This window comes from Acinonyx jubatus, chromosome B2 (genome assembly GCF_027475565.1).
Source record: "Acinonyx jubatus isolate Ajub_Pintada_27869175 chromosome B2, VMU_Ajub_asm_v1.0, whole genome shotgun sequence".
NCBI classification, from domain to species: domain Eukaryota; kingdom Metazoa; phylum Chordata; class Mammalia; order Carnivora; family Felidae; genus Acinonyx; species Acinonyx jubatus.
The window spans coordinates 140454709-140598887 of record NC_069385.1 but is presented as its reverse complement, the minus strand read 5'-3'; the positions used below and the strand labels follow the sequence as shown (position 1 = coordinate 140598887).

Below are 144179 nucleotides of genomic sequence, written 5' to 3'. Positions count from 1 at the left end.
CACAATCTGAAGCAGGCTCCAGGCTCCAAGCTGTCAGCACAGAGCCTGACATGGAGCTGGAACCCACAAACCACGAGATCATGACCTGAGCCGAAGTCGGACGCTTAACCGACTGAGCCACCCAGGCTCCCCTCTTTTCTATTTTAAATCATTTGTCTTCATTCCTCAGTAACTATATGCTACTATAAACAAGTTATTCTTGTCATTGATAAAAATATATTCCCTTCCCAGTGATAGGATTTATTTAATTAATTAATCTAATTACTCAACACACATGTGTTGAGTCTACCATGTACCAGGCACTGAGGAAACAGAAGTATACAAGGAGGATATGTTCTCTGTCCTCTTTGGCGTCTATAGTACAATGGGCAGCTTAATCCAATCTGCGATCCTCTAAACTGAGCTTAATCTACTTGTCCTTCATGGTCCAGTTTCAGACATGTCCTTAGTCCCACCTTCCACCATCCCCCAACCTTCCCATTTCTCTAGCCGTATTTGCAGTTCTGAAGACATATCCAAGCTTCTGTACCTCCGTGCCTTTGCATGTACAGGGGCCTCTCCCCAGAATGCCCTTGCTCTCTCCTTCCTCCCTCACTTTCTCCATATCATACTTGGCCTTCAAGATTCAGTTTAAGCATAAATCTTGGAAGTATTCCCTTTTTTAATATTGTTTTAATGTTTATTCATTTTCGAGAGAGAGAGAGAGCGAGAGAGAGACTGAGCGAGCACGAATAGGGGAGGGGCAGAGAGAGAGAGAGGGAGACACAGAATCCGAAGCAAGCTCCAGGCTCTGAGGCGTCAGCACAGAGCCTGACGTGGGGCTTGAACCCACGGACCGCGAGATCATGACCCGAGCCGAAGTCGGACGCTCAACCGACTGAGCCACCCAGGTGCCCCCCCTTTAAAAAAAATTGTTTTTTATGTTGGAAGTATTTTCTGACACCACCTCCCCATCTGATTGGATGTCTTTTTTTGTGCTGCGACTATTCCTCTCTACCCAAATGTAGCTCTGTCAGAACATTTGCCAGATAAACTTGCTGTACTTGCTGGCTTCCTTGAGCCTTTTCCCCACATTAAACTATTAGCCACTGGAGACCAGGGTGCATGTCTTCTTACGATCTGTGTGATTATATATTCTTACCACCTAGCATCAGGCCAGCCATATACTCTGGAAGTATTGGTTGAACTACAACCTGAGGGTCCCCGTCTTTCCATCTATCTCAGTAGAATCTCATCCATTTTCTCTGGCTTCATCACAATGCTGAATTATACCGAAATGAATTGTCAGTGAGGAAATATCATTAGTTTCCTTCTTGTGAACTGTAGTACATCAAGTTGAATCGCAAAAGAAAAACTTGAAGTACCCTCTTACGAAATCTTTTAAATGGTGCAACTTGTTGGTTTCTAAGCCCCGTAGGCAAGGCTGAGCGTGAGGTTGTTAGGAGGGGGCAGCCTGACCCACAGAAGCTCTTTGTCAAAGAGGCTAATTTATAAACAGTCATGATGATTTGGCCAATGGCAGTTGTGGCCCCAAACAAGGACCTGTCTATATCTCCTTAGGGTGGCGGGATGGCTGGGCTTGCCTTGGTGGGTAGAGTCGTATCTTATGCCCAGATAAGAATTTTTCTGAGTAGTATTACCTATTAACACCAAATGTCAGAAGGAAAGTTAGAATTATCCTCTGTTAGAGGATAATAAAGTTATAGCATAGTTAATTATGTCTTCATTGGAATAAGGGTTAAGAACGAGCGTGGAAGCATACTTCTCCTGTGTCTTGTTCTTCTATACCATTTCTGTAGTAACCCTGTCTCTCCTGGTTCTGTTTTTACCGGCCAACCAAATCAGGTGAGTAGATGCAGTGGGGCCGTAGTTTAAAGGCTGAAACCCTTACAATGGGAAGGCTGGCTTCCCCAGCAGGGAGGGTGTGCCGTGTCCCTTGGGAATCCAAACAGAACATGCTTTCCTTTCCTCTCCTAGTCACACCCTGAGAGTAGCTGTTTTAAAATCTCAGGCACGAAGAGTAAAATACAGCCCAGCCTCCCAGAACAAGCTGCATATGCCCTGGCAGGCTGAGCCTGAAGACCTGGGTGATAAGAGGTTTTCTTTGATCATAACTTGGGGCGGTTGGGCTGGGAAGATGGCGGAAGCCTGGGGAAGACGGTCAGTAGGCAGACACCGTAGTGTTGAAAGGTACCTGCACAGTTTTTGCTTTAAGCCTTTCAGGTTCAGTTTGGTTTAAGGAACATTTAAAGGGTATTTATGATGTGGCAGGAACAGGTGCTAGAAACATAATAGTTGGCAAGAGAGAGATGATCCCCACCCTTATGGGTGGGCAAGTCCCTTGCCCTTGTGGACAAGAAATAAGGAGATACAGACAAGTCTCATGGTAAGGGACTTGAAGATGCTAAAAAAAAATACCAACCCATCCTGAAGGAGAGGATAATATGTAGCTTCCCGATCAGGGAAAGTGAATGGAAGCATCCAGCCCATCTGTGTAGAAGGATAGATAGATAGCTGCCTTGACTCCTTCTGCTCCAGAGAAAGAGTCATGTCAAAGATCTGCACTGGGCAACAGGGAGTCTAGAGCCCAGATATTCCTGCTTTTCCCAGCTTCTCCACATAACTAATATGGTGAGAGAACAAACAGAGGCAGTGGTGGTGGAATCAGTGATGGCCGGCAGGGTCAGGGTGAGAAATGTCATTGTCAGGGGAGCGTCTATTGTGCCAGCTGTGACAGTGGTGACTGTGTTCCATCAGTCAGGAAGTAAGCGCCAGCTCACCATGACACTGGTGAGGCAAGGCAACTAGCAGCCAAGGGAGGCTGCAGAGAGAATAAAAGCAACGTGGCACCTGAGGTCAAGGAAGAACAGCCTGAATGGAACGATTTACCGAGGGTACATGCACTCCTCTGGAAGGGGACAAGCGAGCGGGGATCTGTCCCCTCCGTCCGAAGACTTTGGATTGGGCTGTGGATGTTTGTTACTGGAAAGGAATTGTCCTTAAAGCGTCTCCTCTGGATAGTGAGTGAACTTGTGTTCTTTTTAGGATGTTCTTTTACCATCATACTTGGTATGATCAAACCAATAAGACGATGGAATTTAATATTTGTTTCAAATCATTAATGGAATGCACAAAGCCCAAATAATATGATGATGCAGCTAAGAAAAGTCAAATATATTCTACCCCCTTTTTACAAAGACTTTTGAAACATCTGTATTCATGGTTGCTGGTGTTTGACAAGGATGCCTTTGCCCAAGATTGCTGTTGGGACGGGAGCACAGGCAGGATCCTGTGATAACAAGGTTTCCTGGCAACTAAGCACCTTAAACAGTGTTAGAAACAGACCATAAACCAGAATTCTGTACTGTGTCAGGATGCATTTGACAAGAGTTCAGCGTCTATTTGGTATTTTTATGATTCTCAAGGCAGCAAGGCAAGTGAGCCTGACAGCCCAACATAGATCTACTAAACATTTTGTTTTTAATTAAAGATGTTTAAATATTTTGATAGGGCTCTCTCTAAAATAAATCAAAATACAGAAAATTAATTAATTTGCTAAACACTCAGATTTCATGAGTTCCTTTTATAAAGACTCTTAGGAAAAAAAATGTTTAGAGATTTAAATAAAATGAGCAGCCATCACTGGAGTAACTTCTTGAAACCATAATCCAACCTGACACCTTAATTTTCCTTTGCACTAAAAACTATAGCCCCAAATTCTGGTTGTCAAGATTTATTACTCTAGGATATTACTCTAAAAATTACTCTAGGATATAGAACACAGCAATCTCTTTGACAGACTGAAAAATTGATATGTATCAAAAAAAAAAAAAACACACACAAAAAAACCAACCCTCCACTAGTGACCAAAGTCATACTGCTCTTGTTATCATAAAAGCAATAAGTAATCTACCTTGGATTGAAATACATGTTGTACTCACCCCACTTCCAACATTTGCAGTGCCCAGAAAAGAATACAAATAGACGCCCACATGCCATAGGGCTGGAAGTGATAAGCCAGGCTAACAACTTGCTAAACAAAGTATGTTCTATCCTATATCGACAAGTGTACTTTCATGATCAGAAGGCAAGGTCAAATGTAGAATTCTTGGACCACTTAGTATTGTATGCCCACAACTCCCGGGCCAGGCCCTCTCCCGGGCCAGGCCCTCTCCCGGGCCACCCCTCTTCTCTTCCCACCACCAGCTCCATCCTGGACGGCAGGGCTTTGTGGAACATGGCACATGTGGACACCCTCGCCTTGCACTTACAAGCTCTATCCGCCCTCCGCCACCTCCCCAGTAGCTGGCCATGGCCACCTGCAGGGCTAGGAGTGGGGTTTCCACCTTTGGGCCAGACCCAGAGAAGAGGCCAGTACAGGCCCTGGAAGAGGGCTCAGGGTCCTAAGGGAATTCCAGGATCTTGGGTACCTGGAGTGTTATCTAGATGAGAGGTCACGGGTGCCCGTTTGGTATATCCCTTTGGCCGTGAAGGGAGGGCATGTCTAGAGAAGAGCAAGAGTGGACGCTCTAAAGTATGGGATCCAGGATAGGAGCCTGTCTGGCCCACATCATAGGGTGAGTACTGGGCTACTTCTTTGCACTTGACGAAGGCTGAGACCACCCCACTCCTATTTGACAGTGTTCTCTCCCAGAGTGTCTTGTCTACCTCCCTAGAATAATTGTATTTATAGGCTTCTGGACAAACAGGGGCTATGCCATCATCCACAGGAAAATAGCCAAAGTGGCTGCCAGATGTTACTGGAAGTTTGGGCTGCAGAGAGGATATTGGAAGCAGGGAACTGAAACCATCCTCTTACCTTTCAGGATATTTCTTCAACTTGGCAAACTTTCAGCAACAAGCAAACCCATCGACTCCTTATGTCAGGCCTCCCTCCTCAATGTCGCCCATACATTGTGCTCCTCCTTGTGAAGGATGCCAGCAGGCCTGCTCGCCCCGTATCACCTTGACCTTCATCCAATGGTTCTCTTAGCTGTTGCCCTTGGTATCACCCTGTCTGACATCAGTGTTTCTTCGTGGGTCAAGACGTGGTCTGGATCTCCCCGAATCCTGGTATGTGCCTTTTTGCCCACAGAATGTCAACTCATCCCCCTGGGCTTATCTCCTGTTGAATGACTCATCTGAGGGTGGAGTGGGGAGGCCAGCCATGCCTAAAAAAATGTGCCCCGTGGATCCTGGGGATTTAGTCACTCTGGACTTCGCATCCGATTTTACTGTTTCCACCAATGTAATCGGAGAGATGAGAATAAAGCTACTTGTTGGCATTTTCTCATTTCATCTTGGGAACTAGCAAGTGATAAGAAGAACTATCTTCTTTTTTTTTCTGGAGGGGGACATCTCCCTTCCATTTGTACTGTGCTCCTTACTTAGATCATTTCCTGCTGGGGCAATTTCAGGTTCAACCTGTTTTTTCAAGGTATGAATCATGTAAGTGACTCAAATCCAATTTGGGGAGAAAAAAAAAGGCTAAGCTGGCTGTCTATAGAGCATCAAACCTAGTAGTGAATATGTATTATTATTCATGGAACTTTTGGCAAACACCCACTAAGGCATTACTCATCCATTCATTTTGAAGCAAAAATATGCTTAATGGATGGTGGTGTCTTATATAAAGACAATTAAGTACTGTTTTCTGAATGCGTAAGTTTGTTTTTGTTAAGTCAGATCCTTATTTTTCTCATGGGGAAACAAAACTTAGAAGTTGTAGTTACTATAAACTTGTCAACGATGCTGCTATTTTTCTTAAAAAGGGGAATTATGGAGTTCCTTAAACTCAGATATAGCATGATAATGAGTTCATATGTCAAATATGTATTTTCTAAGTCTCAGAGCTGGGAGAGACCTCACAGATTATACATACAACTTTTCGATTTGACTAATGAGAAAAGGGAATCTCAGAGAGGGTGAATGATGTACTCAGCCTGTGGAGGAATCAGACCTGGAGTCTCAGTCTTCCGTCTTTCCACGGGCAAGCGCCCTCCCCAGGAACAATCATGGTGGTTGTTACTGATTGATTACGAGAGCAAGGCACTTTCTCTTATGCTATGCCACTTGATACTCACACATCTTTGTGAGGTAGGTATTGTTATCTTTAGAGAAAGAGAGAACAAGGCTAAGAGAAAATGCCACTTAGCCAATGATTTACTGACTAGGGTTTGGAAAAGCCAGACTCTGATCCCGAAGGTCACATTTGTCCCATACTCCCGCCATACTTTCCACCACCTTTCTGTACCCCATGCTGCCAGGGAGCATTTTCTTACCGTTGCTGTCTTTGCTTGTATAACCAAAACCCGAGGGGGATGAATGACAATCTGGCCCCAAGTTGATATGTTTGCCTCTGTGGTCATTTGTGTCTTCATTCATTCTTCTCTGTGTAAAAACACGGAGTGAGTGCTATGAAAGATAAATGGGTGACAATCAGACCTGCCCCGTAAGATAGCCAGAGCCTAAAAGGGGGTATAGGACTTGCTCACTAGTAACTGTAGTAGAAGATAGAATGTAATAAGAAATGACCAGGAGTACAAAGTGTTACAGGCATTCCTGTATTGGAAGAAAATAAGAGAATTTAGTACAGTTTAAGAGTTCTGGGGAGAAAAAATACCTTGCAAAGATTATGAGTTGTTTCACTTTTTGGCCTGTAGGTGGGGGAAAAGAGCACATGCTCCTGGAGGTTTTCTTCTTTGAGAACTGGGGTAGCGCTTTATCAAAGACTAATTTGAATTAATGAGCAGGAAAGATGAGGAAAATTGGATTTTCCAAATGGGCCCTTGGAAAATAACAAAAAAACTTTTGAATTTCTGGTCCAGGCTTCTCACCTGTAAAAATTTTTGTAAGCTAACTAAAATGTAATTAATAACTAAAAATATATAGTTATTATATTTGCTGAGCTTGCACCCTGAGTTATGTAAATCTGAATGAATTGGTACATAAGTAAACATTCAAATTTTTATGGAAATGAATAAAAAGTTAGTTGAATAGGAAGACATTCAATTGAGCAAGGGCCACCCTGTTTTTTTAAAAAAAATTTTAATGTTTATTTATTTTTGAGAGAGGGAGAGTGCGAGCAGGGGAGGGGCAGAGTGAGAGAGGGAGACACAAAATCCGAAGCAGGGTCTAGGCTCTGAGGTGTCAGCACAGAGCCCGATGCAGGGCTCGAACTCACCAACCATGAGATTGTGACCTGAGCCGAAGTCGCACGCTCAACTAACTGACTGAGCCACCCAGGTGCCCCAGGGCCACACTGTTTTTGCCAGGATATTTACAGCTCTAAATGGCTGTCCTCTGGGAACATAAAATATAGAATCAAATATCTGGTGAAATTATACAAGATCTTCATGACGTCTTTGCGCGTTTGAAACGTAAATTACTTAGGCTGAAGGCAGGTCAGAATTTCAAAGCAATTTTAGATGTTTTTGTTGTTGTTGTTCACAACCTAATACCCTGGAGAATTCTAATTCTGGTTTTGAGTTTCTTGGAACAATGAAAAAGAAATGCACTACGAATGAGAAGGGAAATAGGCTCTAAGACCAACTAGGTTAAAGCTGGTAGCAACATGAGAAGAAAATTGTTACTTTTGAAGGCCTTCTTCAGATGTATTATCACTGTGCTCACAGCCTAGTGTCTAAGTTAAGAGAATAATCATAATAACCACAACTTCAAGAAAAGGCATACAGAGGACTTCAACTGCATATGCGATATTATATTGCTTCCGAAACATCCGAAGTAAACGTGGGGGAGATGAGAACAATGAGGATCGTGGTGACTAAGAGCCCGGTATTTTGCTCTCCCTCTTTCATTGTCTGTTGGGAACGTCTCAGGATAAAACCCCTGCCCACGGGCTTTAGGAAGACGTGATCATTTTTATAAGTCATCAGATCGTTCCGCACACCCACTCTGATAGGGGCGTTTTGATTCACCGCTGGGGATACCACAGCACAGAAGTGACACTGGAGAGTGACTAGAACTTCCCACCACTTAGTGGAGGTAGGGAAAGCGGCCAGTGGGAGTGGAAAATTTGGAGAGGCAGGAAGGCCTCTGCTGCTGGTGGCAGTGCTGTGGGCAGGCACGTGGTGGGGGCGGGGCAGAGAAAGATGGGGGTCCTCCCCTGCCCTCATAGTGGGTTTCCTCACTGCTGGGAGTTGCTGGGCCCCTTCTGAGGGAACCAAAGAATGCCTTTCCAAGGGTTTCGGAAAGGTGTCCCACCCGCCAGACCTCTCAATTACTGTGTGAAATTTCACGTGGAGTTTAGATTTTTCAGAGATACAGGGAAGGAAGCCCTGTAGGATCCTAAACTAGGATCCCTGACCCTCTTTCGCTTATAACTGTCTTCTTCTGTCTCATAGTGTGGTTTAGGTGAGGGCAGGAGACTGAGCTGAAGATGGCCTTACCTAAAAACATGGTGGTCGAGGGAAAGCACTTCAGAAAGTGTCCAAATCTTCCAGGATGTTCTCAGCCCAACACTAGTATTCTGTGAGTTGATTCTGCTGAATACGATTTATTGTGGGCCAGGCTTGGGTGACCTCATAGCTGTCAGGTATAGTTTCAGCGAAATTTGTAATCTAGGTGAGGAGTGTTCTTGATATCCGAACACTGGGTGCTTCTAATGAGATAGTTGCTATGCTAAGCGTTTCCTTCCTTGTGTGCATTATTTTATTTAACTCACACCTTTCTTTAAGATACAGAGTTTCTTCCGTGTTTTGATTATGAGGAAATAGGCTAAGAAGTTCAAGTAACCTGACAACAGTCACTTGGTCCACAGTAGAGACAGGATTTGAACCCCGATCTGTCTGCTGTCACAGGTTATGATCTCTTAAAATAGCCCAGACTGCCTCCCCTTTTTTCATGCTCATCCTTGGAGACTTTAATCTTACTTTATGTACTTTCTTAAAATTTTTTTTAATGTTTATTTATTTTTGAGAGAGAGAGAGAGAGAGAGAGAATAGAGTACAAGCAGGGGAGGGACAGGGAGAGAGGGAGACACAAAATCCGAAGCAGGCTCTAGGCTCTGAGCTGTCAGCACAGAGCCTGACGTGGGGCTCGAACTCATGAACTATGAGCCGAAGTCGGACGCTTAACCGACTGAGCCACCCAGGTGCCCTAAGGACTTTCTTTAGAGATGGGGGTGGGGTATATGGAAACGTAGCAGAAGACCATAGTGGCAGCTTTAGGGCTGGAGTAAGATGTCCCTCCTCTTCTCCAAGTTGGTCCCTCTGGATCCTATGTCCTCATATCTCCTTGGGGACATTTGGGGACACTGTGCATCATTGTGTGGAACCCACTCTCCATCTACATCAGTGTACAAGCGTCGCCTCAGGTGTGCAGGTCTCCCTTATCATTCGAGAAGCCCCCCTTTACCTGCCACCCGATATGGCATCTACTAGCTGGTGTGTACTTGGCATAAGGTCAGTGTAATGGAGGAAGTGTATTTGTCATCCTTTTTTTTTGGAGTTTTATTTATTTAAGTAATCTCTACACCCAATGTACAGGCTCAAACTCATGACCCTGAGATCAAGAATCTCATGTTCTTCTGACTGAGCCAGCCAGAATGAATTTTTTTAAATTTTTAAATCTTATTTATTTTTGAGAGAGACAGAGAGAGAGAGAGAGAGAAGCAGGCTCCAGGCTCTGAGCTGTCAGCACGAAGCCCAATGTGGGACTCAAACCCACAAACGGTGAGATCATGACCTGAGCCAAAGTCGGATGCTTAACTGACTAAGCCACTCAGGCGACCTAAGCCAGAATGAATTTTAATTAAGTTTCATTTTAACGTAAAAAACTGAAGCAGTATAAACTATTTTCCTATTAAATGCAAGCCTACCATTTTTGGCAGATCTACATTTCACTTTAAACATTGCATTACGTAGGTTACCGTTGTGTTGTTGTGCATGCATTGTGTGAGTATGTATCATCTAATGTTAACATAAGTACATCACCTATCTAATTGGTCAGTGGATGGAGTCAAGTTGAATTCCTTTTTACCTGTACAGTGTAACACTGCAATGTGTTTATTTGAATATTTTATGCAGAAAGCCCAAGTTACAGTGATGCTTAAGTGAATCATAATTGGTCAGTACCTTCAAATATTATTAGTTTAATTACAATATCTTTAAATCATTTTTTCTCGCAGTCAATGTTATAGTTACTTGTGTATAAATCTTACACCCTCTATTAAACATTGAGAATCTTAAGAAGCAGATCTTTAAGTATGGAAAACTTTTAAGTGTAAAATGAAGGCATTGGGGCACCTGGGTGGCTCAGTCAGTTAAGCGTCTGACTCTGATTTTTGGCTCAGGTCATGATCTTAGGGTTGTGGGATCGAACCTGGCGTGGGGCTCCATGTCGCTAGAGAAGAGAATCTGCTTAAGATTCTCTCCCTCTCCCCCTCCCCCTCCCCCCCAAGAAATGAATAAACTTAAAAGAATAAAATGAAATAAAATGAAGATATACTACTGATGCAAAATGGAGTAGAGCCATAGAAGCTAGTATTAAAACTGGAACAGGGCTGAAAAGCATATTGGAAAGAGGTAGATCACCAATTTCACAGCGAATGGTCATTGCAGTTTGCGGAGGCAGAGAAAAATGAAAAAGTGGTTACGTGAAACAAAATGCACGTGTGTTGTCTCCATCGTACGACTATTGAGAAGTACTTCCGAAAATGAGTTCCAGAGAATATGAATCAGGTGTTTGTAAAAGAAAAAAAAAAAGCGTTTGTGGTCCAATAAGTTTTGGAGGTGATGAGTATTTTATTTCTTTATTGGAGATTCACAATGTAACTTAGCATATTGAAAGCATTGCAGGGGTACCCAGGTGGCTCAGTTGGTTAAGCATCTGATTCTTGATTTCTGCCCGGGTCATCATCTCACGGTCCATGAGTTCGAGCCCCATGTCAGGCTCTGTGCTGACAGCGTGGAGCCTGCTTGGGGTTCTCTCTCTCTCCCTCTCTCTCTCTGCCCCTCCCCTGCTTGCATGCGCTCACTCCCTCTCTCAAAATAAATAAACTTAAAAAAATTAAAAAAAATGAAAGCATTGCAATACGTGGTAAGAAAAAAAATTTTTTTTTAATTTTTATTTATTTTGAGAGAGAGAGACAGAGTGCAAGTTGGGAAGGGGCAGAGAGAGAGGGAGTCACAGAATCCAAAGCAGGCTCCAGGCTCTGAGCCATCAGCACAGGGCCTGATGCAGGGCTTGAACCCACGAGCTATGAGATCATGACCTCAGCCAAATTCAGAGGTCTAACTGACTGAGCCATCCAGGCTCCCTGAAAAAAAATTTTTTTTAAACTTGATTTAACCCAGTGTATCCTGAACCTACATTACCATTTAAAATTATGTTCTATTTTGTTTTATCTATTCAGATCACCTGCTGAAGAACGATACTGTTATTGCAGCCAAGTTTGGTGACTCTTATTCTCATGCAGTAAAGCTCTGGGCCAGGGGTTCTTGGCTGGTGCACTGGCAGAAACTGGGCTTGCCCCCTTCTAAATAATGCAGGCAGATTGTCTGGCCTTTGATGTGATGTGAACCGAAGAATGAATACAATTCAAACTAAACAAATAAGGCTCCAGGAAGTTGAGACTATGTGGATTGCTTTTGGCTGAGTCACTTGGAGGTGACAGTGATTCTGGAGGATAACCAACAATTTAAAAACTGATGCTGTAAGCCTGGGGATTTTCTTTTTGAGGTGTGCAAACTCCTTCTGGAATCATCTTCCTGGTTTGGGTGGTGCTTGGTATGAAACAATGGAATTTCTATGTTCAGCTCTGATAAGGAGAGAGGTGCCAGCATGCATTAGGGCTGGAAAGTTACCTTCTTAAATTGAAGAAGTGCTTAGATACAGTTTAAGAGCTGTAGAATGATCTGGAACGTTTTACACAGAACGTCAATAAAGGTAACTGCAAAATGTGCACATCACGTGTTTTTAAAGACACGTCTCTGCTGCTCACATTCCCTTACATGTTATTCCCAGGCGTGTTCGGCCCAGACCCCAGCTGGGATCTCTGAGGAGGGCGGCACAGACAATTTGGGACCAGAGGCAGAGGAGAAGAAAGCAGCCTTCCAGGTAAAGGTCAGCCCTCGCTTGAAAGAGCAGTTTTGGACGTGTAGGCTCAGGGGAAGTCTGCAGAGGGCAGCTGAGTGCTGGAAGGAGGTCGGGTTAAGTCTGGCCCGCCATTCTGCATTTAGACACGACTCTGTGGTGCATTTCAGCTCGGCTTCTGAATCAGTCATCTTTTCCAGCGTGACTGTCAGCCTCTCGGTGAGCTCAGCCCTAGTCTCTGCCAATTTGGATGTAATCTATCTTGTCCTCGTGTTTGCCTTCTCCTGAGAGGGCTGTTTTCTAGCATGCGTGGACACCTCAGGCTGTGGTCCATTCGTCTGACCTGCTTGTCCGTCTCTCAGTGAGGGCACTTGGTCACCCCAAGCCACCACCATACAAATCCCCTCCCCTGCTTCTGAATGCCTCTCTGATGGGCTTCGTGTCTGTGGTTAGATCTCTCAGAGGTCTGTTTCCTTCTCTTTATCCTCAATCCCCAGTTTGTAATAACCTTCAGACCTCCCTGTCTCCTCCAAAGCTTTCTGAGCCTCATCCGGTTTTTGCAAGGCGGTGGCTGGGCACTTGTGAGCTTTCAAGATAGGGTTTTCAGACTACGCGTGCGCGGTGTGTAATAATAAATGCATCCCTATTTTAATTTTGTGACACTTTACCTTGAGGGTCTACACCGATATTCCAGGGATGCTTCCCCTTGTTCAAACTGTTTGGGATTCTCCTTTTGAGTCTCCGGCATATTCTTTGGAAATCTTTCCATGGTAAAAGACCACTGTTTGTGGGCAGGCGTAATTTTTAGAGTAAAAATTACTTTGAGCCCAGAACGGTAACTAAGGTTGGTAATCATATGGGTCACACGCACAATTGAGATAAAAACAATAAAGTGAGATTTATATTATGCGATGGGTGCCATATTGCCCTTAGTCCCTGGTAAGGGAGTGTCCGATATTGGCCCATGACTCAGAGGGCCCTGCATAGATGACACACGCATTAAAAAAGAAAAGAGCAGGTGGACCGTCGATCACTCGGGGTCTAGAGCAAGCACAGTGCAGTACAACTCACATCCTTAAAGCATCTGCCCTCACGAGTTATTCTGTTCTGGCCCCAGGGAAGTACTTCTGGACAATTTCTGTGCAATACCCTTGATGTCTTTGAAACCAAAGGCAAACGCCAATGCTGTGGGTTTATGCTGCTGCCTGCACTGCTCTGGAGACAGCGGGTTTGGAGCAGGGGATGTGCTCAATACAAGAAAACAGAGATCAATAAGCGAGTCCAATGCGTTGTCTTGGAGAGCTGAATGCAATGGTTTCTTACTCCAGGAAGTATCATCTCCCAGTTAGCATCTGTCTATTTCACCCATGTCTTCATGTTACTACTTGTGATCGAGGAGGCAGTTCATGGTGCCTGAGAATGATTTTGCAATATTACGTATTAAGCAATTCATGTTACTTTTATTTTTTTTAATTTTTCTTTCTTTGTTTTTATAGAGAGAGCACATGCACACAAGCAGGGCAGGGGTAGAGGGAGAGAGAGAATCTTAAGCAGGCTCCACACCCGGTGCAGAGCCCAGTGTGGGGCTTGATCCCGCAACCTTGAGATTATGACCTGAGCCGAAATCGAGAGTCGGATGCTTGACCGACTATGCCACCCAGGTGCCCCGTGTTACTTTTAAATGTATGTGTAGGTCTCGATGTAATGTGTGTGAAGTATGATTCTAATGTTTTATAGTAGCTACAAATGGACATTGAAGACTAACACTGTGAGTAGCTTTATTTTTAGAAATATTTAATAACGTTTAATGAAAATCTCAAAAAAAATTGCAACTTCAAATATTTGCTTTAAATTTTAGTATTCACTAATTATAATTTGTAATCTGCCGTTTATATCAAAAGATGATTTTAAAAGTTTGGGGAAAAAATGACTTCTTTGGAAAGTATATATATAAATAACTTTAGTTTTTAAATTTGTTACTTTACATTTTTATGAAAATGGATTTAAATTACATATACCTCGATTACAAATTCACTTCGTTTTTTAATCTTTTAAGTTGTTACCATCAATACAACACGAATGATGTGCAAATCTTGATTAGTACAACATAACCAGTGATTTTTACTGATAGGAAGACAAAGAAATGTTCTGAAATAATTTATAAATTATATGTTTTAATGTTTTTACCCATCCAAGTTTGCCAACCCATCAGCAAAATATCCAAGCTTATGAAATAATAATTAAACTCAGTTGCCTTTGATATTTTGCTGACTTCCAGCCATACAAACTCCAAAACTTTCACATAGTGTTTCCCTCCCCCCCCCCCCGCCTTTTATTATGAAGGTATATTTGTCAAGTGAGAAGGATGGGACATTCTTTATTCAACCGTAAGTTTGATTTATAAGTTTTAATTGTTTAGCCATACGATATGTGCATCTCAACTTAAACTCTTGCCCCAGGCTCTGCAAATGGTAGGCATGGTCTGGGGCTTTAGAGCAAACGGATTCTAATCCTGTTTGGAGTACTGCCATCATAATGGTGATGCTTCCAAAGATGACCACTAAGGACAACACTCACTTGCAGAGACATATCTATTTAAAACTACTCATTTGTCTTTATGGCAGTATTTCCTTATCGCTGGTCACATGTTCAGCATGAACAATAGATAGATGTGTTCCTAAAAGGTAATGTGCAAATTGGACTTCCTGAGTGATTTACAGGACTCACGGTTGGTCAATTTTGTTTTTTACTTTATTTGTATCTTTTATTTTTTTAATTGATTAAAAAATTTTTATTTTAGAGAGAGAGATGGGAGAGAGAGAGCATGAGAAAGGGAGGGTCATAAGGAGAAGGAGAGGGAGAGGGAGTCTTAAGCAGGCTCCACACTCAGCACAGAGCTGAGACATGGGGCTCGATCCCATGACCTGAGCTGAAATCAAGAGTTGGACGCTCAACCGACTGAGCCACCCAGGTGTCCCCAGTTTTGTATTTTAGAGCAAATATTCTTTATAAAGCAAGTTATCACCTTCTAATTTACATATTTTTTGAAATCTGTGCTTGCTTTAAGTGATGGTTCAGCCCTGAACACCCATTAGAATCATCTGGAGTGGGTTTAAAAATTTTGATGTACTGTCCCACCCCAGGAGATTTTTTATCTAATTGGTCTGGGACAGGGCCCAGCCATCAGTATTTTATTAGTGTGCTTTTATGTATTTTTTGCTTCCAAGCTTCACTTTGAAATAATTATAAAGTCACAAGAAACTGCACAAAAAATAAAAGAAAAAAGTACAGGGAAGCCCCAGGTGCCCTTCACCTGGTGTCCCCCAGTGATTATCTTGCATCACCGTAGAACAATATCAATTCCGAGAAAATGTCACTCTGCAGAGTATATTCAGATTTCAGGTTTACACACGCTCGTGTGTGTGTGTGTGTGTGTGTGTGTGTGTGTGTGTGTGTATTTATGCAGTTTTACCACAGGTGTAGATTCATGTGACCACCGCCACAATCAACATACAGAACTGTGCCGATCCTACAAGCCTCACTCCCCGCCCCCCCCCCAACATCTGGCAACCACTGATCTGTTCTCTATTCCTATAATTTGGTATTTCAAGAATGTTATGTAAATGGGATCATACAGTACATAACATCTTGAGATTAGCATAACTCCCTTGAGAATCATATAAACTGTTGCACGTATCAACACTTGTTCCCTAGCGGTCCATGGAATGGATGTACCCCGGTTTATTTAACCGCTCACCCATGGAGGGTGTATTTGGGTAGTTTCCAGTTTGGGCCTGTTACGAATAAAGCGGCCGTAAACATTCATGTAACAGGTTTTTGTGTGGAGCTTGATTTTCATTTCTCTGGCACAAATGACCAAATGTGGCATTGCTGGGTCATTTGACAAGTGTGTGTTTAGTTTTATAAGAAGCTGCCAACGCTTTTCCAGAGTGGCTGTACATTTCCACCAGCAATGTATGACTAATCCAGATTCTCCCCATCCTTGCCAGCATTTGGTGGTGTCGCTATTTTTTTTTTTTTAGCCATTCTGATAAGTGTGTAATCACTAATGATACTGAACATCCTTTCATGTGCTTATTCACTACCTTTATACCTTCTTGGGTGAAATGTCCCTTCATGGCTTTTGCCCACTTTTTAATGTGGATTGTTAAATTCAAATTTAAATTTTATCATGAATTTTTGAGAGTTCTTTGTACCTTCTAGAAACAACTCCTTTGTCAGATCTATGGTTTGCAAATATTTTCTCTCACTCTGTAGCTTGTCTTTTTATTCTCCCATGTGTGTCTTTCACAGAGTAAAAGTTTTAGATTTCGATGAGACCCAATTTTTCAATTTTTCCTTTATGGATCATGCTTTTGGCATCAACTCTAAGAATTCTTCACTGAGACCTAGGTCCTAAAGAGATTCTGGTTTTGTTTTTTTGTTTTTTTTTTTTTGCTAAAAGTTTTATAGTTTTGTATTTTATATTTACATCTGTGATGGATCTCGAGTTAGTTTGTGTATTAGGTATGAGATGTAGCCTGAGATTTGTTTTCTGCCTATGCACGTCCAGCTGCTACAACACCGTTTCTTGAAAAGGCTGTCCTTTCTCAACTGAGTGGTTCTAACATCTTGGTCAAAAACCAGTTGGGCATATTTATGTGGGCCTATTTTCTAGGTTTTCTTTTCTGTTCCCCATCCCTGCATCAGCACCACACTGATCGATTACTGTAGCTATGGAAGCGTTAATATCAGGTAGAGTGAGTCCTACCATTTTATTCTTATTTTCCAAAATTGTCTTATTCTAGGGCCTTTGCCTTTCCCGTGTAAATTTTATTTTTAAGGTTCATTTTTATTTATTTTTTGAGCGAGAGATAGAGAGTGAGCAGGGGAGGTACAGAGAGAGAGAGAGGGAGACAGAGTCCCAAGCAGGCTCCGCACTGTCAGGGCAGAGCCGGATGTGGAGCTCCAACTCACAAACCAACCATGAGCTGACATCACGAGTTGGATGATAAAGCTGCTGAGCCACCCAGGCACCCCTCCATATAAATTTTAGAATAAGCTTGTTTATGTCTTCCTAGAGATCACCTCAGGAAATTTTGATTCACTTCGTCTTTAATAGAGCCCTGGCCTCAGTCATTTATAAAAGCAACACCCACACCAACCCCCCCCCCCCCGCCTCCCCGGCCAGGTGATTCTGATGCATAGCCAAGGTTGTGAACTTTGGTTTAAAGCTAGACACATCTAAACAAAAATTATTCTTGGACAGTGTGTAACTCAAGCAAGCATTGGCTTAAAAGTTTAAAGAATAGGTGGGATCTTCGAAGGAAATGGATCATGAAATGAAATGTACAGCAGTGAAATGAGAAATAGGAATCACTTAGTGGCCTGGTACAATAGTCTCTATTAAATGCCCATCCTTGGGGCGCCTGGGTGGCTCAGTCGGTTAAGCATCTGACTCTGATTTTGGCTCAGGTCATGATCTCGTGGTCATGGGATGGAGCCCCGTGTCAGACTAGCGTCAGCCTCTGCCTTGAACGTGGCGCCTGCTCAAGATTCTCTCTCTCTCTCTCTCTCTCTCTCTCTCTCTCTCTCTCCCCCTCTCTCCCTCTGCCCCTCCCCCACTCAGGCTCTCTTTCTCTTTCTCCGTCTCAAAATAAATAAATAAATTATATGAATAAACGCTCATCCAAGGAGGTGGAAGCCTCGGTTTGAAAAAGTATCTCAACTAATCTTGATGAAGCTCCAAAGAATGGAAAGAATTGCTCTCTGGCCACAGCATTCTCACTTGGTTTCAACACACACACACACACACACACACACACACACACAAGACTTAAGTGCTGCTGTGGCTATACCTGCTTGAGGCAAATACTCTAGACAGGCGTGGTGCAGTGTAAGAATGTGAAAGTATTCCCTCCATGCGGGTGGTGATGAGAAGACGTGTTGAAGGTTTAAAGGATTTTATTTATTTATTTTAACATTTATTCAGTTTTTGAGAGACAGAGCATGAGTGGAGGAGGGGCAGAGAGAGGTAGACAGAGAATCTGAGCAGGCTTCAGGCTCTGAGCTGTCAGCACAGAGCCTGATGTGGGGCCTGAACCCACAAACCGTGAGATCATGACCTGAGCCAAAGTTGGCCACTTAACCAACTGAGCCACCCAGGCGCCCTGGAAATTTAAAGGATCTTAAAAGGTGGGTCAACTCAATGAGACCGTGTGAATCCTGAGCTGCATTCAGAAGCTTATCTGGAATAAAATCAATAATGGCAGATGTGGTAAAAGATTTGTTGTTGTTTTCTTTATTTTTTTTTTAAGTTTTACTTATTTTGAGAGAGAGAGAGAGAGAGAGCGCAGGGGAGGGGCAGAGGGAGAGAGAGAGAAGGAGAGAGAAAATCCCAAGCAGGCTCTGTGCTGTCAGCATAGAGCCTGACGTGGGGCTCAAACTCACGAACCGTGAGATCATGACCTGAGCTGAAATCAAGAGTGGGACGCTTAACCGACTGAGCCACCATGTTTTTGTTATTTTAACCGAAAAACGTTTTAGCTGTGTCCAGTGAGCATCACCGTTATTACATTTCTTACAATCTCCCTATAATTTAGAGCAGCCACCGGTGCCTAGTGAATATATGCTTGAGGGGATATCTGCTCCCTTTAAAGGTTCTAGCCACCCCTACAATGAATACGTATTCGTACCGATAGAAATGACAGAAATATTAAAGTAATACCATTTCAGAGCACATTACAGTCCTTTGTCTACCTCCAACAGCTTACCGTGTAGCTGGCACCACCAGAGTTTGGGTCTGAAAACAGTTGGGGAAAGTTGATGTTTGTGACAACACATCCATTTCTCAAGGCTGCTTTCTGCAGTGGCCCCAGGAGGGGAAACAGAAGTCTTTTTCTTCACGGTTCCTTCCTCTTGCCCCAGTTCATTACCTTCCCCTGCTGGTGAATCTCTCTCACGGCGAAGGAAGCGAGGCCACCTGCCAGCACAGCCCTCACTTTCACGCCCGCAGAGAACCTTGTTCAAGACCAAGATGCCTGGTCCCCAATTCCAGCCTTTCTGACACAAAGACCTCAAGTCCGCATTGTTGTTCTTTTTTTTTTTTTTTTTTTAAAGAAACGTAATTATTTATGAGGTAGCTGGTAGTGTAGGCCCAAATGTTTACCTGGAAAACAAAACTTCCTTGAAGTTTTATTTAAAAGTGCTTCTCTGCAGTTTATATCATCTTAAAGTCACAACATATTCGTATTGGTTCAGTTCACAGCGCCTTTCTCCCGAATCTTCCATTGAAGTAGCCCCGGTCTGATAATGTGTCCTGCATGTCCTGTGGCTTTGAGGACCTCTACCATATGTCACCGCATGTTCTCCTTTACGGAAGACAGTGGTGAGAGTCTCTCCTGGCTGCCCATTCTCTCTCCAGCTGCTTGTCCTATGGAAACTTCTCTGTTCTCTCAGCTGCCCTAACAATCCTCCTTTCTCACTTCTCCCGACTTCACTGAGAGCGTGACGGACCGCTTCGGTGCCCATGGATGTCCCCCCTCTTCTGGACTTGCCACCCTCACAACGAATGAGACGGAAGCCGGCTTCTCGTCTGAAATGTCACGAGAGGGGCTCCAGGTTCTGGCCGGCCCAGGAGGCGTCCCCACTAAGAGATGGTTCTTCCCCCGACACATGTGTTGTTCTGCCTTTTCTGCTCCTCCTCTTCTGCCACCCCCTCCACCTGCCTCTGTGGCTCCCCCCTGCCACTTCCTCAGCAGTGATGGGACATCCCTTTCTCTGTGCTGCCCAGCCCCAGAATCCGTTCCATGCCCTCGCCATTTACCTTCGAGACGTTTAGAGAGTTGTTTTTACGAGCACAGCCGTGACAGGACTAAACAGCAGCACAGGGACTTCCACGGCCAGAGATTTGGGAAACTGAGTTACAGCTGTGGGCTTTGTCACTCACAGGCCCAAACTGGCTGTTGCACTTTATGCAAGTTGGTCTTGTCCCAACTTCACCGGAAGCTCCTGAAGAGCAGGGACCGCGTCTTCTATTTTTTTTTTTCACCCTATTTTCCATAAGCTTCGTTGAGATTTGAGAAGGATGGGGGCACCTGGCTGGCTGAGTCGGTGGAGCACGCGACTCTTGATCTCAGGATGGTGAGTTTGAGCCCCACGTTGGGGGTAGAGTTTATTTAAAAAAGAGAATGGAGAAGGATGTTACAGATACAGAAAGAAGAGGTATAATGTAAAGAAAAGAGCAGGGGCTTGGGAGTCTGTACAGATAGAATAATGGCCTCCCCAAAGAGGTGCACATCCTAACTCCCAGAACCTGTGAATTAAGATTGCAGCTGGAATTAAGGTTATTAGTCAGGTGTGCTGAAAAGTATTAGTCGGGTGGGCTTGATATACTCACAAGGATCCCTCGACATACAGAGGCAAAAGCGTCAGTGTCAGAGTGACCAGATGTCAAAAAGACCTGACCGGCCATTGCTTACTTTGAAGACAGAGGGGACCCACGGATCATGGCCAATGTGAGAAGCTTCTAGAAGATGGAAAAGGCAAGCAGGTAGATGTTCTAGGGTCTCCAGAAAGGAGGGCCGCCCTGCTGACATTCTCATTTTAGCTGGGTGAAACTCATTTTGGACTTCTGAACTCCAGAATTGTAAGATAAAAATATCTGTTGCTCAAAGCCACAAAGCTTAGGGTAATTTGTTACAGCCGCGATAGAAAACTAATAGAATCTGACAGTTTCTTTATCGCCACTTAGGAGTTTTATATGAATTTTGGCAAGCTACATGACCTCCTCATCTTCAAAACAGGCATAATGACACAAACTTTGAAGGACTCTCATCAGGATTTAGCGAGACAACAGTATGTGTACTTGGGGCACAGTACCCACACATAGCTGATGCTTAGTGAACTGATGCTGAACATAGCTGATGCTTTGGTAGCACTAGGCACTTCGTTGCCACGGTTCACAAAATTGTTCACCATGTCTGAAGGATCCGGGATGTCTCCCAAGTGAAGGGCGCCCCCTTCAATGCAGCCCTAGGTGGAGTTCACCACTTGCACATCTAATCATGGCGCCCTTGAGTGACCACTGGTTTAAACGATGCTTTACAAGTGGGGAAACAGATTCAAATGTTTAACAAATGCCAAAGATCACATAGCAAGGTAGTGAGAAACCTTTCTGGCCTCCGACTTTCATCCAGTTCCTATTCTTTTCATTTCATGTCCTTTGTGATATCAAGTGAATGTCTCCATGAATTCAGACAAGCGATTGGTAACAATGTTCTTAAGGTCAGGCCTGTTGGACAAAGAAGGGAAACCTACTGAGGGATTCTTGGTGCCAGCAGCTTTATTTGATACAATCCCATTCTCTTGAGAAAAAGATCATTATATCCATTTTACAGATAAGGAAATAGATAGGTCAGCAAGTTGCTCAAATGCCTGAAACTAGCAAATAGTAAGTACAAAGCTGGTCTTTGCCTCCAGTTCTGTCTGAATCCAAGGGCCCATGTTTTCCTTCTCCGCCCCACGCCATGTCTCACAGGGCAGGCCTCAAATGATTCTGGATTTTGGACTTCCTGTTACCTCTTATAGGTCAATGTCAGATTTTGTTTGTGCTTGGTTGCTTCCTTCATTCACCTTTCCTGAATATCGTTTACAAAATTCGAGTTAAATAGAGCCTGCAATTGAAACCATTTCTTTAGACCACCCCCCCCCACCACTGCACCCACCACCTCCCATCTCTACCTCTTTTGGCAATCATTTGCAATTATGAAATCAGAATTCCTCTCTTGAACGTATCCCAAGAGCCTTTTTGCATTCAGAGGAGTACTTGCTGATTAATTGATAGTAGACAGTTGATGAAGATTTTTGGAATTTAATTTAGGGATTCCTAGGGAGCCAGCATATTTGACAAACCGTATAGCCACAGGAATTTTAATTTTATCGTTGCTTTCATTTGACAATGTATTTTATTTATTAAAAAAATTTTTTTAATGTTTATTTACTTTGGGGGGGGGAGGAGCAGAGAGAGAGGGAGACACAGAATCCAAAGCAGGCTCCAGGCTCTGAGCTGTCAGCACAGAGCCCGACGCGGGGCTCGAACCCACGGACCGCGAGATCATGACCTGGGCTGATGCTGGACACTTAATCCACTGAGCCACCCAGACACCCTGACAGTACATTTTATTTTATTTATTTATTTTTTAAAATTTCTTTAATGTTTATTTATTTTTGAGAGAGAGTGAGACAGAGACAGAGAGAGACAGAGCACGAGCGGGGAGGGGTAGAGAGAGAGGGAGCCCCAGAATCCGAAGCAGGCTCTAGGCTCTGAGCTGTCAGCACAGAGCCCGATGTGGGGCTCGAACTCATGAACTGCAAGATCATGACCCGAGTCAAAGTTGGACGCTCAACCGGCTGAGTCACCCAGGTGCCCCCTCTCCCCACAATACATTTTAAAGTGTTGTCTTCCTCCAGTCACTTAACATAGGTCTAAGGAAATGAGGGAATTAGCTTCAGTGATTTTTGTCACCTCCTCCTCTCCCTCATTTTACAATTAACAAATTAACTCAAAGGGGTTGAGTAATTAAACCAAACCTGGGCAGCTAGTTGGTGAAGAGACATGAATTTGAGAATGAAAAAAATGAGTTCAACTTAACAGGGATAAATACATCTGAAATTTAGAGCTAAAGTGGGCATTTGTTTTTATTAAGAGTCTGATATCCATTGTCCCTTCTTTTGGTAAGAGAACCCTAATTTTTTTTCTCGGAAAATTACTCTTCCCACTTTTTTTTTCTCCACCCGCCCCACCCCCTAACCTCCACTTTCAGTCTGTGTTGAGTGGAGTGAATGCAGCCTCAACGCCACGGATGTGCACGTGGTACAGGCCTGGCCAATCAGAGTGGTGCATTCCTTGCTGGGTGCAGGGGAGACCAAGTGACTCTTCCGGAGCCGGTGAGACTCAGTCCTGGGATTACTGTTAGGACAGAATCACTGGGGTTACCGAGAGGGTGTCCATCTTGCCATCTTAAGGGAACTTTGCCCAAGAATTGGAGCCGTCCTAGAGAAAAGCAAAGCTTAGACAATGCAGAAGACCAGTCCTGAAAACACGGAGACCCTAGATCTAGATGTGTCTGCCGGGCGACTACTGTTAGATTTTTCTCAGTTATCTGACTAATTAGTTATGTGAGACAATAAATCTCTGACCTGTTTTTTTTTGTGTGTGTGTTTTCGTTGAGAAAGGATACTTGAAATGAGATTTCTGGCCCTTGCAACTAAAAGAAACAAATGAAAATATGATTTAAAAAAGCCAGTTGATCGGTATAGGATTGGGGCACAGGGCCTACGGCTATTTGCATGGAAAAGGATCTTAGTGGACATTCTTACTCATATTTAGTTGAGATCTGGTTTCCTGAAATACATAATATTAAGTCTTAGTTCTATACTGAGGAACCAAATGAAATCATGTAAATTTACTTCTATACGGCAGGGATATTATTAACCCCTAGAAAAAGCTGATGATAGGTCCCATCTACACTGAACTGGCCATGTCTCACTTGGAAGATTATTTTCGGTTTTGCGAAATGGGTTTTAAATAACACAGGGACAAAGAACACGGTCTCAGGAGGAAGGGGGCTAGGATAGGTTGAAATCTTAAAATCACAACATTATTGAAGGAATGGAAGTTTAGCCAAGAAAGTAAAGGCTTAGAGGAGAAGGGGAGGGGGCAGAGGGGAACTTTACACAGACCTTAACTGAGGTCAGTTGGAAGAAAATCTATTTTATCATTTTCTTTCCTTTGGCAGAACTAGGAATAGTGGTTAAGAGTTTCAGAAAGGCAGGTTTTAACTCAACATGAGCAACATTTTTAGACAATGTGTTTTTTCCACTTTGTCTGTTGTGGGCTACATGTGAACCCCATATGTTGGTTATTTTCTTAGAAGAATCAGTTGACACAGTGGTTTTGCTGGTTTTTTCTTTTCTCTTAAGTTCATTTATTTTGAGAGAGAGAGCACGTGCACATGTGAGTGGGGGTGGGGCAGAGAGAGAGAGAGGGAGAAAGAGAAGCCCAAGCAGGTTCCTTGCTGTCAGCTCAGAGCCCAACACAGGGCTTGATCCTTAGAACCTTGAGATCATGACCTGAGCAGAAACCAAGAATCGGATGCTCAACCGACTGAGCCACCCAGGCATGCCCCATGTTTTCACTGTTTAAGCACAGTTCCTCTCCCTCCTCCAGTTGATGACTGAGAGTAGACTGTGTTGATCTGTGCTTCATTATATCTGCATGATCTGAGACAGTGTTGGGTAAGAGTGTTATGATATACATTGAATAAATGTATGAGTAAAATGGTTGTTGGTTTTTTAAAGCTCTCACATCAAAAACAATGTTCTACCTGCCTTAAGACTTTGTGAATTTATATAATTGACTTAAGTCAGCAGAATATAATTTACACTTTTCTGCTGCAATGGTATGCGCTTAGCAGGACCTAGACTCTGTCTACTAAGGAGGAATTAAATGTGGCCTCGTGTAGTTTCCATATACTTTATACGAACTATCCCATCATATGTCATATGTCCTGTCCTACTGTGTCATCTTGATGTGTTAACTACCCCCCAAAGGCACTTCATGGAGGACTTTGTCTTATCAAACTCCATATGCAGGTACCGGGATGTTCTAGCCTGCTCAACAGGATAATAAAAAATAGAAATAGCACAGTAAGAAAGGAGGAAAACACTGTAACTTTTTTAGGAAGATGATGTGATTATCTATATAGAAAACTCAAAAGAATCTTCATACAAATAAATCAAATTAATAATAAAAATTTAAAAGGTTGCCATTTGTCAGATGATGAATCAATTCCAAGAGTAAATTGCAGCAAACAGGGCAGGTAATGTAAAAAAGGGCTTGCACTTGGGTGGCTCAGTGGGTTAAGCATCCGACTCTTGATCTCAGCTCAAGTCTTGATCTCAGGGTCGTGAGTGCAAGCCCTGCATTGGGCTCTGTGCTGAGTGAGGAGTCTACTTAAAAGAGAGAAGGAAAGAAGGAAGGAAGGAAGAAAGATTTACAAGTGCAGCAGAAAACATACAGAGTTGTGGAATCACCTGTTTTACCCCTGGAACTAAGTGTGTGTCAACTATACTCAAATTAAAAAATAATAATCATAAATAAAGCTATAGGGGCGCCTGGATGGCTCAGTCGGTTGATTGTCCAACTTCTGCTCAGGTCATGATCTCGCAGTCTGTGAGTTCAGGCCGTGCATCAGGCTCTGGGCTGACAGCTCAGAGCCTGGAACCTGCTTCGGATTCTGTGTCCCCCTCTCTCTCTGCCCCTTCCCCGCTTGTGCTCTGTCTCTCTCTCTCTCAAAAATAAACTTAAAAAAAATTTTTTTTAAAAAGATAAAGCTATAAAACTAAAACAAATAAAATTCAAATAATTGTTACCTTTGTGATGCACTGACAAGGGGGCACACGGGGCTTCTTAAGGCATTGGCTTTCAAATATTTTGTTCACTTTTTTCCGAAAAGAATTTTGAAAAACCATGCATTTACTCCTACATTTTAAAGTGAACATCAAAAGTTTTCCATTATAAGTTGAGACAGTTGCAAAGAGCATGTGGTAAACATTGACATTTTAAAATAAAACTGCTATATCTTGCTTTTAAAAGTACTCAGTGGAATATAAAATGGTAATAATTTGATATTGTCACCAACCAACGGTTTCAAACACACATGAACAAGCTCTTAACATTAAAAAAAGGTGTAAATCTTCCCTTTTGTCTCTTTGAATCCTATTTCTCCTCTATTTCTTTCACAAACCTTTGTCCTGATACATTTGTATGCTTGAAAGTCCTCTACTGATTACCTTTCAGATTTTCCCAAACAAAACGCATATAAAGGTAATTCTTGACATCCATCTAATTTCCTGACATAAGGCTCTAAGATAAAAAATTCTTCTAGATGGAGTTATGTTTTACAATTATTACTATACACTTGATCAAGCTCAAGTGTGTTATAAATATTGATAATCATTTAATATAAAAAGCGAAATTTCCTAGAAATACATCTGTTTATAAGAATCATGATCTTATTTCTATGCTTTTAGTGAAGACAAGGGTTTATACTGGTAAGAGCTGGTAGGACTACCAGTTCATTTATTTAAAAATTTTTATTAATTGGGGCGCCTGGGTGGCTCAGTCGGTTGAGCGTCTGACTTCAGCTCAGGTCATGATCTCACGGTTCGTGAGTTCGAATCCCGTGTCAGGCTCTGTGCTGACAGCTCAGAGCCTGGAGCCTGCTTCGGATTCTGGGTCTCCCTCTCTCTCTGCTCCTCCCCTGCTCACACTCTGTCTCTCTCTCAAAAATAAATAAATATTTAAAAAAATTAAAAAAATTTTTATGAATAGAAGATAGAGGAACACCTGCCAGGCTCAGTCGGTGGATTATGTGACCCTTGATCTCAGGGTGGTGAGTTTGAGCCCTATGTTGGCTGTAAAGGTTGCTACAAAAAAAACAGGAGATAAAAAATTATAGGCATTTTATGGGATGAAATAAGATGAGAAAATTCATAATATAATCATTAAAATAGATTTTAATTACTACATTCAGTACCACATACCAAAATGGAACAAAATTATATAAAAGTTTTATCTTTGGATCTTTCCCAGAGTTATCCTGAAAATTTTGGCAGTCCTAGAAAACATTCCAGTTACGTTGAAAAGAATCAGAATCATTCTACTTCTTCAGCTGATCCACATGTTTTTATTTCCAACAAATGACACAGCCTAGGAGAGAATATTGAGAATAGCTGAAAATAAATGCTTATTTTTTAAATATGAAAAAAAAAAAGCCCAAGTTTTTAGTGTTGAATGTTGCTCGTCCACGTTCTCTTCGTTTTGGCCTCCTAGGACCTTTCCCCATTCTTTGAAAATGGGTCAGGGAAGAAAGAGGTAAAAATCACCATTGCTTCTTCCCCTTCCTTATTACCGTCATAGATCTGGTTTCAGCACATCTCCACAGGAGCTAAAATACTCATTTCTAAAATGTATGCTTTACTCTTAACAGAAATACGTACAAAATGGGAAACAACACAAGCTCTGTGGGTTTACAGTACCTTGCTTAATCCTTCAGGAGACCTGGCTATCTGGAATGAGAGGGTTCACACCCCTGGACGGTGGTCCACTGTGAGATTTGCCACAGGTGCTCTGGTCACGTGGAAGGATTATTGTGAACTCAAGAGTTCTCAGGCAAATTGGCTTTAGGAAGAGTATATATGGGATTTGGGTATCGAGAAATAGACTTCCTGAAACTGGTAGGTGCTTAAGTACCCCCAGAAACTCCTTATGTACCTGAGTGGGGGTGGAGGGGTAAGGCGAAGGGGGGGGGGTTGCGTCTCCATTTGAAGAGCAGTGTTGATGGTATTCCTGATGTTCTATTTCTTAAAATGGGTTGAGGGAACGTGCATACCTGCTTTACTTGACTATTTTTATTTAAATTGTATATATATATATATATAATTACATTTGTACATTTGATATATCTTTCTATAAATGTAGTTTTGGAAATCTACCATGTTTTCAGGCAGTTTTATTTCCCTCCTTCCCCCCTCCCCCCGCCCCCCCCCTCCCCCAAACACAGGGAAACTGCAGCCCAGGAAGATTGGGTTCATAGTGACACAAGGAAGCTGAAGGACTCCGTAAAAATCTGCTTTTGGCTCCTTTTTCTGCTTCCATTTTTGCTAGGACCTGCACCCCTACCCCACTTTAAATATGCCTCATAATGCAAATAGTGTATGTCCTCCTTATAAGGGGCAAGGAGTTAATGATTTCTTTAAAACAGATGACATCTAAAGAAGGATCAGGTGAGAATGACTGGATGAAGTCATCATATGCATATTCTAGACCACTGACACTGGACATCTTCACTCCGAGGTACCCTGGCTCCAAGGACAAAGGCCCCCTGGGCCTCTGGTTCCTGGATGCCTGAGGTGATACACCAGATCACTGTCCTCAGGAAAAACACCCAGACCCCAAACAAAGATGAGACTGCCTTCTTTCCTTTATGAGTCTCCCACTCTGTTTGTACCTGTATTCTCTCTATTCCTTCAACAAACTCTTTTGCCTCCTTCTGGCTCGTGCTTGATTTCCATCCTATGCGAAGCCAAGGACCCTCTTGGTTGGTCCTATGGGACCCCCCCCCCCCCGGGTCCTCAGACCTGGCCTGCCTGCCATCAATAGGCGTGTGTTCCCTGAAAGGGAGATATATGCAACATGACCTCCAAAGGAGCTGGAAGACTGAAGGACAAAGTCATTAAGTCCAGCTTTGTGAGAAATGGTTTTTTAAGGGGACTTATGGACTTATGGGCTGTGCAACAGGAGTAGATCTTCGCAAGACCAGCCCCTGCTCGACCTACTTTTATAGCCCTCGAGGCTGGAAATACATGCGGGGAGCATCCAGGAGGAGAATGTTTGAGAACAGGTGCATGTCATAGTGTATCTCTGAGGTGGATGAAGGACATTTTGCCCCTAGGGAGCGCTTAAGGATGTGGTTAAACAAAAGGAAAGAATGTGGGGTGAGGGGGGCTGCGCTCAAGAAGTTTTCAGGTCACAGAAAGGCCATCATGGTAGATTTGTCCAAGATGATGGTAGTCTGGTTCACACAGTGTGACAGTGGGAAAGAACATAAAATTTTCATAGCTGGCAGGAGAATTCATCTCAGAGAGAGAACTATCTTTATGTAGGAAAATAATTAAGCCCCTTTATGGTCTAGATTTTAAAGAACTTGGTAAGCAAAGAGAAAATTCAGTATTTTACATTCAAAATAAAGGGATTTGGATGCACCCTTGCATATATGATCAAATGATCTTCCACATGGGTGTCAAGACCACTCAGTGGGGAAATGGCAGTCTCTTCAACAAATGGTGTTGGGAAAACTAGATAGTCACGTGCAAAAGTATGAAACTGGACCCTTATCTGACACCATAACCAAAAATTAATTCAAAATGAATTACAGACTGAAACATAAAACTGAAAAACTCCTAGAAGGAGACATAAGGTAAAAACTTAATGACATTGAACTTGGCAATGATTTCTTGGATTAACATCCAAAGCACATGCAACAAAGTAAAAAGAGATGAGTGGAACCACATCAAGCTTAAACACTTATGTGCATCAAAGGACACAATCGACAGAGTGAAAAAGCAACCTATGGAATGGGAGAAAATAACTGCAAATCATATATCTGAAAAGGAAGGGGTTAATATCCAGAGTAGATAAAGAACACCTATAATTCAACAATGAGAAAAGCAAATAACCTGACTTAAAAATGGGCAAAGGACTTGAACAGCCATTTCTGTAAAGATGATACACAGATGGCCAACAACCACATGAAAAGATGCTCAACATCACTCATCATCAGAGAAATGCAAATCAAGGCCACAACGAGCTATCATCTTATACCCATTAGGATGACTACTATTAAAAAAAAAACAACTACAGGGGCGCCTGGGTGGCTCAGTCGGTTGGGCGGCCAACCTCGGCTCAGGTCATGATCTCGAATCCATGGGTTCGGGCCCCGCGTCGGGCTCTGTGCTGACAGCTCAGAGCCTGGAGCCTGTTTCGGATTCTGTGTCTCCCTCTCTCTGGCCCTCCCCCGTTCATGCTCTGTCTCTCTCTGTCTCAAAAATAAATAAACGTTAAAAAAAAAAAAACAAACAACTACTGGGGCACCTGGGTGGCTCAGTCGGTTAAGCATCTGACTTTGGCCTTAGGTTATGATCTCGTGGTTCATGAATTCAAGCCCCACATCAGGCTCACCGTTGTTGGCACAGAGCCTGGTTCAGATCCTCTGTCCGCCCCCCACCCCGTGCCCCTCCCGAACTTGCATTCTCTCAAAACTAAATAAAAACATTAAAAAAAAAGCCCTACAGAAAGTAACAAGTGTTGGCGAGGACGTGCAGAAAGTGGAAGCCTTGTGCATTGTTGGTGGGAATGTAAGGTGGCCCAACTACTATGGAATACAGTATGATGGTTCCTCAAAAAATTAAGCATAGAATTATTACATGATCCAGCAACTCTACTTCTGGGTATATACACTAAAGAATTGAAAGTAGGATCTCAAAGAGTATTTGCATGCCCACTTCCACAGCAGCGCTATTCACGATAGCAAAGGAAACAGGTGTCCACTTATGGATGAAAAGAAAAATGTGGTCTTTACATACAATAGAATATTGTTCAGCCTTAAGAAGGAAGGAAATCTTGTCACATGCTATTACATGCATGAATATTGAGGACATTATGCCATGTGAAATAAGCCAGTAACCAAAAGACAAACATGGTGTGATTGCACTCGTATGAGATACCTAAAGCAGTCAAATTCACAGAAATAGAAAGTAGAATGGTGATTACCAAGGGCTAGAGGGAAGGGGAAAAGGGAATGGTTATTTAATTTTTTTTTTTTAAATGAGTAGGGTTCATTTAGGGTTCATTTAGACAGAGAGCGAACCGGGGAGCAACAGAGAGAGAGAGAGGGAGGGAGACACAGAATCCAAAACAGGCTCCAGGCTCTGAGCTGTCAGCACAGGGCCCGACGCGGGGCTCCAACTCACGAATCGTGAGATCATGACCTGAGACAAAGTTGGATGCTCAATTGACTGAGCCACCCAGGCACCCCAGGAATGGTTATTTAAAGAGTATAGACACTCCTCTGCTCAAATCCCTGCAATGGCTCCCCATTGCAACAAAGAAACAGCAGAAGTTGTGATAATGGCCTCCAAGGTCCCCATAGCCTGTTCCCCACACTGTGCTGGCCCATCTCCTTTCTCTCTCTCCTTTCACTCACTCTGCTCCAGAGTTCCTGGCCAGCCTGATGTTTCTCCACCCTGCAAGGCCTATTCATATCTTAGTGTCTTTGCTCTAGACAGTTCCTCTTTCTGGAATGTTCTGTGCCCAGAAATCCTTAGATTCCTTCAAATCTTTGTTCAAATGTGACTTTCTCAACGTGGCCTACCTTGACCACCCCATTAAATACGTCAATGTGTAGACTCTGTTTACCCTGCTGTACTCTTATTCTATGTACTCATCATCTTCTGGCATATTCATATTATTTTTTAAATATTTTTTATGTCTTCCCCTGCTAGAATGTAAGCTCTATTGGGGGGAGTGATTTTTGTCTGTGTGTAGTTGATGTGTATTCCAGGCACCTAGAATAGTGCTTTATAAATAATGGCTCCTTAATAAATAGTTGCTGAATGTTGAATCAGTCTTCACAAGAGAAAGCACTGTTTCCCACGTGAATCTGGGGAGTGCTAATATGGAAGGTTGCATCTTGTACACAAAAGATATCCTGTGGTCAACTAAGCTCGGTGTCCCTTTCTTGGAGACTGACAATTGACTTGATGGCCTACTAGTATATTTTTGCGAAAATCTAAGCTTGTTTTACAGGCTATTCTGTGAGAAGTGACCAGTAATGAAGGGAAAATGTTTAGAAATAAATTCAAGTTGCAGAAATGGCACATTAGGAGTACAGGAATAGAACTAGGGGGACAGGGGCAAATACCTACTTCGGTTCTATAAATAACAAACTTCACTGTACTGTCAGCATTTAGGGCTGGCCAGCCTAATGTGCTGACCGAAGGCTTCAGAGGCTCCAAACAACAAGCTGGGTCATGAGGACTTCAACTGGAAGAAAAGAGATAGTCATGAGTCCCGCTGGCTTCACTGACTGCCAGGGAACCATCTATCCACTCATTCCAAAATATGGTTACGCTTGGCACTATCATTGGGCCAGGCACAGAACAGAAAGGGGAAGAGGAAGGTGAAAAATTCAAGAGTTGAGGGAGATTCCAAATGGTCTCCAAGATGAACAGAAGGACTGGGTTAATGCTGTGGAGTTCGCTGAGGCCTGAGATGACAGTAGCCTTAGCAGCGACACCCACAGTGAGGCTGAGGTGGGGGATGGAGAGAGTGGGAGCCAAGCATCTCAGCACACCCAAGGGCTCCAGCCATTGGGCTAGGTCCTACCTGGCATTTATTTATTTATTCATTCATTCATTCATTTATGTATTTATGTATGTATGTATTTATTTATTTATTACTGCCGCCAACCAGAGAATCCTGACAGCATTACCATAATCAGATAGCCTCAAGTATTGTCTTCAATCACACTTTATTATTCTTAGAACACTTCTTTGGCAGGAGTATTTGGAACATAGCCAAAGAAGCAGGAAATAAGGGGGGGGGGGAAGACTTTGAATATCCAAGATAGACAGTATGGGTTTGCTTAAAATTGAAATACTTCACTTCTTCAAGAACACCTTTGGCACTCAGCCAAAGCCTCGTGAAGGCAATCTATGGAGTTCACAAGATCACAGGAGAACCAAAATGGCAGGTTGAGGCAGCGACAACCAGAATATGAGAGCAGAAGAGAAGACTGAAAAACTAGAAAGTAGACACAATAGTTGAGAAAGTTTACTTCTTTGGGTATAATGTAGGGCAAGGACAAACCCTTGATGGCGTCAGTGGACTCAGAGACATTGCTGCATTTTGGAATGGGTTCTTATTCACCGTAATGCCCGACTCACCAATAAAAATTCAGTTGTGATCACTAAGTCCATTTAAGTATGCAGGGATGCATTTGGGGAAGCTCTCATTCCCAAAAGACTAAAGTTAAAAATAAAATGTCAGCTCGTAAAAGGGAAGCTTCAGCTAAGAAGAGTTAATTAGTTTGTTAATTAATCTGTGCCTCCTCTAGGTTTTAGGCTCCAGTCCTGACATTTAGAAGTTGTACAAAATCATGTTTATAAATATCGTTCTGAGTATTTTTAGCTGATGGAGTTTTGTCAGCAGGCTTTATTTCTGCATTCGGTTATCAGTGACTAATTTCTTTTTTTTTAAGTTTTATTTATTTAGTTTGAGGGAGAGAGAGAGAGAGAGCAGGGGGAGGGGCAGAGAGAGAGAGGGAGAGAGAGAATCCCAAGCAGGCTCTGTGCTGTCAGTGCAGAGCCTGATGTGGAGCTTGAACTCATGAACCATGAGATCATGACCCTAGCTGAAATCAAGAGTGGGTGCTTAACCGACTGAGCCACCCAGGTGCCCCATGAGGACTGTCTGAATTCAGTTTTGTTGTTTGAGAAGCATTGGTTGGTTCTGGCCACTCATGTGACTGGTCTTGAGTTTCTATCAGTCCATAGTATCATGCTGCCTTCCTGAAACATGCCAGAAAGATTTCCAGGTCTTTTTGTCTGGCCTTCACAATTTGAGCATGGCTCTGTATGGGAGATTAAACAAGTGATCTCGACATCGAGACTCATTCTTCTGCAGACAGAACACAGGCAAGGCTGACGGCCTGTAGCACCACCCCTGCCATCTCATTTTTGAACAGTAAACGTAATTTCTGTCCACAGGAATGACAGGCCCGTGTCACGTGTGTGGGCGGGCCTCTTGATAGAGAAATGCTTTGTTTTAGAGAAGGCAATGTGGATAATGACTGAAAGCCCAGGTTCTGGATCAGATAGACTTTCTTTTTTTTTTTTGGTTTAACCTCCCTTAACACAACTATGATGCTTAACTTTTTCTAAACTCCAGTTTTCTCGGGGCACCTGGGTGGCTCTGTCAGTTAAGCATCTGACGCTGACTCAGGTCATGATCTCACAGCCCATGAATTCAAGCCCCACATTGGGCTCTGTGCTGACAGCTCGGAGCCTGGAGCCTGCTTAGGATTCTGGGTCTCCCTCTCTCTCTGCCCCTCCCCTGCTCACACACAGTCTCTCTCTCTCTCTCCCAAAAAATAAATATTAAAGAAAAATAAACTCCAGTTTTCTCCTCTGTAAAATATTGATTATAGTAACTGCCACATGGGCTATTGTCACTGATAAATGAAACAACTTTTGTAAAGTTGTAGCTAATATATCAAATAATGATTACAAATCTACAGTTGACAGAGGATGTGAACAGAGATAAATGGGAAGGAAAGGGGAGTGACGTGTCTATGGTGAATCTCTTCATACGTCTTAGAATTATAGTCCATTCTTTAGTAGCCTGTTTGATTAATCAATCATGGAGCTATTCCATTCTCTTGATATTGCACCTGATCGTTCTTTTAGCATTAATTGTACTACAATATCACTAGAATAGAACTGTTAAGATTTAAGTCCTGGGACATTTTGTTTTCAAGATCTGAGCATAGTTACTGCATTTTTAAGGGAAAATTTTAGACTAGATTATAACCTGTGTTTTGCTGAGCAGAAGAAAATCTGTAGATGGCTACTCTTGTCATTTTATTTTAATTTTTTATTAAAATTTTTAAACTTTATTTATTTTTGAGAGAGACAGAGTGTGAGTGGGGGAGGGGCAGAGAGAGGGAGACACAGAATCCGAAGCAGGCTCCAGGCTCTGAGCAAGCAGGCTCCAGGCTCTGAGCTGTCGGCACAGAGCCCAACATGGGGCTCGAACTCACGGACTGTGAGATCATGACCTGAGCCAAAGTCGGCCACTTAACCGACTGAGCCACCCCGGCGCCCCTACTCTTTTCTTTTTAAATCTATGCCAATGCAAAGACCCATTTTCTGAACTTGAGGAGCATGGATTTGTTTGTAGAAGATTATGAGTGGTCTGAGTATTCGCTTCATAAATACCACCCAAACTGGCCTCCTCTTCCTTCCTGGGAGTTCACATCTAAGTATTGATTTTATTGATTTTACTTTTATTTTTTAAACAGGCTTCCACGCCCCTTCTGCCCTCAACCACCTCCCTTAGGCTGTCATCCTGCTCAGGGTAAGAGGAACACAGCTTCAGTTCTGGTCAGTTTCCAGAATCTTGTGATATCTGTTGAACCTGTCTAGCCTAGTGCCTCTGTGAGTGTGAATGTGGGTGTGGTGTGAATAAAGCAGAGATTGTCATCTGCTGTTAGTGACCTCCTATAACATCTCCGTGGGGCAGGGGAGTGGAGGTAGAGACTTTTTTTTTTTTCCACCCCTGGATGGGGGATCATAGGTTGAGAAACTCTGGCCTGGCATTACAAAGTTTGGGGCGGCTCTTTGGTGATTAAACCCCTGGAGAACGCAAGCGTGAGGGCTGAGCTGGGGAGAAGTTGTTACCAGTGTCTGTCAGGCAGGCCTGCGGGTGAATTTGAAGATGGAGGCCACATTGACAACAATATTACGTCTGCCTGAACGTCCCTGCCCCCCCCCCCCCCCCCCCGTTTGGATTCTCCTTGGCTCAGTAACAACTCCCAGGTAAACTGCTGATGCAAAAGTTTGGGCGTGGTTTCCCCGTGTATCCTGGGGGTCCGCATCAGCTCCCTTTTCCCTGGATTTATTATGCCCATCAGCTCAGAGCGCTGCTTTCCTGTAAAGCTTGCTTCATCAGCTGGCATACAGCAGTTCAAGGCTTTCCGGACTCTCCAAACCGATTAATCAACTGAAACCATTCTCTGAGTGCCGGTGATACGTTTGGCTCCCTCTGGGGACAGAGACGAAGTGTCTCCCTTTTGAGAACACGTGCGTGAAAACGTGTATCAGAATGCACTAACGTAACAGAAGCACCGCTTCTTACAGAGGTAAAAGAATTCCCAAGCCAAAGGGATGGGGGGAAAGGATCCCTCCATTTGCTGATGTGACACGGCTCGGGGTCTCGCGCAGAGGAACGCGAAGAGAGGGAGCCTGGGTTCCGGGGCGCTGGTTTGCAGCCCGGTGGGGGGGGGGGCGGGGGGTGGTGTCTCCTTGGGCCTCCAGCCCCTAGCAGATTAACCCTTTGCAGCAAGGACTGCGAGCGAGAAGGCTCCAAAGGAAAGCGCAGGAAATGTTAGCCCGCGCGCACTGGGAGGGGGGCGGGGAGGAAGCCGAGACTGCAGCGAGACCAAAACAGGGTGGGGCGCGGGGCGCTCCCCGGGGAGAGGCGCCCGCCCGGGTGGCCGGGATGGAGATCTCTGCGGGGCGCGGGGAGGCAGGCCGGCGAGCTCGGGAGAAGGAAGCGGACGGGCGCCTCCCGCCCCCGGGGCTGCCCGCCAGCGGCCGCAGGGCAGGGCGGCGGCGCCCGCCGGCGTCGCTCTCCCCCGCCCGGGTCGGCCCGGGCTCTGGCCCGGTGGGCGGGCCGGGAGGCGCTCGGGGCCGCGCTCCGCTTCCCCACTTTCCCTCCGTCCCTCCCTCCTCCCGGGGCCGTCCCGGGCGGCCGGGCCAATGAGCGCCGAGAGGAGGGCAGCGGGAAGCGGAGCGCGCCCGGCGCGGCCCTCCCACCGCGCCTCGGGGCCGCCGCGCCAACGCCGAGGTTGCGCTCCGGGAGTTCGCGCGGCCCCCGGCCTGGTGGCTCGGTCCCCGCGGGCGAGGCGGCCGTGCGCGCGCGCGCGCCTGGGGCAGCGGCCCGCGAGCGCTCGGGCTGCGGGACGGGGAGCGGGGTGGCGCGGGCTGGGGCCGGGGCAGCAGCCTCCCGAAGATGCAGGATGGCAGCGGAGCCGCCGTCCAGCCTCTCGTACCGCACCACGGGCTCCACCTGCCTGCACCCGCTCAGCGAGCTCCTGGGCATCCCGCTGGACCAGGTAACGGGCGGCCGGGGCGTGGGCGCAGCGAGGGACCCTCCTCCCGGGCCACCGCGGGGGGTGCGGGCTGCGGGCACGCGTTAGCCACCGACGGTCCTCCCCCCCACCCCCCAGCCCCTATAGCAGATTTCACAGCCACAGACTCGACAGGTGGACTTTTTTACTGACAACGTTTTTGTCCTCGAAGTGGGAAAAAAATCGGTATACCCTGAAAGACGGGTTCAAATGCTACATATATTTTTTTCTTTTTGAGGTTTTGGGTTCCCTCGTTTCCTGTCACGAAGTTCTAAGGTATTCTGATAAATGAATCAGGTGTTTGTTTGTTTGTTTGTTTTTTCCATCCGTGTAGTCGAGGCTTGATTATTTTTAATTTAGATTTCTGTCCTTAAAAGATAAGCCGGATTGGTCTGTTTTTGCAGCCTGTTGCTTGAACAGACACCTGGGTTTTAGACTTGGGTGGTGAGACTTGCCTGATCAGAGGGACAGTTATTTTGTGCCAGGTGTGATGTCCATCGGAAAGGGAGGAGTTACACAAGATTGCCATGGTTTCCCAAGGGGCTCCAGTTTATCCAATGGGTTCATTCTTGAGGTTCTAGGCTCCCGAGTGAGTTAGGATAGTGGGAGAAGAGAGGCTCAGAGAAGTTACTTGGACTGTCCAGGAACTGTCTGCTACCGTTAAAACTGAAAATGGCAATAAAGAACAATGTAATTCCTGGTAGGAAATCTGCCCGAGGGTTGAGGCTGCCTTACTCATTTTCTTGTGTCTGCAGGTGCTGCAGGCTAGATCTGCCGTGTCTTTCGTGGAGAGTCAGTAAATATATGTTGATTTAAGTGGAATGAAGTGTGTTGGGGGACCACTCATTCACCTCCGTTTAGTTTCATACCGAGGTTTGCCCCAGGTTTCTTCCTCTGCTTTTCACTACTGATCTTTTTTTTTTTTTTCCTTTCTTCTTCTTTTTTTTTTTCTTCTTCAAACGGGAGTATACCTGCTGCCCTCTCCACTCACATTCCTTCTGCAATGAGGAAGTGAGACCTGGACATTTGCCTTACTCACATACTGTTTACTGAGCCACCCTTCTACCTGGCTGCCTCCAAAGATCTGATTCAGAGCTCCACCTCCTGTGGCCATTTGCCTTCTCATCAGTTGCAAAATCCAGAAAGTTAACAAATCGGGGGCGGTATTAGATGCTAACTTGTGCTTTTGTAAATCAGTCTTCGATTTGTAATGAAGATGGGAGAGTCCCAGGGACTTAGGCAAAGGCAGAGATACTAACAGATTCTTTTGCCCTGAAACTGCTATATAACTCATAGCTGACTTTCCTTAAGTGGAATGTGTTTTGTACTTACCCTTCGGCCCCAGCCCCAACCCCCATCAGAATTTATTTTAGTTGCATTTTCTGTTTTAAGTTATTTGGCATTGCTAGAGAGAGGAATCTGGGGAGCATTTTCGTATGGAAAGGGATAGTCAAGGAACCCTGACAAGTTACGACTGAGAGGTGCTGGTACGATATTATCAGGTGCTTTTTAACTCATCTACCCCCATCCCCAGTCTCCTGGGTTTGTCAGAGGAACCCTGTTTTTAATTTATAAACAAGAATAAAAGAGGCTTAAGGATGTTTAAGGCTGGGAGAAGGGGATTTCTGGGATAAACTGAAAAAGAAAAGTGGGCCATGGGCAAGGAAGGACCCCTCCCCTCCCTCCCCCCCACCCCACTGCCCCATGATGTCTTTGATCTTTGGATGGCCCCGCCACCTTCCAGCAGGGTCACATCTGAGTGATTCTTGCTGGAAGAAGTACATATAGGGCAATGCCCCAGCTCACTTATTTAAGGCCTGATGAAAATCGCAAACCATAAATAATGTGGTTTGAGGCTAAGTTGTGGCTTGAGAATTTGGAAGCTTGGTGTGTTTTTCTCCCTCACACTTTCTAATGTTTATTTTTTATTTATTTTTAAGAGAGAGCGCACGAGAGAGAGGGAATGGGGGAGGGGCAGAGAGTGAGACACACACACACAACCCGAAGCAGGCTCCAGGCCCTGAGCTGTCAGCACTGAGCCCGACGCGGGGCTCGAACTCACGGACTGTGAGATCATGACCTGAGCTGAAGTCCGGGCCTTAACCGACTGAGCCACCCGGGCACCCCTCTCCCTCACCCTTTCAGGGGTTTTTTAAGGTCTTAGATGTCAGACTTGACCTACTCTGCCAGCAGACTTCTTTTGTGAGTGCTTCTGTGACCGCTGGCTGGCATTCAGCCTCCTAGAGCTCCAAATGCCCCCATGGGTAAAAGGGGAAATGGCAATATGTTCTGCATTCTGGGGGCACCCGGGGGGCTCAGTCAGTTGACTGTGTGACTCTTGAGATCAGCTCAGGTCATGATGTCAGGCCCGTGGGATTGAGCCCCACGTGTTGGGCTCTCTGCTGAGAATGGAGCCTGTTTAGGATTCTCTTTCTTTCTCTCTCTGCCCTTCTCTCCTGCTTGTGCTCTCTCTCTCTCTTAAAAAAAAAAAAATCTGCATTTTAGAGTGGAGAAAGTTTACACAGATATAAAATGCTCTACATCAGGAAGGTCCTTCATTCACACAGGGTCCTGGCAGGAAACTCAACTCAGTGGGTTGCAGTGGAGACACTTTAATGAACTACATGGAGGGATGTGGGCAGCATTAAGGGACCCACCGGACAAGGTTCAGGTACTAAGACCTGGATGCAGAAGGGGAAGGGGAAGGGGAAGGGGGAGGATGTGTTGTTACTGTTGCTCAGTGAGAGCTGTATCCACCCCCGCAGGCGGAAGCAGAGAGAGAGAGAGCCTCAGCCTTCCTTCCCTCCACCCACAGTCCTTCCGTCTCTTGCCCATCTCCGCAGTGGTCAGATCACATCTAAGGGTGACGGCCTGGGGTGCCTGGGTGATGCGGTCTGCAGGGGCTCCACTCTGGGCACAGAACTTGGAAGAGAAAGGTAGAGCCAGAGGTGGAGGACAATCCAGGAATAAGAGAATAGTCCTCAATAAATGTTTGCTTCTGTCCCACCGAAGAGTGGCTTTTTATTGGCCTGCAATATGCTAGAGGTGACAAAACATGTCCCTTGTGTTACTTAAATAGTTCCTTATAGGCCACCTGAAGACGTTGACTCTTCCCCCCTCCCCATGTTAGCATTTCATAGCATTTCACGCTTGTATTTGTAATTTCTGCATTGAACGTACATCTGAGAATGTCTTTGGCTTCTGGGTGTCCCTGTGTAAAGTATTTTATTACTTGCAGAAAACCTAAAATATCTGTTGAGCATTCTACTGTGTGAGTGAAGAACTCATTTTTCATTTGATTCTTTCATTTATCTGTTCTGTTAACTCCCCAGGGAAGCTTGCGGGCGATCGATGGTGAGGAAACGTCTATTATTTTAATTTCCAGGGACTTTACTAGTCTGACATCTTCCTAGAGATGTTAAATGTAAAATCATCTTACTTAATTAGAAACAAGTAGAGTACAGAAGAACTCAGATGCAGAGGATAGGAAATGGATGATGATGTAGGACCCTCCACAGGTGTGTCACAGGTGAGTGTGTGAAAATTGGATTTCTAAAACAGTGGGTCGCTGTGTATAGCAAGTATGGAGCGCCGACAACTAGTAGGATTATTTAGATATAAAGCTTCACTTGCCCGGGATAAATTAGGTAAGAACTTTTCTTTCTCATTTAGAGTGAATCAGGGAACAAAGGATGAGTATTTGTCTTATTTTTTAAGTCATCTGCTCGTTTCCTTTTCACTTGGTTTTGGTTGTGGAATGTGACCTGATCTGCCTTTAAACTAAGGGTGGCTTTCCTTCCTTCCTTCCTTCCTTCCTTCCTTCCTTCCTTCCTTCCTTCCTTCCTTCCTTCCTTTCCTTTCTTTCCTTTTCTTTTCTTTTCTTTTTAAATTTTTAATGTTTATTTATTTTTGAGAGACAGAGAGAGAGAGACAGAATGTAAGCAGGGGAGCGGCAGAGAGAGTGGGAGACAAAGAATCCGAAGCAGGTTCCAAGCTGTGAGCTGTCAGCACAGAGCCCGATGCGGGGCTCGAACTCACGAACGGTGAGATCATGACTTGAGCCAAAGTCGGACACTTAACCAACTGAACCCTTCAGACACCCCTCTTTCTTTCTTTCTTTCTTTCTTTCTTTCTTTCTTTCTTTCTTTCTTTCTTTCTTTCTTTCTTTTTTTCTTTTTAAATGCTTATTTATTTATTTTTGAGAGAGAGAAAGAGAGAGAGAGAGAGAGAAAATTCCAAGCAGACTCAATGCTGTCACCTCCCCCCTCCCCCTGATGTGGGGCTTGAACTCAAGAACCAGAGATCATGACCTGAGCCAAAGTCAAGAGTCGGATGCTTAACCAACTGAGACACCCAGGTGCCCCTAAACTAAACATAACTGTCACAGTTTGTAAGACTGATTTAACCACCATGATAGATGGATATCAATGTTAATTGCGTGATGCATTGGATATCAATGTTGTTAATTGTTAAAACGCCTGTTTTGAAAGGAGTTTTGAAAGCTGAGCAAGAAATGGTTTCCTGACTATAAGGAATTTCCATTCTGGTGGTGGGGAGCTCTGGGGGCCAAGGCTGTTTTTATCGATTGTCCTACCAGACTTTGTATACTTTTGCATAAAGTAGCAATTCTTTGTTGAATTAGAAGTCCTTGCCTGGGTTTCATTCCCCTCCCAAACCCCAACCTAATCAGAAAAAGGGTCAAGGGAAAAATAGACCAGGACATAAGAATCCAGGAAATGATTTTGAGATTAAAGCAGCAAAGGTTTAGGACAATTAACATAAGCTTGTGTTATAGTTTAAAAGGCTGGGTGAATGAAGACCAGCTCTAAAGACCTGGCATTCTTGATGAATGGTGATTCCAGTAGTGAGTTTCGATTATTCCACCGGGGCCTCTGACCGCGAGGTTTCTTTACTTGCCTGGAGCTTTTAGTCACCGGTTGTTTCCCTTGTCCAATCTTAGAAAGCCCAACCTGCAAGTCTCTTCTTATCTAGATCTTGCCCTTGGTTAAAAGCTCAGCTCACATTCCATAGTCAGTATTAAACCAATTAAATATTTATTTAATGCTGTTAGTGCCTGGTACCTGGCCAGGTGGTACAAATACAAGGCTAAAAAACATCAAGGCCCCTGTCCTGGAAGGGCTTGAACACCAGTAGAGGAGACAAAGGACCCATGTAAGTATACAAGTACTGTGTACTCACTGACTTGTGCAGGTGCTGCCAGAAGTTTGTAGATGGTGCCCTGGTGGAACAGAGAAGGCAAAGCCATAGGAGATGTTGGATTCCTGTAGAAGTTACTGTTTACCTTTAACATGGTTTACAACCAAGTGGACAGCAGATCAGCCTTTGTTGGGAGAAGGGTCCTTTGCTTGGCCCACCCCCTCCATACCCCCCACTGATGCCACCTCCAGGCTGTACCCTTGGGTTTCTGACCTGAACAATCTGCTCTTCACCTTGGGACTTTCCAGTTCATCCCAGCTCAGGATGGGTGTGGGCATATGGCAGGCCAGAGAACATCAGCCCTGCAGAGTGCTACTTTAGTTTTCTTTTTTGGCCTCAGTAGTTCCTGCAAAGTCAGGTCTGCACTCCCCTTGATACCCCCTTCTTCTGGTGTTGAAAATGATTGGCAAACAGGAGGAAAATAATTTGGTTAGACTGCAGACAACAAGTATTGAGTTTCTCCCGTGTTCCCCAAGAATTCCTTGGGGTTTGTTGGGCTGTGATGATTCAAACAGCAATAAAATAGGGCCCATCCTCAAAAATCTTGTTGGGTGAGGCAGGGACACATACATCAACCGGTGTTGCTCATGTGCAGTGACCTGAACCAACGGTATCAGCCTGGAAACTGGTGAGAAATGTACATTCTCAGGAGCGCCTGGGTGGCTCAGTCCATTGAGCGTCTGACTTTGGCTCGGGTCGTGATCTCACGGTTCGTGAGTTGGAGCCCCAGGCTTGCTGCTGTCAGTGCAGAGCCTGCTTCGGATCCTCTGTCCGCCTCTCTCTCTCTCTGCCCTTCCCCCACTCATGCTGTCTCTGTCTCAAAAATAAACGAGAAAATAAAAAGTAATGTCCATTCTCTGCCTAGTGTCCCCATCTGCTGCTCGGGGGACAGGCACAGCCCTGGGTGGTTTAAAGAGCTCCCTGGGGCGCTGAGGCACCCCGAAGTCTGAGAACCACTGCTCTGCACGGCACATTGGCATCGCAATTAACCAAGCAGAGTGGAGGGAAAGATCTATTCTTTGCGAGGGGACAAGGCGTGGTTGTCAGCCTCTGGCAAGTGGGAGTAGCACGTGTTCGGTCTTGCAGGATGAGGAGGAGTTTAGCAGGCAAAGTGGGTAGAAAGAACACACGCATAGGTGTGGACGAGTGAAACCGCTCAGTTCTGGGAGCTGAGAAGCCGCTGAAGTGGGTTGTGGGCTGCAGCGAGTGGACCGCGGGGTCCAGGCTGGGGGAAGAGAGCAGGGGTCACGTCACGAGGCAGCCGATGGGCTCTGGCATGTCTGTACCTCATCCTACAGACTGGAGCTCTGCGGACGTTTTCTATAAAGGGCCACACGGTCAGTATCTTCGGCCTCAGGCCCTGCAGCCCATCACATCTACTCAGCTCTGCCATTGCATGAAAAGTAGAATAAATAACATAATACATAGTGAATCCATAATTGGGTGTGGCTGCATTCTCAGGAAACTTCACTTACGGATACTTGTAAACTGGAGTTTCGAGGGCACCTGGGTGGCTCAGTCAGTTAAGTGTCCAACTTCGGCTCAGGTCACGATGTCATAGCTCATGAGCCTGAGCCCCATGTCGGGCTCCGTGCTGACAAGTCAGAGCCTGGAGCCTGCTTCGGATTCATTCTCTCTCTCGCTGTCTCTCTCTCTCCCCCCTGCTCTGTCCCCATCTCTCAAAAATTAATAAACGTTTAAAAAAAGTTTTAAATTGGAGTTTTGTATAATTTTTCATGTGTCAGGAAGTTTTCTTCTTTTGATTATTTTCAATCCTTAAAAAAGAGAAAAAACTTTTTTTAGCCGGCAGGCCACACAGAAAATGGGCAGTGGGCTGGGATTGGCCGAGGATTGGATTTTGTAGACCCTTGCTAGAGACGAGTTTTCCATAAAATTTGATGCCTGGACATTCTTCAGAATCTACTGACATGTGTGTTTCAGGAATCTGGCCCCAACTGGTGAATCAAATGTTGAGGTGGAGGGGCTCCCCAGGTGATTCTCCGGCCAGCTGAAGCTGGGCACCAGTGCTACCATCAAAGGGAAGACAGTGATGGACATAAGGTGTGGGAAGATTTTAATTTTGTGGAGCAGGGCAGGAGTCATACGGCCGCAGGTTGCAGGGACGGAGGAGGGCGGGCCTTTGAGGATGGGAGAAGGCGTAACGTTGTCTTTCTGGGATGTGAAGAAGGGGGTGTGCGCGGTCCATTTAACGGGCTGCTGAGTGTAATCGACGGGCTGAAAACCACAAATTTTGAGAGGCAGGAGTTTGTGCCAATATGCGATTTTTCTCTTTGAGCAGCTCCTTCTAGGAGCAGAAGTAAAACCGTTGGGCGTTTGCAGAGAGGGTTGCTAGGCAGTTAAGAAGAAGGGGTGTTGAAAGATGCTGACAAGTACTTGGAAGTGATGGGAGAGGGAGGGGACACATCCAGAGTTTTGGAGGGACTGAGGAGTAGGTGCAGAGGAAAGAAGGCGGGTGGGGGCTGGCCTAGTGAGTGGAAGATTCCTAGTGAAGCTGTTCAGGGCGGTGATGACAGTCCGGGTGTGGTTGTATGGTAGGGGTGACAGTTGGGTTTAGCAGCCATCCCCGTGGACTGGGGGGGATCTGGCAGACTTCCTCCCAAAGTTTGAAGCAGGTGGACTTGGGACGTGAGCCGGAGGCGGAGGAAAAGGCTGGGCAGTAACTGAGCTCTCTAGGCTGGTAGATTCCGAGAGCATATGGCTAGACCGGAGAGGGTAGACCCACCCTCCTGTCAGGCACTCAGTCAGCTGCTCTGTGTGCATGATCTCACTTCATTTTTTTGTTTATTTTGAGAGAGAGATGTGCGAGCAGGGGAGGGGCAGACAGAGGAGAGAGAATCCCAAGCAGGCTCTGTGCTGCCAGTGCAGAGCCTGACATGGGGCTCAATCCCACCAACGTGAGATCATGACCTGAGTCGAAATCAGGAGTCAGACACTTAACCGACTGAGCCTCCCTCCCCCCCCACCCCGCCCGTCCCTGCACCATCTCACTTCATAAAAGGAGGAGTTTGGGCTGAGTCTGGAGGGAGCACAGCTTTTCTAGAAGGATGGTGGAAGAGAAGTGGGCTGAGGCAGCAAAGGGGAGGGGAGTTTGGAAAAGCAGTGACGCTCCTGTCTCTGCTCACCCGTTGGCACATAGTTCTCCACCAAGGCTGGGAGGGAAGGGAGAGAGCTGGGAAGGCAGTGCGGGGTTTGGGGTAGAGCAGAGGGAGGGCTTTGAGGAGGTCGGCAGAGGGAAGGAGGTCTGCATGGGACGATGAGTCACGGAGGAGGAGGAAGTCCGAGCGGCACGTGGCTGCAAGTTGACAAAGGGGAGCTTGGTGGCTGGGCATGGGAATCATAATGAATGGCAGGGTTCTGGGCAGTGGGCGTGGGCCCCTGGGGTCCCGGAGTCCTGATAAGCCTGTGGCCAGTGACCGACCTTGAACATGGAGTGCAGTGTTTCCTGGGGCTGCACAGAAACGTGGTGGAAAGTTCCTTTGTGGTTCCGAAGAGATTGCTCAACTTGCAGAAACAGTGTGCGAATACCAAGCGATAAGATGTGTTGAGGGCAAGGCTGTGAATTCCATAGAGTCGAGAGGGCAGGGCTGGTGGAGTTGGGGACTGCCCCATGGCGTGGCCCTGTGGGAGCCTGTGCACACAGAGCAGGAGAATGAGCCGTCTCCATCTGGGGGGACTCTGGGTGAGTCCAGGAGGTAGGCTGGCCCGTCTGGAAAATGCTGACTGGTGTCGCAATCTGGTGGCTTAACTTGACAATAATTGAAGAGAGGACAGAGAATGTGCAGGCGTGACCACATACTTCCTGCCATTTTAAGCAGAGGCCCAGTGGGTTCTGGAGCTTTAACCTTTCTGTCATGGAACAAGAGTGGATTCTTCCCAGCTTGGCCTCGGTTTACCTTTCTGGCTTAAAGACACCGGCGGCTCTCTATGTTGAATGCATGTGCTCTCAGGCCTTCAGTCAGCTGCTCTGCGTACATTATCTCATTTAACGGGTGTGACAGCATTGAAATTTATGCCTCAAATTTCAATGTAAGCAGTGGGCCTACGGGGCTTTAGTGCCTTGCCGGCAGCCCAGAGGCTGGAAACGGGCTGAGGCAGGACTTGAGCCCAGGACTGTCTGATTGTTGTGCTTCCAGGAAGTATGGCAGCCACCACTTGCTCTCCTGTGCACCGTGCTGTCATCCCAGGGGACTATTTCCTGTGCCTCAAATGCCGTGTGCCTTTCACACCTGCCAGCTTCCGCCTACACTCTTCCTTCTCTCTCTGAACCTCGTCCTCTTCCCAGTTCTCATTTCCTGTTTCATCTCCGCCTGCTCTCTGTAACCTTGGCCTTGCTGTCTCCCTCCGCTCCAGGGGCAAACAGGTCCCTTCGTTTTTTCTGTTTCTCCCCAGGACTTTGCATACCATATTGTGGGGCTTACCTTACGTCTTAGATATTAATTGGTCTTTCTGCCCTGCCTGACTCTGGGAGGCCAGATAACTGGGTTGGAATGGGGCTATGGAGATTGGTTAGGGTGTACCTTAATCAAGTGACAAACCCATACGTGCTTGTTCAACCACTGTATTGCATGTGAACCCTTGTAATACAACGTGTTGCATGCTTCAGGGAGTCCCTGCACGTGCCACTACCCGGGGGCCACCAGGCCTCTGCAGCAGCCCTGCGAGCTGCCGCCTTAGGACGAGAAGGGGAATGTGCTGGGCTGGGGCCAGATGGGCCCTGCAGAATCTTCCAGGAAGAGGAAGCTGTTTGAGCAAAGTTACTGAGACTCGATTGGAGAAAAGACCAGCATTCTTCGTGGGCAGTGACTGAGGGTGAACCTTCGTCATCTCGGTGTGCTGAGTACAATGCAGGAACTTCATAAATGTTTGTTGAACAGGAATTTTATTTACGTTCTTGCATCGGAACGAATGAGTAAATTCAGTGGGACTTGGGAGCCAGCTCTTTTTACCAACTGGTTGGGTCTGTTTGTTATTTGGAACCTGCATTTCAGATTCGTAGGCCTGATATCTGATTGGAAAGTTAATGAAGGGCCCTGTTGCTGATAGTTTGAAATTAGCCTTGGCTTGTTTAAATTCTCCATTCCCAGTTGTATTATGTGGGGTTGAGGTATGCATTCCTTGGGATTATTAATATCAGTTTTGGGCCTGTTTTCTCAGATTTGTGTGGGCAAAATGTGGAAGTTTCCCGCAGCAGCCTACAATCAGGTGTCGTGTGTAAAAGATGCCCTATACCCAAGTGTTTTGCAGCATGGCCTCCGAATTACATTTATAAAGAAAGGTTTCTGAAAAAGATTCTAAGGAGAGACAATCTGGAATTATGTTTTGTAGTAGCAACTTGTAAAAGGAATTCAGTATGTGTAATTTAATAACAGAACTTGGTTGTGCGCCTTCCAGAAGCTTTCTATTTTAAGTAAGTCAACCCTTTCAGTAAACAAGATAAAGGAGAAACTTGCTGTGGTCGTATTAATGGCTATTTCTAGCAATTTCGCCAAGGATCAGTGTAATACTCGGTGGGAAAAGTTAACTTCAGGTAGTTTGTACAGCTGAAAAATGTGCTTTATGAAAAGACCTCTGTCCCTTTGGGCTTAAGAAATGTGACCATCTCCCCCACGATGAACTCTGACCTCTTTGTAATGTGCTTTCTGGTTCTCCCGAAGACGTGCCCTTGGTAAATCAGATATCCAGTTCCTTGTAACAGTGGGGCTGTGATTACAACTTCCTCAAGTTGTCAGCGGTTCATCTTTTATGCGTTAGTAATCAATCGGACTCCAAATTGGTTTTCCAAGCCCATAACAGCATGAAAGCGGTTTTAAGTGTTGAATTCAGATTTCTGGGCTGATAGTGCTGGGGGTTTCCCAACCATCTTATTATTACAAAGAGTCCATTCCCAGGCTTGTTTACCAAACACCAGCACAGAACTCAGGTCTAACGTGAGAAAGATCGAGGGAGGGGTAACCTTTGAACAGTTTTTGTCCCCCTGGTTCTAAATTCTGAGGTCAAACAAGTAATTAAAATCACAAAGACTGTAGTTCACCTCCTCCCAGCCCCTGATTTGTTGCATTCATCATTCTGTAGCTCTAATTCGTCAGCAAAGGTAGACAACAGGAGGTTGCTAAGGCCTAGAGGAACTAGGTCTAGAGGAACTTTGGCTAAATTCAAAAGTCCTTCTGTGAAATTTCATGAAGTGGTTTCATTATGAATGTCATAGAGTTAAAACTTCTTTGTTTTTTTTTTTTTTTTGTGGCGTTATGTTTTACCCTGTCTTTGTTTTTATTTAATTTTATTTATTTGTTTAAATTTTAAAAGTTATTTGAAATTAATTTTGTGGCTTTTATGTTACTTCATTTTTAAATTTTTTTAAATGTTGATTTTTAGAGACAGAGAGAGACAGAGCATGAGTGAGGGAGGGGCAGAGGGAGACCCAGAATCCCAAGCAGGCTCCAGGCTCTGAGCTGTCAGCACAGAACTCGACGCGGGGCTCGAACCCACGAACTGTGAGATCATGACCTGAGCCGAAGTCGGACGCTTAACCAGTTGAGCCACCTAGGCGCCCCTGTGGTTTTTATATTGTAAAAGTACAGTAAAAAAAATTAGTTTCCTGCCTAGGTAGCTTATATGCTTAGTATCAAAAGCGCAAGGCAGAAAAGAGGATATAATGAAGGGTCCCTTCCCATACTCCCCCTGCCCCTTACTTTGCAGCTGCCCAGATCGCCTCCCCACTGGCAGCCAGTGACGTCCTTTCAGAGATGGGCTGTGCACACGTGTGTACAGAATCTCTTTGTCTGTTTTTCTGAGAGTAGACAGTTCTTCCACTCCTTGCCTTTTTTTTTTTTTAACTTAGTGTCTCCTAGGAGTGATTCGTATCTGTATATACAGAGCTCCTGTGACATTTGACTTGCTTTCTGCCTTTTCTGAGAGTTCTGTTTCTGTTTCCAGGAACTGCCTTGCCCCTTAGCAAGAGCATGGAGTACCAGTCATGGTGGGAGAGGAGGTCGGGGACGGGGCTTCCCACGCTGGCGCCCCCTCCTATGTTCTCATTCCCGAGGACTGTGGTATTAAACAGCACACATTCAACTGGGTAAACTTAAAGATCAAATTGGCTTTATGCAGCCTTTCATGAGTTGGGCAGCACCCCATTTAGCAATTGGAAGGAGCTCCGGCAAGCCGTAGAAAAGGAAAAAATTTTTAAGTGTTTACGTATTTATTTTGAGAGAGAGGAGAGAGAGAGGGAGGGAGAGAAAGAATCCCAAGCAGGCTGTGCACCTGCTTGGGATTGACAGGGGGCTTGACACCGTGAACTGTGAGATTATGACCTGAGCTGATATCAAGAGTCACGCAACTGGCTACCCAGGGGAAGACTTTTAAATGCAAAAAGGGTGCGGAAAAAGGAAATTATTAGCAAAGAATGCATTGTTCCAGGCAAGGTCCCGTTCCTAAGGGGACTTGAACAGTCTCTCTGGTGGGATTATTGCATTGGTGCTGACCAGGTAATTCTGAGCTGATTAGTTAAAGCTTATATTCCTGGGGGCGGGGGGCGCTTGGGTGGCTCCGTCGGCTAAGTACCTGACTGAATTTCAGCTCAGGTCATGATCTCATGGTTCATGAGTTCAAGCCCCATGAGTTCGAGCCTCGCGTTGGGGTCTGTGCTGATAGTGCAGAACCTGCTTGGGATTCTCAGTCTCCCTCTCTCTGCTCCTCCCCTGCTTGCTGTCTTTCTCTCTTTCTTGAAATAAATAAATAAACTTAAAAAATTTTTTTACATTCCTGGGTAATCAAAACTACAGCTAGGCTAGGTAGTAAGTCTTTGCCGATTGGGGCTTAGCATAAGTGACTCCCAATTTGGGTCTGCTCTCTCCTGCTTAACAATGGGGAGCACCGAGGTCCCCTTCCGGTAGCACACATGGTGGGGAGAGAAATTGGGGTTTGTTTCCAGTTTCCCCTCACATGGAGAGAAATCCACTCTGGACTGAGGTATAAGAATATTAAAGACCCCTGCAATCCTCAAGTCCCAGGGATGAAAATGGCTCTGTCTCTAACTGGTGTCGGCTGTACCTCGTCAGAACTCTTGGTATGCCCATCTGCTGAAAACCTGTTCAGCCCTAAAATTCTGTTCTTCCAGAATCTTCAATAATAGCAAGGAAGGCTTGTTTTTTGTTTTTTAAAATTTTTTATTAAAAAAAATTTTTTTTTAATGTTTATTTATTTTTGAAAGAGAGACAGACAGAGTGCAAGTGGGGGAGGGGTAGGGAGAGAGAGCGACACGGAATCTGAAGCCGGCCCCAGGCTCTGAGCTGTCAGTACAGGGCCTGACACGGGGCTCGAACTCATGAACGGTGAGATTGTGACCTGAGCCGAAGTCAGACACTCAGCTGAGTGAGCCACCCAGGTGCCCTGTAAAGAAACACTTTTTGAAGATAAAGCCCGCAAACCAAGACTCTTTATTTTCCACTTTTTGGTGGCTGTAGGTAATAGGATTCTACATGTATATTTTACTTTTTTATTTCTGCAAATGTAATGTGTGCCTTTTGGTGAACGTTGGCTGAATTGAGTTAGCCTTTGGGGTTCTGGAATCATCTCTCTTCTTTCATCTGTTGAGGTGGAGGAAATTTTCTATGACTTTCAGAGTCCTTCTAGCTGGACTAAGAATGAAATTGACATGAGACAGATTAACGGGAGAAAATCAAATCTAATAGCATATGTATGAGGAATCCGCACAGACATGAAAATTCCGAAGACACTCAGGCCACAGAAAGCTTATTTTGTGACCTCCTGAGCTAAGGAGAGGGGTAAGGTCTGGAGATACAAAGGGGAGGATGACCATTAGCAGGAAGGTGAGGAGATGTTTAGAAAACAAAGGTTGTCCTGCTATGCAAATAAATTTCTTCAGTAAAGAGGAATCTCTGTTCATAGCTCTCTTTCTGGTACTAGCTGTCTTTTCCAATGTAAATTTACACAGTGGAGGGGGAGGGAAGGAGATTTTTCTGTATCTGCAGTTTGGATTGCTTTTAAGTCAAAATAATCTTTATGCCAAAGTGGCGCCATCTTGGGGTGGCCTGACCCTGACCACTGCACCCCTTTTTTAGTGTAAAATCAGAATTTAGGAATTGGGGTGCTTTACTCTAGAAAAAAGATCATGTAAAGCAGCGTGGCTATTTCTTGTCTACTAGGGCTTGTTGAGCTGTTTTTCTTCCCTTCTCCATTCTTCTCCAAACAATACATGTTCATTTGCCTGCAGATTATTTAACGGAAGGGGAGAAAACCAGCATTTCTATGAAATTATATTCCGAGAGTCAGTTTATGTGGAGGAAAGGACAAAATGATTTTTAATTTTTTTGTTTTTAATGTAATGGTGGAGTTTACAAAAGAGTATAGTGGTAGACTATTTCACATTTATTTTTGTAATCTCAGCCTCATTGAGCTAACGTTTACCTCAGTTTTATAGTTAGCTTTACTAAGCTGCAAAACTGAAGTTGACTTACGTGGTGTTTATCTTTCTACTGAAGCATTTAGAGCATCTTTAGACATATCTTTATCTGATTGCCAGTTCTGCTATCTTAGGTTAAAGGAAGGGTAGAATGTGGCCGTAAACTAAAAATCATTTCCTCGGGATTTAGGTTGGGGCTCAATTTCTTCATACCAACAAATGAGGAATTATGAGTATGCCCCTTTGAGAGCTGAAACCGCAGAGAGAATTTTAAGGCAGGTAGTAGGCTATGAAACTGTTTCGAAACTGACCACTTATAAGTTTGCATGAGAGCTGGAAAGCCAGATCTTGTGTACTTGGCAGCCTTGAAACTTTTATTAGACTAATGCATGTCTAGCTTTGGTCCTCTGTTGCAGTTTCCAGAAGAATGGAGAAGGTAGAAAAGAGCAACGAAAATGGTTCTAAGAACAATTGAACTTGACAGTTACGTGAAGTTTGCTACACAGAAGGAAATAACCTCAGGTGAAAAAGTGACTAAGGATAGCCAAAGCCACAGATCATGGAGAGCCATCAGTGAAGACCTTAAAATGCAGGGTAGGTGACCATAAGTGGGGTGTACCACTAACGCACCTCGTTTCCCCACAAAGGCCTTGAATGTGGTGGCCTTTGTTGTATTATTTTGTAATCAGCCCTCATAAACTCAAGTGAAAGGTACCAAGGTCTTAGCAGTATTTTAAGAAAAGACTTGCACATCTTTTAAAGATGGCCCTTTGTTTTGTAATAGATGGGTCACATTCTTTGGTAATTAAAAAAAAAAAAAACTTACTGTTTTGGAATAATTTTAGATTTAGAGAAAAGTTGTAACGACAGCACAGGGCGTGTTTATGTATGCCTCACCCAGTTTTCCCCAGCGTCAACATCGTACGTGGTACATCTGTCAAAATGACAAAAAGCCAACACGAATATATAACTATTAAATAAATTCCAGAGCTTTTGAATTTCACCAAATTTTCCATTCACGTGCTCTTTTTATTCCAGGGTCCTGTACCTTACAGTTCACTCATTTAAAGTATACGGTTCAAAATGTTTTTTAGTATCGTCACAGAGTTGTGTAACCATTGTCACAAGCTAATTTTGGAACATTTCTGTCCCCCACCCCAGAGAAAGGCCCATGTCATTAGCAGTTCCTGTTTCTTCCTAAATCCTGCCTCTCCGTGTCTGCCCCTCCCAGTCCCTGGCAACCCCTAACCTACATTCTCTCTCTACAGACTGACCTATCCTGGCTGTTTCCTGTAAGTGGAGTCATATAATATGTGTCTTTGTGATTGGCTTCTTCACTTTTCAAGGGTCTTTGGTGATTTTTGATTGGGTGCTCATGCCTCGTTGCCCTGTTGTACTTTAACTGTGGGAATGTTTTGAGACCCGGCTTTAAAGCGCAGCCCTTTTAAAAAACATTTGGGTTCCCCTTCTGCCGGGACACCTGGGAGTATTCCCAATCCAGGCTCGCTTAAATTGTACTTTCTGCTTTGGACTTTTTTTTGGGGGCCATACAGGGCATGTAAATTTAGGCCTCCAAACTCTCATTCTCAGGGGAGTCTTTGCACGTTTCGGCTCTCCACCGAGAGTCGCGCCCCTACGAACACACACCCCACTGTCTTGGCTGTGGGGAGGGCGGTTTTCCCTAGTTAGCCGTTGCCTTTCAGGACTTACGGAGCAGTCCTGACTTCAAGACGCGTCTTCACCTTTTGCCGAGTCTCCAGTTCTTCCTCCCGTCTCTCCGTTCTCAGCCTGCCTGCCTGCCTGGTCTCTGGTGCCCAAGCTCTGGACTGTCTGGAGCACATGCCAGATATCCTACACGTCTGATTTCTGCTTTCTTGCATTTCTGGCTTCTGAGGAATTTTCCCACCAGTTCAGCTGTGCATGAAAATGATCAAGCGTGGCAATGTGAGCTCATGTTTAGCTTAACAAATATAGATGGCTGCACGTAGGAGTATTTATAGATGTGTGTATATTCCAGAGTTAGTGTATACACATAGTTCCTTGCGCTTTCAGCTGAAAGGGTCTGCAGGCAGTGACACTCCGTTAGCGGTGAGGACACCTGTACCCACATGTTGGTTTCTGGTACTTTTCTCCAAAACCAGAATAAAAGCTCGTGGTGAGAATGTGTCAAATTGACATAGGAGCCCACTGAAAGAGGTCCGAATGACTAGAGGTGGAAAGATTTGAGCAACAAAGTAAAGAAGGCTTAAATTGTAGGAGTATCAAGAAGTAGAAATTATAGGTCTATCATCTGTCGATGATAAGCCAAAGTATAGAATGAGCATCAGTGAGTTCCTACTGATATAAAATAATTGAATAAGTGAATACATGGGGGAAAATAGACAAATCTCCTTGCAGAAGAATTCTTCCTTGCAGAAGAATTCCAGATGATACTGGTGCTGTAACTTTCCACTCTGCAAGTGTGGGCTGTGCGTTGTGACTTCCTTCCAAAAGGATGGTGTAGAAAGGGAAGGTGGGGCAGAGTAAATGTACAGTGCAGGATCCTAACAAACATGACCTCAGCCATGTGACAAAGGTCAGGATCCACAGTGATAATTATACTGGTAGTGTGTTCCCCTTAATACGGTGTGGGGAAAGTGACACTTTATTTCTGCGATCGTCCTTTCCAAAACCCATAACCCTCTTCTAATTATGAGAAAAACCTCAGACAAACATGAGTTGAGGGAGTTCACAAAATACCAGACTAGTACTCCTCAGAGTGTCAAGGTCATCAAAAACAAGGAAAGTTTGAAAAACTGTCATAACCAAGAGGAGCCTAAGGAGACGTGACAATGAAATGTCATGTGTTTTCCTGGATGGGATCCTGGGACAGAAAACGAGCAGTACGTAAAAACTAAAGGAATCTGAATGAAGTATGTATTTTAGTTAATACTAGTGTATCAGCATTGGTTCGTTAACTGTGGCAAATTGCCATACGATGTAAGATGTAAGGGGAAACTGCGGGGTGTGTGGGATCTCTCTGTACTGTCTTTGTAATTTTGTGTAAATCTAAAACTGTTCTAAAAAAATAAGGTCTATTTAAAAACTGATGCTTTTTTTCGGGGTGCCTGGGTAGCTCAGTCAGTCGGGCATCCAGCTTCAGCTCAGGTCACGATTTCGTGATTTGTGGGTTCAAGCCCCATGTTGGGCTCACTACTATCAGCCTTGAAGCTGTCAGCGTAGAGCCCGCTTCAGATCCTCTGTCCCCCGCTCTCTGTGCCCCTCCCCTGCTTGCTCATGCTCTCTATCAAAAATAAATAAATAAACATAAAAAAACATCAGGTTTTTTTTAAAGTTTTTATTTATTTTGAGAGTTAGGAAGAAACAGGGAGGGAGGGAGAGAGGGAGAAGGAGGGGGAGAGAGAGAGAGAGAGAGAGAGAGAGAGAGGGAGAGAGAAAGTGTGGGGGAGGGGCAGAGAGAGAAGGAGAGAGAGAATCTGCTGTCAGCACAGAGCCCTATTCGGGACTCCATCCCATGAACTGTGAGATCATGACCTGAGCTGAAGTCAAGAGTTGGGGGCTTAACCAGCTGAGCCACCCGGGTACCCCAGCTTTTCATTTTTTTTTACTTACTAATATACAGTGTTGTATTCGTTTCAGGTGTGCAGTATAGTGATTCACCAGTTCTGTACATTCTCAGTGCTCATCATAAGTGTACCCTTAATCCCCTTCACCTTTTTTACCCATCCCCCCACCCGGATGCTTTTTGTATTTAAAGTAGGATTGTTAGTTGTGCTGTCACTGTGAACGTTGAACTCCTCATATTGTCAGAAATGGAAGTTGGGACCAGTATGTTTTTAGAAAATTTCCTAGTCAGAAACATGGAAAGAAAACGTGCAGTTCTGCTGGTCCATGTTCGTGCTTTAGAATTACTTTTTACTGTAAGGTTCGATTTATGAACATCTTTGCATGTGTCTAAGTCACTTTCAGTAAAGGTGGGACGGATTTTTGGTTCATCCTGACTCCTCAGGCTCCAAATCAGGTGACTTTAGCGAATGAATAGTTGTTTCATAAGATAAATATTTCTCTTGTAACATCACACAATAGAACCACCCCAAACCAAGCTCTCCATGCACTCACCATTGCTCACTGAGATAGTTCCTCCTTGGAAATGCTATTCTGCTACTCACTTCTCCATGCAAACAGCACATATTGATGAAGCCACAAGAATCCATGCAAAAATCTTATAAGGAACGATGGAATGCTAGCTGTATAAAAGGAGACTAGAGTTTAGACACACGCTGTGCAATTGATGTTTGGGGTTCCCTCTGAGATCTGTCCTGTGAACTCACCTGGCTCTAGGGGAGTAGGAAGAAAGGTGGAATAGCAGGTGGGGGAGCTGGGTTCTAAGCTGAGAGCCAGTATTTATTAGATACGTATTGGACAAACTATTTAGACATTCTGAGCCCGATTCCTGGTTTGTAAAACAAGCCAATAATATCTACAGTGAGGGGTTGTTGTGAATATCAGGTGAGGTAGGTGATCCCCTGGGAACGGGTTTGCAGACCGGTCAGTAAACAGGTAGGTGTCATTTGCTGTCATTTCCCCATCACCAGCTCCATCACACTTCTGAATCTAATAGGGCTGCCAGTGTCACAGCACAGAACTTCAGCGAGATGGGTGTGGGTGGTGTTCGGCTAATATCCGGTGAATGGAAGAAAAGACCTGCCCTTGCAGGTGCTGGGGAGGAAGGAATTTAGGGTACTTCAAGGCAGAAAAGATGGGGCAGAAGGAGGAGTGAGTAAAGATATGGTGACGGGTGGAAGGAAAGCTTTTTTTTTTTTTTTTTTTTGACCGTGAGATCTAAGCTGATATGTGAGTAGGTTTCGTGTACCTAGGAAGTGTGAAAGAACTTCTTATCAGGTAAACATTACTTATCATCTGAAAATGCTGGGGTTGTTAGTTGGGGTGTGTTCACAGCTACCAGCATGGCTTTGCATGTGGGAATATTAAGAAAATCAGCTGTCTTCTAAAGCAGACTGTGAGACACAGTTATTTTGCTTATTTATCAGACAGCTGGGTATATAAAAGATACAAGTTCTTTCTCTTCTGATAGAAAGGAAAATGCAGCTTGATTCCCGAGGAGGTATGGGCCATAGGTATACTTACTCCACCTTATGGCATTATTTCTCCTTTCAGCTTCTGGTCGTCATGCTTATCTAGCGTTAAATAAAACTTTTTACAGTGAGTGCTTCCTATGTGCTGTGCTAAACACTCGGCACGAATGATCTCGTGTAAGCCACACCACAACCCTATGTGGTAAATAATATTTTCCCGGAAAAAAACGGAAGGGTATGTGACTTGTGTAAGATCCCATGGATTTTGACCCAGGAATTTAGGGTTCCAACCCTGGACTCTTTTCCACTCTTGTATTTTATGTCTAAGGGTATGGAGCACAGCCTCAAAGCAGGAATCATTAGGGGAATATTTGGTAAATCTGGGAATGAACTAGATAGAATACAAAGCAATTTTGCAGCTGCCCCATTTGGCTTGTGCAGTGGGGTACAGTGACCCAGAAGACATGTCTTGCTCTCCTGTGCAAGAGCAGGTGGTCACAGCAGATCACGCTGTGTGGTGTAGTCACAGCTCCCCAAGGCTGTTAGCTTTTAAGAAGGACACTGGAAAACTGAGGCATAGCTGACGGAAGGTGAGCAGGAAGCTAATTCATATGAGGATTGTTGAGGAAGAAGGGGTGTTTAAGTTAAAAGCCTTAGGAATGATAGGATAGCAGTTTTCAGATATTTGAAGAATATAGTTATTCTGCGTCCTTAGCAGAGTTAAACTCATGGGACAGAAGCTTTAGGGAGGTAGGTTTTAATTCGTCATAAAATTCCTTATTGCTGTGAGTTGCGTAGATAAAAGAATTGATGACCAGTGGAGTTCACGAGTCCCCATCCCTGGCAGGATTCAAGCAGAGGCTGTATGATGATGGTGCCTGTCTTCAGGAACTACACCCTTCCTTTCCTGACGTCCCTACACGCATGTCCTGAGTTCTGTTTCGTGTCCAGCTGCCACTCCACGTGATTCTTGTTTTAGTATTAATTGCCAAATAAGTCAGTGGTTTGAGGAGCAAAGTTTCTCAGTAGGCATTTAAAGATCATGAGAGCCCAGGATGTCTGGGGCTCAGTTGGGTGAGCATCTGAACCTTGATTTTGGCTCAAGGTCATGATCACAGGGTCGTGGGTTAGAGCTCCGTGTCAGGCTCTGTGCTGAGTGTGGAGCCTGCCCGAGACTCTCTTTCTCTCTCTCTCTTCCTTTCTCCAGCTCTTACCCTCTCTCCCACTTGTGTTCTCTCTCTTTTTAAAATAAAATTTAAAAAAAAAGATCGTAAGATCTCTAAATGTTAAGCAGTAGAGGAACAGATTAAATTATGCTATTTAATGGAACCATATACAAATATTAGAAGGAAGGCAGATTGAAAGAGATCTATCACACTGAGTAAAAGCAAGTTGCTGAACAGCATGTATATTATGATCCCATCTCCCATTTAAATTAAAAAAAAAATCAATATGCTCTTTCTTTCTCTCTCTGTCTTTAGTTCTGGAATGATAGTTACCAAAATGTAGCTAGTGGTCTCATCCCAGTGGCCTTTACCCTCACAATAATCATCCAGATTATTGGGAAGGGTGAAGGAAACTTTAAAATTTTACATCTGTGTGTGTGTGTGTGTTTTAACAGCCCTAGTATTTTGGCATTTAAAATCTATAAAAGGAAAGAGCTTCAAGACCCAAAGGGATGACGTAGTTGTGCAAGATGACGGGTGATGTGGCGGTTACTTTGTGGCTCACCCAGTTGTGAACCCAATAGGGTTGCAGAGGAAGATGTCAGAAGAGGAAGAAGACGGGGCTGTTATGCACTTGGAGTTTTGAGTATCTTGGCAAATGGGACTACTTTTGACAGGAATGAGGAAACTGGAAATAGAGGTTGACTTACAGTGTGACTTCTGCTTGGGCCAGGACTTCTGCTTGAGAGCAGGATTTCAAAATGGACATGTCCTGAAGGGAAAGCGAGCTGTGAGCCATCAGAGCTGAGAAGTTGGAGGTTTGGAGATCACTGGCATCTGGGGGCAGATGAAGCCAGAAAAGGTGTGAACTTGGGGGAGGGCAGAGGGGGTGACCTGAGACCACAGAGACCCAGTTTGCCCTGGCGAGTGATCCTGCTGAGCACCGTGCACATTGGGGAGCCAGGAAAAGGTAATTGAGCCGAGTAGCTTGGAGATGGGGGAGGGGCGGGGGAGGGTGTTACAGGGGCCCGAGGTGGGAGGAAATGGATGTCTGTGTAGACCACTCAAGAGAGAAATCTGGGGACTTTGAAGAAGAGAGACAAGAAACAATGGCGGGAAGGATCAAGGGGAGTTTGGTTTTGTTTTTTAAGACAGAAGGGAGTTGTCCTTGTTTAAAGACAGCAGTGAAGTCGAAACCTGGGGAGAAGAAGCTGACAGACGTGGTGGTGCAGAGTGGACTGAATGTCAGGAGGGATGAGGTCAAACCCCTGGTCAGCTGAGGACCCCGAGAGAAGGTCTGCTCTCCACCCAGGAGGTAGGGACGGACTTGACTCGCTTCAGCATCGAGATGGGAAGAAGGTGGGGTGCTCCTGCTGAATAGCCTTGGCTTTGGATTTTGGGTGAAAATGTGGGAACTAATTTATCGGTGTTTATTGTTCAGAAAGAGTGAAGTGGATGGGAGCTTCAAAAGGTTGGGATTGGGCTCAGTGTGTCCGAAAGGCACATCCAACGGGCCTAAGGCATCCGCGGTGGTTCAGAGTGTCCGTGGTCTGCGGCACTCATTCCTAACCAGCAGTCACCATCAGAACCATCTGGGTGGCTTTTGAAACCCAGGGATGCCTGGGTCCCACCCTTGATCTTTCGGAGTCAGAATTTCCTGAGAAGTCCTCGTCTGGGACTCTTAGGAATTTAAAGATTCCATGTACCGTTCAGGAGCTGCTGGGGATATGCTGGCTGCCTTGAGGAGGAAGCGTGACTTTCCAGAGCATAAATAGCCTTGAGTACTGTGTGAAGGCTCGTCTGAGCATTGGCTCCTTGAGGGACTTGTGAAGTTTTGCGCACTTGGGAATTTCAGTCTCCCCTGGTGATCGGGCAACTTACTATTTCTCAGGCAGAGCCAGCCTTCGTATGTGCGGGTATGCGTGTGTTTACTGTTCTTAGCCTGCCGTGTCTCCTTCCAACTCAGCTCCAAGGCGTGTCTGAATACCCCCCGAGTCCTTTTTCTCTGGGTGTTCTTCAGGTTCTCAGGGTGGCCTCTTATGCTCCATATGGTGTTCCCATTTCACTTTTAAATGTAGGAAGAAAACCAGTGTTCTGTTAAGTTTCTTCCTTTCTTGCCCTGACCAATGGAAATGATTCTGTTTCTGCTTATTGCTTTGTATGAATTAATCCAGGAGTCTTCCTCTTAGTGATGTGACTCTCTTTTCTTTCTTCTCGTCTACGTTGGAGATGGAGGTTGCTGAATCTCTTCTGGTTTTGTACGTTATTTTAAATTTGTAAAAATAGGAATCTGGAACTGTTTTCACAGGAGAAGTGAGAAGGAGAGGGGTGCTCTGCAGGACCCCTGGAGCAGAGACTCAACCTGGAGAACACTCCCCATTAAGTGTGCATGGAGGAGCCATTTGGCCGTGTGCAAAAAATATGTTACATATAATTTTGTCATGGAATTTTCAGAATTATCCTAATGATAATCATATTCCCGTCCTCATTTGGTAGACCAGAGCTAGGCTCATTGAGATTAGATCACTTGCCCAAGGACACCCAGCTAGCTAGTGGCAGAACTGGTTGTCTCATAGCAATGTCTGTGCGCTTTCCCCTGTGGCATGCTTTCTACCTTGTTCGCGTCTTCAGAATTAATAAGATGTGCCCACGATAAGAAGGCTAGGCCTTTGAATTAAATGGTTATTGCAAATGGAGTTGCTGGTGTTGAAACATTCCAGACGCCCTAGGAATCCTGTCTTATGTCCTTGGGAGGACTTTATGGTTGATATCTGAAATGAGCAAATTGTGATGGCCAGAGATGTTTCAGAGGAATAAACATAGGTTATTTTTATCCGGAAGATGTTTAAGTTTGAAGTCAATGTTTCCAAACAACTTGGTAAATAGTTTTATAACCATGTTTACACGTCGCAAGGTTTTGCTTAAAGCTGAATGGCTTCTCCTTTTCTTTCCACATTTCCAAATGTGGAACTCGTTCATTAACTAGAAATCGATCATTGGGAATAACTCTAGTCTCTGTGGTTTTCTTCTCAATTTCTGGTTAGTTTATTTATTTTCAGAAGTCAGTGACTTTTTTCTCATGTGGTTTTCTTAAGTCCCAGACCCAGTTAGAGTTTAAACCCCTTTACGATGTGCCTTTGATAGAATATTCTTGTTTGTGCTCCTTCTTCAAGGGCTGCCCCAGGGCCCTGACTCAAAGCCATGGGAGTTTAGGCTGGTGTCTGTGAGTCCTGATTCAAGCCAGTGGCCAGCCGGGGAAGAGCTTGTGCAGTAAACTTACTCCAAACATGAAGCTCTTATCTTTCCACATAGTCCCAGTACAGCCTGCCTCCCTCTCTGTCTTCCCTCCTCCTTTACTTCCCCCTCCCCTCCCCTCCCCTCCCCTCCCCTCCTTAGCCTCTCTTTCTGTTTCTCATTCCCTCACCCTGGGTTTTAGGAATGGTGACGAAAATCAGGGCACATGGGTTTTTAAGTGCTTAGGACTGGAGAGTGAGGAGAATAGGAATGGGACCAGAAGCACCACTGAAGATGGACTACCTGCTTGTGCAGCCACTATGGAGAGCAGTATGGAGGTTTCTCAGAATCCTAAAAATAGAACTACTCTGTGATCCAGCAATCCCTTTTCCAAGTATATACACAGAGGAAATCAAATCACTGTCTGGAAGAGATAACTGCACCCCCATGTTCATTGTGGCGTTATTCATAATAGCCAAGACATGGAAACAACCAAGGTGTCCATTGATGGATGAATGGATAATGATTGTATACACACACACACACACACACATATATATATATTCCACTGTAAAGATACATACAGTGGAATATTATCCCCCCAAAAGAGAAGGAAATCCTGCCATTTGTGACAATGGATGAATGTTGAGGACATTCTGCTAGGGGAGATGAGTCGGGCAAAGACGAATACTGTATGGTCTCACTTATATGCAAATCAAGAAAAGCTGATTTTGTCTTCAATCACATGGAAAAGCTTTTGACTCTTGTTCTGGGGGCAGGGAGGGGTGTGGTGAAGATAGAGTACCTGTGGGTGCTGAAGCTTCCAGCAAATTCCAGCCCTCTCACCGCCATTTCCTTCCTCCCAATCACTTATTGATGTGAAGCAGCAGGTGAAGGCAGGGAGCCAGGACTGAGCTGGGATTAACTGCCTGGGACGCCTTGGGCAGGTTACCCCTCTTTGTTGGGCACTGTCCTAGGTGCTAGGCTTACAAAGAGGAGTAAAACTTCCTCTTTGCCTGTAGAGAACTCAAACTTAGCCAGAATATGGCCCACAAACAAATAATTACAGACACGTGGGGGCTGCTTACCATCTAGCGATTGAGGCCCGGCCATCAGCCTTGGCTAAGTGACGAGGGTCCTGCTTTCCAGGGGGGCGTTGCCTTGTCTGCCTTTCTGCCAGCATGGGCTTCTAACCCTGTCTCTGTCCACTTCTTGTGGATGGCTTCACTGCAGACAGGGTCCCATCCTCCTCCTGTCCCTGCAAGATGACCGTCTGCAGGATGACCGGGGATGCTGTGATCATCAGGCCCGGCTTTTGCTGGCCAGGCTGGACTTCCTGTCAGTGCCAGCACCTGAACAGCCCCCTAGCATGCCCTCACCGGTGGCCCTCTTCCTGCACATCTTGCTGTGAGTTACTGGCTGGAGACCCCCGGCGTTCCTAAAGTACCTTTCAATTTTAGGGCAAGTAATGGCAAAGGTTTTGGAGCCGGGTGGCAAGCCTTTTGGGGAACAGCAATAACTTGGTGGAGTCACAGCTCTTCAGGGTCCTGTTCTTAACTTTGCTAGTTAGTCTAGAGTCTTGATTTTTGTTGGGGTACTTAGACTTATGGGACTCAGGGATGGACGCCAACCAAACAGAATATCTTTTTATCCATTCACTGTGGCTAATACAATTGACATGCAGGGCAGAAATCCTGATGTTGGGTCGTCATTCCATTCACATCCCATGTAGGAAACTTTTCCTACAAATTGCAAGTATAATCAGAAGTAAAGGGAGTCAGTTGGGTGGGCATCATGGTCATGGTGATCGAGCCATGTTAGTCAGATGGACCCAGTTGCATCATACTTGGTACCTGGGCCACCTAGTTATGGTACCTGTTCACTCATAGCGTATTCACGTACTCAAAATTTTTTTTCTTTTTCTTTTGTTGTTTAATAGAATCCTTGCAGACCTCCCCTTTCTGTAAACACATTATCTTTTCCGGGTAGGTCATAGTACTGTGGATTAAATTATCGTTTATTTTAGTTACATTCCAGCCTCAAGGACAGGGCTGCCTGCCAGATACCTTGAGTGAGAGAGTAACGAAGGGGAGCAGAGGACAGGGAATTCTCTTTGGCTGTAGTCATAGCCTCACCTCTCTGGAGAGGAGCGAATGATAAGGCCAGGGGGCTTTCAACGACTGAAGAGTGCTGTATGTCAACTTGTTTTGGTAAATGTCACCCCAGTCCTTTCCATTGTGTTTTCCGAGTTTTTCCTCCATCAATGATAACTTCTCCATTATGTTCCAGAGTTACAATAACGGTTGGGATGTGAGGGTTCGTTCCATTTTCACCCCTTCCTATGGGCTGTGAATCAATTGAGAAATACTCCTAGGTCTCAGGCTGCTGGATATCAGCTTTGATACTGGGAAAGCTAAACTGGAGATGTCAGTATGGCTCTGGGGCTAACGAGAAGCTCCCACAAAACTGGATTGAGCTGATCTATCCCAGTGGCAGGTTGAGCAGCTGCCTGGGGGGCTTGCCCCATGGTGGGAAGAGGAGTGGAAGACTGAGCAGCCTTCGGGAAGGCATCTCAGGAGAGAGTCCAGACTCTGAAGGCACTGCTCCCTCCCTTCTAGGAAGCAAGGGTCCCCCTAGTGTCAATCATACCCTCCCTTGGGCAGACTGAGTGAGGGGAGGAGAAAATGGAGAGGGTTTCTGCCCAGTGTTCTAGCAAGGAAAAGTCTTTGATTATGTGTGGGCCCAGGGGGAAAGGCTATTGGCCTGGAAAGGTTTGAATAACCTTTGGTTTGAGTAAATACTCAAATTCTTGTAGCAACCCTAAAAGTAGGTCAATACTACCATCTTATGACTGAGGAATTGGAGTAATTTGTTCAGGGTCACCCAGGTCTGTGGAAGAGAGCAGGGACTTAAATCCACGTCCCCCTGACTCAAAATATGGGCTATATCCTGTCACACCAACTTGTTTATGAGAAGTTGTGTGTGCTGCTATCCCTTCCTTAAATTCACTGTGGCTGTAAAATAATCTCTTAGTAATCCAAGGCACGAGATGGTAAATATATGTACCTGTGCCCTTTAATTGTGCTCTACATGCACAGTGTCCTCTTAGCATGACTGCTTCTTTAACTTCTCGTTCCCATGCAGATGTGAGCTCTCTCTGATGCTCATAAGGTTTGTGTCTCCCATGTGTGAGGATCAGCCATGCCTCTTGCTTGAGTTGTCTGTTGGCCTCGCTTCACCCCTTTCTCAAGAAGGCGGGGGCCAAGGCACTTGCCGTTTTGCTACCAATTGTAGCATGTAGCACAATGCCTGAACCCACACAAGCTCTGTGGGATTGTTTGTTCAATTGAATAAATGTCTGGATCCACTTTAGCGTGCAAGAGAGGAGGACTAGATGGAGAGAGAAGGCCAGAAAGAGAAAGTAGAATTAAGTGGGGCGGGAAGAAGGAGAGGACAGAAGGGAGGCGATAAGAAATACATTTTATTTAGTTATTTATTATTGTTTTTTTTTAGAGAGACAGAGAGAACACAAGTAGGGGAGAGGGGCGGAGAGAGGAGGGGGGGGAGAGAGAGAGAGAGAGAGAGAGAAAATCTCAAGCAGGTTCCATACTCAGCACGGAGCCAGATGTGGGGCTTGATCCCATGACCCTGGGATTATGATCTGAGCCAAAATCAAGAGTTGGATGCTCAACTGACTGAGCCACCCGGGTGCCCCAGGAAAATACATTTTAAAAAGAAGAGGAAAGGAGAGGTTGCATGGTGGGCGTTTGACATGGGCCGGGATATTATGCCTCCTCTAGCTGAGACGGTCCTCTCCCTTTTTGGAGGCTCTGACAACACTTGTCTTTGGCGGAACTTGAGGAAGGTGTCACCACAGCAGTGGCCAGGGAGGCCTCTTTTGTCGCCAGAGTGTCACTCATAATTCATCTGCAGCAGCCACCCAGGTGGGAAATGCCCTCAACAGGCAAGTACTTTGGCGGCTGACAAGTAGGCAAGAGGCAAGGTTAATAAATCCACCTGGTTTCTATTTTTAGCATGCTGTTAGCACTGCCTAAAGCTGATTGGCCCAAGGTAATCCTTTGCTACTTTATTCTCTTTTAATTATAGGTCTCATTAAACTCAGTTTTGGCTACATTAAACTTTAATTCTTAAATTTTAAGTTCCAGATATTTTATCGTTTTTGATGTACCTGTAAGCGGGATTGTTTTCGTAATTTCTCTTTCTGCTGTTTCATTATTAGCGTGTAGGAGTGTGAGAGATTTCTGTACATTGATTTCATATCTTGTGATCTTACTGAGTTCATTTATCAATTCTAATAGTTTTTTGGTGGAGTCTTTAGGGTTTTCAATATATAATAGTATGCCATTTGCAAATAGTGACCGTTTTACGTCTTCCTTACCAGTCTGGATGCCTTTTATTTCTTTCTGTTGTCTGATTGCTATGGTTAGGACTTCCAACACCATGTTGAGTAAAAGTGGTGAGAGTAGACATCCTTGCCTTGTTCCTGATGTCAGAGGAAAGGCTCAGTTTTTCACCATTGAGTATGATGTTTGCTGTGGGTTTTTCATGTATGGCTTTTATTATGTTGAGATAAGTTCTCTCTAAACCTACTTTGCTCAGGAGCTTTGTCAAATGCTGTTTCTGAATCTATTGGAGTGATTGATAAATGGCTTTTATCCCTTCTCTTATTGATGTGATGTATCACGTTGATTGTTTTTCAAATATTAAACCATCCTTGTATCCCAGGAACAAATTCCATTTGATTGTGGTATATGGTTTTTTAAAATGCATTGTTGGATTTGGTTTCCTGATATCTTATTGAGGATTTTTGTATCTATATTTATGAGAGATACTGTCCTGTAGTTCTCTTTTTTTGTGTGGCGTCTTTGTCTAGTTTTGGTATTAGGGTAATGTTGGCCTCATAAAATCAATTTGGGAGTTTTCTTTCCTCTTTTATTTTTTGGAACAACTTGAGAAGAATAAGTATTTACTCTTTAAATGTTTAGTAAAATTTACCTGTGAAGCCATTTGGTCCTGGACTTTTGTATTTTGGGAGTTTTTTTGATAACTGACTCAATTTCATTGCTGGTAATTGGTATGTTAGAATTTTCTATTCTTCCTGCTTTAGTTTTGGTAGGTTATATGTTCCTAGGAATTTATCCATTTCTTCTAAGTTGTCCAATTTGTTGGTATATAGGTTTTCATAATATTCTGTTACATTTGTTCGTATTTCTGTGGTGTTGGTTGTTATTTCTTCTCTTTCATTAGCAGTTTTGTTTATTTGGGTCCTCTGTTGTGCGCAGTCTCTCTCTCTCTCTCTCTCTCTTTTGATGAGTCTGGATAGAGATTTATCAATTTTGTTGATCTTTTCCAAGAACCATCTCCTGGTTTCATCGATCTACTCTGTTATTTTTTTAGTTTCTGTATCATTTCTTTCTGCTCTGATCCTTACTTTTTCCTTCCTTTTGCTGGGCTTGGTTTTGTTTATTCTTTTTGTAGCTCCTTTAGATGTAAGGTTGTTTGAGATTTTTCTTGCTTCTTGAGGTAGGCCTACAGTTGCTATAAACTTCCCTCTTAGAACCACGTTTGCTGCATCCCAAAGATTTTGGACTGGTGTGTTTTGATTTTCATTTGTTTCCATGTAATTTTTTTATTTCTTCTGTGATTTCTTGGTTGACCCATCCATTGTTTAGTAGCATATTATTTAACCTCCATGTATTTGTGCTGTTTCCAGAATTTTTCTTGGGGTTGATTTCTAGTTTCATAGCAATATGGTCAGAAAAGATACATAGGAATAAGCCAAAGAGGTGAAAGATGTCTACTCTGAAAACTATAAAACACTGATGTAAAAAATTCAAGATGATGCAAAGAAATGGAAAGACATTCCATGCTCATGGGTTGGAAGAACAAATATTGTTAAAATGTCTATACTACTCAAAGCAGCCTACACATTTAATGGAATCCCTATCAAAATACCAACAGCATTCTTCACAGAACTAGAACAAGCAGTCGGAAACTTTGTGTGGAATGAAAAAAGACCTTGAAAGACCTTCAAGCAATCTTGAAAAAGAAAAACACAACTGGAGGTATCACAATTCCAGATTTCAAGTTGTATTACAAAATGGTAGTAATTAAAACAGTGTGGTACTGTCATAAAAATGGACACATAAATTAATGGAATAATTAATTTATGTGCCTGGGTGGCTCAGTCAGTTGAGCATCTGACTCTTGATTTCAGCTCAGGTCATGATCCCAGGGTCGTGGGATTGTGCGTTGGGCTCCGCACTAAGTGTGTATGTAGCCTGCTTCAGATTCTCTCTCTCCCTCTGCCCTTCTCCTCTGCTTACTCTCTCTAAAAAAACAAAAAAAACCCCAAAAAACAAGTGACATATATATAATGGAATGTTACGTAGCCATAAAAAAGAATGAAATCTTGCCATTTGCAACAACATGTATGGAGCTAGAGAGTATTCTGCTCAGTGAAATAAGTCAGTCAGAGAAAGACAAATACCCTATGATTTCACTCTTAGGTAGAATTTAAGAAACAAAACAAATGAGCAAAGGAAAAAAAAAAAGAGACAAACCAAGAAACAGATTCTTAACTCTAGAGAACAAACTGATGGTTACCAGAGGGGAGGTGGGTAGGGGGATGGATGAAATAGGGGATGGGGAGTAAAGAGTACACTTATCATGATGAGAGACAACAACCACCACAACCGCAAAAAAACAAAACAAAAAAAACCAAAACAAAAAAACCCTCACTTGCAAGCCACCAGGGATTCTGGGACTTTTGAGCATTAGCTCCCCATTCTCCTGGGTGGTGCCATACCAATGAATTACCTTTCTTTACTGCAAAAAAAAAAAAAAAAAAAGTTCTAATGAAGCCTTTCTATACCTCTAATTTGAAAACCTTTTACAAGTTTACATAAGAGATGCCATTTATTAAGTAAAGTTTTCATTAAATTCACTTGTCCATGGATATACTCTATGTTTTGAAATGGAAAAAAAAAAACAACCCAAATAATTGGTATTTGTTAAATGGTAGGAGGGAGAGTGGGTGCCATATTTAAAGGCCAGAAATTCACACCATGTTTAAGACAATTCAGGGTGGAATTTTGTTGGCAGATACACCAAGTACAGACAACTCTTGAGTTTCGTTAGCAAAAAAACTAGAGGAGCCGATTCTGTGACGGTGGGAGAGTGGGGTGTACACAATCCACAGCCAGTGGTGTTCATTGGAGCAGGAAGAGGTTAGGGAGCTGCCCCTGAGGGTGTGTCTGAGAGTGTGTGCTGGGGTGTCTCAGAGAGATGATGGGAGTGAACAAAGGTGGAATATTGCAGGGCCGTGTGGGGAATGATGGACAGGTCATCTGGGGAGACCAAGGGTAGTGAGATGTGGTTGGGAGAGGACTATGGGGGAAAACTGAAGTGGGTTGGAGGACATCAGTTTACCTCGGAGGTTTGTTGAAACAGCCCAAGGAGTGTGTTTTCTGGGCAATGCAGAGGTCAACTGGGTAAGGCTCCTTTGTTCAAGGAGGACACAGTCTACTAGCAGAGATGACCTGTCCACAGATACTTTGGCCACAACACACGCCGTGGTGGGTGCAGTTGGCCAGCATGAGCCAATTGCCATGGCTGCCAGAGGGAGGGTGAGATCCTATATCTATCTATGTCTATATCTGTATCTATATCTATATATCTATAATAATTTTTTTTTTAATCCAACCCTTGGCAGGTGCCTTTTACCAACTGGACACCCAGTGTATGTTTGGTGAGCTGAACTTGGAGGAAGAGTGGCTGGTGGGATAACCTTGCACCACCCAGTACCATTTATGAATTTCCCATGCTGTCTTGTGTGGTTACCAGTGAGTTCACATGAAGTAAATCAGTTAATCATTAGCTGGCAGGTGCCAATCTGCCTGCTCTCTTTGGCTAAGTCATGTGGTCACAGCCAAGGCATTATTAATGTTTATAAGAATTTCTGAGTTAGATCCTAAAAAAAAAAAAGAATTTCTGAGTTAGGAGGGAACTCATGGATCATTGATATGACCTCCCGATGGCACCAGTTAGAAACCTTATTAGGTCCTCAGTGATGACAGGAGTTGCCTGATGTTCCACAGGTAACAGATGTTGCTGTATCCCACGTTGAACCTGTCACAGAGCTAGGCAGCGTTCAGCCCAGGGTTGGGGAATGGACAGCCTGACTCTGATGCCAGGTGCACTTGGAAGGGCCATCACATCTAAAATGACTATTAAGTTTTAAATACTTACTTCCCAGAATTCTGTGATGCTTTTCTAACTCTGGCGTGTTTTTGTGGCATTAGCTACTTGCTAAAGATTGCAGCGATGGACTCTTCATAGTAGTAGGTAGCCAGAGCAAGACCAGCTTTTTCTCTAGAGGCAGATGGTGTCATTTGCGGTGGCCTAGAAGTCGATTCATCGAATAAGCAAGTCATGACTGTGTGCACGTTATGTGCAGATTTTAGGAACTTCCCTGTTTCATTATGCGTGGGTACCCTTCAGCCTCCTCTTCCCCATAGAATTTATACCCTCGAGAACTGGTGGCAACAGGCAGTAACTTCTGCCTTGTAGTGTGGAATGGTGCAATTCACATGGGAAACAGAACAGAAAACCCACAACAGGTGAAAGGAAGTGGCATCTTGGCTTAATGGGGTTGCAAAGTGAGTAGATTTCCTTTTTAAAGTTTACACCATTGCAAAAACTAAAGTATATACTCTATAGGACTGGGAGGTTATACATAAAACCCAAAGGACATTTCCCTCCATATTGAGATAGAATCCCTTTAATGCTTAACTGTGCGCTCGCAGGACATGAGTCTCCTGAGTGGCACTCCATGCCAGCTAATCTGCCCAGCTGTCATTCCTGCCATCAGGGACTTGGAGAATCTGGTATCAGAGGGAAGGGAAGGAGGGAAGGGAGGTGGCATGGTAGAGGTGGGGGGAGGTCAGTTGCACTTGGAGGGAACAAAACAAAAATGAGAAAATAAATGTGAAGTTTTAGCGATAGCAGGCATTTTAGGGTAATTAGAAACATTTGCGAAGTTTTGTGAAAAACCATTGTGGTTCCTTTATTGTCCATATCTACATAGCGTGGTGGATTTTTTTAAATAGATGTATTTGGGAGCTTCTGGGTGGCTCAGTCTCTTAAGCATCCGACTTCAGCTCAGGTCATGGTTGGTGAGTTCAAGCCCTGCGTCTGGCTCTGTGCTGACAGCTCGGAGCCTGGAGCCTGCTTGGGATTCTGTGTCTCCCTCTCTCTCTTCCCCTCCCCCGCTCATGCTCTGTCTCTTTCTCCTCAAAATAAACAAACATTAACAAAGAAATTCAAATAGATGTATTGGTTATTAGAGTATCCCAAGGCAGGGATACTGTTTGCCACTTAAAATAATGAAGCAGGAGAAAATATTTAAGTTCCTGAAGTTCAGAGGCCAGCCGCCCTGGAGAAAGGTGACTTTTTAATTGTTGAAACACCAGCTGTTAGGGTCTTTATTAGTGTTTTCATCTGGATGGCGACTGTGGGCAGGTAATTCTTGATGGCAGGTTAGACGGTTAAAAACCGTCTTTTTTAGTGTTTCTAATATGTATGAAATAACTTGGTTAAACTGTCCAGCTCAGCCCGTCTTTAAAATTAGTAATTATGAGGCCAGGCCTCCTTATCATCTTTGAAATAGAGTAAAAGCTGATAGTAAAAGCTGTCATGTCCTTCAGGTTGTATTTTCTGTTTAAATCCTCACCTTTGAAAAAATTACCTGTTTCTAAAAAAATAAATAAAGCTATTTCTGAAGTAAAAATAATTAATAATAAGCCCTTAGTCCTTAGATAGCTTTTGTCAGAGCTATTCTAAATATTGATTTTTACATATATTAATTCATTAAAACCTCGCAATTACCCTAAGTGGTAGGGTTATGTCTATTACGTAGATGAAGACAGTAGTAAGCAGTGTGTGAGTCCAAAATTTGGATCTTGGCTGTGCTTTCTACCACAGTACTGCAGCATAGTTTTGAAAAAATTTTTTACGTAACAGCAATTTTGTAAATGTTTATTTATACTTGAGAGAGAGAGAGAGAGAGAGAGAGAGTGAGTGTGATTGGGGGAGGGTCAGAGAGAGGGAGACACAGAATCTAAAGCAGGCTCCAGGCTCCGAGCTGTCAGCACAGAGCCCGAGGCGGGGCTCGAGCCCATGAACCGTGAGATGATGACCTGAGCCGAAGGCGGATGTTGAACCGGCTGAGCCACCCAGGTGCCCCAACACTGCAGCGTATTAATCCTAAAACAAAACCAAAAACTCACATGCCCTCACAACCCAGCTCCAAAGAACTCTTTGCAGACAACCCTTACAGTGCTGTAGGGCTGCTTAAGATGTGTTGCAAGTGAATATGTGTTTTTCAGCAGGTAGTATTTTTTTCTAGACTTTTTTTGTAAAGGAAAATAAAAATTTCATGGAAGAGCCTGAACTTAAAATTCTCCACTTAAGAGGAACTAAACAGTGTCTTGTGCTAAAGGCAGTTTCTTGCCTTGGGCCTTTCTCACTATATTACTTTCATTAATTAAGGAAAAGTGTTTTGGGGCCTCTTAAAGGGGACCGGCTGTTAGGGGAGGGGATGGTGTTTTGATACTCTGTTTCCCCTGCTTGCCTATGAAAGTCTTCATTCTGTGTTTCAGAACTTAACAGACAGTGGTTTTGCTATAACTCTCGCCACTGTCTTAGTAAATAATCTATCCAGGGTGAATTAATTTGCCTCTTTTGGATATTACCACCTCTTTCCTGCCATGCACCCATCATGTCAGACAGGTAAATGGAAATTCAAGGACTTTTAATTTTTTAAAGTTTATTTATTTGGAGAGAGAGAGTACGTGCAAGCAGGGGGAGGGACAGAGAGACAGAGGGAGAGAGAGGATCCCAAGCAGGCTCTACACTGTCAGCAAGGAGCCTGACGCGGGGCTTGATCCCACCAACTGTGAGATCGTGACCTGAGCCGAGATCAAGAGTCAGATGTTTAACTGACTGAGCCACCCCGGTGCCCTTGATATTATTTTTATTCTGTGTGGGTCCTGTGAGTGGAACTGTTTGCAGGTACCCGTGATTTCTTGAAGCGACTCATGAGAAGGAGCTCTTCCTTCCTGAGCCCGATTCACCAGGCTGCCCGCAGCAGTGTAGTTGTGCTGTGCGTGGGTTCAGCCACAGCAGTGGCTGTCTGGAGTGTCTATAGATTGGTGGCCTGGGCACCGGGCGCCTGATACTTTATTTTCCCCACTTCCCCCTCTGGTGTCTTCGTTTGTCTCCACACATACCCACCAGCTTTGCACTGTATCCTGAAGGTCACCTTTTATCTGCGACAAGAGCAAGTGTAACCCCACCACCTGGAGGACGTGGTCCCCTGACATCCAGGTGTGCTGCACATACATATACGTATTCCTTGGATCACGATGAATCTGGAATGTACCGTAAGAGTTGCAGTTAGTGCCATCACAGATTTGTTTAGTTAGTGTGCTAGCATTTTTTAAAATGTATTTTTTTAACATTTATTGTTGAAAGAGAGAGAGAGACAGAGCTCAAGTGGGAGAGGGGCAGAGAGAGAGAGGGAGACACAGAATCCGAAGCGGGCTCCAGGCTCCGAGCTGTCAGCACAGAGCCCGACGCAGGGCTCGAACCCATGAACCACTAGATCATGACCTGAGCCGAAGTCAGACGCTTAACTGACTGAGCCACCCACACGCCCCAGTGTGTTATCATTTTTAAAGGTTCCTTCAAACCCTGTATTTTATGTAAAACATATAAACCTTTACAGAGAACCCAACAGTTACTATTAGTCGTGCTTTTCATCAGAGTTCATAGAAGCCCCAGTAATGGCTGGCTCAAGGTCATCGGGGTCAGCCAGGCAGCCTCTGGAGCTTGGCCCACCGGATGAGGAAGGCAGTGGCTTCACCTCTGTCTGGTCCACACTGTGTTTGCGGAGCGCTGTCCCTTGGGCATTGAGAAGAGGTGGGTGGAATGGTAAGAGCACCAGGGTAGAATTGTCTTGGCTTTTCAACTCTAGAGAAAAAAAAAAAAAAAAAAGAAATCAAAACTCTTCCAGTCAGTAAAGCCTGGACATAATTTTGCCGTTACCCAAATAGCACGTGACCTACCGTAAAGCAACAGGAACTAGCTGGGATCGTTCTTTGGAGCCCCCAGTTGTGGGTGCCACCGAGCGATGCCTGTTGCAGCTGAGCAGTCCCCCTTTCTCCCTTAGATTTATTTCAGTTTTCTTCTTTATGTATTTTTCCATTCACGTATTCTACACAGATTAAATACTTATGTGCCAGGCGCTGTACTGGGTGCCAGGATCCAAGGGGTAACAAGGCAGTAGGTTTCTGTCCACGAGACCCTCACATTCTATTGGAAGAACAATTAGAGATTTTGGTCAAGAGTCTCAATTGTGCCGTCGATTCTGATATCTCATCTGAGTTCTGTAGTGGCATCGTAAGAAGCGACTGTTACGGTATCCTTTGTGTCTTTTCCCTTCTTATTTATTTCCTTTCCCCAACATTTTTGTCTTTATCATTTCTCTGTATTTTAAACCCAGGATTTCCAAAATATTTACTGGCACTGCCTAGCTCTGTGCAGAGTACTCAGACTTCAACAGTTGTCTGATCTCTGGTCTGTCTCTTTCTAAGTCAAGCAGAGTTTTAAATCTCCCTCGTGTCCTCCTGTTTGTGAACAGCCAAATGTATTTTGACTCTATTTCAGATATTTTCCAAAATCAGCCATTAATCATTTCGGGTGACATGTTTCCATTAAGTCGTAGTATGTTGTAAAAACCTGTTTCAATCTCTGTGATTATTTTATGGAATTTTAAGATTTAAATTTTAGATGAACTTTCAGAAGTATTTTGCTTCTGTGGGAGCCGAGGTCTAGAAAATACTAGCTTTCTCTACTCAGAGACTCTAAAGTTCCAATTTTGTGTGACATGGGGAGGAACGTGTGTTTTCTTCAGAGTCCCTCTGAGGAAGCTAAACCGTGTTCATATATTTCTGCCCTTTTTGCCTGCCCCCTCCTATGTTGTTATGTATCTTTTTATGTTGAAATGTTTGTTTAATACACTACTGATGATCTGTATGCATATATCAAGGTCATAAATGCATATGTGTATTTTACACTTAGGTGTTTACAGGACTTTTTATTGTCGTTTGCCTTTGACTTTTTTTGGAACTGAAACTTAGGCGCAGAGGGCACTTGCTAACTAAGATTTAGAAAGGTGAATAAGGCTGACTTCATGTTCTGTTTGGTAGTAAGAGCAAAAGTGGAGAAGGCAAGGCCATAGACATTTCTTCAATTTTCGTGGGTAGAACAGCCATCTTTAGGAATTTCGTAGTAGTTGAGACCACAGCATATTTATTATCTTCTCTTGTTTTTCTTGTGTTAAAGAATGTAAAAGAGTTTCCTGCTGTCGGTGATGCTGCTGGGTTTGGATTAAGAGGTTTAACTGCATTGTTTCCCATTGCAGTTGGGGGTGAAGGTTAGATTCGGGAGAGACCATTGGGTGTGGATTGTATCAATCACATCTAAATCGCTGTACATGAAATAACTTCGATTATTTAAAGAAGTAACACTTGGAACTCTTGAAGGCTCCAAAACAGTCTGTTCTTGCATCTGAAAATGTCTTTCAGTAAACATTTTCTGAATGCCTAGCAGAGGTCTGAAACTATGTTCCTTATAGAATAAAGAGTAAACATAGTCTCCAGAGCCTTCTCTTACCTCTTCTCTGCCCTGCGTTTCTTTATCCACCTTTTCTTATTCTCCTGACATGCTGACCACTTAACTCCTTGCCCTTAGCATGCCATTCATTCATTCATTCATTGCACTGTAGAGAACCTAATATATAGCAGGCGCTGTGTGTACATTGATCAAAAGGATAGATGTGGCCTTCTCGAAGCTATTGGTCCAGTAATAACAGAGCACGAGGAGTGATGTGATTGCAGAAGCTGAAGGTGCCGTGGGAGCAGCAGAAGGGAAGGCTTTCTGGAGGAGGTGACCTCTAAGCTGAGATCTGAAGGACTGAGGAGGAGGGGAGGGAGAGTTGGGCAAGGTCAGAGGCAGGGAGATTAGTAAATGGCTGTTGAAGTTGTCCAGGTGAAATGAATGGTAGTCTGAATTAAGGTGGATGTGGAGAGGGGAACGAATGGATTAAAGATAGATTTATGAGGTAGAATTAATAGAGTGAGGAGATTGAGTCTATTTGGAGGGTATGTAAGAGAGAGGTGGAGTTCTCTGGTTTCTGGCCTGAACAGTTGGGTGGTTGAAGGGTCCCACCTTTAGATCGGAGACCTAGCAAGAGGAATTGATGGAGGGGGCAGGTGATGAGCTCTGTTAGGAGCTTACGGAAATTTAGGTGTTTGTGGCTTATCTAAGCGTCGATTCCAGTAGGCGTGGGGTGTCTGTCTGTGATTTCAGGGGGGCACATCTGGGCTGGAGAAAAAGATTTGGAAGTCATCAGCTGGTATTGGAGGCACAGGAATGAGAGAGGCCCCTTAGCATATAATGTGGCATGAGAAGAAAAGCTGGCCTGGGATGGCCCCCCAAAGGGCACCATTTTAGCAGGAATGGGCAACAGGGGAGCAGCTCTCAGGAAGGAGGTAAGGAGTGATCAGAAAGGTACAGACAGCCAAGAGAATGTGGTGGTAGGGAGTCAAGAAGAAAGAGCATAGAGGGGCGTGTGGGTGGCTCAGTTCAGCTCAGGTCATGACTTCAGCTCAGGTCATAATCTTGTGGTTTGTGGGTGCGAGCCCCATGTCATGCTCTGTGCTGACAGCTCAGAGCCTGGATTCTACTTCAGATTCTGTGTCTCCCTCTCTCTCTGCCCCTCCCCAGCTTGCACTCTGTCTCTCCGTCTCTCAAAAATAAATAAACATTGAAAAAATCAAAAATAAATAAAAAAAGAAGAAAGGCCATAAAGTACAAGTGCCAAATGTACTCCAGATAGACAAAGACTGGATGTGGTTCCTTGGCTTTGACAAACAAGGACATGGTGGTGACTTGGGCAAGCAGTTGTGGAGTGTTAGGGATATGGCATGGTTTATGGCATGATGGGGAGGTTACAATTGGAGGGTGATTTTAGGGATTCTTTGGAGTTTAATTTTTAAAATAAATTCCCTTTCCCCTCCTTTACTTCTATGAATGTGTAGGTGGAAGAATTAATAGGCGCCAAAGAAAAGCTTGCTGACTACTTGAAAAACATTTTTTAACCCACAGCTGGCGATTTGTTTCCTACCTTTGAAAACTGTGTATAGTTCGCTGTTGAGTAGGCTAAGGTATCGCTGTCATTTTTTAAGTGGGACGCATGGTTTTTTTGACTCTCAGTCCACATTGGAGTTTCCCTTTTGTTACAAACACATATTCCAGAGAACATGATTGCATAATAGGAGCTGAAAATAGCTTCATTCCTAGGGACCAGGCAAAATCACAGATTTTCCTCTTCTCATGGTCCCCCGTTACACAAGGGCCAGCAGCCCTTGTGGCTCCCCACTCTTGGAATTGTGATATCTGTGTTGTATCCCCTGTGGCCCCACAAGGTCTCTGTTTTGTAAAAGGCAAATGGTGATGTCTTCTATTTTCGGTGTAAACTAAATGAGAAAAATTAATTCTGTCATGCGACTTTGGAGAATTGCATAACACGCTCAGATAATTGGTCACACCCTAGGGTATTGCATAAGAAAATACATACAGTCCTGGTTCTGCATTTTCCATTGTCCCCATAGATCTCGCTCAGAGTAGCGTCTAACTAGCAAGTAGTATTATGGGTGACAGCAAAGTGTCCATGTCTATGGAGGGTATCGTCTTTAGAGTGGTAAACTTGTTACTTAAGTCTACCAGGAAAGAAGTTGTTCCAGTCAGGTTTTTGTGTGTGTGTGTGTAGGAGGCAACATAGGTTGTTGGGGAGAGAGGCAAGTTGGGAATCTGTTTCCTTCTCTCGCGTTAAATAACCTTATTTAACCTCCCCACTTTGCCCACTGGGAAAACACTGATGCTATTTGTACTTACTGCCTCCTTAGTGACGTGCAACAACCAAATGCAACATGTGCGTGTACGCGTGCATGCGTGTGGGTACAGTTACTGTTTTCTAAGAAAGGTGACACGATGGTATCCTATGATTGACTCATGCTCCATGCTGATTGGGCTTATGTCTCTTAATTCTATTTTAAATGTATGCCTAAGAATTTTAAAATAAATAATGAGATTTGAAAAAAATGTAAATTTGATTCTTTTTTTTTGAGAGAGAAAGAGAGATAGAGAGAGAGAGAGACAGAGCATGAGCAGGGGTGGGGCAGAGAGAGAGGGAGACACAGAATCCGAAGCAGGCTCCAGGCTCCGAGCTGTCAGCACAGGGCCCGATGCGGGGCTGGAACCCACGAACTGTGAGATCGTGACCTGAGCCGAAGTGGGATGTTTAACCGACTGAGCCACCCAGGCGCCCCAAAAGAATGGGCTAATTGTGTTTTTCATCTGGGAAAGGTCTTTGACTATATAGGAGCATATTATGCATTTCATAGGCCATCAGTGAGTTTTTGGGTGGGGGTGTTTCATCATTTATATGCTTTCTACTAAAGGATGTATAGAGAAATTGGTCAGCTATAATTAGTACGTTTGAGCTTTTCTCCTTGCTACTGTGTTTGGAAACAGCTTGATGGGAAAAAAAAGAGATGATTAGTACGCACTGAGCATTTCATGCTGGACAGGCATTGTGCTAAATCACTTTACGTGTATTAACTCACTTAATTGTATGAGGGTATCTGTATTATCATCCTCAGTTTTTGGAAGAATTTAAGACACAGGTTAAGTAACTTGGCTAAGGTGGTCCAGGTAGAGGTTAGAGTTAGGGTGGGATCTGTCTCCAGCAGTCTGACTTCACAGCTTGTGCTCTTTATAACTCTGTTCTGATTCTCATCACTTGATTAAATCTGTGTGCTTAATTCATCTGTATGAATTCATCTGTACTCTCCCTTTTTATAGCAAATAACTTAAAAATGTTAATCTGTTGGCCAATAAAGTCATTGGCCAAAGATCAATAATAAAAGAAAAGGTGCTCAACTAGTAGTTGGGAAAGTGTAAATTGAATTACTACGATACCAGTGTTTTACCATCTGATTGAAAAAATTAAACAGATTGACAGCATTCAGTGGTGGCTGGCAAGGGTGAGGGGTGAAGGACACATACACATATATGATGGTGGGCGTAAAACATGGCTTCAACTTTTAGAGAAAATCTCTGGTCATATTTATTAACATTTTAAGTAAATATGCCACTTGACTGAACTCCTGGGAATTTATCTTACAAACATAAAATACCCAGTACATAAAGTATATGTACAAGGACTTTTTTTTTTATGGTGCTATTTGCAGTGCCCCCCTCCCCCCACCCCCCAAAAAACCCAAAAAAAACCCCTGGAAACCACTTGGAAGTTGGAAAGTGCTTGAGGAAATTATGTCACGTACATAATATTGAAGTTTTGGAAAGCTTAAGAAGACCCTTTGCTTCCCTCCTGGATGTGGACCAACTTGGAAAGAAAACCCAGAAGACAGCCAGAGGGAGATCAAAATATTATCTTTATTAATGATAAAGCTGATTAACCACAACAGATTCCCTATCTCTTTACCCTTGACTGACTTACCCCCCCTCCCCAATCACTGGGAGCGGGGCAACCATACAAGACCCCCGGGGAAGGACAAGGCAGAGAGCATAGAGCAGGAAAGGCTCTTTCTAAATGCAGACCTGCTCCCACAGAGAGATCCCAGAAGGCCTGACTAGCCATGCTCAGTGTCTCTTCTCAAATTCAGCAGGTGGCTAAGTCATTCCTTCTTCCCAGGGGAGGAGGGACTGAGCCGGTCAGGGTGGAGACCTTCCATATTTTCCCTCTGAGGGAATGGAGTGGAAATTATCTTACTTCTGTGGAAATCATTCTGTGGAAATCATCTTATTTCTATGGAAGTCATTCTGTGGAAAATAGAAAACATTCTCACCCCAACTCATGTTATAGAATATCATGCAGCTTTGAAAAGTACATACTAGCTCAACGTGAATGGACTTGGAAACATGTCGATGGTATTTTGTGAAATGAAACATTGAGTTACAGGGTAATTTTTATGCCACGATTGTATTAAACAAAAGGAGAAACCAATGTGTATGAGTATGTTTTATAAATATAGAAAAAAGTGTTAAAAAATGGAGAATGGTGGGTGTTGTGTGTAGAAGCTTGGGGATGGGGGGACCATGAACTTTTCTCACTGTATATTTCTGTATCTTTCAGTTGTTAAAATGAGCATTTGTTAATTTTTATAGGAATATAAAATTGGATGAAAAAGAACCACCATGACTTCTTTCAGTTGACTTCATTCAGGTGTAGTTTTGCTGGATGCCTGGAAGAAGGGTCTAAAGCTCTTTTGATGTGTTTCATTGAGTCCTCACAATGGAGGATAGTAGTTTGATTCGTTTGGATGCCTTTTATTCCTTTTGTATGAACCAGTTGGTTTTCCTGTTCATTTTTAAACCTTCCGAGAAGAGTGAGGTATACAGTGCTCTGGACCTTTTGAGTAGTTCTTTTGCCAGTTAAGAAAGCTCTTCTGTGATGGGGTGGTGAGTGCCAGGAGCCAAAACATAGCCAGAGTTAGTCAGCCAGCGCATAGGTCAATGACGTATCAATGAGGATGTCATGAGTCGCACAGGGCATGAGGTTCTGAGTCCATTTATAAGGTGGAAGGAGATCTGCCTAGAGACTTAGGAACCTCCAGCCATAGTCCCCCCATTTCTTCCCCCCATGAGCCAGTTTCCTTATCCACAAAATGAGAAGCTTGCACCAGATAATTGTTAATAGCCTAAAATTTTCTTGTCTATTTTATGCCTGATTTAAAATCTTTGGTTACTCTAAAATACACTTATTTTTATTTAAAAAAACTTTTAAAAATGTTTATTTATTTTTGAGAGAGAGACAGAGTGCGAGCTAGGGAGGGGTAGAGAGAGAGAGGGAGACACAGAATCTGAAGCGGGCTTCAGGCTGCACCGAGCTGTCAGCACAGAGCCAGACGCAAGGCTCCAACTCACGAGCCGTGAGATCATGACCTGAGCTGAAGTCAGATGCTTAACGGACAGAGTCAGCCAGGTGCCCCTAAAGTACGCTTATTAAACTGCTTGTTCCCTCCCTGTGAGCAATATGATAAGTTGAAGCTGTGATTCATTCTCAGACCTGGGCGACACATTAGAATCAGCCAGGAACCTTAAAAAAACTAAAATGACTGGCCTTCCCCCACACCTGTCGCCCCAGAGTCAGAGTGGGGCCTTAGAATCAGCCCTTTTTATTTTTTGTTTTTTAAAAAATTGCTCCCTGGTTGATTCCAGTGTTTAGTGTTGAGAGTCACTGACTGAAGAGGGGTCTTGTGCGGTAGTTGAGTCGTGGGCAGCACAGCAGCAAGTGGTCTGTGTGGCAGTTCGTTAGCTGGCTGGACAGTTTGTAGCTCACCTAATACACAAGATTCTTTCACCTCTTATTTAGTGCCCGTTACACTCTTGTGAAGCAGATGTTGTTATTGTGTCAATAACCTTGTAGGTGGTGAGACTCTTAGTGGAGGTTACTTTTCACTCTGGAACCCAGTTGAGAGAAGGCAGCTGCAGACCCAGCTGGGTGGATTTGGGTCACGTGAAAAATTACACACACACACACACACACACACACACACACACGTGTACATATAAACACATTTACATAGATTATATATTGAATGTATGTTATACATGTACACCCCCCGCCCCCCATACCTGCTTCTGGTGGTGATCTCTGTCTATACCCAGGCCCTGGTCGAGATTATAAAGCCATAACCAAAATCAGTAACCAAAACCCTTCCCACAAATAAAAGTCCCGGACCAGATGGTTTCACTGGTGAATTCTACTGAACATTGAAAAGGAGAATTAATAACAGTTCTTCTTAATGTTCTTCCAAAAAAAAAAAGAAAGGAGAGAACACTTCCAAACTCATGTCATGAGGCCGGTGTTACCCTGAAACCAAAACCAGACAAGGACACCACAAGAAAAGAAAATTATAGGCCAGTATTCTTGGTGAACAGAGATGCAAACATCTTCAACAAATATTAGCAAACCCAATTCAACAATATGACAAAAATCAGACACCGTGATCATGTAAGATTCATCCCAGGGATGCAGGGACGGTTCACCATCTGCAAACCAATCAACATGTTAACAAAATGAAGGATAAAAATCATATGGTCATCTTGATAGATGCAGAAGAAGCATTTGACAAAATTCAATATCCATTTATGGTAAAATTGACAAAGTAGGTATAGAGAGAACATTCCTCAGAATAATAAAGGCTATATATAATAACACCACAGTTAATATCATATTCAATGACAAAGAGGTAAAAGCTTTTCCTCTTAAGTCAGGAGCAAAGCAAGGGGTACGCACTCTCACTACTTTTATTCAACATAGTACTGGAAGTCCTAGCTAAAGCAATTAGGCAAGAAAAAGATACAAAGGCATTTGAATTGGAAAGAACAAAGTAAAACTGTCTCTATTTGCAGATGACATGATATCATATATAGGAAACCCTAAAGACTGAACCAAAAAACTTAGAACTAGTACACAAATTCAGTAAGTTGCAAGATATGAGACCAATGTACAAAAATCTGTTATATTACTGTACACTAAAAATGAGCTAGCAGAAAGATATATTAAAATAATTCATTTATAATTCCATAATTATATAATTTACAATACTTAGGAATAAATTTAACCAAAGAAGTTAAAGACCTGTGCATTGAAAACTGTAAGACACTGATGAGAAAGACTGAAGAGGACATAAGTAAATGGAAAGATATTCTATGTTCATGGATTAGAAAAATGAATATTGTTAAAATGCCCATACTACCCAAAGCAACCTGCAAATTTAGTACAATCCCTATCAAAACGTCAATGGCATTTTCCACAGAAATTGAACAGTCTTAAAATTTGTACAGAGCGGCAACAGACCCTGAATAGTGAAAGCGATCTTGAGTAAGAAAAACAAAGCTTGAGGCATCATGCTTCCTGATTTCAAAGCATATTACAAAGCTGTAGTAATCAGAAATACTGTTGTATTGGCATAAAACAGAATAATGGGACAGACTACAGAGCCCAGAAATAAATACTTGCGTATATGGTCACTTAACGTATAACAAAGGAGTCAAAAGTATGTAATGGGTAAGGACAGTTTCTTCAATAGGTGGTGGGGGAAAACTGGACAGCCACATGCAAAAGAATGAAACTTGACCACTATCTTTCACCATACACAAAAATTAACTCAAAATGGATTAAAGACTTGACTATAAGACCTGAAACCATAGAACTCCTGGAAGAAAACATAGGCAGTTAGCTCCTAGGTCTGGCAATGATCTTTTGGATTTGAGACCCAAAGCAAAGGCAACAAAAGCAAAAATAAATAAGCAGGACTATAACAAACTAAAAAGCTGCACAACAAAATGAAAGGCAGCCTGTGGAATAGAAGATATTCACAAATCGCAAATCTCATGAGGGGTTAGTATCCCAAATATATAAAGAACACATACAGCCCAATAGCAAAAAACAGTCTGATTAAAAATTGGGCAGAGGAGCTGAAATAAACATTTTTCCAAAGAAGACCTACAGGTGGCCAACAGACACATGAAAAGGTGTTTGACATCATTGATTATCAGGGAAATGCAAATCAGAAGCACAATGAGATACTACCTCACACCTGTCATAATGGCTAGACTCAAAAGGACAAGAGATAATAAGTGTTGGCAAGGCTGTGGAGACAAGGGAACCCTTGTGCCTTACTGGTGGGAATGTAAATTGGTGCAGACACTGGGGAAAACAGGGCACCTTCCTCAAAAAATTAGCAATAGAACTAGCAATTCCACTTCTGGGTATTTATCCAAAAGAAATGAAAACTCTTAACTTGAAAAGATACGTGCCCCCCTATATTCGTTGTAGCAGCATTTTCTGTAGCCAGTACGTAGAAGGAACCTCAATGTCCACTGGTGGTTGAATAGATAAAGTGTGTGTGGGGGCGCCTGGGTGGCTCAGTTGGTTAAGCATTTGACTCTTGGTTTTGGCTCAGGTCATGATTTCATGGTTTGTGATTTCAAGCCCTGCACTGGGCTCTGTGGTGACAGTGTGGAGTCTGCTTGGGATTCTCTCTCTTCCTCTCTGTCTGCTCTCTGTGTGGAGTCTGCTTGTGCTCTCTCTTAAAAATAAATAAATAAACTAAAAAAAAATTTGTGTGTGTGTGTGTGTGTGTGTGTGCGCGCAATGGAATATTATTCAGCCATAAAAAAGGAAAATAGGGGCACCTGGGTGGCTTATTCAGTTGGGCATCTGACTTTGGTTCAGGTCACGATCTCACATTTCATGGGGTTGAGCCCCATGTTGGGATCTGTGCTGACATCGTGGAGCCTGCTTGGGATTCTTTCTCTCACTCTCTCTCCCTCACGCTTTCTCTCTCTTTCAAAATAAATCAGTAAACTTCAGAAAAAAAAGGAAACTTGCCATTTGTGACAATATGAATGGACTTTGAGGGTTTTATGCTAAATGAAATAAGATGAAGGACAAGTACCATGTGATCTCACTTATACGCGGAGTCTAAAAAAGCCCCAGAACTCATAGAAACAGAGAACAGATTGGTGGTTGCCAGAAGTGGGGGCTGGGGCTTGGGCATAATGGGTGTAGGTGTTAAAAGGTACATACTTCCAGTTATAAAATAAGTAAGTCATGGGAATGTAATACCCAGCGTGGTGACTGTAGTTAACAGTACTGTATTGTGTATTTGAAAGTTGCTAAGAGATAGATCTTAAAAGCTCTTATCGCCAAAAGTGGTGCCTGGGTGGCTCAGTCGGTTCAGTGCTCACTCTTGATTTCGGTTGGGGTCATGATCTCACAGTTCGTGAGTTCAAGCTCCACGTTAGGCTCTGTGTTGCGATGCAGTGCCTGCTTGAGATTCTCTCTCCCTCTCTCTCTGCCCCTCCCCTGCTCTCTCTTTCTCTCTCTCTCTGTCTCTCACAACAAACTTATAAAAAAGTTATCACCCAAAAAAAGTGTGTAATTATGTGTGGTGATGGGCATTAACTGGACTGACTGTAATCATTTCATAACATATACAGATGTCATTCTTTTGTACACCGGAAACTAATATGTTACATGTCAGTTATATCTTAATAAGAAGAAAACCAAAGGTGATAAAGCCGCCCCAAACCTTGCACTTCCTTGTGTGGTGGTGCTTTGTCCTGCCGTGTGTGTCCCTTCCTCCCGCTGGCCGTCTGGGACTCCTCCCTCAGACCTCACCCTGGCATGGTCCTCTCTGACCTGCATCCTGTCTTACTTCCATCCCGCATCCACGGCTGGTAAAGGATTGCAGGCAGGTGCACTGGACCAGGGTCAGGACACCTTAGTTCTCGTCCCAGCTCTGACATTCCGTGGCTGTGTGACCCAGGCCAAGTCACTGCCAATCTCTGGTCTCCACCTTTCCTTGCCTGGAGAATGAGATGTTGGAATTACAGGTGAAGATTTAGATGAATCATGCATGGTTGGCTAAGCAGATGGGCTCTGGAAGCAGGATCCGGGAGGTATGTGACGTTTGGGAAAATTTCTTAACCTCTCTGTGACTTAATTTCCTCTTTTCTAAAATGAATGCCTCGAGGAGCCTCAGAGAGTTGTGAATGTTGAAGAAGTTACTCAGAAGGACCTAGAGCAGTGCCTGTGATGTGGTACGCGTCCTGCTGTTAGTTATTATTATTGTGTTATTATTGTCACTTTCTTTTATTTTAATAAATGTTTATTTTTGAGAGAGAGAGAGAGAGAACAAGCAAGCAGGGGAAGGGCAGAGAGAGAGGGGACGCAGAGGATTTGAAGTGGGCTCTGTGCTGACAGCAGAGAGCCCAATGTGGGGCTTGAACCCGTAAACTGCAAGATCCTGACCTGAGCCAAAGTTGGACGCTTAGTGGCGAGCCACCCAGGAACCCCTTTGTTGTCGCTTTCAAGTGGCTAACGACGGAGGTGGTTTTCGTGGGGAGTTCACATCTCCAGAGGACATGGGTGGGTGTTTGTGGACAGTGTTTTCAGCACTCCTCAAATGGTCCCAGATTCTATTCAGTCTTCCCTGCCTCCTTGGCCGAGGATTAGAAGGAAATGATTTGTGGGCTGGGAGGCAAGCTGGAGGCAGATCCTTATAAAACATGTCACCCACATATTTTAAGGTTTCAGTCTGCCATGGCTAAACAGCATAAACATTTTTTTGCCCTTGTATCTTCTGGAATTCATTTCTAAAGGGTTTTCATTCTAAATCATAACTAATACATGACATGATATTTACAGCATAGGGTAGCCACAAGTCTAAACTAACCAAAATACAGGACTTTTTCCCCTGAGAATTAATAGAGGGATTATCTCACTCCAGAAGAACTGGATGACATACTCTGAACTGAGGGAAGGAAGCTTCTGATGTGAGTATACAAACTCCAGAGAAAAGGTCTGGGTGAGCCTCAGAGAACAGTTGTTGGACAGGATGTTGAGCCTGGCAGCCTGATTCAGGTCCGCCCCTACCCCCAGCCCTGCCACCCTACAAGATCGAGATCTTGAGAGACAATCGTAGGCAATGGCTGAGCATCTCTAAATATTTTTTTTAATGTTTTATTCATTTTTGAGAGAGAGAGAGAGAGTGAGAGAGAGACAGAGCGTGAACAGGGGAGGGGCAGAGAGAGAGGGAGACCCAGAATCCGAAGCAGGTTCCAGGCTCTGAGCTGTCAGCACAGAGCCTGACGCAGGGCTCGAACTCACAAGCGCGAGATCACGACCTGAGCCGAAGTCGGATGCTTAATGGACTGGGCCATGTAGGCGCCCCCGGCTGAGTGTCTCTAAACGTGGTGCTGCCCAGTGGTTGACGGCTCTGGGGCCCTTCGCCTTGTGTCTAAGGTTCCTCAGTGGGACAGTGAGGCTCTTTGAGAAGACTAAATGAGGTAATGGATGTGAAGCATGTAGAGTAACAGCCAAGGTTTTGTTGAGCTCAGTAAATATACATGCACAATACATCCCTATTGTTATTACTTAAAACTTGTATGTTATGGGGCGCCTAGGTGGCTCAGTCAGTTAAGTGTCCCACTTGGACTCAGGTCATGGTCTCTTGGTCTGTGGGTTCGAGCCCCGTGTCGGACTCTGTGCTGACAGCTCGGAGCCTGGAGCCTGCTTCCGATTCTGTGTCTCCCTCTCTCTCTGCCCCTCTCCTGCTCACGCCCTGTCTCTCTCTCTCAAAAATAAAGAAACATTAAAAAACAAGTAAGAAAAAAAAAAGCATTTCTTGTTGACATTCCAAGGAGGTTGGAACAGAAGTGTAACAAGGCTCTCTTTGAAAGCGCAAAGTAGCTGAAGAGTGTGGCACAAACACTTTTTGTTCCGTGGTGCAGAAGGGAATAGCATTTCTTGTGGTCTCCCCCAGCCACATTTATTCGCAGGAGGCAATGCAAAAGAGCACTGTTTGTGGAGGAGGGAATGGCTTGCCTTTAAATAAGGAATTGTTTAATTAGATCGGTTTTGTCTGGGAACGTATAAGGCACTGTTGCTGAGAGAAACATTCCAGGCCTGGACAGTCGCCTGCACCTCATTGCTGAGCCACTGTCATGGAGGAAATAATTTTGGACCGTTAATATTTGCTGTTTGTTAAAAATAGACTGCTTACATCTCTTCATTAGGAGGAAGGCAGTGCTTTCTCGCCCCTGGCAGAGTTCGTTTCTCGTTGCAAGAATATGAAGACCGAGGCACAGAAATCCCCAAATAAACCCCCTCTCCAGCAGCACGTTACAGCAGATAGATTGAAGACGTGCGCTTGAACATTGCAGTACGGTTTCACTGTGCTTTGGTGAAATAGGGAATCACAGCCTTGGGCATGTGTTTTATTTGCTTGTCGTGACTTTGAAATCTCGCAAGAGCCGTGGAAACCGAGCTCTTGTTAACGTGAGGTACGCCACGCTTGCGTTTTGAGAGTCTGATCAAAACCGCTGTGCTCTGCTGTTTCCTTAGGCATAGGACCCACACAATACTCTAATTGTGCACAGCATATTGTTGTGTATCACAGATGAAAGCACAGCTTTCTTTTCTGCTCGGCAGGGGGTACGCCAGCCCCAAAGTCAAGACATCCGCACGTGTTCCTTCTAAATGTGAAGGGTTTATTCAAGAGCATCATGGGACATGTTTCTATTCTCTTTGGCTGTCCACACTGTTACCCTTGACATTTTACTGCCTGTAAAACATGTTTTTCTTTAAGAGGAAACTTTTTACAGGTTAATTTTTTTTTTTATTTATGCCTAACTCCTTCCTAAAAGTCAGCTGTGGTAGGTGCTAATAAATGCAGCCTTGAGGCTAGCGTAAGTAGAATTAAATACAGATTTTTTAGAGTTTCTTAGATTGCCTTGATTGTGTGTGCTTGTGCGCATGTGTGTGTATGTGGTGTGTGTGAGAAATTCCACGTGGAATTTACAAGTATAAATTGTAAAAGAATTTTTGCAAAAAATTTGCTCAGATTCCCGTCACCCTGACAAAACCTCCGAATTCCATCTCACATGTTATGTTTGCCTTTTTCCTAATGCCACTGTTGTTGTTTTTTTTAACACAGGTGTAGGCATACATACACTTTTATTTATTTTTCATTTTATTATTATTTTTTAAATGTTTATTTCTTTTTGAGAGAGAGAGAGAGAGAGGGAGTGGATGTGCGCATGAACCGGGGAGGGGCAGAGAAAGAGGGAGACACAGAATCCGAAGCAGGCTCCAGGCTCTGAGCCATCAGTACAGGCCCTGATGTAAGTCTCAACCTCATGATCCGCGAGATCATGACTTGAGCCTAAGTGATGTGGCTTAACTGACCGAGGCACCCCTGGAATACTGTTCTGTTGCATAGGTTTACCATTAATAACTATCCTCTTGTCCTAGGATTAGGTAAATCTTATGTCATTCTGTCTTGTAAATAATGCCTTAACATTTTTTTTTTAGCATTCTGCTTTTTTGTCATCCAACGAATAGATTTCCATTTGGTTGGAAGTGTGGCTTACGGCAAATAGTACCATAGTCGTTTCAAAAAGGATTATAATTCAGGGTGCGTCCTTGAGTTGTTCATGTGTTAACCAATGTCTTTACTAATTTTGTTGAACTTTTAGGTCCCTTCTTCTTGCTTCGAGAAGTTAACACAGAGTTAAAATATTTTTTTGTGGAGATTTTTTGTGCACATCTCTAATCGTGGTGATAATGACGGGTTGAAAATTTTCAGCCAGAGATAGATGTGCAAAAACTGTAACTTTTAAGTTTGTCCCGACTAAACTTAATTTAGCTTTTGCGCTACATTGCCAGTTATAAGCGGCTTCCTTCTGTTTGGGGCTGGTTATGGTAGAAGTTTGTCTCCCTCTATGGCTGGGAATCAGGTAAGCCCTGAGGGGTCTACAGACCTCTGTGGCCTGGGTGAGGGCCTCGGGTCCCTGTGCCGTTGGGGTCTTGCTGGCTTCTGCTTGAGTGGAGCCCCTCCCTGTGGTCTTGGGCCTTAGGCTCTTGCTGCTGGTTTATCTGCTGTTCGCTGCAGCATCTTCCGTGGCTCCTGGTGGCAGGTTCACACTCAGCATTCTCCTGAATGCAACCGCAAGACCTTCTCGGGCCTACCAGTTCTCAGCTGGCCTCTCTGCTGTTCTGGAGCCTGGGAGAGGGGCCTGAGAGATGCCCTGGGCCCATGTATTTCATCACCCTCTGGGCCTTCAGGAAGCAATGCTGGCCCATCTCCCAGGGCTGCATCCTGGGAAGCCAGACAGCCAATCTCCAACAGTGATAACCTGTGTCATTCCTCCGGACTTCTCCAGGATCCCGTCAAGTTTTGAGGTCCCACCGCCTCTGCTGTCACCCCCCCCCCCCCCCACTCCCACCCCATGTCAAGTTGCTAGTCCTGCTCCGCTGAATCCCTCCTTCAACGCACTGGCCAAACTCTATCTCCTTTTTTTGGGCAGAAAAATAACCCTTTCATCATTAAGAACTTTTCTTCCCTCCACGATTGTAGTAGAAACTTCATGCTTTAAATTCTTCCATTTTGCTCTTGATCTATATAAAGACAAGTTTTTAGAATTTTAAAAAGAAAAAAAAAACCTGTCTTTTCAACATTGGTAGACTGCTTTGATTTATTCAGATTGATCTCTGCTTTTAGTTTATAAAACCCCACTTGGGAGCTGGAAAACCCAGAGATTGGCTCTTTGTCAGAAGCTGCATTGCCTCTCTCTGTGGAAGAAAGGACACATGGAAAATTCTGGCGGCTGCCTGAACGTTGGGTGGGAAAGGGAATCAGTACAAAGGCAGCAGGGAGGAGACTGGGGACGCCGGCTCTTAATAGCTCAACAGTAGTTACGGTGTATGGAGTTATTCTACCCATAATCTGCATGTTAACTTAGTAGATGTAGAATGATATTAATAGTAAGTGCTTATCAGTGCCAGGCACTGTTTCAAATAGTCTTATATATTCTTTTGTCCCAACAATCCTGTCAAATGAGCTCCTACCCCCGTCACATGAGCTAAGAGCCAAAATGCAGCAAGCTGGTGTAACTCTTCAACCAGTAAGTGGTGGATCCTGGTCGTGCAGCAGGGTATTCTGGCTCTGTGTTGACTCTTGGAACCACAAAGTCTATTCTTGGTTGTGGGATGGGATCAAATACTTCATTTGATTATTGTTATTGAAGGTAGGTCTTTTGTTCTCTTGTAATTGTAATTTGATTCTCTTCTTAACAGGGGTTCGATCATTTCCTAAAAGGCTTGATCCCCCCCCCCCCCCCCCCGCTTTAGGAAGATGCGATCCCTTTATTGTTTTAGTTTGTTTCTGTACTTATGTGTGTTACTTTATTAACTTAGTGTTTCTCCAGTTTGGATAAAGAGGCCTTCTCAGTTTCAGCTGCTTGTAGTCACCAAAGTTTAATATCTGTATGATCCCAGGCCAGTGATTTGCTTTCCAGAGTTGTATAATTTTTAAAACCGGTTTATTATGGAAAAGTTCAAACATACACACAAGTGGAGAGGTTAGTAGAATGACCTCTTTCATGTGCCCAGCACTCAGTTTTCAACTCATGGCCAATCTTGTTTCGTCTATACCATGATTTGTTCATAGCGGCTCTACCGACATTTTGGGCCGGGAAATTCGTTGTTGTGGGAGGCTGTCCTCTGCAGGCTGTCCTCTGCCTTTTAGGATATTTTGCGGTATTCCTGGCCTCTACCCAGTAGATAGCAGGAGCATTCCCCCACCACCATTTCTGGTTATAACAACCAAAAATGTCTCCCGGGAGGGGGGCAAGTCATCCCCAGTTGAGAATCACTGATTTGTACTCAGTCCACTCTACCCATCCCTTCAAGGTTATTTGGAAGCAGATCCTATACATCAAATACAATCCACTTTGGGATGCATTTCTGAAAAACAATGCCTCCAATTTTGTTGGCCCTATAGAGAGGAAAGGAGCCAAGATCTCATTCTGTTCCTGTAAGAACTGTTGTCATGACAGCCTGTCACCGTTGGCCGCAGAAGTAGCAAATGCAAAGAAATTGGTGTCATGCTTCAGCCTATACTTAAAAAACAAATTGTGATAAAATACACAAAATATGAAATTTTCCATTTTAACCATTAAAAACATTTCCTTTTATGTGTATTTATTTTTGAGAGACAGAGTGAGACAAAGTGAGAGTTGGGGAGGGGCAGAGAGAGAGGGAGACACAACCATTTTAACCATTAAGCACATAGGATAGTTCAGTGGCATTAAGAACATTCATGTTGTTGTGCAACCATGCCACCACCCATCTCCAGAACTCTTTTCATCTTGCAAAACTGAAACTCTGTATCCACTAAATAATAAGCCGGTTCCCTCTACCCCTCAGTCTCTGGAAATCACTGTCCTACTTTCAGTCTCTATGAATTTAACTACTGTATTCTAGGTACCTCATTTAAGTGGAATCATAGAATAGTTGTCCTTTTGTGACTGACTTATTCACTTAGCATAATGCCCTTGAAGTTCATCCATGTTGTAGCATGTGTCAGAATTTCCCCCATTTTAAGGCTGAATAATATTCCACTGTATTTATTTGCCACATTTTTTTTTCAATCCATTCATCTATTGGTAGACACTTGGGTTGCTTCCACCTTTTGGCTATTGTGAATAATGCTGCTACAAACGTGGGTGGAGAGATATTTCTTCAAGACCCTTTTTTCAGTTCTTTTGGGTAAATACCCAGAAGTGGGATGGCTGCATCATATGTACTTATATTTTTAATTTTTTGAACCGCCATATTGTTTTCCACAGTGGCTGTACCATCTTACATTCTTACCAGCAGCATACAAGGGTTCTGATTTCTCCTGATTCTTGCCAACACTTATTATTTTGTTTTTAAAATAGCCATCCTAATGGATGTGAAGAGGTGGCTAACTGTGGTTCAGCTTGTGCCTTTTAAGATGTACATCTGGTGGTTGAAAAGCAATCCTGCTAGGAGCCTCCTGCGAGAACTGAGCGGTGTTGCTGTGTGTGTGTGTGTGTGTGTGTGTGTGTGTGTGTGTGTGTGTGTGTGTTTCCACTTTTGCCTTGGAACAGTTTGCCAGGGAACATTCATCCAGCCATCCATGACTCACTCCCGGGAAGAGGATGGGGGTGTGGGTTGTGTCTGTGTGTAGGAGGAAGCTTTTAGTCCCAAGGGTCTTGTGTTTAGGCATTAACCACTACCAGTTAAGGGAAAGGATTTGAGTTAGATTAGAATCAGAGACCGTTACAGACTAGGTCTCCCAAAGCACATGTTTTGGAACCCCCCTCCGCCCCCCGAAAAAAGCAATTGAAACCCAGAGCACGTAAGTCTTCTTTTCCTAACTTGCTGGTAGTGACAATATCTTGCCCGCTGTACCCAGTATCTGGCATATAGCATCAGCCAGTCAATGTTTGTAGAATTAATTAATGAATTACCAAAGCTCACCCAGCTGACACCCGAGAGTCAGAGCTAGGATATTCAGTTGGTTACCCGTGAGATCATGGTGGCTGAACAAGGGCAGATTGCTTCAGTGGCCCAGCGAGTCTTTGTTTCCTCCTTATCGATCACGAGGGTGACAAGATCAGAGGTAGTTTCCCCACAGTGAGCCTTATTCTTCCTTGGAGGTGGGTTAGAAGGACCCGCCTTCCTTAAGACAAGCCAAGCTGATGAGACTCTCAGGAGGCTGAGGATTCCTGGGCTGGCTGAGTGACGACCATTGAGCTTAAATCTGTTCTGTCTCATCCCTGCTGCACGACCTTCACCAATCTCCTTCTCGTTTATTTGTGCTTTTCTTCTTTATGAGAAAGTCTAGTTCCTCCTGGGTGCCTCTGAGGGTCCCTCTTATTATACTTCTAAACCAGGTGCCTTCCATCTTGCCTGAATATCAGAACCACCTGAACGCCTTGGAAAGTCCTGATGTCGGGCCAGTTATGTCAGAATGGTTGGGGATAGGATCCAGGCAGCAGTATTTTTTTTAACGGTTTTTAATTTATTTTGAGAGAGAGAGAGAGGGAGAAGGAGAGAGAGAATCTTAAGCAGGCTCCACACTGTCAGTGCAGAGCCCACGCAGGGCTCAATCAGACTCACGAACCGCGAGACCATGACCAGAGCCGAAGTCTGACACTTAACTGAGCCACCCAGGTGCCCCAGGCAGCAGTATTTTTCATGTCTTTAACTGCTCCCGCGCCTCAGTTTTTACCTGTTTCAACAGTTTTTTTCCTAGTTGTCAGCCTGAGTCTCATCCCTCCTTAACCGTGAAACTTCTCATTATTTACTTCGGATCTAAAGGGGGTGTAATGTAAGAGAATAATAATCATGTACTAACTTTGAGCCATGTTAATGTTACTTTACAATTACTTGTGGGTTCTTGTGTTCCTTTCTCAGAGTATAAGGTCTGCTAGGCAGGCAGCGTGCCTCCTTTCTCCTGTATCCCAGGGCTTCTCAAAGTGACTGTGCACCCCCATTTCTTGGGGGGCTGTTAAAGCACAGATTGCTGGACCCACCTTGGGAAGGTCTAATTTAGCTAAGTCTCAGGTGGGGCATGAGAGTTTGCATTTCTTTTTTAAAAAATTTTTCCATTGGGGCGCCTGGGTGGCTCAGTAGGTTAAGCGGCCAACTTCGGCTCAGGTCATGATCTCACGGTCGGTGAGTTCAAGCCCCGCGTCGGGCTCTGTGCTGACAGCTCAGAGCCTGGAGCCTGTTTCAGATTCTGTGTCTCCCTCTCTCTGACCCTCCCCTGTTTTCATGCTCTGTCTCTCTCTGTCTCAAAAAAAAAAAAATTTTTTTTCCGAGATCATGACCTGAGCCTAAGTTGGATGCTTAACCGGCTGAGCCACCCAGGTGCCCCGAGAATTTGCATTTCTGATGGTTTTGCAGCTGCGGCTGCTGGTCCCGGGACTGCACGTGAGAACACGATCTACCCTTTGGATCATTCCTCCCGTGCAGGGGTGCTCAGTAATTACCGGCAAACCTCAAGGAATGGAACCAATTTCCCCTGAGCTGCTCTGCTGCCTGGGGGACCGTATTCTGCTGTGGCCGAGAGTATGAAAGAACGTGTGATTGATCACCTACAGATGATCATAACTTTGACTTTCCAGTTGCCAATTCTTTTACATTTGGACCCTCACTAAGGTGATTATTTTTCTCTCCATTGTGTGTGTGCGTGAGAGAGAGAGTTGGCGGTGGCGTGTTTAGGCTACACGAAATGATAGGACCACATCATGCAGACCAGAATCACGGTTCACCTCCTCTCTGTCTTCCAGGGTAGAAAGCCAGGGCAGGCAGTAGCGGGGATCAGTGTTTGGAAAGGTCCGCGAAGAGTGGTCTCCAAACAGAGGGGAAACTCAGCACAGTTTTCAAAAACGAAACAGAAGATTCTCTGAAAAGTCTTCCTGTGAATTACCAGGGGCCCCAAGTCATCTTGGTTTTTATCAGGAAAACAAAGTGAGCTCAGGAGGAGCTAATGTTGCTGCCTCCGCCCCCGCCGGGAGACAGCCCTAATGAATTTCACCAGCAGCTACAGTTTTTTGTCGCGTGAGAAACTGTGGAGGCTGAATTTGAGGCTCTATTCAGGTATTTATATCCTCGATCCCTTTTCCGTTAAGTGTCTTCTAGAAGCTAAGTTTTCCCTCCGAACACTCTGAAAAGTTTGAACCGCTCTTCCTGTTGTAATTAATGGTTACATCACCTGATGCATTTGGGTTTTGTGTTACATCAGCCGGTCTTTCCACGGGGTATCAGGGAGTTATTTTATATTTTCTTGTACGTACAATATTTTTGAGAGATAGATGAATGAGACTTTTCTAAGGAAATTTGTTGCCTATTTTAAATAATTGGATAGGGTGGCGTTGGAAGTGTAAGGTGGGGGTGTTTCTTTTTTGTGTGTGGCTTTTTAGTGCCACTCCTTGAACTTGAGCTGTCCTCTTGTTCATTTGGTGTTCATGTGTTTTTATTTTATTTTTTTCATTTGGTGTTAAGTTAAAATGAGAAAAATTAGAGTCAAACAGTTGATGATGACTTTGGAGAGAAGCCTTTAGTTTCTCAGGTATTTCATGAGGGATGCGTCACGGATTTGGTTCATTTGTGCCTCTTACAGAACACGTGCTTTATCTTAGGATAGCACTGGGGATGTGGTGGAAAGAGACCCAGAAAACTGACCTCACAGTCACTGAGGCCCTCTACATTGAAAAGCCCTCTGTGTTGTGGGTGAGAAAGCAAGCTTGGCTAGTCTTGAAAAATTAGACGTGAAATCTACCCCCAGAATCAAGAGCCTACTGTATACACTATATGGTAGCTAACTTGACAAATTATGTGTATATAAAAAATGAAAAAAAATTTGAGAACGAAACTCAGGTTTCTCACATCTCACATCAGATGAGGGGCCTGGTTACCCAGTCAGTCTCCTGAACCTTTTCCAAACAAACACTCTGCTGAGGAAAAAGTCCAAGTTGCAGATGCACCCAGATGTGGAGATCCGAAAAGACCGGAGAGAATTCGCACACAGGCAGAAGGATAAATAAAGGTTTTGAGTCTCTCTCTCTCTTTCCCCCAAACAGGTGAATTTTGTAGCATGTCAGCTGTTTGCCTTGTTCGCCGCTTTCTGGTTCCGCATCTACTTAAGTCCTGGTAAAACCAGTCCCGATGTCCGGCACGCATTTGCCACCGTTTTTGGCATCTATTTTGTCATCTTTTGTTTTGGCTGGTGAGTATGAGCCTCAGAAATTCTAGTATTTATCATTTGGGTGTGTTGGGGCAACATTCTTGGCATTTCCCAGGCAGGAAATGAAATATATACTCCTATTGTAAAAAATATATATATATACTCCTATTGTTTTATATATATATATATATATATATATATATATAAACACACGCATATATACACACATATATATATAAACACGCATATATATATATACACACACATATATATACACATACATATATATACACACACATACACATATACATGTGTATATATATACACACACATACACATATACATGTGTATACACACACACACACACACACACTACTATTGTATATTCTAGGAATCTCATTTATTGTAAAGAACCTAGAACCAATAAACTGACTATCCATTAGAAGTCAATTCGGTGAATTTTTTCTAGAAATTGTGCTTCCATTGATGTTACCCTGGGTCAAGCAAGTGGAATGCTATAAGGTTTCATTTTCCAGATGAGGAACCTTTCTTACCTGTTGTAGATATTGGTGTTTTTCTTGCATGACAATAATAATTGATGTTAGTCCTGTGCGTAAAGTAGAAGAAGAGTTTTAGTGCTGGTCTTAGGAAGTGTGAGTCATTGCTCAACAGCGAGAGCCTGCGGATGACTCTTTTCTCTACCAGATAAGCTGGCCAAATACCCTGGGAGTGGCACTTCTCTGGGAAAGAGTTTTAGGAACCAACATTTCTAGAAATACAACTTAAGGATTTTTGTGAATTCATTCAGGATACTATAATACTGCTGTTCTTCCTTCAGTAAAAATTTGAGAAAAGATGATGAGTATGTTGAATCAACTACCAGGTAAAAGTCTTGGTATCTGGTGAGGATCAGTTTTGGTCCTGGTGCTTTAAAATTAAAAAAAAAAAAAAAGTTCTAAAGAGAGAAAGAACTCTTCTGGACTCTCAGTTGTATGTGTGCCAAAGTGCAAACCTTCCATTTATGGATCCTGACATTACTGGCACCACAGGTGACAGACTGTGTCATGACTTCCTCCTGCTGCTTCAAGATCTAGTCTAGTACCTTAATCACACGGAGCAAAACTCTTTGATGTATTTTCTGTTGCATAAACATGACTTAACAGATCATGTGCTTTCTGGTGGGGGCATAGGCGGAGCACAGTGTGCGTGTCCAGTAGGCATGTTCATTTGGAATATACTCAACGCTCCTCCTTCTCTCTCCCTGATGTCTTAAAGGTACTCTGTGCATCTTTTTGTGCTGGTGTTAATGTGCTACGGGATCATGGTCACGGCCAGCGTATCCAGTATTCACAGGTAAGATTCTGGGAGTGAGCCGTGCAAGGTGAGGTTTTTTTTCCATGACCTGTGAAATGTGTTTCTAGGGTTAAGGGGCACTTTCCCCATGTGCCCGTCACAAGTGGCGTATCCTAAGTTCTCTGGGATATCAGAAGGAGACAGGGGGGCCCTAAGTGCTGGGAGCAGTCAGAGGAAGCTTTGTGAAAGGGTGGCAAGCCCCTTGTGTCAGAAGAGAAGCAGCTGTATGGTAGCCACAAATTGGAAACCGCCCAGATGGTCACCACAGTGGAATACTACTCAGCAGGAAAAGGGAACGAAGGATTAATAGCACATGATGATATGGATGAATCTTCAAAGTAAATGTGCTGAAGGAAGGAAGCCACACACATTTCTATTCTTGAAAATGTAGACTAATCTGAAGTGACAGAGAACAGATCAGAGGCTCCCCGGGGTGGGGCGGCACAGGGAGATGTGACAGGGATCGGAGAGGCAGGAAGACACTTGGGGGATGACGGATATGTCTGTTATCTTGAATTTGGCTGTGGCTTTCCAGGCGTGGACCCGTGTCAAAACTTTGTGTACTTCAAATATGTATACTAAAACGGTCAAAAGAGGAAGAAATATTCTTACTGTGATATTTTGATTTGAAAGCAGAGAAGTAACTTAATTCTGCCTTGAAGGCAACGTGCTTGGATAATCGATTCAGACACCTGGGTATCTGTTTAGCATTGTCTGTGTTTCCTGTGGTCTTTGTGAAACCCCAGCATTCGTTCTGTCTTTCTGTAACACTGAAACGTGAAAACACAGTCCACTGTTGTGTCCACAGAGCCTAGAACAGTATCTGTCACAAGTAAAGTCTCAATAAATATTTACGGAATGAATGAATACCTTTGAAAAGACATTTGTCCTGTTGTAAGTTCTTTTCTGCTGGCTTCCCTGAAAAAGCAGATGCCTTATTTTAGTTTCAGAAAGCTCTTTGATTTTTTTTTTTTAGAGAGAGAAAGAGAGAGAGAGAGAGAGAGAGAGAGAGTTCATGTGCAAGTGGGGGTGGGGCAGAGGGAGAGGGAGAGAGAATCTTAAACAAGTTCCATGCCCAGCATAGAGCCCAGTGTAGAGCCCAACACAGGGCTCGATCTCATGAGCCTGAGATCGTGATCTGAGCTGAAATCAAGAGTCTCTGAGCCCTAGAGGCTCAACCAAGTGAGCCACCCAGGCTCCCTGAAAACTCTGATTAATAAGACTATTAGCACAATAGTTTTCCTTCTGCAAATCATTGAAATTTCACTTTTTAATGTATAATCTGGTAAATTACTTACAATAAATTTCCTGTTTCCGAGGGAAAAAATTTTTAAGGGAAAGTATTTTTGTATGCTTTAAAATTTTATTTTCACCCAACTTAGTGTCTGGATGAGTTCTGAAAAATTGAATTGCCATCCTCTTCCTTCTGAATGCCCTCCTTGAAAGGGATCGTGTCACTCCTTCAGAAGGGAAATAGGAAATCTATATTTCTGATTTGGTAAGAATGGGCTTTGGGAATGCTCCATATTATGACAAAATGCCGTTGTTAGTGGGAGGTGAAAATGTCTGGCTTTCCCCAAACTTGAGTTTGGAAGCCATTCAACAGTTAGTAAAAATTGGGTATATCTCTGTAGCATATTTTTAACTACCTTACAAATTGTGATTTGTCAGCTCTCTCCACACTTGTGTGATCCCAATCGGTGTGGACCATTTTTCGGAGAGTCAAGAACCTGCATGCACATGCTTGTTCCGTGCGGGGCCCAGTGTCAGCCTCTGGCCAGGAATGGAACACTCCAGCCTTGGCTGAGCCGAGCAGTTTACGGACAGGCTGTGTCTGTCCCACCACAGTAATATTGTGGTAGCAGAGGCCCGGGTCATAAGACCAAAAAGGACTCCAGCACAAGCTCTTTCTTTGCCAGGACTGCGGAAGTAGGGAGTGGTTCATGGTTCCTGACGGAGGGAAATTGCTTCCTATTGATGCAGGGAAAGAACATGAGACTGGAAATCTGGCTCTCTCTGGCAGTGTGAGTTCAGAAGGGTCATGCAGCCTCTCTGTACATCAGATTTCCCACCTATAAAATGTGGCGTGTGTGATAGTTTGAACTTAAGGTTTCTTCAGGATCAGGATTTCATGATTCTTTGGGAATCGTTTTCTTCCCCTTGCCAAGCCAGTTACAAGAGTTCTGTCACATGGCTGGGGAGAGTCGGGGAAGGTCAGGCTTTGCCGCTATGGGGAGTTAACCGATTTCTAGACATACTGTTTTCTCTTTGTCTACAGATTTCTTGGGGTGCCAACTGTTTCCTTCCTAAGCCACTATGTTGGGCAGAAATCACAGGTGTTAATTGATCATATCGAGACCGACTGGAGCAGAATATAGTTTGTATCTCCTAGGATAGACCGCCTCTGTGAGAACATGATGATAAGTTGCCAATTTTGGGGTACCTGCTTTGTGCCAAGTGCTAAGCCATGCTCTTTTAAATAGATATGTTTCAGGATGTCTGGGTGGCTCAGTCGGTTGAGCGTCCGACTTCGGCTCAGGTCATGATCTCACAGTTTGTGAGTTCGAGCCCCGCGTCGGGCTCCCTGCTATCAGTGCACAGCCTGCTTCTGATCCTCTGTCCGTGCCCCCCCCCACCTTTGCCCCTCCCCTGCTCATGCTCTCGCTCTCTCTCTCTCATAAATAAGAACAAAAACATTACAAAAAATAGTTCTGTTACATTATTTTGAATCTATAAACTCTTAGTATATCATGTAATATATTTAATACTTCACGTCATTATTACAAATATATTCTCTCTAGGACAATTAATTGGGATACAGATTCCGCCCCTCCCCACAGGTTGAAGAAATGAATGCTCAGAGAGGTAAATAGGTATACACATAGGGAATTTTCATAAATGAATACATCCATGTTACCACCACCCAGGTCAGCAGGGGAATGTTACCATCACTCATGCCCCAGTCTCTGCCACATCCTTCCTTCATAAAATAGCTAGTATTTAAACTTCCCACATTAGCTTTGCCATTGCTGGGCTTTGAAGTCCTGTTGGTCTGTCTCCAGAACATGATGTGTAATCTCTCTACCACTCCTGGATTCCTTAGATTTTTCAGGTGCGTCCAGAGCATGAATGCATTGTGCTGTTGTCTCGGGACACAGTACTTGTTACAACTACTGAGCTGAAGTCCCTTTCTTTGCTGGGCTGGGGGGCAGGGGAAGGTATGGGTCTAGCTCTTGCGAAGGAGAAAGAGGAAGCAGGTATGGTTGCATTCAAGAGGGCCGTGGGAGAATTTGTCTTTTGTATCTGCCTCGTGCTTTTGCCTTGACCTTCACGAACTGGCTGGAGAGAGAACACAGAGGCTGGAGGCAGAAGGGCCTAACTAGCACCATTCTGCTTCTGCTCAGCCCTTCAGGGAGTTGTTTTCTCTCAGTCCTGCTTTGTTCACCGTCTTTCTGTTTGGGAAAGGGTTAAGGATGAACCCGAGGCAGGGAAAGTCTTATTTTGTGTCAGGACGTCTTTGTTTGCAAAGAGAACGTAAAGTTATGTAGTGCTTTAGAGTTTACAGAACTGCTTCACGCCCACTAGCTGGCTCTCCCTTGCTACCAAGTGTGTTTTTATGATTCTTACCTCACCATTCGGTCTCCATGAGTTATTTTAACATGAACTCGTGAATTTCAATATAATTTGAGAATATGCTTCATCTCTGTTTTATGACCCATGTTTCAGTGTTATACCTTCTAAATTTATGTCTGTTTCTGATGGGCTCCTGCACCATTTGAAATGTTGAATGTGCTCCTTTCAGTGCCTTTCAGCTAACCATACACGAACCCCCTCTATGGCCAAGGGTTGGGGTGCTCCAGGTCATGGTGAGTTGGCGTAACAGACACATGCATATAATTTCAGCATCATAATGATGAGGTTGGCATGGAGCACTGGAGATATACCAGGAGCAGAACAGTGAATTGTGCTGGGGGTAGGAGGGAAGGGGTGGAGCAAGCTGGTGCGGGGGGTACTGACCCGGAGCCCGGCCTTACCTGGTAATTAGACAGTTCCTAGGTAGGCTAGAGGACAGAGGAGGGAGTTGCAGGCAGAGGAAGGGGTGTGAGCAAGACATCTGGCCTGGAAATGCAAGCTGTAATTGTGGAGAGAGAGTGGCCGGTGTCGTCTGAGCATAAGTGGACGTGGGGTGTGCTCAGTGAGGAGTCCACGAGGGAAAGGTAGAGCTCCGTGCAGGAGCACATCGCCTGCTGCGTTTAGGAGTTTTGATGTGACTGGACAGTGGGAGCCATTGGAGACTTTTAAGACAAATAACATTTATTTGGTTTTTGTTCACCTAGCACCCAGGAGGCCACTCTTGTGAGTGAAACACACAAGACGTTCTTGCCTTCATGGTCTAGTAAGGGAGACAACAGTTAATTTGATGATCATGATGAAAAAGACCACAGACCCAAAATGGAGTCACGTAGGCCAACTCACCAAACTAGGGCCCAGGGCAGTTTCAAACTCCCCCAGAAATGGAAGTCTTAACCGGTCAGCCAGGAATTTTCTGGTCAGCACTAATGACCTCTAGAGTCTATCCCATGAGCCCTCTCCATCCCCCAAAGGGAACATGAGGTCATCTGCGTGAGGAGACCCTTCCTCCTAAGGGAAAGTGGCCTTGCCTGAAACAATCCCTTCTTTTCCTAGTCACTTCCCTGTGCCACCCTCCTTCCTGTAAAAACCTTCCATTTTGTGCAACTCCTCGGAGCACCCCTCTATTTGCTAAGTGGGGTGCAGCCAGGTCAACAAATCGCTTAATAAAGATAATTGGATCTTCAAAGTTTACTCAGTTGAATTTTTGTTCTTTAATGTCACATATGTGTGATTACAAATTGATGAATGTTCTGAATGATGTACGCGCGCGCGCCTGTCTGTCTTTGTGTTGCTGGTTCGTACCCCGGTGGTCATGGCAGGTGTCGGAAGGAAGCCAGGCCGTGATCTTGGTGTGTGGTAACTGAAGCCTCAGGCTTGGGCAGGGGTGTGCCCAGCAGGGCACTGGGAATGCTCACACCTAAGGAGTAAGTGGAGGAAGACAAGCTGAGCAAGAACCTTGGAAGCATTAACCAGAGAGGCGGGAAGCAATCACGGAGAGAGAAGCCAAGAGAACAAAGTATTTCAGGAAGGGAGAGTTCGGCGGCATAATGCTGGTTCGGTTTGTATTTTACAAAGATCGTTGTGTAGACACAGTGGTTTCTGAGGAGGAGAATCTGAGCGCAAGATCTTGCAGGTTCTTGCTTCGCAGCTCTGGCTGCACGATGAAATTACACCTGCTGGGTGTATCCTGTACCAGTTAAGCTAGAATAGCAGGGGTGAGGCCCAGGCATCGGCAATTTGTAAAGCCCTCTGGGATGACTCCATTGTGCTGTGTGCAGGTGAGAAAAGATGAAGGGTCCCAGGCAGTGAATGCAAAAGTGAGCGGAGGGGATCAGCTGGGTTACAGACCAAGCAGAGAGGACTTTGTGACTGACGATATGTGGGGAGGGAGGGAGAGGAAGAGGAGAAAGCCGATCGTGTTACTGCCACGCGTAATCATCCGATCTTCTCTCTTCTGCTTTCAGATACTCCTTCTTTGTAGCAATGGGATACCTTACAATATGCCACATCAGCCGGATATACATCTTCCACTATGGAATTCTCACTACAGACTTTTCTGGGTGAGTGTATTAATTTGGGGGGGAGGGCCCGACTGCAGACTTGCACTCCGTCTCTCGGGGTCTGTAAAGATCAAGGCTGCACAGGAGACTCCTTGGTGGCTGGTTCAATCGGTTGGTAAGACTGTGCTAATGAGGTTGGGGCTGAAGGTTTGATTGCTCTGCAGGACTGTTGGCCCTGCTGTGTTGTAAGGTTGGGGTGGCAGCCGATGGCCCGTGGGCCATGTCTGTCCTGCCGCTTGTTTCTGTAGAGTCCCGAAGGAACACAACTGGGCACCGGGTCATTACGTGTTGTCTCTGGCCTCTCTTGCACTACAGCGGTGGAGTTGCATAGTCATGACAAAACCATGTCGCCTGCAAAGCCTACAGTATTTACTGTCTTCCTCTTTATTTTATTATTTTATTTTTTTCAACGTTTATTTATTTTTGGGACAGAGAGAGACAGAGCATGAACGGGGGAGGGGCAGAGAGAGAGGGAGACACAGAATCGGAAACAGGCTCCAGGCTCTGAGCCATCAGCCCAGCGCCTGACGTGGGCCTCGAACTCACGGACCGCGAGATCGTGACCTGGCTGAAGTCTGACGCTTAACCGACTGCGCCACCCAGGCGCCCCTCTGTCTTCCTCTTTAAAGGAAACGTTTCCAGTCCTCTGGTACAATGCTCTTAACATGGACTTGGTGTTTATCTCCTACTAATTAATAATACAGAAATTTTTCGCTCCCAGCTGATAAATGGTTCCCGTCCTGACCCTTCCCCCAGATTCCCTAGGCTTCTAGTGACTTGAAGGTAATACCCAGCACAGCAAGGGTCTTCATGCTGGGCTGCAAAAGTTTTTTCTTGGCCTTAACCTGCTGGGCCACCCCTCTCCTGATGGTCACCTAGTGATGACTGTGGGCAGATAAGTGAAAATTCTATACTTTGTCGCTGTTTGTTTAGGAACAGCTGTTTATGAATCTTGAGGAACGGACACTGAAGCAGGGTGATTCCTCCTAACACATTGTATATTCACCATGTTCCTTCCTGGGGAATTTGGGTCTGTTCTTTGCAGCAGCGTGAGGTCAGGCAGAGCCTGGGGTCTCCCCTCCGGTTGAATTGCACTTCCTTTCATGAGTTATTGGAGGGGAGGTAGTGAAATAAAGGTGTTGCAACTCACAGCTCAGTTCTGCGAACTTTGCAAATTTTGCGACTTAACTGTCCCACCTTGAAGAGGCTCGGGAAGCCAGAAGTGTTGGTTTGGGCCACAAAGACTGGTGTCCTGAAGTTTCTGTGACTGTGGTTTGGTCTTTCATGCATTGGTTCTTCTTATCCTTGGGTTCCTGGGATTTTACGTTTCTCTCTGACTCGTCTCCTTTCTGCATTTCCCTCCCTGTATGTTGTGGAGCACGGTTGTTGTTGAGTTTTTCTGAAACAAGTTCACAACTTTTTACTTTTTAATGACACGTTAGCAACATGTGGAAAATATGGGAGCAACAAAGATAACAATACAGCCAGGAAGTTACAGCATTAAACGTAATTTTTAATTTATTTTAATGTTTATTTATTTTTGAGAGAGAGGGAGAGAGTGAGAGAGCACATGAGCGGGGAAGGGGCAGAGAGAGGGAGACACAGAAGCCGAAGCAGGCTCCAGGCTCCGAGCTGTCAGCACAGAGCCCGATGCAGGGCTCGAACCCGTGAACCGTGAGATCATGACCTGAGCCGAAGTCGGATGCTCAACTGACTGAGCCACCCAGGTGCTCCTAAAGTTCTGTCTTGAAGTTGAACCTGGTGTTTTAAAACAGCCTAACGAGATAGCTGTTCCCTTTGTAGCATGCTTCCAAACTGAAGAGCTTAACATACTTTATTACGTCTTTGTTTATTTAATTTTTTTTTTTTTTATTTTGGGAGAGAGAGAGAGAGGGAGTGTAAGTGCATGGCCATGAGTAGGAGAGGGGCAGAGAGAGAGGGAGACAGAGAATCCCAAACAGGCTCCACACTGTCAGAGCCCGACCCGGGGCTTGAACCCAGGGACTGTGAGATCATGACCTGAGCTGCCACCTTAACTGAGCCACTCAGGCACCCCTATAAACGTCTTTAGGATAAGAACACAGACAGGAATTGAGTGGGATTAGAGGAGATCAGCATTTGTGCCAAACAACATATATATGTTTTTAATTTGGGAGTAACAGCTAAACTCATACTTTAAATTATTCTGGGGCATGGCATTTTATTTGACTTTCTGAAAGTAATCAGGTTTTTGTGGGCTGGACTGTTGTTAATGGCGAGGATACCACAGACGACACGCTTTTATTAGTGGCGAATATCCTTTGTGTTTTCTCTGTGAATGTGGGCTGTTAAAAATACCGGAACATTTACTGTTCCCCTGCAGGACGCTCAACAGTTGCTGGTAATAAAGCGGGTACTTGATTCCTTTGAAGTGTGTGGAAGTGAGCTCATTCTTCTGTCTTGCTCCCAGAAGGGTACAAATTGATATTTCTGAGGGAAGCAGAAAGAAGAACCCTCATTTCCTCTTTGCAGGCTCGGCCGATTCAGGCAGCTAATTGCTCTCCCATCATGTTGGCAATTTGAGTTGCCCGTGTGTTTTTGAGAACAGTCTGTAACAAGAATGCTTATACACTGATAGTGGGAGTACAAATTGGTACCGTCCCCTTCTGGAAGGCAACTTAGCCATAAAATTTCAAGCAGGAATTTTTTTTTTTTAAGCTCATATTCTATGATAGGAGAAATTCCTAGGAATGGAATTACCTTAAGGAAATCAAATGTATTCCTAAGGGTGTTCAGCTGTTGTCAATAGTGAAAAGCTGTTAGCATCCTAAATGGTCCAAAAGAGGTGAGTGATTAAATCATGGTATTAATACGTGTCCACTGAAAATGTTGTCTTCAGAGAATGTTTAAGGACACTGGAAAATGCTTACAATACAATGGAAAATCAAACCCACAAAACTAATACATGACTTAAGACTCCCACTTTTAGGGGCGCTCAGTCCCTGACTGGGTGGCTCAGTCAGTTAAGCATCTGACTCTTGGTTTTGGCTCAGGTCATGGTCTCACAGTTCATGGGATCAAGCCCCACCTCGGGTTCTGTGCTAACAGCATGGAGCCTGCTTGGGATTCTGTCTCCCCCTCTCTGCCCCTCCCCTGCTGGTGCTCTTTCTCAAAATAAAAATAAATGTTCAAAAATAAAAGAAAAAAAAAAGATTCCCGTTTTTATGAATGTGGACATGCGTAGTAAGCCCTGGAAGGAAATAATCAAAATGCCGAGACAGTAGTTCTGTTGGGAGGTCTTTATTGGTGATTTTAATAATTGTTTTATTCTTTTATATGATTATAACGAGAAATCATAAATAATACTTAAATATATTTGCAAGTATGCATATTATGAATGCATATGCATGCATATTATGGTGAAATGGTCTAGAGGAGTAGAACAATAGCCTTTGTGTTCCTTTCACCTTGCTGGGGCATAATAGAAATATCACTTATCTGCACCCCTTGCTGCTAGAGATGATCATTTGTCTGGGAAATGTTTTCTTCTCTTGGTTTATGACATCCTGGCCCCTCCACCTGACCAACTCAGTATGTGCAAGTAATTGGGTTTTATAATATGGGCAAAGAAGTGATGTCTGCAGGGAGATTTGCTTATTTCGTGCTTCTTCAGGCTTCTGTCAGCTCTTTGATAACTAGTATAGTCACTTGGAATTTAATTCCCAGACATGAGCCTAAGTTCTGCCACGTAAGTGTATTTGGTGGGTGCCTGTTACAATGGAGAACTGATGGTTCTTCACAGTTGCGTGCGAGAGTGTGGAGATTACACCTTTGCAAAGATTAGTGCGAAGGGTAAGCCTATTCTACTCTGATTGACCACTGGATGGTTCCCGACAGACACTCAGTGAACTTTGAACTAAGTGGAGAAGAGTTCCCGCTGCCCTTGGTTGTAGTCCTGGGGAGCTGATGGAACCATCTGTTTTGTTTGCTGTGACTTCCGGAGCCCTCCCTATTCTTCCTGATGCTGGAAGAGCTGATAGGACTTTGGTAACATTCTGCTGAAGTTGTCATACCATCACCTCCTCCTTTGGTAATCCAGGGAGTGGGGGTTGCCAGTGGGGCAGAAGCAACAGAGATGAGGGAGTACTGTGCGAGCCTCCTGTGCTCCTCAGCTGCTGAGTTAAGGCTACTAGTTGCATAGTTCACGTTGCATTTGGAGCCCCTGGTTGTACAAGATGGCAGTCCCAGCCTAGGTTGCCATTGATTGAAAGTTTGTCATATTCCTATTCTCCCACCCTGTCTAACTGAGGCTTGCCTGACTCTTTGCTTTCCTAATATATTAGTATTACAATATTACAATAAAAGAGGACTTTTATTATAAAGAAAAGAGTAATGAAAATGCAAAATATGCTCTTTTGGACCTAAAATTACCTGTTGGAGGAAATAAGATCCTTGAATGTCAGATCTGGCGTGATGCTGGCCAGCCAACTTTATATCATTGCCCCATCTCAGTTTTACCAGGACAGAGAACTTAACCACCCTAGCTCCAAACTAGGTAGGTTTTATTGGAATGTTGTTCAAAATTGAGTTTCTGTTTAATGTTTTAAAAGACAGGTTATTTTTTGGTGGGAGTTGATACGGAAAATAGACATGGACGAATGGGTACCACTTCTGGTAAATTGCCTGGAGTTTGTAGGAAGGCACTGATTTTCTCTCTCTCTCTCTCTCTCTCTCTCTCTGTGTGTGTGTGTGTGTGTGTGTGTGTTGGAGGGAGTGGCATTGTTCTTTCTACCCTAATCACATCTCCATCTGCCTGTTTTCCCTTATTCATTTTTCCCTGTATGTCTTTCTCCAAATTGGAACCATAATCAGAAAAAAAAAAGTGATTTTCTTTCCTTATATATATGTATAAGTTTTTCCTTCTGTTGACTTTTAAAATTTCAGTATAATTAACGTAGAGTGTCATATTAGTTTCAGGTGTACAGTATACTGAATCAATAATTTTATACATTACTCTGGGCTCATCATGATTAGTATAGTCTTAATTTCCTTCACCTATTTTACCCGTCCCCACACCCACCTCCCTCTGATAACCATCAGTTTGTTCTTTGTACTTAAGGGTCTGTTTTTTTGTTTGTCTCTTTTTAAGTTTTTGTTCGTTTGTTTTCTTTCTTAAAGTCCAAATAGGAGTGAGGTCATGCGGTATTTGTCTTTTTCTGACTTACTTCACTTAGCATTATACTCCCTAGATCCATCCATGTTGTTGCAAATGGCAAGATTTCATTCGTTCTTCTAGCTGAGCAATATTCCATTGCATGTATATGTACATACCACATCTTCTTTATTTGTTCATCTATTCATGGACGCTGGGCTGCTTTAATATTTTGGCCATGGTAAATACTTCTGCAATAAACAGGGGTGCATATATTGTTTTGAGTTAGTGTTTTTATATTCCTTGGTTAAATACCTAGTAGTTGAATTCCTGGATCATATGGTAATTTTACTTTTCACTTTTTGAGGAACCTCCATATGATTTTCCACAGTGGCTGCACCAGTTTGCATTCCCACCGATAGTGCACTAAGGTTCCTTTTTTTTTTCACATCCTCGGCAACACTTGTTATTTCTTGTGTTTTGGATTTTAGCCATGTTCATAAGTGTGAAGTGATATTTCATTGTGGTTTTGATTTGCATTTCCCTGATGATGAGTGATTTTGAGCATCATTTTATGTGTCTGTTGGCCATCTGCACGTCTTCTGTGGAGAAATGTCTGTTCGTGTCTTTTGCCCATTTTTAAATGGGTTGTTTTTTGGGTGTGGCGTTGTATCCGTTCTTTATACGTTTGGATATTAACCCTTTATTGGATATGTCATTTGAAAATATTCTCTGCCATTCTGTAGGTTGTCTTTTAGTTTTGGTGATGGTTTCCTTCGCTGTGAAGAAGCTTTTTATTTTGATATAGTCCCACTAGTTTATTTTTGCTTTTGTTTCCCTTGCCTCAGGAGACCTGTCTAGAAAAATGTCATAGCCAATGTCAGAGAAATTACTGCCTGTACTCTCTTCTAGGATTTTGATGGTTTTGGGTCTCATATTTAGGTCTTTAATCCATTTTGAGTTTATTTGTGTGTATGATGTGAGAAAATGGTCCAGTGTCATTCTTCTGGATGTAGCTTTCCAGTTTTCCCAACACCACTTGCTGAAGAGACTTTTTCCCATCGCGTATTCTTTCTTCTTTTGTCAAAGATTAATTGAACATAAAGTTGCGGGTTTCTTCTGGGCTCCTTTGTGTTCTATTGAAATATGTGTCTATTTTTGTGGCAGTACCATACTATTTTGATTATTACAGCTTAGTAATATAACTTGAAGTCTAGAATAGTGATACATCCAGCTTTTTCTTTTTTCAAGATTTCTTTTTGAAATTTAGGTCCTTTTGTGGTTCCATACAAATTTTAGGGTTCTTTATTCTAGTTCTGTGAAAAATGTTGGTATTTTGATAGGGAGTACAGTAAATCTCTGGATTGCTTTGGATAGTATAGACATTTTACCAATATTTGTTTTTCCAATCTGTGAGCATGGAATATTTTTCCATGTGTTTCTCTTGTCTTCAATTTCTTTCATTAATATTTTATAGTTTACAAAGCACAGGTCTTTCACCTCCTTGGTTAATTTTTTCCTAGGTATTCTGTTATTTTTGGTGCAGTTGTAAATGGGATTGTATTTTTAAATTTTCTTTCTGCTACTTCATTATTAGTGTATAGAAATGCAACGGATTTCTGTACATTGATTTTGGATCCTGCGATCTTCCTGAATTTCCTTATCAGTTCAAATAGTTTTTTGGTAGACCCTTTCAAGTTTTCTATATATGGTATCATGTCATATGCAAATAGTGGAAGTTTTACATCTTCATTACCGGTTTATATGCCTTTTATTCTTTTTTTTTTTTTTTTTTTTTTTTTTGTCTGATTGCTGTGGCTGGGACCTTCTGTATTATGTTGAATAAAAGTGGTAGGATACTTTTGTGGACATCCATCTCTTGTTCCTGATCTTAGGGGGAAAACTCGGTTTTTCACCATTGAATATGATGTTAGTTGTGGGTTTTTTATATATGGCCTTTATTATGTTGAGGTACGTTCCCTCTTAGCCTACTTTGTTTAAGAGTTTTTATCATGAATGGATATAGTACTCTGTGAAATGTTTTTTCTGCATCTTGAAATGATCACATGATTTTTATCCTCTTAGTGATCTGTGGATTTGTGAGTATTGAACTACCCTTGCATTCTGGGAATAAATGCCACTTGATTGTGGTAAATGATTTTTTTAACATGTTGTTGGATGTAGTTTGCTAATATTTTGTTGAGGCTTTCTGCATCTATGTTTATCAGAGATATTGGCCTGTAGTTCTCTTTTTTTTTTTTTTTGTAGTGTCTTTTTTTTTTTTCTTTGTTTGTAGTGACTTTATCTGATTTTGGTATCAAGGTAGTGCAGGCCTCATAGAAGAAATTTGGAAGTTTTCTTTCCTCTTGTAGTTTTTTGGATTATTTGAGAATAATAGGTATTAACTCTTCTTTAAATCTTTGGTGGAATTAACCTATGAAGCTGTCTGGTCCTGGACTTGAGATTCAATTTTATTGTTGGTAGTTGGTCTGTTCAAAATTCCTATTTCTTCCTGATTCACTTTTGGGAGGTTGTATGTTTCTAGTAATTTATCCATTTCTTCTAAGTTGTCCATTTTGTTGACATATGATTTTTCATAATATTCTGTTATAGTCCTTTGTATTTCTGTGGTGTTGGTTGTTATTTCTTCTCATTCAATTCTTATTTTGTTTATTTGAATTCTCTTTCTTTTTTGATGAGTCTGGCTAATGGTTTATCAATTTTATTGATGTTATCTGTGGAATTATTTATCTCTCCTTCTATTATGAATGATAACCTTGCTGGATGGAGTATTTTTAACCGCAGATTTTTTCCTTGCAGCATTTGAATATATTGTACTACTCCCTTCTGGCCTGCAAAGTTTCTGCTGAAAAATCTGTTGATAGCCTTGTGGGGTTTCTGTGTATGTAATAATTTTCTTTTGCTGTTGTAAAATGTTTCTCTTTACCACTATGTTTTGCCATTTTAATTTTTAATGTCTTGGTGTGGACCTCCTTGGGTTGATTTTTGGGTGGTGCTCTCTGGCCTCCTGGATTTGGAGTTCTGTTTCCTTTCCCAGATTAGGAAAGTTTTCACCTAGTATTTCTTGACATAAATTTTCTTCCCCCTCTTCTCTTTCTTCTCCTTCCGGGACCCCTATAATGTGAGTGTTTTTATGTTTTATGCTGTCACTGAGTTCCCTTAGTCTATTCTTATTTTTTATTATTCTTTTTTCTCTCTCCTGTTCAGCTTGATTGCTTCCATTACTCTGTCCTCCAGTTCACTGACCCATTCTTCTGCTTTCTCTAGTCTAGTCTACTATTTATTCCTTCCTGTATAAATTTTAGTTACTGAGTTCTTTATCTCTGATTGGCTCATTTTTATGTTTTCTCTTTGTTGAACATATCACTGAGATCCTCCACTCTTTTCTCCAGTCCCATGAGTATCTTTATGAACATTACCTTAAGTTATCTCTCAGGCATATTACTTATCTCTGTTTCATTTGGCTCTCTTGCTGTGATTTTTGTCCTGTTCTTTCATTTGGAACATAGTCCTCTGTCTCATTTTGTCTAACTCTCTGTGTCTGTTTCTTTGTGTTAGGAAAGTCAGCAGTGTCTCTTGCTGTTGAAAGCAGTGGCATTATGAAGAAGGGGTCCCTTAGTGCCCTACAGTGCAATGTTCCATGTTCACCAGAACCTGGTGCTTTATGGTTTTGCTTCCTCTGTGTGTTGAGTGCACCCTATTGTTGTGACTGAGCTGCATTTGCCTTCAGACCAGTTGTCTGCAATGGCTCTCTTTGCCCGTTGTGGGCAGGATTTGGTCCCTATGTGTCTAATGGGCCAGACCAAGGGCTTGAGTCGGGTCAGACCAAGAATTTTTCAGAGCTGTGGTCACACTGAACTGCAGGGTGTTCTTCCTGTTTTGTCCCCTGACAGGCTCTAGTTGGTGTGTGGGGTCTGCAGTCAGACCCGATGTCTGCCCCAGCCCGCTGCTGGGGCCAGAGTCTAACTGGTGTGTGTGGTTATCTTCTTCTACCTGCCTCCCCAAGGCAGGAGTCACTTGGAGTGGCGCTGGCCCCTGTGGCAGTTGCTTGCACAATGCCAGCTTGTGGTGCTGCTTTGGATGGACTCCTGCCAAGGGCAGATTACATGGGGCAGGAGAGTGGGGGTTGTGCGGTATTATCAAGCTAATTGGAGAGTATTTGAGCTGGTTCCCACAGGTGTCCTATTTAGGCAGGGATGTAGGGGAGAGAAATGGCGCCCACCAGCTGTTTTGTGTCTGGAGAAGACTCCTAAAGATCCCTGCCTCTCAAGCACACGCTCTGAGATTAGTAAATCTCCTTCCTGTATACCACAGTATACCCCAGGTATTTTTCAAATTGCTGCTTCTGTGCTGTATCTCAGCAGGCCTGTTTGTTATGCTGTCTCTTTAGGGTCCAGGACTCCATTTCCTATCAAGCTCCAGCTGTCCCAGAGCTGAGCCTGCCAGTTTTTAAGGTTCTAGGTGTTACGTGCCGCTGGTTTTAAGGACTGCTGGCGTTAAGCCACTGTGGTTTTCAAAGCAAAATGTGAGGGGGATTTATTTTCCCGGTGTCTGGTGTGGGGTCCGCTCTTCTCCATGCTTGCAGTGACCCTCCTTCCCACAGACAGTCTCATGGGTCAGTTTGGTTCCCAGCCATGTTTGCACACTTCCTACTCTTTTCAGTGTGGCCTCTTCTCTCCGTTTAGCTGTGGTGACCCTGTTCTGTCAGTCTTCAGGTCCTTGTTTGGGTTCTCTACACTGATGTGGCCGTTGTCTGGCTGTATCCATGGGATGAGGTAAGCTTAGGATCCTCGTATTTTAGCATCTTCCCCAGAAGTTGGCCTGTTTATCTTTTTTATTTCTTAATCATGAAAAATGTTATCGGACAAAAGAGAAATGGCCCTGCCTCCACCACGCTGGACTCAAACCTTGATTTCAGATTGACCAGATGGTTCCCATGGATGCAAGTGCAGCGCCTGCTACTGGTGAGTGCGTGCAAACCCCAGCACAAGGCGCACTCCTCAGCGGTGGAAAATCTGAGTACAACTCCAGTTTTAAGGCCTCGTTGTTCTGCGGAAGTTCGTTGGCTGCATCAAGGAGCCTTTTTGCGTCCTTCCTGTACTTGTAGTTGCTCGTGTGTGCCGCGTTTTGCATTTTTGCAAAAAGTAAGCATGAGTTCCAATCATCATCGACATGTCTTGGACTATTTTAGGTTTTGACTGAAATACAACATGGATGGTATTTGAGTTTCATCTTTTAAGTCAGTAACTTTACGGATTTGACTCTCAAATCTCATAACTTGGGCATTCTGAATTTGGCATCTCATCTACTCATAAGTTTAAATAAATGGATCAATGAAAAATGTTGAGACAGGAAGGCTTCTGAGCAAGAGCATATGGCACTCCTCCTTACATGCATAGAAGAGTGAGTATGTGGGAGGATTCTAACTCCACTTCCTCTTGGTGAGATCTAATTCACATATCCTACAGTTCACTCATTTCAAGAGTACGATTCAGGGATGCCTGCCTGGCTCGGTCAGTTAAGCGTCCGACTCTTGATTTCAGCTCAGGTCATGATCTCACCATTTGAGTCTGAGCCCAGCGCTGACAGTGTGGAGCCTGCTTGGGATTCTCTCTTTCTGCCTCTCTCTCTCTCTCTGCCCCTCCCATGCACACCTTCTCCAAAATAAATAAATAAACTTTAGAAAATTAAAGATTAAAAAAAAAAACATTTGAAGAATACAATTGAGTGGTTTTGAATGTATTCACAGAGTGGATTTACAGAGTGCAACCATTACCATAATTAATTATATGACATTTTCATCACCCTCCCAGAGAAACCGGTATGCATTAGCCCTCAGTCCTCATTTCCTCCCAACTGCCCCAGCCTTGGGCAACATTTCCTTTCTCTATGGGTTTGCCTGTCCTAGGTATTTCATGTCAGTGGAACTGTGCAATATATGACTTTTGTGTCTGGCTTCTTTCATTTAGCATAATGTTTTTAAGGACCATTTGTATTATAGCATGTGTCAGGACTTCACTGTTTTTATTGCTGAATAATACTCTATTGTGTAGACATACAACATTTCATTTACTCATTCATCAGTTGGTGGACATTTAGGTTATTTGTCTTTGGGCTATTATGAATGATGTTGCTCTGAACATGTGTGCCCAAGTTTTTGTGTAAGTGTATTTTTATTTTTCATGGGTATGTTCCTAGGAGTGGGATTGCTTGGTTATATGGTGATTCTATGTTTAACCTTTTGAGAAACTGCCAGACTCTCTCAAGTAGCTTATACCAGGGCGCCTGGGTGGCTCAGTCAGTTAAGCGTCTGACCTTGGTTCAGGTCATGATCTCATGGTTTGTGAGTTCGAGCCCCGCATCGGGCTCTGTGCTGACAGCTCAGAGCCTGGAGCCTGCTTCAGAGTCTGTCTCCCTCTCACTCGGCCCCTCCCCTGCTCACACTCTGTCTCTGTCTCAAAAATAAATAAACATTAAAAATAAAAAATAAAGTAGCAGGTACCATTTAATATTCCCACTGGCAGTGTATGAGGGTTCTCCAGCTCCTGGCCAATACTTGTTATCTGTCTTTTTGATTCTAGTCATCCTGGTGGTTGAGAAGGGGCACATGATGTGATTTGCATTTCTTTGATGGCTGATTATTGTTGAGCATCTTTTCATCTGCTTATACCTCGGCCAGAGCAACTTCTTACTATTTGTATATCCTTTCTAGAGAAATGTCCATGCAGATCCTTTGGCCATTTTTAAATTATATTACTGTCTTATTCTTATTGAGTTGTAAGAGTTCTTTATATATTCTAGTGCCAAGTCCCTTATCAGATGTGTGATTTACGCATGTATTCAGCACATTCTGTGAACTATCTTCTCACTTTCTTGATGGTGTGTGTCATTTGAAGCACAGGATTTTAAGTTTTAATGATACCCATTTAATCTATAATTTTCTTTTGTTACCTGTGAAGTTACAGGTTATTGGCGTTGCATTTAAGAAACCATCACCAAGGGGCACCTGGGTGGCCCAGTCGGTTAAGCATCTGACTTTGGCTCAGGTCATGATTTCCTGGTTCATGAGTTTGAGCCTCGCGCCAGGCTCTGTGCTGACAGCTGGAGCCTGGCAACCGTTTTGGATTCTGTCTCCCTCTCTCTCTGCCCGTCCCCTGCTCACGCTCTGTCTCTCTCTCTCTCTTTCTCTCTCTCTCTGTCTCAAAAAATTATTAAAAAAAAAGAAACCGTCACCCAATCTAAGGTCATAAAGATTTATGCCTGTGTTTCCTTCTAAGAGATTTATGGTTTTAGCCTGCATTTAGGTATTCGATGCAGTTTTAATTACTTTTGTATCTTTTTTTATGTGACTAGTTGTGCCATCACTATTTAAGAAGATTGTTCTTGCCTCTATTGAATTATCTTGGCATCCTTGTTGACATGATGCCACTTCTTAGGCAAGTTTTTATTTGAGGTCTTTTTTCAGGTTAGGATTGGTGTTGTTTTTGGTCACTAAACGGTTTATGGACAGGTGGCTGCGTTTTACAAATGAATCTTTTACTACGGAAAAAGTACGTGCAAGAATTACCTTTACTAGAACAACACATGGCAGAAGATACTAGAATGAAGAAGCCAGAATATGTACCTCATCCAGGCGGAAGCAGGGCACTGGATTTAGGTATCCCCCAAACTGATGCTGCTCATATGTTACTGTGCATCTGAGTTCCCTGGAGATGTTGGTAAGATGCAGGTTTCCATTCTCTGGTTCTGGAACGAAGTGTACGAGGCTGCATTTTTAACGAGTTCCAGACAACGTAGTCGGTGCCGGTACTGGAATTCTAGGCTTTGAGTAACAGTGCAAGAGAGGCTTCCTGGTGTGATCTCGTTCCGTGTTGTTGTATCTACTTACTTAAAGTGATTTGGAAAGGAAATAAGAATGTGTTCTTCAAATCCAGTGTGTTCGTATTTTATTGAATAACCTTCGGGATAAAACACTACCAGTCAGGGAAATAGAATGAAAGTTTCTTCTAGTGGCCCTTCTGCCAATGGATTATCTTCTGTCTTCCTTTTAGGCCTCTGATGATTGTCACACAGAAGATCACGACCTTGGCATTCCAAGTTCATGATGGTGAGAAGAACTCTCCTTTTGGTTCTGAGAGTGAGCCTGACAGAGACCTTCGTTTAGACTATATCCACAGTCCAGGTCTTATTATAACTTGTCAGAAATTTGCAAGCTTCTTTAATCAAAGCTTTTTACTTTCTCGGCTATTATCTACCACTTTTCCTGCTGAATCTGCCGTCTACATTTGCTGAAGTCTTTATACCGAGAAGGGTTTTTTTTTGTTTGTTTGTTTATACCACATTTTAAATGTACGGTGCGCTCTGCCCTTCATTTCTAAATCTGTTGATTTTTTCTTTGGTTTAATCTGAGGTGCTCATAAGGTAATAAAAAATAGTATTGGCTGATTAATCTTTTTTTTAAAATGTTTATTTACTTTTTGAGAGAGAGAGAGCGAGAGCGAGTGGTCGGGGGGGGGGGTGGGCAGAGAGAGGGGGAGACACAGAACCCGAAACAGGCTCCAGGTTCTGAGCCATCAGCACAGAGCCCGATGCAGAGCTCGAACTCACAAACCCGTAAGATCATGAGCTGAACCAAAGTTGGACGCTCAACCAACTGAGCCACCCAGGTGCCCTTGGCTAATCGTTTTTCATGCTGGATTTGTTTTGTTAGCTTAGTGTTTTTGTTTTTGCTTAGCTTGGAAAATTATCTAATGAGATTAGCGTGACCCTTGTCCTAGAAGAAGGAAGAACCTTCTGTTTGTATAAAACTGAACATTTTCTTTGCTCATGCCCTTCCTGCAAATGGCCAAGAAAGTGTGATTTACATGATTAAAACCTGGTTCCAGGGGATGAGTACAGCACTTTCAGCCGGGTGGAAGATTTTAATATGGGCTTAAGAGGTGTCAGGTACAATTAGTAAAAGTATATTCTACAGATTTGTACTGCTCTGGCAAACGCTTTCGGACGGTTGAAGCTTCTTTATGTGCCAACAGGTTGAGTAGATTTACAATCTCTGTCAGTTAGTCTTATTTTTCTTTAAAGCTTGGGAACCGATTTAATTTCATTTTGACCCTGGGTATTCCGAGTTCATACTTGGCAATTTAATCACTGTGTAGAGAACTGGGTAATTTCATACCAAGGATGGGGTCTTTCTAGGGAGACCATCTGTCCTGGTTTGCCCAGGACTGAGTGCTTTCCCAGGACATGAGACTTTTAGGACCCAAACTGGGTAAGTCCTGGGCAAACGGGGGTGAGTTGCTGAATGTTTTTGTACCTAAAAGTCTACTTGGTAGTGGTTATAGACTAATATTAGCACCATAAACCAATAACTAAAATCAATTTAATTTCTAGGATTGCCAGAGATGTATTGTTGAGATCTTAGAAGAAAGTGTGATTTTTTTTTTTTTAAACACTGCCTTTTTTTTTTTTTAATAGGCTTTTTGCCTACATTTACTGTTTAAACCATTCTCAGTATACCTGATTTTCTGGAACAACCCTTATATGCAGCAAGATGTTTGTTTGCCGTTTCTTTTTTTCTTTTGCGTGGGAGGAACAAGTAAAATTCAGAAACACTCTGCCTGCCTTTAGACATGTTTCTGAAGTGCCTCTGTGATCGGTGATCATAATCAGTCTTAGCTGAATATACAGTTTTAAAGTCAACTTATGACACTTCAGTTTGAGTATAAGTTAACATCTAAATTTTATGAGAAGCACTAAGGTGATTTTCTGGCATGGGTGAATTTTGTTTTATTAAAAATTCTTCGTAATGTTTATTTATTTTTGAGAGAGACAGAGACAGAACACGAGCAGGGGAAGGGCAAAGAGAAAGGGAGGCACAGAATCTAAAGCAGGCTCCAGGCTCTGAGCTGTCAGCACAGAGCCCGATGCGGGGCTCGAACCCATGAACCGTGAGACCGTGACCTGAGCCGAAGTTGGATGCTTAACCGACTTGACTCACCCAGGCGCCCCTGTATGAATTTTAAAAGAATAATCACCTGATAATTCTTGTGTGTTTTCCCCGCATTCAGGCTTCCATTTCCTGTTTTTTGGAAGAGGAAAGTCCCCTGTTCCTTTCCCCATTCCACACCTGTGTTCTCAGCCGATACTGGGTGTCTGCACCCAGTGCACTCAGGGAGGTACTTAAGCTGGTGTGGGCAGCAAAGGCCGGCTTCTCTCTCTCATGTAGCAGTGAAACCAGAGGCACTTTGGCAAGGAGTGGAGGAGATGTGGGGGCTTCTCTGGGATCCATGACAGACTGTGCAGATTCAGTAACAGTCCCTGAATCCTCCCCTCTTCACAAGAACATATAGAGACTTTCCTCCTCACACACATATTTGTGGGTAGCTCTTGAATCCGGGACATTAAAAAAAAAAAAGGAAAAGGAGGACCCTTTTATGATTTCTGAAGCAAAATTAATGAAATATGAGATAAATCACTTTCCTCAAATGAATTTTGTAAGCCTCTTTTAGAATGAGTTATCTGCTTCACACATCTTCTTTCTAACTTTTTTCTTTTTTATAGGATTAGGTCGAAGAGCTGAAGACCTCTCTGCTGAGCAACATCGACTTGCTGTGAAGTAAGTTTTCACAGTATGTTCTCTAGGCCTTGGTGTATCAGTGTCCAGAAATCCCCCTCTTTTCAGTATCTGCATATTCACTGCATTATATGGAGGTAATACTGTCTGTTTAATGCATCTGCTGTTGATGGATACTTGGGGTTGTCTGTCAGTCTGTGGCTTTTACAAGTCAGTGATGCATGACCCTGTTCCTTGGTCATTTTAAACAAGTTTGGGTATAATGGTGGGACAGATTCCCGGAAGCGGGGTTGCTGGGCCGGAGAGTAAACGGATCTGTAGTTTTGTTTGTTTTGCAAGATTCTCCTTCACGGAGGTTGTTATGTCCGTTATTACCGAGTTATTGTTATGGGGCCTGTGTCAGAGGGTCCTCAAGAAAGAGTTGTCGGTGCCCGTCAGCAGGATTAAATGCTGGTACGAAACGGACTCAAAGGGCTGGACAGAGGACTGGGGGCCGGGGGATGGGAGGCAGGTGGCAGGAAGCAGGCTGAAGACAGATTGTGGCTGGTGTGGGTGTTGGAGAGGAAGGGAGACTAACGGAGGAGAGTAGCATTGATGGGGAGTGGAAAGAGCCCGTGGCGTAGCACATCGGGGAAGGTGGTGCAGCCATAGTGGTGGAGGGTTCCTGCCAGAGACTTGTAGGAGGCAGGATAAGGAAGAGAGGGTCCTGGGTGGTCGGGAGACGGAGTGCCCCATTTTCACACGAAGGGATCGGGACTTGGAAGAAGTGGAGACCCACTGCAAGAGACTAATGAATCCAACTCTTTGGTCAGTGTTATGAGGGCGTAAGTGCTGTAGGGTATATTCCAGTGACGGGTTACCAGGGGCATTTTAGGGAGCCTTGTCCCCACAATACCATCCTGCCCTTTTAAATGCCATTAAAACACTACCCAGAACTGGTCTCTACAGAATTGTTTCCTGCCGCTACTTCTGTCTGTTGTTCAGGACCTCGTGCCTGGATGCCAGAGCAGACAAGAGGCTGCACAGGGGTGGTTTTGTGTGTCCTCTTCTAGTGGAAACTGGTTCCACCCATCATTGGTTTTGTATTTATTTTGGCAGTCGGGAGGGAGTTTTCCCATTTCAGTGCATCTCGAGCAGCTAACATTAGGTCAGGTTCCCACCCTGCCTTATGTTTATTACCTTCCTTTTTCTCTTGTTAGGCGACCAAGGGTGATGAGAAAGCGCATTTCCCAGCCTCAGAGCCTCCTTTACCCTGGACCTCACCCTCCATGGCCATAGCCGCAGCCGGCCAGCAGAGGGCGCCACGGAGCGCTGCGCCTTCCCAGAGCCACTCCCCAGTTTAACTTGCCCTTTCAAACCAGGTTTCTAGCTTTGGTGGATTTTTAGAGAAACGGAACCCAGAAAGACCCCCGCACGTCTGGTAATCTACCAAGACAACCCCTGTGTTTAGGATTGGCCTACTTGCGGATCTAAAAGAAAAATACAAAGACCGAAGACTTCAACTTGTTGTTTATTTTCACAGGGTAAAGCCCTCCTTTTTGCAATACTTAAGCTATCTTCTCAACTTCATGAGTGTCATAGCTGGCCCTTGCAACAATTTCAAGGATTACATAGCCTTTATTGAGGGGAGACATACGCACATGAAGTTGCTGGAAGTGAACTGGAAGCAGAGAGGTTTCCAGAGCCTGCCAGAGCCTTCTCCCACCGTAAGTTTTTAGTGCCGAGAGTGTTTACGCAGAGCTCCAGAAAAATAGAGCTCTGCTTCCAGGGCTGACTCTCACTGGTAATTGTTCTAATTAAAAAGCCAAGCAGTTCACCAAAAAGCGTGGCCAATAACCCCCCCCCCCCCACCCCTATGCACTGAAAATACTGGTATTGGTACTTATTGACAGCAGTTTTCCATGTTGGAACACCACATGTTTGTTGCACAGAGGAGCTCATTGGCTGGAAATATTAAGGCAATTCGTCCATTAGTCAGTCAGCCAATATTTAATGCTTACAGTGTGCTCGGCCCTGTGCTAGTTAACACGTTCGGATTTATGAGTGTTTTGTCTTTAGGGATAGAAATTCATATCCGGCCCAAAGATAATATCGGGAAAGGGGGGATGGGAAGGGGCGGGAACCAGAATAAATGTGATTTTTATTTCAGAGCCCACCTCTTACGTGGGAAACCAGTTTTACGTGGGCACGCTTAAAGCTTGGTTTTATTGACTTCGAGAGAGTTTTAAGATGGCTTTTTAAAAAATATTTTCATTTTAATTTGCATTTTGCTCACTTCAAAGTGGTCAACAATAGGATCGCTTCTTGAACTTTATAAAAACGCTGCATTTATTCAGATCACATGGCCTGTATTTAAGGGACGTTTGTAATTAGCTGAAGGAATAGGGAACATTGGAAAGAGGAGAAAACCGGGAGATTGGAGTTAAATATTTTGTAAATGCTACAACCTAGGCAAAGTTAATTATTTGAAAATTTAAGTGACTTCTGGAGCATGCGTTTTCAGAGAGTTTCGGTGCTGTCGGGTCTTTGACAGTTTATGGTCTGTCCACTGTCTCCTCTCTTGCTGCGGCATCGAAACAACATAGCAGTGAGGTCACCGTGGCCACGAGACATCAGGGTGCCTGTGGGTGTTTCTTGGCAGGGTCTGGCACAGTACTGCTTCTATGTTGCACGTGCTCGTAGAGGATATTCTCAGAGAGTCTTAACACCACTCTCCAGGGAGCCTCTTGCATGTTTGTGCATGGAGAGCATGAAGCAGGGAGGTGGTATTTTGGCTGAAGACACATTGGTGGGAGAGGGTGGCCCTCACGAGCTGGTGCTTCCCCAGTGTGTTGGCATCATCGTGGCTAAGTGTGGCGTGCACTCGACTGGGAGCCAGGCGTCGTTGGATGCCTTGCAGACACTCACTCACCTAACCCTCAAGCTGAGGGAGGGTCCCGCTGTCCCCATATTACAAAGAGAAAGTGGCCCCCTTTTGTTTTTTTTTTTTTTAAGTTGGGAACCAGAATCCTATTGATGTTCATTTGACATTGCGTGGAATGTCAGGGAAACTGAGCAGAAATCACTTGGTCCAGAGGCATTTAAAACACTAGCACATCATGGGGCGCCTGGATGGCTCAGTCGGTTAAGCAACCCACTTCGGCTCAGGTCATGATCTCACGGTTTTTGAGTTTGAGCCCTGCATCGGGCTCTGTGCTGACAGCCCAGAGCCTGGAGCCCGCTTCGGATTCTGGGTCTCCCTCTCTCTCTGCCCCTCCCCCACTCATGCTGTCTCTCAAAAATAAATAAACGTCAAAAAAGCCAAAAAACCACTAGCACATCTCAAGGCCAGAGCAGACCACATGTAAACCATGCTGGAAGGCTTCCTAAAGCTTTCCATTACCTGCTCACGTCCTGGCTCAGGCCCTTGAAAACTGGCACAGAATCCTTCCTACCTAAGCCTCTGTCCTTGTGGTGACTGAAACCCATTTCCTCGGCTCTGCTGGTGACAGAAGTGGAAGAGAAGCGAAATGGTTCTTTTTGATGGAAGACTGCCACCCTATAATGTTATTTCCCTTATGTTTTGGGTAATAAGACGCCTACCTTTTATTAGCAGAATGTGCTGGTAATCATGGTCTTCCATTTTAGATACATTCAGTCCTCAAGGGTCAGAGGTATGTTCTTTCTTCACTTGTAGCCCATATGCCCAGCATCCAATTTGTGTCCTAGGCGTGCCTCTCCTTCTAGGGCCTATTGCCAAACCGGCTGTTGGAACAGCTTTGTTCTTAATGTGCCCTTGCTCAAATTGTTTTTCTTCATACTGGAATCTTGAATGGTTACACCGATTCTTTTCCACATTTTCAGGGAGCTGTGATCCGCAAGTTGTACATAACCTTGGTGTCTCTCCTTCTGTTTTTGACACTCACGAAGACCTTCCCTGTCACCTGCCTGGTTGATGACTGGTTTGTTCATAAAGCGAACTTTCTGACTCGACTGTGCTACTTGTATATCGTCATGCAAGCCTCGAAGCCCAAGTATTACTTTGCCTGGACGTTAGGTACGTTCGACGGAATGGCCCTGCATGACAGAACAGCATTTGGGGTCACCTAATCAAAACAGAGTTCAATGCGTCATGGGGGTGGCTGAGCCAGTATCATTTTGTATTTTATCGCACAGCACTTCTGTTTCCTGCCATCCATAAACTCAATCACCCATGATAAGAGAAAAGCAATCCTGCCTCTCGTTTAAACTCAATGCTATTAACAGATGTCCAAATCTGGAAGCTTCCTCCGCCAGTCAGAACTGGCCTTCAGTACGGCGGAAAGTTAGGGAAAAATTCCAGAATGAGCTGGTCATCGGGCCATTTTTCTGGGTTGTACATAATACGGGATACATGCTTGAATAATTTACCGATGCATATCCTGATTGAGGTTATGGTTCTTTAATTGTTGGTTAAGATTTTTTTCAAGTGATTTTTTTTTTTTTAAGGTAGAAAATTCAACTCACTTTGATTTTTCTCTCTTTCCTTTCAAACACTTTTAGACTGGAAAAGTTTAAAGCTTTGCTGGAGTGAGCCGTGAGTCCTTCTATTTACTTACCAGGCGTGGTAAGGGATTTTGATAAGGCACGGCAGCTGTGTCTAGTTCACATTTGGAACCCTTTCAGGAATGGAAATTTGACTTCTTAGCTGAGGGTGACCTGGGGCTTGATGTCAGGGAGCGGTGATTTGGTTTATTAAGCGAAACAGATGATTAAACTCGGTGCCTGGTGCTTCGCCCATATTCCGTGAGTGAAGGCATAGCACTTAATTGAGTTCCTTTTTTCTCATTTCATGCTCCCAAGTTTTTATCTCCAAATTAAAGCCGGTAGCTACTGAATTTTTATTTTTTGCGGTAAAATAGACATAATGTAGAATTTATCATTTTAACCATCTCTATGCGTCCAATAGACTGGAATTAAGTAAATACACGGTGTTGGGCGACCATCACCACCATCTGTCTCCAGGACGTTTTCCGTCACCCCAAACAGGAATGCTGTACCCGTTAGAAAAAGTAATATTCTCCTCATTCCTCCCTCTCCCCGGCCCCTGGTCTACATGATTTTCATAGGTCGAGATGTTCAGGGATAAGTTCAGTCCGGTGCAGTATTGATGTAATACTTGGCCAGAAAGATCTGACTTAAGGCTCTTAAACAAGTTTGCAGCATGGGAAATTGTGTCTGTCCTATTTGGTTACTTCAGGGAGTTTTTGTCGAGGACCGGGTGCTGTGCTCGGGGGAACGCAAAGCGGGGACAAGAGCTCTGGTCTGTGGTCAAGATGGTTACGTTGTGTGGGCACAGAATTGTGCACCCCATCCAGGCAGGACACAGAGAGAGCTGTCCCCAGGCGAGGAGTACAGAGGGGACGAGGAATATGGGCTGGGGCTTCAAAAGTCCTATTCCTCTTTCTGTAGTCGTTTGATTACTTGAGAAGGAGAATTTCCTGTAGGTAGGCGTGACGCATACTATGGTGAACCCTGCTCGGCGTACCAGGCTTAGTTTTCTACGTGAATTACTTAATGTCTTCACTCTGCTCTAACCTGCGGGTGCGTCTGTGTGTGTGTGCACGTGGGCGTGTAAGAGAATGAGTGAGAGAGGAAGAGCTAATACTCTTTCACGCCCTCTTCTGCCTTCTGCTTGTTCACTTACTTTCCTTTTCTCTCTCCTCTCCCTACTTTTTCCTCTCCCGTATTCTGTATCCTAGGGCTTACGGGCTGGCTTCTGGACTAAATGAACTCCTGCTTTAGGAGGAAAGAAAGGCCAGTCCGTGGCCTCATAGGGAAAGTCTAACACGAGGTGGGTTGTGCTGGTGGGGCTGAGGGTGGGGAGGGGGTTCTAGGGAATGGGGTGTCATTCTGCCCTTTCAGGAGTGCCCCAGATACTGGGAGTATAGAAGTAATCTTTCCCGTGGGTAGCTTTTTCTTTGGACTTGGCTCTTTTCTATACCCTCCTCCCTTTATCTGGTTTTGATAGCTTCAGTAGAAACACTTCATTAATTTGTATGGCCTCAATTTGAACCTTGTTAGTTTAGATTGCTTGGGCTGGTCTGAAATTAACCTTTGTGTTACGAATAAAGAAGCAATGAAGAGTGTAACAGGGAATGCTTAAACTGCTTTACCAAATAATTGTTTTATCCAGCTCCTTAAAACATCATTTACATATAATTGATGCACTAATTATACGTGATTATAAATTTAATCCTTAAAGCTGGCCTCTTGATGGGTCTCAGCTGAGCTGCACTGTGTTAGCCTCGTTTTCTCGTTACTGTTTACAGTGAAATAATTAAAGCTGTTTTCTTTGGACTTCATGTACGATCCTGGTTGTTTTTCCCTTGCTAATTAGTACTAATTAGCGAGACTCAACTTCAGCCCAGGCTGTGTTCCAAGGATCACGACCTCCAAAATATGGGTATCCAACTTATCTATGATCATACAGTAGGCAATACAAGTAAAGCCAGTTTGGGGCTGGTGAATTTAGCACCCACCTCCGCTTGGAGACAAAAACAAGTCTTCGGTTAAGAGGAGGCGGAATGCACTAGGGGGACCCGGTACGTCCCCATCCTCTATAGAGACGTAGCATCCGAGAGTCGCTGTTTCTGGTCCTTCATTTATCTTGGCGGGGTGGCTCGTAGCCGCTCAGGCTGTGGGATCAGAATTCCTTCTAGCATTCGGAGTCTGGCATTGTTGACCACCTGCGTGATGAGAATGTTAGCATCACTAAGCCTGGGCAAGACGGACGCTGTGGTAACAGCTAACATTTCTTGAGCGCCCACAGGCAAGGCACCGTGCTGTGCGCTCACTCATATCTCATTTAAGTCTTTCCACATGGCTTTAAATTCGATACCATTCTTCTATCCAATTTCCTCTCAAGGGAATGGGTGTCTAGATGTCAGACAACTCTCCCGAGGCCATATGCTCAGGGTGTTGCTCGATGGGGGGCAGGAAGCCAGGGGCTCTGCCTCCAGAGCTCACCCTTGCCACTGTCTTCGCACCGCCGGGAACACTGACTGAGAACACCTGTAGAGAGAGAGCTTTCTACAATCCTGGAAAGGTAGTGAGAACCAGAAAGAGAAGAAGTTGTTAATCTGCGTTTTAGATGAGGCCGGAGTGGGGGGAAGGAGCTGAGTGAGGGGCTGCCTTGCGGGTCCCAGCCCTTGTTTTAGTCTCCGACACCGACCCCAACTGCCCCTCTTCTCTTTGTCTTGTCGTTCAGTGTCTTCCCGCACGTTTAAACTGGCACACCCAGTCGTTTCTTAACTGGCACACCCTTGCTTTGTTGTTCTTCTCCTTGTCGGCTGAGTATCCATCCAGTCAGCTTGGGAGAATGACCTATCAGCGCTCAGTCCTTCTCTTCCCTCCTTCTAAAAGAAGCCAGATCATTTCCCAGTGAAGCCAAACATAGTCACCCGGCTAGAGGACCAACCTGGAGGTGGTAAAGCAGTCATCAGCCCTGCCAAAAGGAAAGGAGACGAACATAGAACGGGCTGTTTTTCTTTAGAGTAACCCTTCAGAAGTCACTCCGGAGCTGGCCCTGAACTCCTATAGAAAAGAATGAGTAGAGCTACAAGAAAGATTTTTCTAACATCTCCTCAGATCTTAAGACGGCGCTGTGATTTATTTTTTATTTTAACTTCAGTGGAGTTAACATACAGCGTTGTATTTGGTTTCAGGTGTGTGATATAGTGATTCCACACTTCCATACATCAGCAAGTGCCGTCCTTAATCTCCAGACCCTTTTTCACCCATCCCCCTATGCATCTCCCTTCTGGTAACCATCAGTTTGTTCTCTAGAGTTAAGAATACGTTTCTCGGTTTGTGTTTTTCCCCCCTTTGCTCATTTGTTTTGTTTTTTAAACACATATGAGCGAAGTCATATGGTACTTGTCTTTCTCTGACTTATTTCACTTAGCATGATACTCTCTAGTTCTATCCATATTGTTACAAATGGCAAGGTTTCATTTTTATGGATAAATCATATTCCATTGTGTGTATGTGTGTATACATACACACACACATACCACATCTTTATCTATTCATCAATGATGAATACTGGGACTGTGTCCATAGTTTGGCTATGGTAAATAATGCTGTATCTCATTGAAGCAGTATTCTTGTATTTTTTGGGTAAATAGTAGTGAAATTACTGGATCATAGGGTAGGCCTTTTTTAAAACTTTTTAAGGAACCTCCATACTGTTTTCCACAGTGGCTGCACCAGTTTGCATTCCCACCAGGAGTCTATGAGGATTCCTTTTTCTCCACATCCTTGCCAACTCTTGGTGTTTGTTGTATTTTTTAACCGCTCTGACAAGTAATAAGGTGATAGATATCTCATTATAGTGTTGATTTACATTTCCCTGATGAGTGATGTTGAGCATCTTTCCATGTGTCTGTTGGCCATCTAGATGTTGTCTTTGGAGAAATATCTGTGTCTTCTGCCCATTTTTTATCTGGACTATTATTTTGGGGGGGGGCGGGGTGTTGAAGTTTCTTTTTTTAAAGAAAATAGTCTGACAGAATTGAACTAAGTGAAAAGAGAAAATCAGCCTCTTGGTCGGCATCTACCTTGATTTCATCAGGTCTCTATCTGATTACAAAATTGCATAATTAAGGAATCAGAAATGTTGCACTCACCGCAGGGGGACATCTTCTTACCGTTCAGTGAAGTGAAATAAAGATGGAAACGGGCGTTTTCTCAGACTGACTTTGTGGGTAGGACGCTTTGGTAATGGGGTCCACGTGTGGTCTCTGTGGCTGCTGGCCCCAGGTTCATGTCTGTCTCAGCTCTTTGTCTTGTGTTCTGAGCTTTTCTAACTGTATCTCAGCAGCTCTGGCTGAAACCTATTGGCATGTCACCCTGAATGTGTCCAGAATGAGCTCCGGTTTCTCTTTCAGAACTAACACTATCAGTTCACGTTGTGCCATCTTGAATGACAACTCTCGGGCCTGAGTCCCCTGGGTCCTCGGTTTCTTCTGGCCTCTGCTTCTGAGCTTAGATGTGTGTTTACCTTCTTCCCTGTCTCCCCTTCTATCAAGTTGGTCACTAAATCCTTGCTGCTTTGTTCTGATTCATTTCTCTTTTACTTCCATTTTGTGTTCTGTGAGCGTCTAGTGCCTTCTTATTATTCGCAGGTGCTCACTAAATGCTAGCGAATGAATAAAAATGAGTCCGTGAACGTTAAGGCCACCAAAGAACCACTGATGTTTCTGTGATTTATGAAGGTACCAGGTCCTTTAAATTGTGTTGGTTTCTTTCCCAAAGGAGAGACCACTGCCTCTCTCTCAATCTTAAAGCTAGACAGACATTTAATATCTTATAAAGCAGCAACGTGACTTTTGTTCCATATCCTAATGTGTTGTTTTAAAAACCATAGCTGATGCAGTGAATAATGCAGCGGGCTTTGGGTTCAGCGGAGTGGATAAGAATGGAAATTTCTGTTGGGATCTGCTTTCTAACCTAAACATCTGGAAAATTGAGGTGAGTCTATTATGCTTTTGCATCAAGCTTCCATCGCAAATAGAGCAAATGATTTGCTTTGAGTGTGGTGTCCCTGGAAGTTCTTCCTCAGAGTGTCCGAGGGATCAGGGAATTCTAAGTCGAGCAGCCCCTTGGACTTTTTTTTTTTTTTTTTTAAGATAACCTACTTTCTTGACAGTTTGCATGGCTCAAGGAATGACATGTAGAAATCTGAAAAGGAACCAGGAAAATTGTTTTGTTGTTTACAGTCCTGTTCTTTCTACTAGAAAGTACAGATGTCGTCTTCTCTCATTTCACATTCTGCTTTCTTCAGTCAAGAATACAGACTGGAAGTTCCTGCGTTTAGGTTGTTGTGTGGCAGGCATTCTCTGTGGTTCCTTTTGAAACATTTCTAATCCATTTGCTTTTAAGAAGCGTTGTCATGGCACATGGCTTTTAGGCCACTCGAATCAGCGTGGGTTTTTTGTTGTTGTTTGTTTGTTTGTTTTTGGTCTTTCCCTGGCTCTGTTCTTGGATCACGGTTCGGTTCTCAACATGTCCTTATCTTCAGAGGTGGTCTTGTTGGGGCCATGAGATTCCTGGTTTTCCTGGCATTGTGTGAGCGGTCAGAGCAGCCTTTCCTCCTGGCTGCTGAGTGGGAGTAAGGACTCGGTTCTTGACCTACAGAAGGGTTGGTCCTCTAGCCGGGTGACTCATATTTGCTGTCGGTTCTGGTTTCCCACCCACCACAGGGCAGGCAGGGTGCCACGGGAGAGTCTGAGCAGAAGAGGATGTGCGTGTAGAGCAAGAAACCAGGGATGTGGAGACTGACCGCCTGCTCCCTGTTAGGTGGACACCAGGCCAAAAGGGGACATGGCCGATGTTCTCCACCTTCTTAATGCCCGAGGCTTCTCTTCTTCTTAATGGACAAGCAGCAGCCTCCAGTACGACCTTTGTCATGCGTGGAAAAGCAGTGTAGATCATCTACAAGCTTCCCATTTCTATACAGATGACGTCCGAGAGAGTTGCATCGGGACTCCATTCCCTTTTCCCACTCAAGTTCTTGGCTTCCTCAAAAATCTTGGATCACCGCTGGTTGCTTTGGGGTGCTACGGGTGCACGTCCTTTACAGCAGCTCCCTTTGGCCTGCTCACCAGTCCCCTCAGCCGTATGCCCAAAACACAGCCCTCCTGTTGTGGGTGTGTGGTCAGGGTGAAGCGCTAAGTTGTTAAGTCACATCTTTATTAGAAAAGAAAACCAGAAAGCAGAAGTTTGCATTCTCAGTAGAGAATCTACTAGAGCAAAGAGCTGAAGAAACCCAAGGAACCCAAGGAAGTCTGATTTAGTTAAGGTACTTCGAAGCTGTACATATAGCGTTGTATTAGCCAAAGACAACATAAATAAAACCCCTTAGGGCTTTGAATTAAAAAGTTATAATATCTACTTATGTATTTAATTTTCTGTCTAATCTATCTACCTACCTACCATCTCTCACCTTCCCTCCAAACATACTACATTAGGCCAATGTATGGCCCAAGATGTCCTTAGGGCTGGCATAGAAAAAAGTGCCACTTATACTCTGCCTTTATTAGGAATTCTGGTTTTTTGTTTTGTTTTAAAGTAGGCGTCATGATGCGGGCTTGAACTCACAACTCTGAGATCAAGACCTAAACTGAGATCAAGAGACACTTACCCAACTGAGCTACCCAGGCACCCCAAGAATTCTGGTTCTTGAAAGTTTGCTTTATGCTTTCTACTACCAGCCTTTGATATGACTTTTTTCTTTCTTTCTTTTTTTTCAATGAGAAAACCCAACTGATGGATTATTTTGGAATCTCTCTCCTTGGCACCTGTGTCATTGCCAGTTGGGTGATGTTTGTTTTCTTTTTTTGTATGGAGACTCCTTCATGCGTGAAATCTCTCCCTATTCTAAATCCAACTGGAAGCCCTTGAACCTGTGCAGCTCTTGGCAGAATCACTTCACAAGACTGACCTAGTGTATAGATGGCCACATAGGGAAAGATGACAGTTAAATTTAGGTTGTCTCCAGAAGAGCCTAAATCGACATGATGAAACTTTTCCTACGGCAAATCCCCCTTTAGAGTGTTTAGTTTTTAAACTCAGATGACTTAAAAAAAATTTTTTGTAACCAGAGTGGGAGAAAAACCTGTAAGACATTCCTTCAATTTTCCTATAATTTGAAAATAAGTTTTGAGGGAAATGACGACTTTGCAAGCCAAGTTTTAGTGCAAAGCGAACTGTCTAAACACCAGGAAATTGTACTGTGTAGGATGGAACCACTGATCTTCTCTGGATGGAGTCGTCTCTATGCACATCTAATCTGCCGCCAGGGAAATTCTGGGGAGGACTTTCCATTACTTGGGGAATTTTTGAAGCTAATGATAGGTGTTATTTTCTTCTTTCTAGACTGCCACAAGTTTCAAAATGTACTTAGAAAACTGGAATATTCAGACAGCTACTTGGCTAAAGCGGTAAGAAAAATAAAAAAAAAATGACCTCATTGCTCGTGGCACTGGGATATGTTTAGATGGGCGTCGCTAGATGAGCAGTAGTCTGCCAGGAGTAACGTGTCATCTGACACTTTTGTTGTGTATTAACATCTCTGCCCTGTAAATGGAAAAGTAGAAATAATGTGAGAGGGTCACAGCGTAGCATAGTTACTTTAGTGTATCAAACACCTAATAGTGCCCTTCTTGTCTAGCGGCCACTCGTGCAGTTCTCAGGGTACTTCCATAGGAGATGGTAGTTATCCCCATTTTACAGATGTGGAAAGTGAGACAGAGAGGTTATGACACTTGCTTAAAGTCACACAGCTAATGAGTACTTGATAAGAGCCCAAAAAGACTCTCTCCAGAGCCAGGCTTTCAAACCTCTGTGTTTTGCTGCCTCTTACCTATAGGAGATTAGGCCAAGGAAGGTCAATGTCAGCATCAAATCACTGAAGATCTCCATTTATCCCTAGCATTAACAGCTTGATGGCACCTTGAAGATTTATGTTTTTTTAACCTCATGTTTTAGTTCATATTTCTCTGTCGTTTATTTCCCTACACATTCCGAAACTGGAAACGTTACTTAATATGGAATTAATAATGTGCTATCCTTGAAGCAAAAAACTCTAGCTAGCGAATACTCCGATCATACGAGTGCAAGAAGAGTGTGAAACTATCAAGCTGCAGATTCTGTTTCCGATACGTAGCATTTTTCATAGGTCCCAACATCGGGGTAGGAGACAATATACGGTAACACTCCAAAGTAAACTCAAGCAGCGCCGTCTGAGAATTGACCGGAACATGCAAATTTTGGGAGTTTGTACTTACTGCTGCTATTAATTTTACCAGTAAATTTAGCATAAACCTCTATTTCTTTTTTTGTTTGTTTTAATGTTTATTTATTTTGAGAGAGAGACAGAGTACGGGTTGGGGAGGGACAGAGAGAGAGGGAAAGAGAGTCTCAAGCAGGCTCCGCACTGTCAGCACAGAACGTGACACAGGGCTTGATCCCATGAACCGCGAGATCATGACCTGAGCTGAAATCAAGAGTTGGATGCTCAACCACCTGAGCCACCCAGGTGCCCCTAAACCTCTATTTCTGTATGTCAGGTAATCCCAATATCTCCATTGGGAATTTATGTTCTAAGATGACTGAACATACATAATGAGCACATAAAAAATGTAACAAATATTAAAAAATCATTTTAGAAAACAAAGTATCTTATTCATACAAAAAGATACAGAGGGTAAGAAACAAATACCTGTGAAGACTAGCCCATTTCAAAGAAACATAGGTTCTGTGTCTCTTTCCCCAAATGCATTCTCTTTCTTTGTGTGACAAGGAAGCCATAGTCCTTAGTTTGGGTTCACTTCTGTTGCGTTTGACAATCCATACAGAGCTGGATTGGTGTTAACTGTTTGAATTTCTATTTTATTTTATTTTTTGGGGTTCTATTGTCTAGTAAAGCACCTAGTGGTTTCCTTATACTGCCACTGGCAATTTATAGATCGGATTTGGGAGAAAGTCCCCATCACTTTGTTTTAATCAACCAAGAAGTCAGAGATCTCCAGGGTATTTGCTGACCGTTTCTAGGTCCTCTTCAGTGTCCCTCTTTAAAGCGAATTCGTGGATTGAAATCCAAAGACACTGGGAGCTCTGAAAAGTCGTGTAACCGACACCTTGATTTTGTGCTGGAGTCCTTGCCAAGAGAGATGAAAAGGTTTGCAGCGTTGGCTGGGTAGATGGCATGGAGGCCAGGTTGGGATTCATTTTGACCGAAGGAAGATACCCACTTCGAAAGACGCTATCCTGATCTGAAAAGTTCTAGTGCCAGTGGCACTGATCCATAAGTGTTCCCGGTACATCAGGGCACTGGTGGAGCTCTTGCTGGGTGGAGTGACCGCTTGGACTTTTATTAGATCTCGTATGACGGGGCCCAGATCATTTAGTTCCATGCAGTTTAAAACTTCCTATTCTACTCCCCCAGACGATTGGACTACGAATTCCCTGTCTGGTAGCATTCAGGAAACGGAGCTCAGGCAGCTGGCATTGCATTGAAAAGCCCTGATAGGGGTAGGCATGTTCGCCATCCGTAATGGGTCAGATGATTTCTGTGTGGTCTGAAGGCACAAGTGTAGTTAGACGTTTCTGGTCCTCTGACTGATGGCTTGTTGTACCTTCCTCTCTTCATAGAGTGTGCTATGAGCGGGTTCCCTGGTACCCCACGGTGCTAACCTTTGTCCTGTCTGCCTTGTGGCATGGTGTCTACCCTGGATACTATTTTACCTTCTTAACTGGAACCCTTGTCACAGTAGCAGCCAGAACGGTAAGCTTCCTTTGGTTGTAGGATCTTTTCCCCAATAATCTGATGCCTGTATGTGTGTTACCTTCCGGTCTCAGAAGTAGGTGGGGGAGATGGGAGCGATACTTTGAAAACTCACCACACAACAGAAGTCTTCCTCTTAGAGAAATACTTCAATATAGGAATTTTTGGCCACCAAGTGATTAACTGCTTTTCTGTTATTTACAGTTGGTATTTGCAAAACAAGGAATTTTAGGACTAACGAATGTTTCGTACCTTAAGAGATGAAAACATTTTTAATCATTAAGCAGTCTACCGATTACGATGCCTTCGTAATTGAGGCTCCACAGGCTTCATTCTGCTTGTACCCAACTCATTTTCTCATTTCATTACCGTAAGCTGAGAAACAATCCACCAAGTCTGTGCAGCCAGTAAAATTGTGTTGTTAGAGATCACTCTAACTTTTCACATGCTCATGCCTGATCCGATTAAGTTAGTTTGTGTGAAATTCTTTGTGAATTTGTTTGGGTAGCCTCCAGTTCGTCCTGGACTGTTCCTACTCTGTGCTGGTTGTAGAGTAGGATGCTAAAGAAACACAAACCCTGCCTGCCCTTAAAGAACGAAATGAACACGTATGTGAGTAATTGTAAATCAGGGTGTGCTGATTGTGCAGTAGAGTTTTGTATTTGATTTAATCGCAACCTTTGATAATGATTGTGGCCTTCCATATTTAGGTGCCAGGGATTAAAAAGAAAATTTTTTTAATGTTTATTTATTCTTGAGACGGAGACAGAGCATGAACAGGGGAGGGGCAGAGAGAGAGGGAGACACAGAATCTGAAGCAGGCTCCAGGCACCGAGCTGTCGGCACAGAGCCCAACGCGGGGCTCGAACCCATGAACCGTGAGATCTTGACCTGAGCTGAAGTCAGATGCTCAACCGACTGAGCCACCCAGGTGCCCCTGGTGCCATGGATTTTTAATGACATTTGTTAAACTGTATTTTGGATGTGAATTCAGGAGCCCCAGCGTAGCTATTCACACTTTCTTTAATTCATGTATCCTGTGAGTGTTTCAGGCACTGGAATCCCGCAGTGAGCAAGAGTCCCTTCCCTGCAGAATACCTGTTTTAGTTCGATGAATGTGGGTTGGAATATGCGTGTGAACAAGAATAATTGATTATTTTAAAAGTGCACTAATCAGCATGAGTAGTAACGTCTATATGCCACATATCTGTAAGTGGAAAACAAGGAACGCCGTGTCTTTTCTCCCATTCACATACCCCTTACATTATAAAAGCACAGAACAGATGGCCAGGACAAGCTAAAACAAAGACCGGAATTGTGCTCGTTTATATATCCAAAGTATTATTCCTGAAAATGCCTTTAGCTCTGTGATGTCAACTGGTATCAAAGCATTGATTTATGGAAAGCCTTTCTTTTGGGTGGCCTGGACATATTTTTCACAAATGAGGTAGGTAGGGGGTAGAGAGGGTTGATAGAACAGGAGAAGGAACTCAGGAGTTTGCTTTCTGATACTGCTTACGCTCCCCAGGGGGTGGAGCTCTGACTGTCTTGAACTCGCCAAGGAGTCTTTAGCTTACCCAGAGGCCCCCAGGAAGCCTCTCCTGCTTTGGGGCTAAGCTACCTATAAGCCAGTCACTGTGCCAGCTGCACCTTTGGTTCCTGGATCTGGGAATTACATGTCTTTCTGGAGGCAAATCTAGTCCCATTTATTAAAAGACCTACAAATTAATTATGGAAAAGTTAGCTTTTCCATATTATATCACAGATTAATATTTTCGGCATGGAATATGGTTTTCGATAGAATCCTAAGGAAAAAAAAAAGCCTAGAAAATAAATCCGTGCCATCAGTGAAAATATAAATGTGGATGTGTATGCATAGCGAGAGGCTTGGGAGGATATGTGCCAAGGTTATAAACAGTGCTTTTCGCTGGGAGATATCAAAAGATAAAATTCTTTTTTGCTTAGTTCTTTGAATACTTGTCAACAGTGGACATAAATATGTGTTTTTACATTAATAAAAATCATAATGGCATTTTTGATCACCTGTGTTCCCAAGGTATACTGCCCCCCATGCATGGAATAAAAACTGGTTTTATTTTTTTATCCCTGGCTCTGCCTTCCTTGGCTTGCAGATGAGGAACAACTACAGACATTACTTCCTTTCCTCGAAAGCCCTCAAGGTTGCATATGATGTGGTCACCTGGGCGGTCACTCAGCTGGCCGTGTCCTACACCGTTGCTCCCTTCGTTATGTTAGCAGTTGAACCAACCATCAGCTTATACAAGTAAGTTTCTGTCGTTCTCCATTGCCGTTTCATAAACTTGTCTTCTCTGCGTTTGGCTTGGGAGTCGGCAAATTGAATCCATCAGTATTAAGAATTTCTAAATATGGCTTCCACGTATCTTAAGTGGAGGAAACTGCCAAAATGCGAAATACGTGTCAACTTACAGCAGGAATGTCTGCGTTCAGCTCAAAACCATTTAATACCTTCTGGTTGCTGGGCACTGTCCTAGAAGTTAGGGATAAAATGGTGAGAAAAATAAAAGAAATCCTTCCTGGTGCCATGGAGGGGATAGCTTGATAGAGGCAGCAGGCATTAAGATTGTACTCAGAGTGAATGACACTGATGAGGTTTTGGAGTGGTGGGGGTTGGTAGCTGATGGCCAAGAAAGAATTGTTGAAGATGTCTTTGCTGCAAGATGTGATTTTATCAAAGCACATGGACAGGACCGGTGGGCAGGAACAGCTCTACTGGGGTTGTGAAGAGTGACTAGTTATATACCCTGGAGTTGGGGGAGGTAGAGTCAAAAGGAGGCCTCCAGAAGGCCTTTGGTCTGCTAAAGAGGACTCCTAGGATACCTGAGGCCTTGCTATTGTGAAGCTAAGGTTGTTTTTCCTCTAGTAAGGCATTTACGTTAGGATGGGAGGGGGTTCCTGGAGGAAATGTTCTACTCCGTATTTGCCTCAAGTATTTATCAATGGGCTGCAGGTTGTAAAGAAATTTAATTTTACCTGCTATTTCTTTCTTGCCTTTGTTCCCCATATCCCTATGGAGAGGAACGTGATACCAGGGGCTCCAGGAAACGGAGTCTAGAGATAACTGGAGAGGAGTCTGTTGATAATAAATTACCAAAAAAAGGCCATCTTACGATATTTGTGAACTGAGGGGGATTCCCGTCCCGCATGACTGTGATCTCTATTAACTGCTTGTTTCCTTTCCTTGGTCCTTGGGCGGCCAGGAGTGTCTGAGGAATATGGCACATATCCCACCTGGGGGCGGGGCGGGGGTGCTGGCTTGCACTTTGCCCTCAGCTTGCCTTAATGCTCCCTCATCAGTACCGAGACTTAGGAGGGCACGTAACAGGAATCGGACTCAGACCGGACATCAAGGGTAGTAGCTTTTGGGTGACAACGGCGTTTGAGCTAAGACCTGGAGGCTGCATGGGGGGGCAGCGACACATAGTGTGTGTGGGGATGTGAGGGTGCTGGTCCAGGTGGAGCACTCTAGGGACTGTGCTCCAGACACAGGGAACAGCACTGAAAAGGCCCCCCGTGCTAGGAGGAGGTTCTGGGCACTGAAGCCCCAAGTGACCTGAGTGTTGGCAGAACCGAGAATCCATGGTAAATAGCGGTGAGCTGAGGGGAGAGAGTAGCTATCAGTATCCCTGTTTGTCGTAAGAGGAAGTGGAAGCTCAGAGAGGGTGATTGAACAAAACTCACACACCTCGACCTGAGTTTCAGACCTGGAGTTCCTTTATAGCAAGAACAGTAGCGCAGTCACGAAAAATGTCTTTACAAGCTATTCGGGCAGAATGTTACTGGTTGGAGATCATGCTAAATAGCGATGTGTTGGAGATAACGTGCGTTTAACCGACTAAAGTGTGCTGATTCCTACACTCAGGGGCTCTAGAGGAAGAGAAGCAAACAGCTACCAAGCCAGATCACCCAAGTAGATTTCCATGTATTTACGAAAACAATAATTCCCTGCCCAGATCAGCTCTGTCCAGAAGTTTCTACAGGATAGAAATGCTATCCGGTGTGTTAGTCATCGGCACGTGTGGCCGTTGAGCATTTGCAATGTGGCTGCGGTGACTGAGGAACTGAATTTTCAATTTTATCTACTTTCAATTAATTTGAATTGTAACAGCCACGTGTTGCCAATGGCTATCATAGATTGCATCTCACAAAGTGTTTTCAGCATCTCTTAAGAGAATCACTGAATCTGATGAAAGAAATGAAAATTGAATGGGCGTTTTTTTTGTTTTGTTTTGTTTTTTTTGTTTTTTTTTTTAGCGGAGGTGGGTCTGGTTGCATTCCAGATCTGTTCCTCACTTGGGGCTAATTTCGGTGACTGGCAATGAATGGCAGTTGTATGCAAATCACTTCTCAGCACATCTATCACTGCTTAACATTTAAATTTCAGATGTGCTTTATTTTTAGGTCTAGTCGGTTTTCAATCTATGGTGACTTCCCATCTCAGCTTTAAATTCCCATCTAATCTTTAAGTTGTGAATCCCAAGTAAATACTTAAATGTATTATGGTGACTTCCCATCTCAGCTTTAAATTCCCATCTAATCTTTAAGTTGTGAATCCCAAGTAAATACTTAAATGTATTATGAAAGAACCTGTCTGAGCTCAGGATACTATGACTAAATATAGCCCGAGTGAGTTCTGCCACAAACATTTCCCTCGTTGCGGAGGCCGGGAAGTCCCAATATCAAGGTGCTGGCAGATTTGGTTTCTGGTGAGTGCTATCTTCCTAGTTTACGGAAGCTGCCTTCTCTCCGTGTCCTCACAGGGTGGCAGAGCCACACAGGGAGAGGCAGCTTACACTCTGGTTTCACTTTATCTTCCTATAAAGGTACTAATCCCATCACGGGGCCCACCCCCAACCAGATTACCTCCCAAAGCTCCACTTCTCCAAATACCATCCCTTGGGAAGTTAGGGCTTCAATACATGAATTGGAAGGTTGGGGCACCTTTGGTCCATGGCTGGACCTTTTTGGGAACTCATTTTGAAAGGCAAATCCTTATCCACGAACTTGTCTTTAAGTAGAAGACGCTTAAAAAATATATTTTAACATTTACTTATTGAGAGAGAGACACAGAGCAAGCAGTGGAGGGGCAGACAGAGAAGGAGACACAGAATCTGAAGCAGGCTCCAAGCTGTCAGCACAGGGGCTCGAACCCATGAACCGCAAGATCATGACCTGAGCCGAAGTCCGACGCTTGACTGACTGAGCCACCCAGGTGCCCCAGTAGTGACACTTTCTTAAATTCAGTGTGTAAGGATGCCAGGTAGAGACCTCTTTTGCAGATAGCATCTCCTTGAGAGTGAGGACTATGCCTCATTCATCGGTGTATCTGGGGTACCTTGTTCAGAACTAGGGTGCTCAACAAATGTTGAGTTTTTCCATAATAAAGAGATGAAGTGTTTCTTAAAATTTTAGAAAAATACGGAATGGCAGAATAGGTTACTAAACTTTGGGAGGGGATTGAAATCTAACATAACTGTTCCAGTGTAGATACGGCCACATGTGAAAGATTAAAGAAATTGCAAGAACAAAGCGTGGCTGGAGTGCCTGTTGAGCCAGTGTGTCTATCTATAGAACTCTTTTTCACTCTCAGTGTCCTGGTTTAGACAATAAATTAATTGTTTACTTGCCTGGGGCTGGTTAAATTATAGGAGCCTCCTTATCCCCGGTTTTGCTTTACATGGTTTCAGTTACCCGCAATTACTCTCTGGGAGCAAATGATCCCCCTCCTGATGTGTAATCAAAAGGTCAGTAGTAGCCTAATGTTACTAATTTTATCATCTCCCATCATCACAAGGGTGAGTACAGTACTATTGTACTGTATTTTGAGAGGAGACCATATTCTTATAACTTTTATTAGAGTACATGGTTGTAGCTGTTCTATTAATTTCTTTGCCTAATTTATGAATTAAACTGTATCATAGGTCTGTATAGGGAGAAACAGTATATATAGGTTTCAGTACTGTCCACAGTTTCAGACCTCTACTTGGGGCTCTTGGACTGTGTCCTCCAGCTAAGGTGGGAGGGAGGTATCTGTGGTACCTTCACTCCTATATTCCTGTTGTTCCCCATTCCCCTGAAGGAAGGAAGGGCTTTGCCTTTTTTTAGGTCCTGGTTTAATGCTTTGTACATCCTAAGCAGTAAATGCTTATTGAAAGAATAAGTGAAGATGTATTTGCTTCTGTTAGAACTCTTGACTATTCTGTAGATGCTTTCAGGGAAATTTATTTAGGGGATGTGTGAATTAACCTGATTCCAATGGGTCTGAGAAGGATACATGAATCTGTTCTTGGTTTCTTGACATTATTTTCCTTTGATCTTCCAGAAGCATTGGAGAACGTTTAAGTTCAGCCTTTCCAAAAGGCTATAGAACAGTTGTACAAATGTGAGCTGTGTCTGATTACTTGCATTTACAGATATTTATTGTCTACATTGTGCTCAGTGTGCTGAATGCCACATTTACACAATAGAAATGCACAGACTGAAAAAGCAGCACTTGTTTCTTATTAGTTTGGGTGAAAGCGATTTTCAGAGTCATAGAGCAGGTTTTGAAAATCTGGATTGGTCTGGCTCCTAACACACACAAGAACAACTCTTTACACTTGAGCATATCAGTTAAAGTGTAAGGTGCGTTTGTGTCTAGGGAACAGAGTATAGGGTTTGAATTGGGTCCTGTGTGTTCTTAGATTTCAAATCACTAGGGGTTTCTGGCTGTTACGGGATTAATGCTCTTAGTCTGATCAGGGCAGGGGGACAGTACTGTGTATCTATCTGTAGATGGGCTGATGGGTTTGCTGTGTTCAGTTCTATGCTTTTGGTCCATCCCTGGCCTGCTCACCTACCAAAGGAGCCCCCCTTGGGGTGGATCAAGGCAAACTGGAATACAGATGGATTGGCTACTGCCCAAAATTGTGCCTTCGCTTGCTGGCCTGCAGGTGACGTAATCACACCCATGTGACTTTTCCCATTTGCATCCTTGTGCGAAATATAATTTTTGTGTTTTATTTTAGGTCCATGTACTTTTATTTACACATCATAAGTCTTCTGATAATACTATTTCTGCCAGTCAAACCCCATGCTCATATTCAGAGGCAGCCTCAGACTCTGAACTCCGTTAATAAGAAGAAAAAAGATTGATACCTCCAAGAAAAAGCTGAGCTTGTAAAACTGCAAAACATCGGAAAGTTGAGACCAAAAGGCTCAAGGGTTCTCCAGTGACTTAGAAGCAATGTTTACATGCATTTTTTTTTTAAGTGCAGGGAGAATTTTTATCAAGCCTTTTTAAGTCAGCCATGTCCAATTGATTTAATATTTCCTAGGACATTTGAGTGGTGTGGAGGTATGTGCAGAATGTGCCAGAGACCGTGCAGTCTGGGCTGCTGGGTCTTTGCTTCTCTGGCACCATTTCCAGCCACGGGAGCCCATACATCTGCTCCGGAAGGCAGAAGGTGGTTGCTGACAGAGCTGATCTTCCAGAATATACCCAGATATGGTTGTTCCTTGGGAAGCCCCAGACCCTTTGACCACAGTGACGACACTCAGAAGACCACGGAGGAGAAGGAGCCGGCACGAAAGAACCAGGAGGACTTGCCGTGAACACTTGAGTGGATGGAAAGTCAGGCATGCCCTAAAGTAGGCTGCATTTTTTTCCCCAAGAGATAGAACTCTTCCCTTTTTTCCTTCTGAACTGAGCCAAGATTGGAAATCAGTCTCCTGTACTCCAGGAGTCTAGGAAGGGCTACTGTTTTCCATTTCACACACGCCATACTGTTTGCCCAGGGATGGCCCTGAGAAAACACCCAAATGTTTGCACCATCAAAGGCAGAATAAATAAGCCTTCTAAATAAGTAATTTGTTTTAAAAAAGTAAAGTTCCATAGAAGCTTGTTAAGAAGCAGCATTTTTCTCTTTGCTCACCTCATTTCGTGGAGGTGTTCATGATCTTGGTTATGATACACACACCAGCTGATTTTCACTTTTCTGGTTTTGCGGTTGATTAAATTTGACGATTTTAGTTGAATCATTGTATCGGAGAGCAGAAATGGAGGACCGTTTTCTATCCTTGTTATGAATGTGCTGTGGTTCCTTTCGGGGACTTCTATTGGATAATATTCTATGTGGGAGAAAGAAACATGGTATTAAATGTGCAAAACGATGAAACTGATAATAATAAATTATATGTTACAACAGTGTACCCTAAAGTAATGGTGAGAGAATTTGTTCCAATCGCATGGCCCCCAACTGGTTTTTTACCAAATGAATGCTGTGTTTCTATATAAAGGAAGCATTCCTGAATGGAATGATTGCTTTTTGTTTCTGTGAGGGGTGACTCAGCATTCTGAAGCACGTGCCTTATATTTGTGTGTTTCTCTAAGTTTTAACAAATGCACATAGTTCAGGTTTTTCTCTTAAGTTTTAACAAATGCACAAAGTTCCAGTTTTTATTTGTTTAAAATTTGACCTTTTATGACCTGTTCAATTTGTCCTCTATGTCAGGTACTTGGAAGGTTTTGGTTTTTGGTTTAATTTCCTATCTTCATTCCCAACTTTGCAGGTAGGATTAACCCCCTTTCCCAGATGAGGAAACAGAGAATCAGGGGGGAGGTTTGCTAAGTGCCCCCACAGTCACAGAGTTAGTGAAGGAGCAGAGATTAAAATCCAAATTCCAAAGCTTTGGACAGTTTCTAATTTCCAGGAGGTACCCTGCTGCTGCTTAGGGCAATGAAATGTGAAATGATATGCTTGTCCCTTGAAGAGTTTGTATGGTGTTCATGGAGAATACTAGAACCTAAACTCTAGGCCTTATATGTAAGATAATGGAAGTTAAGAAATAGCACATTTTGGCTGGTGTCTGAGGCTCACCCCAATTTAACCAGGTAACCTTGGGGCAATACCACCTTGCTGGTCCACGAGGAATGTTAGGGGAGAGGGGATATGGGTACTTACAATCTATCAGGGTCTTTTTCCAACAGGAACATGTAGAGGTGCAAGACCAAGAAAAATGCACACCAGTAAAAATGATATAGGTCACCGTGGGCCCAAAGTCTTTGGAGTAATCCATATTACAGTGAAGTCTTTGAACTTTGCAATATGATTTATATTCAGGTTTCACTGTATCTAAATATCTTCATTTCTGAGAGAAGGAATTTTGGTAACAAGAGGAGGGGTGATCACCAGGGTGACCATCCTGTTGTACCAGTGACTTTACTGACCCCTCAGTCATGGGGAAACTTGGACCATTTGGTCCCTCCAGTGTTTGCCGAGAATCAAGTATTCATTACAGAATGGAGTCAAAGTCAGGCCTTTGGAATCTGGGCTCATAGAGGCCTTATGTCAGACAGTGCTGGGCTCTTAGGCACATTTTTCTTATTGTGGGACTTTATTCAGTGCAGGCACTTTATTGTGCTTTGCAGATACTGCGTTTTTTGTTGTTGTTTTTACGATTTGAAGATTAATGGCAACTCTGTGTTGAGCAAGTCTGTTGGCAACATTTCTCCAACACCATTTGCTTACTTCGTGTCTCAGCTTGGTGATTCTCACGATATTCCAAACATCTTTGTTATTTTATATTTCTTATGGTGATCTTTGATGTTACTATTGTGACTGTTTTAGGGTGCCATGAAGCACACCCATATAAGACAACAAACTTAATTGAGACCTGTGTGTGTTCGGACCTCTCCACCAACCAGTTGTTCCCCCAACTCCCCCTCTCCTCAGGCCTCCCTATTCCTGAGACACAATATTGAAACTAGGCCCATTAATCACCCCACAATGGCCTCTGAGTGTTCAAGTGAGAGCAATAATCACACATCTATCACTTTAAATCAAAAACTAGAAACGATTAGACGTGGTGAGAAAGGCATGTTGAAAACAGGCTGAAAGCTAGGCCCCTTGCGTCAAACAGCCAAGCTGTGTTTCAAAGAAAAAAGTTCTTGCAGGAAATTCAAAGTGTTACTCCGGTGAAACAGGAATGATAACAAAGCAAAAGAGCCCGGTTGCCAGTATGGAGACGGTTTTAGTGGTCTGGATAAAACAAACCAGCCACAGCATGCCTTACGTCAAAGCTTCATCCAGAGCAAGGCCCTAACTCTCTTCAGTTCTATGAAGGCTGAAAGAGGTGAGGAGATACAGAAGGAAAGTTTGAAGCTAGGAGAGGTTGGTTCGTGAGGTTTAAGGGAAGAAGCCGTCTCCATGACATCAAAGTTCACGGTGAAGCAGCAGGTGCTGCTGTAGAAGCTGTAGAAGCTTCGGCAAGTTCTCCAGGAGTTCTAGCTGAGGTAGTTAATGAAGGTGGCCATGCTAAACAGTCTTTTACTGGAAGAAGATGCCATGTAAGGCTTTCAGAGCTGGAGAGAAGTCAGTGCATGGCTTCAAAGCACAGCTGGCTCTTGTTAGGGGCTAATGCAGTGGGTGACTTCAAGCTGAAGCCAATGCTAGGTCCCTTAAGAATGACGCTAGATCTACTCTGCCTGCCCTCTATAAATGGAAGAACAGAGTCTGAATGACAGCACATCTGTTTACAACATGGTTTCCTGAATCTTTTAGGCCCACAGTTGAGACCTAGTGCTTGGGGAAAAAATGATCCCTTTCAAAATATTACTGCTCATTGACGGTGCCCCTGGTCACCCAAGAGTTCTGATAGAGATGGACAGAGATGAATGGTGTTTTCATGCCTGCTGACGCAACATCCATTCTGTAGCCCATGGATTAAAGGGTAATTTTGATTTTTACGTCTTATTAATACATCTCCTAAGGTATAGCTGCTATAGATAATGATTCTTCTGAAGGATCCAGGCAAAGTAAACTGAAAACTTTCTGGGGTTCTCGTCCAAGATGGTGACCTAGGAAGACCCCCTTCCTCCCCTCCTCCATGGATACAGCAAATCTACACCTATTTACAGAGTAGTTCCTCCTGAAGAAGAACTGGGGGCTAAGCAGGTTTTGCACAGGCAAAGATAAGCCATGTAGAGAACAGCAAGAGAGATGGGAGACATGGCAATGAAGGGAACCCCCCATCCCCAATGCTGCAGATGGCAGTGGGGAGGAATAGTATTGAGGGATTGTGAGTAGATTCATCTGACGTGATGTGGGGCACAGAAAAAAAAGCCATGGTTTAAAAGGGCAACTAGAATAAGAATATAAAGGAACTGCTCTAGAACCCTGCAAATGGCTGGCGAGTTTCTGGAACTTTCTCCGGGTTGCAGGGGCTGACGAATACCATGGTTTATGTTCGCTTTCCTTTTTTTTTTTTTAAGTTATTTAAATAAGTTTATTTATTTTTGAGAGCAAGTGAGCAAGCAAGCATGAGCAAGAGAGAGGCAGAGAGAGAGAATCCCAAACAAGCTCTGCACTGCCAGTGAGGGGCCCGACGCGGGGCTCAAACTCATGAACTGTGAGATCAGGACCTGAGCCAAAATCGAGAGTCAGATGCTTAACTGAGAGAGCCACCCGGCACTACTGTTTTCCTTCCTTCTTGACAGTGCAGATGACAACAGGGTTCTGGTACCATAGCTGGCCCGCCGACTCAAAGCCCTGGGACCCTAGCCCACACCAGCCCCAGATGCTCTGGGGCACAGAAAAAAAGTGGTTTCAAAGAGCAACTAGAATGGAAGAGATCCAGCCCTAGACCTCTTCCAAATAGCAGATCTTCTGGAACTCTATCCAGGTTAGAGGGCCTGGGGAGCACCATGTACCGTGATAGTGTAGATGGAGGGAAGGTTCTGGGCACCACAACTGGCCAGCCACCTCAGTGAGCCCTGGGTGCCTAGTTCATACCAGCCGCAGATACCCTTGGGCACAGAAAAAAAAGCCATGGCTTGAAGGATCAACTAGAATATAAAGGAGCTAGCCCTAGAACACTGCCAAATGGAAGGGGAGCTGATGGAACTTTCTTGAGGTCACAGAGGCTGATGAGCACCTTGGTTAACTTTCCTTCTCCACCCTGATAGCATGGGTAGGAGCAGCGTTCAGGTCCACCCTAGCCAGCCTACTGCCTCAGTGAGCCCCAGGCACCTAGCCCACACCAGCCCCAGCCATCCCACCAAGGTGGCCCCAGCATGGTACACACCAGCACACC

General features: G+C 43.9%; 1 protein-coding gene across 5 annotated transcripts; it reads left to right on the top strand.

Annotated features, from left to right (window-relative positions):
- Positions 1 to 36229: 36229 nt before the first annotated feature.
- MBOAT1 (membrane bound O-acyltransferase domain containing 1) lies at positions 36230 to 140297 on the top strand. Of its 5 annotated transcripts, none has more exons than XM_027040399.2 (13): positions 36257 to 36572; positions 94886 to 95031; positions 96265 to 96342; positions 101940 to 102035; positions 115239 to 115294; positions 117748 to 117802; positions 119283 to 119466; positions 121604 to 121796; positions 127149 to 127252; positions 129659 to 129723; positions 131936 to 132068; positions 134201 to 134352; positions 139115 to 140297. In XM_027040399.2, exons 1-13 carry the CDS (start codon positions 36477 to 36479, stop codon positions 139239 to 139241), a joined length of 1485 nt encoding a protein of 494 aa, XP_026896200.2. In that variant the 5' UTR covers positions 36257 to 36476; the 3' UTR covers positions 139242 to 140297. The 5 variants fall into 5 exon arrangements, with proteins under 5 accessions (XP_026896202.2, XP_026896200.2, XP_026896204.1 ...); XM_027040403.2 differs by lacking the exon at positions 36257 to 36572 and adding an exon at positions 50042 to 51840; XM_027040400.2 differs by lacking the exon at positions 36257 to 36572 and adding an exon at positions 68492 to 68607.
- The last annotated feature ends 3882 nt before the right edge of the window (positions 140298 to 144179 follow it).

Bases quoted from the DNA above. Each gene is read 5' to 3' on its own strand.
- MBOAT1 (XM_027040399.2), top strand. From the start codon at position 36,477: ATGGCAGCGGAGCCGCCGTCCAGCCTCTCGTACCGCACCACGGGCTCC. The intron at 102,036-115,238 runs GTGAGTGTATTA...TCTTCCTTTTAG, and splicing joins CTCACTACAGACTTTTCTGG to GCCTCTGATGATTGTCACAC. The intron at 134,353-139,114 runs GTAAGTTTCTGT...GTTTTATTTTAG, and splicing joins CCAACCATCAGCTTATACAA to GTCCATGTACTTTTATTTAC.